The sequence below is a fragment of the Oratosquilla oratoria genome, chromosome 27, assembly GCF_046742065.1.
Source record: "Oratosquilla oratoria isolate Oo_2021 chromosome 27, ASM4674206v1, whole genome shotgun sequence".
NCBI classification, from domain to species: Eukaryota; Metazoa; Arthropoda; class Malacostraca; order Stomatopoda; family Squillidae; genus Oratosquilla; species Oratosquilla oratoria.
In genome coordinates, this window is record NC_134803.1 from 11,466,854 (window position 1) to 11,611,032 (window position 144,179).

Below are 144,179 nucleotides of genomic sequence, written 5' to 3' on the forward strand. Positions count from 1 at the left end.
GATAATAAGAATAACCACATTTACTCTTCAAAGGGAAAATCTCTATTCCAAACTTCAGCATGAAAGAAAATGGTGCACGATTTCATGTCGACATACAAAATACTCTCTCTCAAAGGCAATCAGACTTGGATCATATAATGTAGGTGGTGGGCACGATATGTTTAATTGAATGGTGACTAATTTTCACACTCGTGAGAATGCCGATTACGTTTAACTTTCACTACCATACTCATCCCCGTATAACCTCTGTGACTAAACCTCGTTAACTCGATGTTGTCCCCAAGGATAGTGGCGCTGCCCATCGGCGACGAAATACTGTACCTACCTCGTCTCTTAGGTGTTCCAACTCACACCAAATTACTGGTGCTTTAGATTAGAAAATGCATACTGGTAGTATTTTTTGGCTTGTCCCCATATATAGGAAATTGCTGTTTCTGCGATATTGGTCAGGGTTGCACATTACTTCAGGAGTATGCATATGTATGATTATGCAGTATCAGGATCTTGCAGGCAAAATGCCAAATCAAGCCTGGGCATCTAAACTTGATGTTATAGACAGCGTCGTAAATTGTCACGATGCAGTGCAGAATTCACGCCTCGTTCAGTGTGTGAAAGTTTCCCCTGGAAGCCGTTCCCCCATGAACAAGGGTAGGGCGTGGTGCAAGAGATTGCCCACACCTCGGATTTTATCAATCCACAATCCCCATGGATAACAACTGTGGAAAACGAGTCCAGCACGTTATCCAAGTCTTTGGTGAATCGCGATGGTTGATGCGGGTTATTGTGTAGTTTCAATGCAGGTGACAGGAACTTTGGATGTACGGTCTAGTTATTTACCAAATGTGAGCTTGTTATACTACTTACTGCCTAGTGACACATCGATTATTATTTTTTGGGGGGTTGCAGTAATCCGTGTATGGGATTTTATGTGTATTTGTTTTCAGTTTCCTCTTGTTCATATTCTGTGATACTAATTGTAGCTGTGGCCAAGAAACGATCTATCAATCCACGGGTCGGCTTAGAAACTAGGAGGTATGGATCACGGGTGGGAACCAAACTGGTCGGAGATGCTACTCCAATTTTATTTTATTTTATTTTATTTATTTATTTATTTATTTATTTATTTATATCCTGCAACGGCATTGAAAGCTCACATTATCGAATATCTTCACCATGTGTGCAGCGGAAGTCCTGGATGAGATGGTCTTATTCCGGGAGAAGTTTAGACATCCAATTCCTCGGAGTGGGAAAAGTAGGCAATGGGGTGGGGAGTATTGAACGCGGTGGTCCGACCACCCGCAGGGTCTAGCGGACCCCAGGCGATTTCGATCTGCATAGTCCACCATTTTATCCCAAACTGCTGATTCACAAACGAGGCGTCTGCGTTTCAGTTCCGTGTTTTCCGACTACGCGCCACTTCAAAGGACATCTACCTCTACACATACAGACTACGCACGGAACACCCCCACACCATTTCTACTGACCCCTACTCTTCTCTATGTCATCCCACATAAAAAATCGGTGAAACGGTCTCCGAGTGAAACAAAGCACTATATGACAAGCATCTTATCACTCTGTATGTGTATCACTATCCGGGGCGAAAGGGAGGGCCCCACTGTTCCGCAGATATGAGTAGGATGGAATTAGGTGCTAGGATGTTCTGTACCAGCACGCTGGTCTCTTATTAAATTTCCATAACGCGACGGTTTCTTGCCAACCAACCACCATATGAATTTCTGTTTCAGCCTTCATGTCATTTATACCACCGAAAATTAGCTACTCATGACGCAAGGGGGGTGTCATGCACATGTCACAATGGCTTGTCCTTACATAATATGCCATACTTTACTTCTGCCGCAACGTTTAGATGTGACCAAAGGTTCGTGATCACATCTTTCTGTGACATGATGTCAGTAGATGAGCCAATCTAGTGCAGATGCTTCGCAACTTTCTATTACGAGTATGTGAAAAGATACCTTCGGAACCTGACACATCTCTCAGCTAAGACCTTTCCCTTGGCTGTGAATTCGTTCGTCCCAACTCCCCACGCGTGTTCGCTCACGTTGCCTCCGTCCGTGTGGCGCTTATAGCCTTCTTACATTGAAAGAAAAAAATAATTCGCCCCCTTCCCCACATTCATGAGCCCCGTCCTTGTATTGACAAATAATCACTGTAGTTGTGCTTCTTCTATATTCACACATATATCATGCTTATATCTATAGTTTCACAATAGGGAGTATTCCATTTTTTATAACTGAATATTTTACTTATATTGTGACAATCACATCATCATGGCAATGCCTTGCCATACTCTACTGAAATATTTTTTCTTAAACTTCATGATAACCAGGGTTTATAATAATAAGATCTGAGTTGAACAAGCGAACTATGAATGCCTTTTTCATTCTGATGAATTGCATAGTATTTATATAATAAACGTGATAATTTGAAATATTTTGCAAACGTGGCACGGACAGACCCTCAATGAGAATGAGTCATCTTTACTTCTCCCTTGTTTCGCGCACCTTGACTTATCTCATAATTTTTAGGTCAGCGTATGTTGTATACCTTTTAATTTTTCCTGTTGTGAAATGAATTATCACTCGACTGGTATGATGAATTATGATGCAAAACACCAAAAAGTGATGTAAACAAGGAATACTGTGCCCCCGAGGACTGCTCTCCCCAATTCCAACTTGACCATATATGGCAATATCCTCTGTTTCAAATCTGGATTGGCCTATGTGACGACGTTCTGTACTGTTCACTATTTCCATTTATTTTCGTTCTGAACGAAGATGATGCGTTCGGTTATATCTATACATAGGAAAATAAACATATATATAATAAAAGCATTTCTGTGTATAAGAAGGCCTAAAGAACCACATGTGAAGTTGTCTTGTGCAAAGAGCTCTTTTTAGTAGAAATAGGTTGACTTTACATATCTAGAGGTTTGATCATGAAGACCTCGCCAAGTAGATCGCTCTCGAAAAAATTATATTGATTTTATGACTTTTCCATTGTAGCGCAATGTTCTATATACCTGACTCTCTACCTATGAAACTACAGTAAATTGTATAGATACATTATGTACTGCAGAAGTTACAATGATTGTGACATTTCATTGCCTGTACCACGATTTCTTATTGGTCTAGAGTTCTTGAAATCCCTTTGGACGCCTCAAATCAACCAATGAGAAAAGCCTTTCTAACTCGTGAAGGTATGATCATAGGGAGAAGGCGAATCAGGTAGCTCATACCAAAGCTTGTAGCCGACTATCCAAGATGGCGACCAGTAAGAACCTACTATGGCGAATTTTGACCAATCAGCGTTAAGGTTATAGCACACTTGGTCTTTCAGCGGAGGAATACATAACATCACCTCCGCCCCTTCGCTGATACTCGAAGGAGGTTCAGTCGTGCGTCAGTCGTGAGGTTTTGTGTTTAGGGTAGTTAACAATGGTGAGTGTAAATGATTTTTTCTTGGGAAAATGAGTCGCGATAGTTTATATGAACTGAAATATAGTGTACAGTGCCATTAATTTGTGAGCTTCCTGAAGGAAACATGATGGGAGAAAATATGCCGGTTTGATGAAGGCAGTCTTGGCTACCGGTGAACTGAAATGTTGTATATTTCTTTAAATAATTACAAAAGTTAACAAATCTCTTCCCTGAGTAGCTACCAACGCATGTTCATGTTTCTGAGCGATTGCTGATGATAATGTTTGCGTTCCTGTAAGTGGTGGGGAAGACCGGTTAAAGCAGTGTGACATTTGGCACAAGGGTATTACGGACTAGAGGGACATAATGCTCGGCAGACGTCTCAAGTCTACGTGTTCAAGGAAGCACAGATATACAGTGATCTATATGACGTATAAAAATTGTGGTGAGAGGGTAGGTGGTTGGTGGTGGGCGGGGAGGAGCGAGGTAGACGGGCAAGTGACAATACAGTAACCCTGGTATATAAAATGCATCAGGGTAGGTAGTATGCCTGCAAGGAGCTTAAAATATGCCTTGCAGAATTAATATACATGTATTAGTATTGTGCCATTCTTATAGTTCGCACTAGTGTGATCTTATAAGGTAAATTGTGGAAATAGTTTGGTAGGATTTGCATTCGATAGGCAGAAATGTAGGTGCGACTTGCCGGTAGTTGCATGATAGGCTGCTGGGTGTATAGGAGTGTAGTAAAGAAAAAGGTTGATGTCGGGATTTTGATGTAACAGGGTAGGAGACTCGTGAACCCCGCCCTCAAATAGCACGTGGTGCTCCTATTATTTCATGCAGGAGATGGGTGCATAAGGATACCAAGAGGGATGTATCATCTTGTTTCATGCTAATCCAGAATGTAACGTCAGATTAGGGGGGGAGCCTTGCCACATATCTCGGAAGCAATGTCCAGCATGATATGGAAGATAATGTAAAGATTGAAATTTTGATACCTAGTATGGCTTGAGTTTAGCTGGAGTAGTGACCAAAAGTTGGTCCCGGGATGGGCACTCCATAAATTTGGTAGGGCATGCCCGGAGCACAATTGGTTACTAGGAGTTGGATTTTTTTTTTTTGTTTTTTTCCAGAATCATGCAAACGGATACCTGTCGTGCTAACACCACTTTTGACCCAGGGCAGTGGGTGAGATGCAGGGATGACCCATTATGATCATCCAGGAACAAAGAAAAGAGGGAGGGAAGAGTAGAGGGGAGTGGAGCATATAGGGATGGAATGGGTGGGAGTGGTTACTATGCCCTTTTTTTCTAACACCCTTGTAAGGGGGAAATAGCAATTGGTATATGTACTAAATATAAAATTCTGTAGAAGATATTACAAATGATAAAAAAAAAGTGAAAATTGGTTCACGTGATGCTTGAATAAACTTCCCTTGTGCCAGGCACCTGGATTGGTAAAAAAAAAATTAAATTCCCCATTTCCTCACGATAGTTTTTGCTGAATGGTTTAGATTTGCAGGATACAGCCATGCTAGTAATGTTCTCAATTTACACACATACACTTATCCCTTCTCTCTCTCCATTGTTTTGGAGGGATCTCTTCCATACTATGATAGTCATTTTTTGGTCAACAGCTGGAGAGTGCAAAGAGTTCAGTGGTGGACTTGGGCCTGAAGGGTATGTTGATCAATTGAGAGCCCATTCCAATCAGTCAACTTGGCTGCATGAAATAACCTGACCTTATTAAGAATAAAATGTACTAAATACAGCCTCATGGTGGAGAGATGAAAGTTGGGGGTGGGGGGGGCAGTGTTGGCATTGTTCAAAGGAATTTGGTTCTCCAAACCATTGGGAATGCCCCTCATAAGTAACAAAGTAATGTGGGCCCTCAAGATATATAAATTTATTCATAGGTTTGGGACAGGTGTGAAGGATAGTTTTAGTGTAGATATGACATCCATATGAAGGATTTGAATAGTTGGTGCCTCTAGCTGTAGGTCTGTTAATGGTAATTTTAGCCTGTAGTTCATTTGTTCTTGATAGCACTATTTCTAGGTACTGAAGGGTGGCATTTGAAGTTGGTGAAAGTTTGTTGTTCAAGGCAGTTGCATGCTATAGTGCTCAAGCCTTCATGGTAGAAATTAGAGGACCTTTGTTTCAATTTCTGACTGTATCTCGCAGTAATCTTCTGAAAGAAGCCAAGCTCAGGCTTGTGTATCCAGCTCTGGGCCTTGAAATATAAAAGTGGTGGTGGAGGTATCAATTTTAGTATATTGAATTGGTTATATATAATCATGTTTACCCCATGCTTTGACCAGATTGATTACTCAAATTTGATATTTTGAGTATTGCATGCAGGGGTAATGCATTCAAATTATTTACTATTACAAAACTAGTTCTTCCTTTTATTTAAACTTGACCTATACTTAACTATTTTCATAAGATGCCCTCCGGTCTTTTTCCATAGTACAAAAATATTTTGACATACTTCCATATCGTACTCTCTAGATGAGGTTTGATCATGTCACCTCATGCCCATCCATACAATAGTGTGGGTAGTCTCTGTATCTTCAATCTCTCCATAAGTTAATTCCCTCTGTTTTGGTACCATCTTGGTTGCTCTCCTCAGCACAACTACTATAGCTTGTCCTTCAGTAAATATGGTGACCACCTGCTTGTAGGTAGTATTGTGGGACGCTTCACATCCTGTCTTCAATGAAAATAAATCTGCAGGCCCTAATATGATTGTGCTGTTTTGTTGCATTGCTTCTGACCTGGACAGGGGACAAGGATGACCCTTTTCTCCACAAAAAAGAAACTGATGGGTGTACCTTGGGTGACTACATCCCTTTTAAGGGGGGGAAGAAGCTTGTCGATATATAAATAGGTATAGATTTTTGTATTCGTATTTCAAGTAAAGGTGATCAGTGACTACATGCCCACCAACACACTCCAAATGGGGTATTGACTGTGCCTGTTTTATTTAGGGGAGGGGGCGGGGGCCTTTCTCTACTCCTCCAGACTTGACCCATGCATGCCAGTCATGCTGCATCTTGATCTGACTCATCTCTGACCAAGAGAATGCTGATCCCATAACTTGTACTCCACTCTGCACCCAGTGAAACTCCATCTGGCTCCACTTCATGCAATAATAACCTGAACTATAACTCTGGTCCAACCCCCCACCCCCTTTCATTTACCCCTTGTCATTCCTCCTCGCTCTCCTTCCCTCCCCTTCTCCCGTCCTTCTTCCCTGCCTCCTCCCCCCTAGCTTTTCACCCATTCTTACTCCTCCCACCCTGTGCTGTCCTTCCCAATCTCCCCTCCCTTTGCTGTGCACACACACCCCCCCCCACCTACTTTGCTCATTTTGCAGTTGTCTCATTCTCCTGGACCCCCTCTTCCTCTTCCACTCGTACCTTCCACCATATGCTCATAGGGTTGTATGCTCATGTGAGCCAAAGGTATTGTTTGAAATGGAGTTGCTAAGGTGCATTGTTTGGCTTTTACTGGAGTTGGATTATTGCTTTCTTTCTAAAGTATAGAAATTGTAAAATTTGGAGGAACTGTTCTATAATATGGTGGCATTGTACAGTGGATTTGGTCAAACTGGGTGTTAGTGTGAGGAACAGTAGTTTGCATTGTAATTGTTTGCTTAGCTTGTCACCTTTATGTTCACCATGCATCATTCCCCACCAGCTGAAGGGGTTCATCTTGTGCATTGTGATGTGACTGTAGTTGTCATATCTGACCCTTTCTTTCTCCATGCACCCTATACCACCCCCTGTCCCTCTCCTCCATGCACCCTCTACATCCCCCTTTCCCTCTATCCCTGCATGTCCTCCCCTGTTCTTTTGTCTTTCTCCCCCCCCCCCCCACTCTCCCATAATCTACTTTCCATTCTTTCTGGGAATGGTCATTGGATGGTCTGCCAAGTCAATTCCCATGAAACCATTGCCCCACACTTTATTTTCACACAAAAACATGCTACTGGCCATCACTTGTCTTACTGCTTTTTGTAAGTGACTGAAGCCCTACATGCAGGTGACAGATCTCTTCCAAGAGTAATCAAAGGCTTGGGGACAACCTTGAGTTCGAGCATAATCATAGAGATGTACTTTTCACCAAGCCTTGATATTGGTGTAGCTGCTGGTTACCAGATAGTATAATTGGAATAGGGGAAACTTGTACCCAATTTCCTCGCAATCCTATTTGAAAGTGTCTTGGGTAATGGATTAAATCGATTAAATCTTAGTCAACTGACCTATGTAAGACTATCCTTGAACATGCCAGTGCTTCCTGGCTCTCGACCACAAGGGGTCATTGCTTGAAAGTGGTGTATTGATCTGGAAAATAACATTTTAAGTTGTAAAATTTTCCCACAATTCTTGTAGAGAACTTGTTATAGGCATCTTGCAATAAGAGGGCAGCACTTGCTGTATTTTTATATACAGACAGCAGTACAATTGAGTTTTTTGAGTGTATTAAGCAATCAATTGGTTGGCCCAGGTTTTGTATGCAGAACTGCAGCTAGCAGGTAACCAGCAACAAGCAAAAGGCTGGAATTGCAGTAGCTTGAAATTTGGTTTGATCACTTGATCGTGCAAAAATAGGAAAGTTAGTCATTAATATAGCAAGTAGGGTTGTCTATTCAGAATTCTGTATGAACAAAGAAGAGGATGAAGGAAATGAAGATTTGCATTGATTACTACCTTGGAATGGTTTCTCAGATGTACATTTTATTGAGGAATCGGAGGAGGGATTAAAGAAGTTAGTGAGGGAGTTTTGGAAGGTGTGCAAAAGAAGGTAAATGTGGGTAAAAGTAAGGTGGCAAGATATACAAGGAGAGAGGAGGACAGCAAATTGGAAGTAAGCATCAAGTGGATACTGGAGGGAGTGGATAGCTTGATACTTGGGGGGGGGGGATGGAGGAGGTAGAATGTAGATTGAGAAAAGCAAGTAAATGCATTGGGGGATTAAAAAGTGTTGACATTTGTGAATGGATGCTAAAGAGATTGTACAAAAGGGCGATTGTACCGACAGCACTGCATGGGGCAGAAACATGGTACAGACGCTCCTCTACTTATGTTCATTCGTTTTACATTTTTTTGATTTTACGTTTGAACTGACTGTAAAAAAAAAAGTGAATTTGAGTTTAGCGCGCTCTCCGTAGTACGAGACATTTAAACGATACTTAAGCATGATGCTGCATCCATTGTTTACATGGCACAAACGACAGACTGAACGTGCCTTACCTCCTCCTCCTCCACCATCTCACTTTGTTGCTTGAATTTAATTTATTTGAAATTAATGTTATTATTTTACAATGTTATATTTATAATTAATGATTTAGGGGTGTTTTATAAGATACAGTAATAGAATTTATGGATGTATAGTACAGTATAAACAGTCGTACATTACTGGAACGTACAGTAACAACTTGCGTTCATTTTCATGTTACGTTCGGAATATAACTAAAACGTATGTTAAGGAGTGTCTGTACATAGTTTGAATGAGATGAAATGCTTGAGAGAAGTATGTGGATGTAGAAACGAGGTGAAAACAGGGTTGGGAAGGGATTTTGGAGATAGGGTTGATGAAAGTATTGGGATGGTTTAGCCACATGGAAAGAATGATTAATGAAAGGTGTGGAAGGCAGATATGAAGGGAGTGAACATAAAGGGGCAGCCAAGGATGAGATGGATAGATAGGGTAAAAGGGGCATTGGGAAAGAAGGGAATCTTTGTCAAAGGCAGAAGATGGAGTGGAGAATGGTTGTGTATGATGCTGTGATACATGGGGGTGGTGAGGGAGTGTGTGTGAATGATATTTTGATGCAGCCTGAAGGGATTTCTCCCAGTCTTCTCTTTTTCTACATGAGGGGATGGGGGCCTCTGATTAAATGAAGAGGCCATGTTGTGGATGTACTGTCTTGTTACATTGCTTCTGACCCAGGGCAGTGAGCAAGAGGCAGGGATGACTTGTCATCCAGGGGAAGCAAAGAAAAGGAGTGAGAGGGGTGGTGATGAAATAGCTGGGAGTTGATTTATGCCTTTGACTACCTCCCTTGTAAAGGGAAAAAGCCCTTGAAGTATATGTATCTATATTTTAGAAGTGGAATTTGGTCATATGGTTCAGAAATGTGGCCATCAATATTCCAGTCATAGGTGAGGGTTGAAAAGATCATTAGAATAGAATTTTAGTTGTCTGGGTTGACAGATTTCATGCATAATAAAATGAGTCGTAAATCAGAACAGGCCATGGGTAATTGGGATACAGAATGAAGTTCAGTGGTGTAGTTGGAAATGAAGAGTAAAGTGAGGGGAAGGTAGCCAGGTTAGGGGTGGGGTTGAGAATGGAGGAATTCGATGTATCTTCAATTCCTGGTTGAGAGCTGAAGTTGCAGGAAAAAGACAACCAATCCCCTTGTTTAGTTGTACCTGTAAATGCCATGCATGTGCCACATTTTCTGGAATTGGTTTGGTTTGCCAGTCCATTATAGTTGTTTGAAATGAATCCAAAGAAATAAAATTGCAAAGCTGCTTCTGACCCAGGGCAGTGGGAGAGATGCAGGGATGACCAGTCATCCAGGATGAGCAAAAATATGAGTTGATATACATGAAGTGCAGAAAAGGAAAAGAACACAAAGTTCAAAATAATAATTACAAATGCCAATGATATTACAAAAAAAAAAGCATGTAAGCTTATTTCCATTGTGGTTGGATTTACCTAGAATCTGGGGCAAGTCAGAGGTTGCCCTAATCCTTGTACTAGTTATGACCTAAGAGTAGAAACTGAGATTGTTAGTAGTCCTCACTCCCAATCCCCAGCTCTGCCGCTTGACTACCACCAGATCAACATCCCGTGCAAGAGCCGAATTGGCTGCTGTCACTTGTCTGTCAGATTGGCTGCCACTGCTGCCCACCAGCCTAATGAGGTACCCAACAATATTGGGCTGGTTGAGGCAAACTCTGGAGGGAATTTGTTTGAATGTTGGGTGCCAATAATGATAAACTTCTAAGGGTGGAGGGACAGTGAGGGAGTAGATGAGTTTCAAGTTGTCCCAACTTGGTCTGCTTGCAGGGGAGGGGGGAGGAGGTGAGAAAGCGATGCAGGCTCATGTATGATGCTCCAAGCTGATCTGCATCTTCGGCACTCGTCCAGCCTTTATACACGAGCAGGTCATGACCCATGCTCCTAATTTGTGCAAGGTCAGGTGTGATGCATGGGAAATGAGGCAAAATGTTCTGAATCCAGTGTTCATCATCACGTGGCTGGCTGAGGTGCAGCTTAGTCATTGCCGGTGAACTGCACATGTTTTCTCAAGGAGGCTTTGACCCACCAGTAGGCCTCAAGGAGGTTCTGGATCAAGCCGTGTAAGTAGGTCCCTTGGGACCATTTGCGGGTCAGTAAGGTTGTGGGACAGCCAGAGAATTGAATTACTCCTAATGAAGATATTGGAACAGAATCCATAAACAGTGTATTGGGTATTTCTGTTGGGGCATGTCTTGGTTGAACAGGGCATAATTCAAACATTCACATTGTCATGGTAATTCTTCCTCCTCTGCTTTTTCTTCTGCTGCTTCTACTTCTCCTTTTGTTTTTCTTTATTTTTAACTTTCACATGGGTAGTAGATTGACAGGAACAAACCCACAGGGTAGCAAATGGTCTGCCTTGCTTACCAGTAGTTGCACAAGTTGAGAGATAGTCCAGTCCTTCACAAGCATGTTATATGGTCTGGAACATCAGAAGAATGAACTTATCTTTCAGCTTGCATATACAAAAATTTAGCATTGGTTATAGCACAAATCCTGAGAAGGAAGAATTACTACTACCTGGCCACATCATGCCGCCCTCGTGCTGGGTCGTTTTGTAGTGTTCCTATAGATTTAAATTTACATCCCATCCGTTATTGCTTGATTGGATATCTGTAAGGCTGCAGTCAACAATACTTTGGAATGAGGTCGACCAGTTTGCCACAGTACAAATGTCTATTTGATGTGCATGTTACAAGTCTTGTACCTCCTTACCCACCAATTTTCAGGCCTAGCATAAATGCAATGTTATTTCCTCAATGTATAGTATTCAATGCTTCCACATAGCTGTAACTTTGATAGTGAAAACTCCATTATTGTTGACTGCAGTGTCCTGTCTGGAAATTTTGTGCATTTACACAATGAACTGTTGCTAACCAATTAATTGGACCACTGCCATCAGGGGGGTCAACATTTTGGTGAGCCTCTTTGCTCTAATTATGGAAATATATTGATCCATTGTTAAACAGCTGACAAGTTTCCATGTTCTGCACTGCATGTCCATGCGTCCACCCAGTATTGCAATTTATTTTGTAAAATGTAATTAATGTTCTCCATACTATAATGTACAGTACTTTCAGCATGATTTCTGAAGACCGGTAACTTCCCCTTTACCAATTCGTGGAGTATCTTGTTCGTTTTTGTCAATTTCCTCCATGTCATAAAATGAATGTTTGGAAACCAGTGATGTGCTTGGGTGATGAGCAAACATCTGGCAATGTTTAAAAACTCGAGGCCAAATAGTGTGCAAACTGAAAAATAACTTGCATTGAAACTTCCATTTCTCCTGGATTTCCAGTGTCAACCCATGGTTGGGTTAGATGGCAAAAGCCAACCATTTTAGCAGATTAAATGCAATATGAGAATGAAACCTTTATTGAATGTACGGTTTCACTTGGAGCTTTTTCATAAACCAATGAATGTTGTATAGAAACCTTAGCAGATTAAATGCAATAAGAGTATGAAACCTTTATTGAATGTACTTTCACTTGGATCTTTTTCATAAACCAATGAATACAAAAGTGTATAGAAATCTTAGAAGGGATGGGGGAGTTGTAGACAGTCATTGCTTGGGCAAGTCTGAATGGCATAAAGCCTTTCTCATGATGGTAAATAATTGCATTGGAGAGTGGGGTGGAAATTCTCCTTTTGTTCTATGTTTGACTGTCAAATAACAATTTCTTCCTGACAGTTTATCCTATCTGTTCGCATAAACTGCCTTATTCCAGTCCACTGGGTGGATGGTGTTATCCTGGTGTCTTACACATTAGATTAGTGGTAGTATAGTTTTGAACGTGTTTGCAGTTCTTAGGTTGCAAAAGTTTGCTCTAAAGTAAGATTTTTATTTCTTGCATGGAATCTTCACACCAATCTTGGTCTTCTTATACTTTCTCACTTCTGTAAATTTTCTTGTTTGGCATATCAATTCATGGTTAAAAGACCTTGAGCACCTGAGTAAGCAGTGGTACTGTCTGGACTAGGTCTAAGATCTCCAATAAATTCAACTGTATTTCTTTATTTTTCATATAGCAGACACCCTGTGAATGTTCCCCTTCCCCTATCATCTTAAGCTGGTTACAGTTATACACTTGTACAACAGATGTCAATCAAAGGTTTCTTCATAGATCTGTAGGAGAGCCTAGGGACTGTTACCACCCACTGTGGGGCTGCTGATTTCCTATGTAGTGAAACTAATTTGGCACCTGAGCAAAACGTTCTCTCGCCATACCACTGAATATTTTGCAGCTCATAGGCAGTGACAAGTTTTCAGCAAATATTACAGAATCTATTGTACCTGTCCACCTTGCTCAGTTGTAGAAGTGTTGTAATGCTATTTCACAGCACTAGATCTTGAGGCAATCCAGCATTTACAGACAATTGACAAGTGCCTGTAATGCATAGTATGTATGAAATATTTTGAAACTTGTGAAGTTAAATTCCCAATGCATTAGGTGCATGCTGTAGTGTTCTGTATTTGAAATTAGTAATGCTTAATTGAGGAGTGTCTATAATCATAATGCATATATATAGGATGTATGAAGTGGTTTTTGTTGGAAACTTGAGGTTAAATTCCCAATGCACTAGGTGCATGCTGCTGTGTTCTGTATTTGAAATTAATGTACAATTGAGGTTTACCAATGTCAGTCAAGGACTGCTTTCCAGGTAATAGAATGTTATGTGAAAGATGAACTGATTATATAAAGTGATGGCCTTGAAAGAAATGTTGATTTTCCTTTGATTTTAACACCATGGCTAAAGGACAAGTGAGAGAGCAAATGCATTAGCTAACAACCAGTTCTGGTGGTAAGATCACAAGAAGTGAAGGATTGTAAATTGCTACATGACAATCTAGATAATGTCTGTGCATGGACCCAGGAATTGAAGATCAAATTTAACGAGGTGGGGGTAAAGAAAAAATTAAAGGGAATTGATATAAGAACTACAAACTAGAATTGCCTGCTTTGGGAGAGTAGTATAGGCATTTGTAGAACCATGAAATGTGGAAAAGAGAATTATATTAGCATGGGATGATGGAAAACTAGATACATTAATTTGAAGATTAAGAAAATTATACGGATGGAGGACTTGAATGAAAGTGAAGTACATGCATATACTAAGGGCTTTATCCTTCTTACAAGGGAGGTACCTGAAATCAATAGGCAGAATTCCATTTCATTCCCACCCATTCACTACCCCTCCCTCTCATCTTTGCTCCTCCTGGATGACTCATCCTTGCATCTTGCCCACTGCCATGGGTCAAACAATGCAGCAAGACATCACATGCACAACAAAGCCACGTCATTTAATTTAAAAGAAAAAGAAAATCTCCCTCTCTGTCCCCTCGTGCAGTAACTTAAAAAATGGGAGGTATCCCTTCAGACTGCATCAAAATATCATGCATATAAACACTCTTCCATGTATCGGTGTTGTCCATAGTCATTCTCCACTCGCCCTTGTCTTTTGCCTTCTCCCTTCCTCAATAGACATCCTGTCAACACTAGCCACTCGAATCACCCTTGTTGCCCTCGCTTTTGTATATGGCAACTCGCTTCTTTTAGTTGCATTCTTCTGTCCAGGAGAACAAGTGAAGTAGTTTTCCATATCTCCAAATTCTCATACAGCGTGCTCTGTGCTCTTGAAGTCTTGGCAAAGGAACATCCTGAGAGCATGTGTGCAAAATCCTAATGAGGTTTGCAGCGACAGGTTTTTCAATCATTAACTTTAAGATCCTCTCCAGAGGGTGTGATCTTACAGTCGTGAACCAAGTGAATTTTTTCCCTTTTGCCCATCAGATTTGTTACAGATCTATTCAGCAATATTTTCTTAGAATAATCTTAGTCTGCATAATTCTCACTTAGGTTACAAAGGAATGTCGTATCAGCAATATAAAGCTTCTGGCTTTTGTTTAATAATTTCATCTACACAAGACGGAAAGACTAGGTCAGTTTGCTCGGCTATGTTTTATAAACAATCCTACCTATAAAATGCAACAACCTCTTACAATCCCCCCACTTGCTCAACACCCTTTTTATTCCCCATCCATCACATCCTTGGTTGTCCTCGTATGTTACTCTGGCCATCCACCTGCCTCCCACACTTTTTACTAGTCTTCATTCATTCTCCATGTTTCCAAACCATCCCAGTACTTTCATCAACCCTATCTTCCATCATTTCCTTTCTCTCCCCCCCCTCTTCACCTTGTTTCTCTCCAACCTTGCAACCCCTACAATACCTCTGACATCTCAAGCACATACTTTTCCTCTTATGTTCCATGTCTACCCCATACAGTGCTGTCAGCACAATAGCCCTTTCATACAATCCCCTCTTAGCATCTATTCCCAAATGTCTATTTCTTGTACTTTTTAATCCCCCAAGACACTTGCTTCTCTCAACCTGCAATCTACCTCTACTCCCTTTCCTGCCACATGTGACTCCAAGTATCTAAAACTATCTACATCCTCCAGCCTCTTCTTTAATATTAACTCTTCCAAATTGCTGCCATCCTCTCCTCTTGTACATCATCACCTTACTTTTACTTGTATTTACCTTCAACTTTCTCATCACCTTCCCAAACTATCTAACTTCCTTATCCCCTTTGATCCTGCCATGAGTGTAGTGTCATAAGCAAATATCTGGCTTACCTCCCACTTCTCTCCATTTTCTTTAACCATCTCCAATCCCCTGATACACCCTGCAAAAGTGAAGTAACATTTGAAAAGAGAGGGAGCACTGGGCATAGCTCCAATCCTGTAATTACAAGATTGGTACGCTGCTGGGAAGGGAGAAGTGTTCTAGTCCCTTGTTGTACACGTTGGCAGGGCATTAGGAGATGGGATGAAATGCTTAAAATGGCAGGTTCACTTGCATAGACATAAGTTAGCATGAGTATGTTACCCTGGATTTCTTGCAGGAGACCTGTCCAGGGTACCTCTCATGACACTAGTTCCATAAGTTGCTAGCTATTTCTCGGAAGCATACAGGACACCCATGAGCCATGACATGCCATTTGTTTTTGGGTGGTTGAATCCAGTGATATTGAAATTTGCTAACCCAGTTGTTGCTTATATTTGAATGCAAGGTGTTGACCTAGATATGAATGTGCCCATACAATTCTGGACTTGCAAGTGTCCTGATAGGTTTCTTTCTGGAAATTGGTGTTTAGAATTTGGTAGGTAGTTGCAAAATGGTTTGCTATAGTTTTTATGGAATTGACATGGGGTTTTGGGTCCATTGAAGTTTTAGAATACTGCTTAGGTTGTTTGCTACTTTAGGTTAGTTGTTTAAGTGATGTGTAGTTTTGAGAGCTCTTGCATAAAATAATCACCCATACTGATCAATGGTAGGTAGTTTGGTTAGTTTTGGTATGACCAGTTGTTTGTAGGTCTTGTTAGCTAGGTCAATATGAAAATGGAATTCCTGATATTTGAGCTGAAGTAGTTCTCATGGGATGGAAAAAGTCGCTATGAGTATAATGCAATTTGATTTATCCATCTAGCTGTCCTAGTTCTCGAGATATTGCATTTTGAATGGAATTAAATCGGGCCTATTTTGTCCGAGGAAATCGGGCCGAAACGTGCGGTCTGACTGATCGCCGATCAAACGTAAACAATGACGGTTTTTACTGACAGGCACAATTTTATATAAAAAATTAGCATATGGTTGCATTATTTGACCTATTTTCTATAAGATGTGTGATTTCCATGTAATTTGATCATATAATTACGTTTTTATCCTCTGCAAAATTACCCACCACAGCTACGAATACCGTAAAATTACATGAAAATCACACATTTTAAAGAAAATAATTTGAATAATTCAATTATATGCAAGGTATTACGCTAATAACCCAATAGTAACAAACTTAATAGTGTAGTTTGATCCATACCACCAGTGATCATAGATAGCGGGCAGGACGAATCGTAGCTGTGGTCCGTAACATTACGGAGGATGAAAACGTAACTTCTCTTCGATCAAATTACATGAAAATCACACATTTTAAAGGAAATATTTAAAATAATTCAACTATAAGTCTATTACACTAATAACATAATAGTAAGAAACTTAATAGAGTGAAGTTTGGTCCATATCACCAGTGATAGATAAGATGGCGGGATGGATGTTGATGTTGTTATCCGATAATCCGACCCGATAGAAAAAAAAACTAATTTTAACAACCAATTTCTCAGCTCTACCGTAACATACTGACTTTATTTTGGTATTAGAATAATCCACGATACTAGTAGTTTTGGTTAATTATGGTCAGTTGCCCGCACAATAAATTTGTTAGCTCATTTTTTACGTTGAAACATATACCAATTTTTGATATACTGCTGAATGCAGGCCGCCATGTTTATCTAATGTTTTTATTGACCGACATGTAACTGATGATGTGAATGTTTGAAATTTATTACGATCGTAGTAAATACACTCACGCAACATTTTTATTAATTAAATTTCCCGCGGTATGTAAATTTGGCCATTTGAACGGCGTGCGCATAAAATGACGCGCTATTGTGCTCGTCATCGACGGTGGCGCCTCTGGTGGTGTTTGACCTACCTAGTCTTGTCATACTGTGATGTGGATCTGTAGTCAAGTTTAGTTTTTAAGAGTTTATGGTAATACAGGTACCAATGATGGGTGGGTACCTGCATGTGGTAATTGTCCTGTAAGAAGAGCAGCAAAGCAGTCAATTTCCCAAACCTGGACACCAGAGGGGGTTGACACTGGCCTAGACCAGAGCTAACAGACAATGAATGACTGCTTGCCTTTCCCTACCACTTTCAGCTGGTAACATGGAAATGATCCCCACACTGGTACAGCAGAAGATAGTACAATGTTTCTTCCCAGAGAAATCTGTGCAAGTGCCAGAAGACCATTGCCAGTCACGGAGTTACACCGTACAATTTGCATAGGGGAAATTTACTCTCCTCGACTTAATATAATGCATGTGGGCATACAAGACAAAATTTATATATATATATATATATATTTTTTTTTTTTTTTTTTTTTTTTTTTTTACGCCAATTGAAGTTTTAAGTTTTGCCAAGGGATTCAAGCCTTGACCTGAGATGACATAATCACGAAGCCAAGATGCTAACAACTGAGTCATGAACAATGCCACAAAAGGACTCCTAGAATCTGAGCACACTCTTCATGGCTATAGCAGTCGCTCGTTTTCACTGAATCCTCTCATTTTGGCAAGCCCTCTAACGTGCAATTTTAGGACGAAATGAGTGTTCGAAGAAAACGAAACAACGTGCTGTAGCCTTGAAGTGTGCTCGGTGACTTGAGTCTTTTTGAGAATTGTTCATGGCTGTTGCTATCATCTTGGCTTTGTATAAAAATGGGAATAGCTTAGGTGATATAGCCCAAGCTCAAACAATACGTAAGTTCAAATCTAAATGATAATTGGAAATCTAATATAGATTAAGTTGGAACCATACATGAATTTGAGTCTAGGTATGTTAGAAAATTAGAACAGAAGGGACCCAAAGAGCTTTGCTCATTTTCTGTATACTGTACTACAATTAGGTAAACACGTACATATATATATATATATAATATGGAGTAAAATACAAATTAGATAATCCTAGCTCATCTGACAGTTTAAATTCATAAAAATTATAACCTACAGTGGACACTACAGATAATTTGTAATAGTCATTCCTGGAACTGTTTATGATTTTTATGCAAGTGAAGTTAATTTTTATAAGATGTTTAAAATAAGCAAGATAGCATTCCAGTCACTTTCATTTGCAAAAAAAATGTAATATGCTATTTGTACAGTAATGTACATTTATCGTGGGCATTTCTTTTGCTACCTAAGGGTAGCAAATGAACTTGCTAGTTTGAATTTATGTACGTAGTTGTTCAAAATCTTTAGAACAAAACACGGAAATGATACTTAACAGTTAACACAAATCCTCAGTCCCATCTATCCCATCATAAGCACAACCAACTGAACGAAAAAGGTGAGGGTGTGGTGCAGCACTACTAAGATGACCTACACTTTACAATGAACTGTTTGCAAAACCATATGGACACTTCCATACTTGTACTCAAAACTCCCTCGGACATCAGCCCAACATATGAATCCCTCCAACAATCAAGAAAACTGGCATGTGTTAATTTCAGTTTGACCCAGCATTGAAATGGTTTCAACACAATAGAAATGCCCTAGATGCAGTAAACAGTGCCTCATCCTGTACAGTCTCGCTGGTCCATTGACTTGTGGGTCAATCTGGTGGTAATTGCCAGGAGTTATGGGTTTCTTGCAAGACCTGGGGCAATGGATTGACTGGATGAATCTGGTATTGATATTTAGCGAGTTTAGTATGAGCTTTCTAATACTAATCAAAAATGTAAATACCTTGTTGAAACTTGAACAGGAATGGAATAAGCTAGCTTATATGCAAGAAATATTAACAATGGTATTGTCATGTCAGGCAATGTAGCTGCCAGGTATTATGGATGTTGGGTGTGGCATTACAAGCCTTGTCTTGAAATTATAACGGTAAACTGCTATTAAATATATGGACCAGCTTTGTCTGAATATATTCGTTTCACTTGAACATAATTGTTGTGCAATTGTGCACAGTATGACAATTTCAGAACCAGTTTGTCTAATGTAAGGATTACATGATTAGCTTAAATAGTATTAATGATAGTTTGGTTCCATGGGAGCACAGTTGTACAAACTGCCCCCATTGGTTTCTTAAGTGACTGTTGCCACAGAGGTTGTCAGTGATTTGATGATTATTAAGCACTTATGTCGGAAAACTGAGCCATTTGGTACCACAATTGCTGTACTGTCAGATGGCACTTGTGGAAGCCCTCCTGTATTTGAGGACCTAGTGATATCACTGGATAAGCTTTTTGTGACGGGAGACTGATCTCCAACTAAAGGTGCCAAGTTAACAATTACTTTCCATAAAATCTTGACACTTGTCCCTTAAGTGCTATTGTCACTAAGGATGAAAGTGCTGGTTATAGCCAAAATTCTGTTCACCTGTCAGCTCTTGGTCATTAATTTTTTTTTTTAATTGACTGGTTCCACAAACTAGAAACCCACATCAGCTAGCAATGGCTCCTTTGCCCTATAGGTCTCTGGGAAGACATTTGTGGGAAAACTGCAAATACCTACTGGTGATGGTCCTGCAAGATAAACAACAAAGGGAGTAGTTTCCTTGTTGCATATCTTCATGTTGAAACGCCTGCATCTGAAGATGCAGATACTTGGTTCCCAGACAGTTATCTCAACTGTATTTCTGCCATACTTTCACAAGATATGAAAACCACTGCTCCCCTCCTGCTATAGAGGCATTGGCATAAAAATAATCCCACACTAATTCGGTAATCAAGACCATTTCTAGAGTTTATGGGAGGGCCTGAGGGCCAGCCTGTCACTGGGGCTCCAAGTTTCCCGTAGGAAGTTCAGGAAATACAACTCTTGTATTAGTGTTGGACTTTTTTAAAGGGAGCAGGCACTAGTTGTCACTGTATGTGAAAAGGCGATTTTTATATATATATATATATATAACCCAGAGACCAAATATATAGTGAGGAGTGTTTACTTCCATACGAGGACTCAACATTGGCAGAGGCACAAGTGTATGAGGATACCAGCATTGGTGTCTTGATTATATTTTGTAGTTATAACTGAGTGACCCCCTGTATTCTATGAACAGGCTTGATCTCTATAGTTATAAAGTCAGGGTGTTTATATTTTGTAACAAGTATTGTTATGCATCGTTGAATGCTTGTACATCAGACAACTTATGCTATGTGCAAGAATTTGACTTGTATTGAAGAGGTTAATGTGGTTTGAATATGGGCAGCAAGGATTATTGTGATGACTTTTTTTTTTTTCTCCTTCCTCTCTCTCCTCTCCTCCACTCCTCTCCACTCCACTCCACTTTGGTACAATGACTCCTACATAGGCTTCATGAGGCACAAGTGGGTACACAAAGAAACTGGCATTAATGTCTTGATAATATATATTTGATTCTGTGAACTGGTTTGTTACTCACAGTAAAAGAAAGTAATACAGCAGTAACTATTTTATAATGAAAGTGATGCATTGTTCATATGGCAGCCCATGCTGCACAAGATAATTTGACTCGTACTGAAGTGGTCAAGTAGCTGCCAGAGGAAGATGAAGTGTGTACTTGAATAAAAGGGCCCTTTCTATCTTAACCCATTCAACTCCGATGACAAGATGTCTTGTCATTTGGTCAAATAAAACAAAAAATCATAAAACACCAAAATGTTTGATCAAACACCAGAAAAATATGACGTCAATCCTCGCTTCGCTCGCGAGCGAAGCGAGGATTGAAGTCATATTTTTCTGGTGTTTGATCAAACATTTTGGTGTTTTATGATTTTTTGTTTTATTTGACCAAATGACAAGACATCTTGTCATCGGAGTTGAATGGGTTAACAGGATGGCAGTTGAAAATTGTACCTACCTATCCAAAAACTCGTGTGTAGCCCCCTCCAGTCTTAATTTTGTGTAGAAATATTCGGCCCTGTTTATTCTGCATTGCTCCCAGTTTTGTGTGTGAATCCAGTATCAGTAGATGTGTAAAGTTCTGTAGAGAAATGTTGATGTACCCATGGTATATGTTGCAATTTCAACTATCCTTTTGAGGATGGAAGCCAGTTCCCAGTTTCTTATAAGCAGGACTGAATTGATCTGACTGGTGATTAGTTTGAACTGTGCTTGATAATTCAATAGGTGCAGTTAATGAGAAAAGGGTCATTGATTATCTTTGTCCAAAAACTTTAAGCTAGTTGATTAGGCATTTGCCTCGTTTCTTTAGTACTTTCCTTCCAGTAATTGTTCCACTGTAAATATACAACTTTCCTATGTTGTCTTTTTGTTTTACAAATCGCCAGTGTGCAGCCAGTTCCAACAATTGTGCAATCCTGAACACTTAGTTTTCAATCATTAAACACCCACTCCCCTGTGCTTAGCTGTGGCTGCAATTTGATGGACATCAATACATTCAGTTGTGAAACTTACTCAATCTGTAAAGGGTAATTTTGATTGGCAATACAGGAGATATTTTTAATTATCTAGATCAATCTTGAGAACACGGGTACAACAGTCTGGGGGAGTGACCAGAATGGCATTTTGGCAGTGACTTGCAAGTATTTTTAGACCAGGAAGCAGACTTACAGTTGCAATGGTGAAAAGTTGAGCAAAATGGGTTGGGTGTATAAATTAGGCATGAACTAAGATTGTGGCACTGAAACCTGTTCAAAAGTATTTTTTCAGTTAATATTTAAAGATGTTTGTAAGGTCTTGGAATTATTGTGGGATAAGTGTAAACTTGGATGTGCAGTGGCTGATGAATGCATTCCATCAGCTTTAAAATCTGAACAAAAGACTGAACTTGTTTGCCAGATTTATTTTTGGTGTTAATGTGGAATTCTTTGTTTTATAGGCATCTGGAGTACAAGTAGCTGATGCCTGCCAACAGGCCTTCCTAGACATCAAGAAGGGGAAGATGTATAGATTTATCATATTCCACATCAAGGATGAAAAGATTATAGACATTGAGAAGGTCTGTATTTGGAATTTGTGGCATTGTTTACACTGAATATTAGTTTTAAGATTCAGTGCAGTAGTTTAATTATCAATCTTGTGTTTTCAGTATGGAGAACGTGATGCATCGTACGATGACTACCTTAAACACCTGGAATCTGTAGGCCCCCAGGAATGCCGTTATGGCCTCTATGATTTTGAATATGAACATCAATGTCAGGGTACATCAGATGTAAGTCAGTTTTGTATTTTCATAAATTAATTTGTATTATATAAATAATGCATAGTTTTTTTTTGGGGGGAAATTAATTTCTTTGCTTTTACAGATTTCAAAGAAGCAGAAACTCTTCTTGATGTCTTGGTGCCCAGATACTGCCAAGATTAAGAAGAAGATGTTGTATTCCTCCAGCTTTGATGCCCTCAAACATGCATTGGAAGGAATTGGAAAGTTTATTCAGGTAAGACTAGAAAAAGTTTTCAATGTGACAATTTGGGAACAAATTGTCCAAATATTTCTTGTAACTGGTACCTGTGGCAGGTACCTTTAAGTAATGGTCCTGCAAGATAGACTGCAGAGTCAGGGTTTCCAATTTTTTATGCTAGATGTTTCAACTATATATCATCCAGCTTCTCATAGGGAGGGCCAACTACTCCTGATATACTATTCTAAGATGGTAACATAGAAACAATCTTACCAGAGTCCAAGATTACTTCTCTGGTCTGTGCACATCAACCAAAGTAGGGTTGTGGGTTACCAGATAGTGAAATTTTAGGTATAGGTTGACCTTCAGCTTCATTATATTTGACCGACAGGAAATGTGTAGCCTCATAGGGGCTTGCAACAGGCCCTGAGGTCTTCCCAAAGATTTCAGGATATAGGATTTAGAGAGCAGTTGTAGATAGTCAGCTTTTCTTGAGAAACAACAGAGGAAATTGTTGAAATTGGGATAATTAAAACATTAGAGACAGCAAAGAAGCAAGGGTATTGATTTGTGCTAGTATTATTGGCAAAACCCAGTGCTTCTGTACTCGTGTAGAAGTTATATATGTGGGGATTAATAAAGTTTAGTGGTCAGTCATTTGAAGAGGGGTAGGGGCTCTAATCATGCAGGTATTCAATTTTGTCATGAAAATTTGGTCTCCTCTTGGGTGTTACAGAATTGCTTTTTCTTGCAGGCCACAGACATGGCTGAAGCTTCGTATGACTGTGTTTTGGAGAAGCTTCGAAGCACAGACCGCTCATAAAGTGTTGCTGCTGTTGCTGCTTCAACCGCCCCTGGTGTGTTTTTTTGCCTCTCCACCACTACCACCATCACCACCTTCACCTCTTTTAAACACCATGAAATGTATCCAGAGCCGGTGTAGGTTGCAGTTGTTCCAGACTGGGGAGGACGGAAGTGTGGGTAGCATGTTTTGGCCACCAAGTGAGCAAACAAACGGTGTTTCATCCAGCAATCCATGCGTACATAAAATCTGCCCATCCCCCCATTGCCTGCAAACAGCAACACCCCCAGCACACACGACGCTACATACGATACCTCCCTCCCTTCAACATGTTCCATTGCCCAGTGTTGTTGAGGGGCTGTGTGGCTGGAGGGGCAAAGTCGCCAGTTATCAGTGATGACGATTGAAACTTGTGGTCATGTTGCCAAATAGTCATTTCTTGTTGGCAGTGTAACCATTGGGTATGGGGAGAAGCCACAACCATCACGAAACCACAATACCATTACTATGTACTATTTACTAAGCATCATCATCAGGGGACTTACAACACATTTGTTTTATACTTTTTTGATTAACTATTTTGATTTCAATTTGGTTTGAGCGGTGTCTAGGGTTTGAGCTAAGGACACGTATGGCAAGGATGTTCCGGGGGAGAGGGTACAGCATCCAAAGCACTCTTTTAATCAGACAACTACAGGACCAAGTGAATCGGCAATCCCTACGGGCAAAGGCTGACTTGGATGGATTATATTGCTTCTGTCAGGGATCTCTCTGCTTAACTGTGTTGGTTTAAGGACAGGGAGGGACTAATTTGTCCAGACTACTTGTATACCAAAGCACCACTGGCCTGTCGTCACCCGGTCACCCATGCTCGGAACAGTCCACACACCATTGGCATTGCCATGCCAGGTGTTGTAGCACTATTCACACAAGATTGGCCCTGGTGGTGTGGAGACTGCCGAGGCCAGCGCGTGGGGTTGACAATGCGCTGCCCTGTTTTGAGGGAGATGTTAAGTATTACCTGAGCTCTTCCATTGCGTAGGTTTATCATCAAAGCATCTATCATTATGTCAGTCCCTCAGTGATTTAGAGGAATTTTAGTATTTAAGCTTTGTATTGCAGGAAAATAGTAAAACTTTCTTCCATGATTGGCTCAAATGCAAGTACCAATTTTGAGTGCGCGCTCAATCTTGATCATTGGTCATTACTTTCGGTAAATCAGCATCACTGTTACTTAAAATGGTTTTGTATTGATTTAAATGTAGGATAATGTGAATGTCTTCAATAAATTTCTTTTTCACAAATTTGTTGTTTTTTTTATTTTGACTGCTGGACCTAATGGTGACCAAACCAGCCTATCAGTCCCACTAAAACAATTGGAGAGATGTTGTAATTTAATTACTTTGAACAATGTTGCTGGTGCTTAATACTTTATGGAAATAACATGGACAAGTAGTTAATACGAATAGCATTGTATTGATGGCTCGTCTCCCGTATTAAAGGGATGGTAGTCAAAGCATGACTGGAACCACCCATCCCATGTCCATCACACTGCTCATGTCAAAAAATAAATGCAACAAGTCTTGAACATAGCAAATAGCAGCTGGTTTAACCCCACTGGAAAGCAGCATTGCATCAATTTGTAAAACGGGGGAGAAAAATAGCCCTTTGTGCTGCAGCACCCTTGAGTATTTAATCCTTTTGCATATACCCTTCTCTCACAAGTGTACAGTTATCTCCATTCATGTATCTATTGACTTGATCAGATGTAAATGATTTAAGTGAAGGTAGCCATAGATTTGGGAGGAGTGTTGTGCAGAAGCAAATGGATTGAAATTGTTTATTGGTTTTAAATAGATAAGATGGTGTTTGAAACTGGGAATGGGCCTTATTGTGGAAGTGCTATTTCTGGGAGAGGACAAGATAGGGGTGAATGGAGAAGGGTTGTGTATGGATGATGTGATTCATGAGGGGGGTGAGGAAGTATGTATGAGAAAAAATTTGATGCAGCCCAAAGGGATTTCTCCCAGTCTTCTTTCCTGCATGGGGGGGTCGGCAAATATATGAAGCAGCCTTGCTGTGTCTTGCAACACTGCTTCTGACCCAGGGCAGTGGACAGGATGCAGGGATGACCCATCATCCAGGAGGTGCAAAGATAAGAGGAGTGGAATATGTAGGGAATGGAATGGATGGGAGTGGTTTCAATGCCTTTTTCTTTTTGGCTACTCCCCGTGTAAGGGGGAAAAGCAGTTGGTATATGTATGCTATTTCTTGCTGCTCTGCCCTCATCTTGTGTGTTGGGGAACAGGGATTACCTTTCAAGAAACTGAGAAGTGAAGATATTTAAATACATATACAAAAGGCTTGCTTGCATTTTTTTCTCTCTCTCCTCTCCTCTCTCTCCTCTCTCTCTCCTCTCTCTCCTCTCTCTCTCCTCTCTCTCCTCTCTTTCTCTCCCCTTACAAGGGAGGTAGCCTTAAGATTTAAGTGGCTATGGTTGAATAGTTGGTTAGACTGCCACCCCCCACTGCAAGGGGAAAAGGTCCTTTGATGTACTGTGAGCTAAAAATGAAGTGATCTGTATATTCTGGTCTTGCCTTACAAGGAGGAATGGGCGGGGGGGTGGGGTAGTATGTGTGAGTAAATTTTGACGCAGCATGAAGGGATTTCTCCCCGTCCTCTCCTTATATGCAAGGGGGGGTCGCCAATTAAATGAAGCGGCCTTGCTGTGTCTTGCGACACTGCTTCTGACCCAGGGCGGTGGGCAGGGTGCAGGGATGACCCGTCATCCAGGAGGTGCTCAGATGAGAGGGAGGGTGGGAGGGGTGTGTAGTGTATTTGGGGATGAAATGGGTGGGAGTGTTTTTATGCCTTTCCCTTTTTGGCTACCTCCCTTGGAAGGGGGAAAAAGCCTTGGTATATGTATGTATGTATGCCTTACAAGGGAGGTAACAAAGTCTAAGGTACTCGCCCACTCCCATCCACCACTGTTGTTTCCCACTGCTCCTCAAGGATGAAGTCGTTCCTTCTACTCACTGTCTAGGTCAGCAGCAATGCAGAGAGTAATTTGAATTTTTTCCCATTGCAGGTTATAAAAGAAATTGGGATTATACCAAAATCTCAAGTTTGTATTACTAGTTGGTATTGGCTGCATGTTATTCTCGGGTTAAAGGCTGCTCAGTAACATGTAGCTGATACTTTAGGGTCTATATGGGGTACCTCTGGACCAGAGCCACACATTAAGTCTGATAAATGAAATTTCTATTTAGAGAACATACATATACCAAAGCTTTTTTTCCCCTTACAAGGGAGGTAGCCAAAAAGGAAAAGGCATAAAATCATTCCCACCCATTCCATCTCTGAATACACTCCACACCCCTCCACCCTCCCTCTCATCTTAGCACCTCCTGGATGACTGGTCATCCCTGCACCTTGTCCACTGCCCTGGGTCAGAAGCAATGTTGCAAGACACAGCTCATCCACAGCAAGGCAGCTTCATTAAATCAGTGACCCCCCCCCTCTCCGTCCTCTACCTGAAGTGGTAGCATAATGGGACACTCAGTATAATAAAGTTTTTCTCTGAATCTTCCTAAAAGAAGATTCAGAGAAATACTTCATTATACTGACTGTCCCATTATGCTACCACTTCTGTTTTTTTCCAAACCCTGTGGTAGGAGAGAATACTGGCAGTGTTCCCACTTGTTGTAAAAGGCAATAAAAACAGGACAGGGATAGGACTACCCAACCTACTCTCTGTAGCCCCAAAGGGGACATTAAAAAAAAAAAAAAAAAAAATCTAGCCAGAACTCCAAGGTTTAGGTCTTTCAATGTGCAAGGGTGTGGTACAGACAAGAGTAAAAGGGAAGCAGCAGTGTGTGAGAAGAAAAGTTTGTGTATGCAGTGAAACAAAGTTGAAAAGGAGGGGTAAGTTTGAGTTTAGAAGTGCAAGTTGGGTGTCAGGAGTGAAGAGAAGGGATGGCTATACTAGTAAGTGAAGACGGGTAAATGTGTGGTGGTATGGAAGTAAGTTTTTTCAAAATTAATGTAGATGAAGGTGAAACTGGGAAAGGAGATGTGGGTTTTTGTAAGTGCATATGGGCCTGGTAGTGAGAAGAGTGTACTGTAGAGGAAAGTGAGGCTTTATTTAAACAAGTGCATAGAGGGTTTAGGGAGAAATATCAATGTAATGGTATCGAGAGCTTAATGGGTAGGAAATGAGACAACAGATGAAGAGGTTGGGAAGTGTGAAGTTCCAGGAAAAAGTTGTAGTGGAGAGTTGTCAAGAGTTGATAGCAAATAGTGTTTATGAAGAAAGTCCAGCATATGTACATATGGGAGAGGGTGGTGGATAGTGATTTAATGGGCTATATAATGGTAACCAGAAGAGTTTTGGATGTACTAAGGGGGGAATGTGGGAGAATATCTGATTACTTTTTGGTGGAAGGTAAGCAGAGGGTGAGGGATAGATGGAGAAAGGAAAAGGACAGAAGGTAGGCAGGCACTTAGAGTAAACTGCTTAAATGAGAGAGAAAAGGAGTACAAGAAGCTGAAAGAGGAGGGAAGGATAGAGTAGAACTAGGATTGAGGAAATATGGGGATGGTTCAAGGAGAGAGTCATAAGGTGTGGAACAAGGAGGATGGGAGGAAATAGAAGGGGGGTATTGAGTGGTGGGATGAAGCAAAAGAGATGAAAGAAGAAATGAGCATTCACAGATTGGTTACAGAGTAGGATGAGAGAATCATAGAAGAGGTACAAAGAAAAGTACTGTATATAAGAAAGGATGCAAAGAGGAGAGCAGATGTATGGGGCAGAAACATGGAACATCTAAGAGGAAGAGAGAAGGAGTTTGAATGTGTTTGAGATGAGATGTCTGAGAAGTATGATGGGGGTTACTAGGCTAGATAGAGTGAGAAATGAGGAGGAGAACGGGTTGAAAGGGAGTTGGGAGATAGGGTTGACAAAAGAGTATTAGGATGGTTTGGACACATGGAAAGAATGAGTGAAGAAAGACTAGTAAAAGGTATGGAAGGCAGATGTGGGGGGAGTGAACATGAAGGGACGTCCTAGGATGAGGTGAAGGGGGCTTTGGGGAAGAGGGGAATGTCTGTTGAGGAAGGACGGGAGAAGATGGGTGAATGGGGAGTGGTTGTATATGGATGATGTGATGCATGAGGTGGAATGGGCGGGGGGATGGGGGGTGAGGTAGTATGTGTGAGCAAAATTTGACTCAGCCTGAAGGGATTTCTCCCCGTCTTCTCCTTTTATGCATGGGGGGTCGCCGATTTAATGAAGCAGCCTTGCTGTGGATGTGCTGTGTCTTGCGACACTGCTTCTGACCCAGGGCAGTAGACAAGGTGCAGGGATGATCCATCATCCAGGAGGTGCTAAGATAAGAGGGAGGGTGGAGGGGTGTGGAGTGTATTTAGGGATGGAATGGGTGGGAATGATTTTATGCCTTTTCCTTTTTGGCTACCTCCCTTGTAAGGGGGGGAAAAGCCTTGGTATATGTATGTATATGTAAGATGTTTTGGGAGGAAATTATGAGGAAGATGAGGCAAATCGGGTAGAGAAGAAAAGATAAAAGGTGCAGATGGAAAGATGATAGTGAAAGACAGCAGTAAGAGGAAGCAGTTGTCACCATATTTTACATTTCACTTCTTTCAAGACTGTAGTTTCCAAAAAACTTGAAACATACATGTGTATATGTATGTATATAAGTGTGTGTATATATATATGTATATATTTATGTACAAAGTTTTTTCCCCTTGTAAGGGGCAAACTTCTACCATTCACACTCCCATTTTTTGACTTGTGCAAGTTCCTTGTTGACAAAGGGCCATCCCTATCCAGTCCCCAGATCAAGTAAAGGAGAAGACAGGATTTCTAAAAGGAGGCAATGGCTGAAGCCAATTTACCCCCACTGCTTCATTTGATGACCACCACTCATGATTAATATAGAGAAAATAAATCACCTTGGGCTACATCGATTTGATAGCCATTCACAACCTTTCTACTAGCACATACCTCTTACTCTCTCCCTTTCCCATTCAAAAGACATTTTTCCTTTTTCCCAAGGCCCCCCTCAACCCATCCATGCATCCCAGTTTGTCTTTTCAGGTTCACTCCTTCCACATTGACTACTAGTCTTTTCACTCATTCTTTATATCTGCCCAGATCATCCCAGTATTCTTTGATCAACCATATCTCCCAGCTCTTCCCACTTCAGTTCTACCTCTCCTCATGATAACCACCATCCTTTTTAAACACTTCATCTCAGACATATTTGAATTCCACTATTCTGGCTCTTAAATTCAATCTGTCCTACATAGTGTCATAGACACAATCACCCTTTCATACAGTGTGTTCCTTCAGATACATATTACTCATGACTTCTAATCATGTACTGTTAGACCCAATTTCTACAAAAAATGTGCATTAACAATTACCCCCTCAAACAGCACTGATCCTACACCACAACTAGAGAAAACATGCAAAATAGATGCACAACAATAGTGAAATTGTTCATAAGGATAGAAGCACTAGTAAACTACAACCCGTAACTTGCTTTGGAGCAGTATTCTGAAAACACACTAGAACTGATAAGTAGACAAGCCCTAAGCACATTAAACAACCTTGCTTGCTTGAGGAAGGACGGAAGAGTACAGAAGACGGGGGTGAATGGAGAATGGTTGTATATGGAAGATGTTGTGATGCATGAGGTGGAATGGACGGGGATGGGAGGTGAGGTAGTGTGTGTGAGCAAAATTTTGACGCAGCCCGAAGGGATTTCTTCCAGTCCTCTCCTTTATATGGGGGGACGGAGAGCGGGGGTCGTCGATTTAATGAAGCGGCCTTGCTGTGTCTTGTGACACTGCTTCTGACCCAGGGCAGTGGACAGGGTGCAGGATGACCCGTCATCTAGGAGGTGCTAAGATGGGAGGGATGTGGAGTGTTTTCAGGGATGAAATGGTTGGGAATGATTTTATGCCTTTTCCTTTTTGGCTACATCCCTAGTAAGGGGGAAAAAGCCTTGGTATATGTATGTATGTATGCTTGCCAATCCATTATAACTGTTCCTCTGTCACACCACATGACATCCCATCCAACCCAGGTACCGTACCAGCTTTCATCACTTTCAGTGCTTTTTGTATCTCGTCTTTACCTATATCTCATTGTCATAGCATCAACCACTGCCAGTCCCTAACCTGTACATTCAACAATTCTCTGAAATACTTTACCCATCTTCCCCCATTACCTTTTCCTCTACCTAACCCCCCAACTCTCTCTTCACTTTTTTTTTTTTTTTTCCCCTCTAAAAATTGTCATTCTTACTCGGCTTTCCATCTGCTCTCCTTCACAGAATTACCTTGCATTTTACTTCTTGTACCTTTTGTATGCTTCCCTAGTCAGCCTGTTGCTCCTGGTCTTTTGCAGAAAACCAGCATCCTTCAATTGGCAACAACTTCCAGGTGTGTCCACAAGCCATTCAGAGAATATATATTGTGATGTCTAGGGATTGTTAGTGTGGAGTGTTGTAGTAAGAGGTGTTGTCCTCTGTGTGGTAGCTGCATCAGGGGGAGTTTGAATCTGGCCAGTCCTATTCTGTGTTAGTACTGTATTAATGCTGGATGGTGTCCTGAGTGCAGACATACCAGTATGGTTCTTACTAGACATGGAAGTTGTTTTTTTTCTGTGGGGCTTACAGGGGTTGTAGTAGTATTGAGTTTGGCAGGCTTTTTTGAAGTACTTGTTTCATGATACAAGTGTATTTTTTTTTTGGATATTTTTTGTGGTATAGGTGGTAGATTGTTGTAGATGTTTGTGTATTATGTAGCAGTTTTTTTCTGTTGGTGATACTTGTGAAGTGCAGTGTGAGGTGTTTAAGGTTGTGGTGTAGAATTATGTTCCTGCCATTTTCAAGTCTAATAGGGATAGTTCTGGAGTATCTTGGTGCCCCCTTCTGTAAAATTTGTAAATTGTGTTGTCTTATATTCTCAAACATGGATGAATTGAGTAAAAGTAGTCATGGATTCAGAAGGAATGTTATGCAGTAGCAAGTGGACTGAAATTGATAACCAATTTTGAATAGATAAAAATAGTTGGGAACCATGTTGTGGAGGTATAGTTGAGTGTAGTTTTTAGGAATTGCTTATACATACATACACCAAGGGCTTCTTCACTCTTACAAGGTAGGTAGCCAAAGTCAAAGGCATAAAATATACTCCCACCTATTTTATCCCCACATACTCCACTCCCATTCACCACTCCTCCCTCCCTCTTTTCATGGTCCCTGGATGATGGGTCATCCCTGCATCTTGCCCACTGTCCTGGGTCAGAAGCAATGCAGCAAGACACAGCATATCCACAGTAAGGCTGCTTCATCTAATCAGCATTTCCCTTTCTCCATCCCCTCATGCAGAAATGGAGATAGGGGGAAATCTCTTTGGGCTGCATCAAAATATCATTCTTACATACTCCCTAAATGCCCCCATCCCCCACTCACCCCCTTCCATACATTATATCATCATCCATACACAACCATTCTCCAGTCACCCCTATCTTCCGTCTTCTCCCTTCCTTATTTCCCAATGCCACTTTTACCCCATCCATCCATCTCATCCTTGGTTGCCCCCTCATGTTCACTCCATCCACCTCTGCTCTCCACACTTCTTTTATTAATCTCTCTCCACTCATTCCTTCCATGTGTCCAAACCATCCCATTACTCTTTCATCAACCCTATCTCCCAACTCCTTTTACACCTTTGCTCTCCTCCTCGCCTCCTTATTTCTCATTCTGTCCAGCCTAGTAACACCTACCATACTTCTCAGGCATTTCATCTCAAACACATTTAAACTCTTCTTCTCTTATGTTCCGTGTTTCTGCCTTATACAGTGCTGTCAGCACAAGCACCCCTTCATACAATCTCCTCTTATCATCCATTCCTAAATGTCTATTTCTCATTACATTTTCTAATCCACCAAGGCATTTACTTGCTTCTCTCAATCTACATTCTACCTCCACCTTCACTTCTCCCTTTCCCACCACATTCGCTCCCAAGTATCTAAAGCTATCCACTTCCTCCAGTCTCCCTTAATACTCACTTCCAACTTGCTGCCATCCTCTTCCCTTGTATATCTCATCACCTTACTTTTATCCACATTTATCTTCAACTTCCTTCTTTTGTACACCTTCCCAAACTGTCACTAACTTCCTTAATCCCTTTCTGATCTTCAGTAAACAACAACTGGCTATCTCCTCATTTTCCCCATTTTCTTTAACCATCTCCAATCCCTGGCCCATTACCCTTGCATTTATGTCTCGCATACAATTTTTTTCATGGTAGACTGGTGTGAGTAATGCCACTGATGATTTCTGGAGTGAAGCTTTCATTCTGTTATTCTTGAGCCATCGTTCTAGTTTGTTCAAGTAGGCTTGGGTGTTCTTTGCTGTAATTTTCTATTTACTGGAGTTGAGAGATTATTCACAAAGAAAACAGTAATGGTGAAAGTATTGCACCCTGTGGGAATCCAATTTTGTTCCTGAGATTTTGTTTTAGGTTACTCTGCATAGTCTTCCTGCATCTAAAGTTTATGGCTTCTTGTCATTGTTATGTTTCTCCCAATAATCTTCTTGGTTATTGTGATCATTGGAACAGATGTACCTAACAATGACAAGTGGTTAACAAGCCACTCCTCTAGATTTACCTTGCAATCAATCCTTTTATGCTCAATTCTTTTCCATCACTCTTAATCTTTTCATTGTACCATTTCCTGCCTCTCCCTGTTCTCTCCCATCTTTCTCATTCCACAAAGTCTTTGTACTTTATCACTTCTTCCTTTCAACATGCTCATTCTATTCCTGTTTCCTGGAGTCTTGGCACAGATGCTGCAAGGTACTTAAAATAACCAGTGTACATGTCCAGTAGACACATTCAAGTTAGATGAGGAATGGAACTTATCACACTACTTAAGCTTTCTTTTCATGTATTATCAATATTTTTTTTAAGTCAAGTGAGTTTCCTGGTCACTCAAGACGGATTTCATTGTCCTCTAGGAATTTTTTCACATTGGCTATATGGCAAGGTGCACTGTCCTGAGCCAATTAATGCCAAAAGTGAGGCAGTAACTAAGCTTGACAAAATATTCAGTGTCAAACTTTTCTCCCACAAATAATAGCTTGATTCTTTCAACTAAAAATAAAGTCCTCAAGTTATATATCAGTGGGGGTAGATGATCTGCAAATGTAGCCCCAGTGGTCACTCTGTGGTGGGATTAGATAGCAGCAGCCTTGTTTAGGATCCACTCTACTCACCGCACAGGGGGGAGGAGGCTAGAATAGTAGGATAATCAGAATACAAATATATTGTGTTAAGAACACCATAAACAATTCAAAGATCAATACCACCCCCCTAATATTGACCTTCAGTCAAACAGAACATCCAACCTACATAAATAAAAAAGTAACTTCAAATATAATGCAATACTGTACTATCCTTGCTCCACTGCTTTGGATACACTAGACCTCAATGTGCATTACCTCCCCCTCCCTATGAAAAAAAAAATATATATATATATACAAGCCCACCGGCTACGCCGGGGGCCTTGGCCTGCGGCGCTGCGCCTTAGGCGCGGGCGCTGCGCGCCCTGGGCTACGCCCCTTTTTTGGAAAATAAAGAGTTCTTCTTCGAGTTCTTTTTCGAGTTCTTTTTCGAGTTCTTCTTCGAGTTCTTCTTCGAGTTCTTCTCTTTCGAGTTCTTCGAGTTCTTCTTTTTCGAGTTCTTCGAGTTCTTCTTTTTCGAATTCTTCGAGTTCTTCGAGTTCTTCTTCGAGTTTTTCGATTTCTTCTTCGAGTTCTACTTCTTCTTCGAGTTCTTCTTCTTCCTCTTCTTCGAGTTCTTCTTCTTCTTCTTCTTCTTCTTTTTCTTCTTCTTCGAGTTCTTCCTCTTCTTCTTCTTCGATTTCTTCGAGTTGTTCTTCTTCTTCGAGTTCTTCTTCTTCACCGTAGTTGGCGGTGTAACCGATTTACCACCAAACGCGAAGGTGTGACCGAATTACCACCGGACGGCGTAAGCAACCATTAAAATTTTTTTATATTAACAAGCCCACCGGCTGCGCCGGCCAGGCTTCGCCTGGGGGCTTGGCCTTCGGCAATGCTCGCTGCGCTCGCGGGCGCTTCGGGCCCTGGGCTTCGCCCACTTTGTGGATACTATAGCCTATGAATAATTAAAGAATAAGAATGCAATTGGTACTTTATTCAACACATTTACAATCCCTACATTTCTTTGATGGTGGAGGTGTCTTGATCTCCTTGGTTGACCTCTTTGTCTTCTGGAGCCCGTCTTTTCTTCGGTGATCCTCTGTCCTCGGAGTCTTGATCGCCTTGGGTGACCTCTTCGTCTTCTGAACCCTGTCTTTTCTTCGGTGACATTTTACGCTTAATGATTCTCCTCAAATACGCTAACAGCTCCTCATCGCTTACTTCTTCGTCGCTGTCAGGAGACGGAGGTGGTTTGACAACCCCTTCATCCCCTTGCTCGGGTGCGTTAACTTCCTCTTCTTCCTCTTCATCACGCATTACCCAATCTGGCATGATCATCTTGATGCAATCTTCTTCTGTGATCTTGTGAATACCTTCGGGTATGTCTTTGCTTTCGAACTCAACTTCTTCCTCCTCAAAAAGAGCTTTACTACCAATAGCGTCCTTCGCTGGCTCCTCCTCGACATCTACTGTCTCGGTTTCAACAAACAACTCTTTATATACCCTGTTAAAGGCCGGCCGGCGTTCAACTCCTTCATCACCTCTACGCCAGCCCGTGTAGTACACCAACGCGTTCCAGTTGGTTACTCGTGAACAGGCCACGTATAGTTGTCCATGTGCGAAGCATTGGACGGAATCAAGCAGAAGTCCACATCGCTCGAAAGTTTGCCCCTGGCTTTTGTTGATGGTCATGGCATAACTGAGCTTGACGGGAAACTGCTTACGCTTGAAGTGGATTGGGGTATCTTGAGACTCTAACACTATACGTGGAATCAAAACTTGCTCGCCGCGGTAGCTCCCTCCTAGTATCTTTCTGACTATCACGTTCTTCTTCAAGTTAGTCACCATTATCCGGGTTCCGTTGCAAAGCCTAGGAGGACAGATGTTTCTGATGATCATGAGGACACATCCTACTTTCACCTTCAAAGCGTGTAGAGGCAACGACGGGCTTGTCATGGCGTTAAAAACTGACGCTTGGACGTCAGTCTCTTTGTCCACGGGTGTGTCGACGCTGAAGTAAATCCGCTCTTTCTCCTGGTTACGGTCGTATATAAACTGGTTGATACTTCCCACGTCGTCATTTGTGGGTGATACTATTGCTCTCTTCTCGAAGTAAGACATGTTGAGATGGTTCTCTTCAAACTCGTCGTAAACTTTAGACACTAACTCCTCTCGTGAGTTTGCCCGAACACCAAAATCCTTCTCAAAGACGATCTCGCCGTCGTTATGGGTGCCGATGGCTAGAAGTTGTTTGGCAAACCTCTTGTTTTTGACGTCATCCTTCTTAAGGTGTACGTTTTCTGTCAACTCCAACTTTGTCAGCCCTTCCCACATGTAACTCGATTTGATGCAGTAAGCCAGTTCTTCTGTCTTCCCTCCGTTTCTTATGACCGGCAGGATTTGTCGGAAGTCTCCTGCGCAGACAAACACCTTGCCTCCCATGAACTTTTCGTTCTCCATGATGTCTCTCAAAGTGATGTCTAAAGACGTCAACATGTTCTTGTTCGCCATTACGACTTCGTCCCAAACTATCAGTCGAGTTTGTTCTAGCAGTCTTGCCATTTCTGTGTTCTTCTTGACGCTACACGCTCTAGTTTCATCGTATTCCATCAAGGGTATCTTGAACATGTTGTGAGCCGTTCTTCCCCCAGAAAGGACGGTTGCTGCAATCCCAGACGAAGCAACAGCTAAAGCGATCTCTCCCTGGGAACGAACAGCATCCAACAACAAATTCAAGACAAAAGACTTCCCGGTGCCTCCTGCAGCGTTGACAAATATGCCGTTATTCTTATAGAGGTATCCCTTTTCCACTCGCTTCATAACAGTTTCGAAGACATTTCGCTGTTTGTCATTCAGAAGCTTAGACTTTTCCTCAACAGACTGTTTCAGCCTCTGCTTGTTGTACGCCTTCTCTCTTCTGATGACATTAGATGACCGTGCACCTCCTCTTGAAGCTGGAAGACCGTACTGTGTGATCAAACCCCCGCCGCAGTTCCACACAAAGTGTTGGATCTCATCCAAGGCGTCCAAATAGATTTCATCGTTGTACTCTGTCAGCTTGGCTTGATGCAAGTAATCGCTGGAAAAGTAGTCTTTGACCTCTTCCCATATGCCGGACTGGTCCTCGAGATCAGAAAAGACCAACATACTTGCATAAGTTTCTCTGAGTTGTTTTCTGTCGTTAGTGTGGTTGATAATGTCCATAATCGTCTCTTTCCAAGTTGCTTCATCACTGAGCAAACCGAGTGCTTTAACGGCTTCTCTATTTGTTTCGTACATGACGCCGTCTATGGTACGAAGGTCTTCGAACGACTTTGGCCCCTTTTTATGTGTCAGCAGGAGCCTCAGATAGAACAGTTCTACCGTCTTGGTGGTTACAGCACGAATGCGACCCAGACTGTATGTATGCCCAACTCGTTCCTCCCATATGGCTTTTTGTGCGTTATAGATGTAATGGAAGGGCAACTGGCTGTAGTATAACGTGGCTGCGAACGCGTCCTTCTCACACAACTTGAAAAAGGCGGTTAACTGAGTGTCCCTTTTAACTTTTTGAGAAAGTTGCTCATCTGTCATCTGTTCGTGGTAGAATACTGAATTCTCACCCTCTAAGTGCAAATCCAACGGAAACACCGGTGGGTAAGATTTGTGGATGTCGAATTTGAAAATCTTCCACGTCGCCTCGTTAGAATTGATGTATCTGGCCTCCTGGTAGTTTCTGACTTCGTTCACAGAGTCATCTTCTCCTGAAGTTTTGGTGAACAATATCTTGTCAGAACCTTTATTAACATACTTGGTGACATAAGCTATAGCTTTTATAGAATTTGAGCACTCCACGTTAATGTGTGCGTCGTATTTGAGACAAAGATAGGGGTTATAAGGCACAACCCACGAATTATCTACGGTTACTGTACCGTCCTTCAGTTTGAGTTGAAAAGAGTTACCGCCTTCTCCTACTGAACGCCTAACATACTCCGGGTAACCGTTGTTTCCGAACAATAAGGTGCTTCTGCACGTCTTAGGGAATCCTTTACCACACTGATCGGGTTTCGCGCTCTTCCCATGACAACATATTTGGGACTCGTCGTAACCTTTGCAGGGGCCGTGTATCATACACCGTGTAACCGTCTCGTATAGCCTTGGCTCCTTCTCCTTATCGGGTATCTCCGCTCTTATTACCTGTGCGACTGTATCCGCTGTCACACGCACTGCCATCCAAAGCAATATGTGAGCATGTGGTAGCCCACGTTTTTGCCACTCTACGCTGTAAAGGTGGGCCTTGACGGCTCCAAAAGCCTTCTTGTGCACCAAATCACCCATCAGACTATCCAACTTCAACTTAAATATCCGACTTACAATATCTGGACGATCACATGCTCGTGCCCCTGGTCCGTCAAGCTTGCTTAATGCTTCTGTGACATCTGCCCATTTAGGGTTCATAGTGAAGGTGATGAAATAGTCGGGTGATCCATAAGCCGTGACATAAGCCAACGCATCCTGCTGGCGCTGCTTCATGTACCTAGGACCTCCTACAAATGTCGGAGGCAACACAATTCGTTGTCCCGTCTTACTTTTTTCAGTCACTTGCAATAGATCGACCCTTTCTTTTCGCATACCGGTGTGGTTGTGTTCCAGAAAGCGTAGACGGCTCGTCTCTATTTTAACGTAGTTGTCAATTACAAACTGTTGGAACAGTCGTCGTCCTTTTACAATGTAGTTAAAAACACCTTCTCTCTCCATGTAAAGAGCTGAATAGTACATAAGTGCTGAAAGTCTTTTCTCGGAGTCCTTCTTTTCCATCGTAAAGCTGTAGCCTTTGTCTCCGTTAGGTAATAGCAGAGGATATTGAAAGAGATCGTAGAAGTAATTGGTCGAGTTAATCATCCGAAGGGCGTATTTCGAACCAGGAAGAGGGGACGCTATTGTAACTTTCAAGGTGTCCTTTTCTGGCCCCAAATTGACTATGGCTCCTACTTGGCAGGACGCCGTTGGCAAATGATAGACACCTTTGTGTTCCCTGGTTGCAACCCCTTCTGCGGTCTTTAACGTAATAGCCACGTTTGGTATAGCTCTCTCCTTATTAACGTAAGTCTGAATGAGTTTCTTTGAGGTTTCCAATTCTTCCAAGATTACCTTCAGTGATGCGTTGTGCTTAACCAAATGCGCGTATAGTTGCTCTATGATCTCTTCGTTCCTCAAGAATTCGGCGGTTTCACGCTTTCTACGTTTAATCGTCTCGGTGTTCGCTTTCGGCCCCTTTTTTCTTTGATTCATGAACTGTTCGACCGTTTCACAACGTAGTTTTAGCTGTTGTTCCTTGTCGTGGTAAAAGTACAAATCGAGGAAACTTGCTGCAGATTTCCAAAACGGTGCGTTTGTTAAACCCCAGTCGTCGTGTTCTGATACCAACAGGTTCGGCTTCATCGAACCCAAACGGTGATAAACCTTGCCTTGAATCTTGTAACAAAGCGCCATTTCTCTTTGTCACTTAGGGAACCTGAGGTTGCGAAGGAGGTAAAGGAGAAGACGTTGTTAAACGCTACAATGTTATCGAGAAAGTGCCTTGAGAGTGAAGAGGAACCATCATAAAGTCCCTTGATGCCCTCGTCTAGTGTCGTCAATTTAAATATCGCCTTGGGAGTTTTGCCTCCGTTGCAACAAATGGTCTTCCTTTCTGTCTTGAAAAGCAAAGCTTGACAATTCTTACACCTAAATGCGCCCATCTCACCGACTGAGTGAGGAGGTACCCGTGACTCGTCGCTTTCTGTCATATAACCACAGAATGACATCATCAGACGCTCTTTCATCTCTAAGAACTGTGGTTTTTTGCCGAGATCTTTGCGTTCCTCGCGCATATTGGCTATCTTTTCAACGGCTCCAGCACGAATATCCGCGGCAGCTACTGGAATAAGCGAAGATAGGAAATCGCTCCTATTCATACGTTTAATCTCTGCCTTTATAGCTTTTGCTACCTTGGCTTCTTTAGCCTTCTTTTCTTTTGCCGCCTTGATCTCTGCTTTTGTTCGTTTAGTGCGTCTCAGTGGCGTACTTTTCCTCGCTTGACTGGTTTCTGCTTTAGTCTCTTTCAAGCTTTGCTTTATCTCTGCCAGTGTACTATCAACGGGTAACGAAAGTGGCTCCGGATTATCAGCATCAGTCGACGGGCCCGCCACCGGCTCCTCTTCTATATTTGCAGGCATAGCCACTGGTTCCTCTTTTCTATCCGAAGGCAAAACAACAGGCTCCTGTTTACTATCTGAAGACATAGCCACGGGCTCCTCTTCTCTATTTGAAGGCTCCGCCACGGGCTCTTTTTCAACAACTATAGGTGTGGTTTCACTCTGAGAAGGTTCTACAGGCTTCGGGTTTTGTTGGCAGGCTCTTTTTATGGCGTACTTTTTCGCCTTGTCTAAGCGCTTTTGAGCCTCGAAACTCCTCTGCAAATATTGTTTCTGGTACTCTATGTGATCAGATTTTCCTCCATGCTTTGTGAAGCTTTTATATCCAGCAAAATAGTGCTTCACAAAACCTTCTATCCTTTCTTCAGGAATTTCTCCAACGTAAACTTCCAAGGAATCCAACAAATCGTCGCTATAGACGCAGTCTTTCTTCTCCTTTAGCATCTTGTTAAACGTTAGTAGCTTTCGCTGAAACATCTTTATCGACTCCCTTACTTGTAACCCCTTGGTCTGTTCGTAAAGGTGAGGAAACGCCTTCTCATGTTCACTTTTTAGCGCTTGGTTCAATTTCCTATTCTTCATTAACTCTCCTTTACTGAACTTCTTTTCCTTCGTCACCCAACTCCAGAAGTGACGATACCGTTGCATCTTTAACTTTGACGAATCCCCGGCCATCCTTCCCAACCACCACCTGTGTGTGACCGAATTACCACCGTATAGTATAAATCACAGAAAATAAGTTTCTACATCAAACTGAATATAATTTAGAGCTCTTACCTCTATTCAGTAGACGAAGGCAGTGACTTGAAATGCAGAAGATTGTGACGTCATGTCGTCATTGCTTGGAACTGTACGTAATATTCTAATATACTCATTATGCCTCATAAATGCTAAGTCAAGAGTTGGCTATACTTTTAAATAATAACTATGAAAAATTTAAATATTAATGGTCAGAAAATATGTAATCGGAAAAGTGGAAATTAATTACCTCTATTCAGTAGACGAAGGCAGTGACTTGAAATGCAGAAGATTGTGACGTCATGTCGTCATTGCTTGGAACTGTACGTAATATTCTAATATACTCATTATGCCTCATAAATGCTAAGTCAAGAGTTGGCTATACTTTTAAATAATAACTATGAAAAATTTAAATATTAATGGTCAGAAAATATGTAATCGGAAAAGTGGAAATTAAAAATTTGGCAAATTGGAAAATTAGTAGTCGTGACGTCACCCGCTCAGAGCTGGGGCTCTTTAGGACCCACAGAGCTGATGTCATGACGTCATGTCTCTTCTGATTGGCTAGTTTTTATTAACTCTCCTTTACTGAACTTCTTTTCCTTCGTCACCCAACTCCAGAAGTGACGATACCGTTGCATCTTTAACTTTGACGAATCCCCGGCCATCCTTCCCAACCACCACCTGTGTGTGACCGAATTACCACCGGACGGCGTAAGCAACCATTAATTTTTTTTATATTATATATATATATATATATATATATATATATATATATATATATATATATATAAACAAAGGAAACTGAAAAAAAACAGACAGGAAAATGAATAAGAAAAAATATGGAAAACTAATAAAAGATTAAAGGAACTCAAATCCATCCCTCACCCACGAAACCATATCAGTAATCAATGGAAATATACTATAACCAAAACAACAATACAATATCGTTAAACAATTCATTTCAAATCCACTACAAAAATGAGAAAATAAAAAATATGAAAAATCAAAACATAGATGCAGCCACCCTCCCTTGTACAAAGACACAGAAGGGGCAATAAAGAAAGTTGAAAAATTATGTCAAGACCCAAATAAGATTTAAAATCCATCAAAAACATCTAGGCCCAAATGCAATAAAATCTTAATTAGTATTTCCAACCACTTCTGGTTGTACAATAAAATTCCAAAGATTATTAGAAGAATTTCAACTAAAGTACCTACGTGAAACTAATATGGATTCAAAGGGCCACTTTACCAGCATGCTGCTCATAAACCTAACCCAACAAGCGCTAGAGCAGTTCAATAAGAGAGCATGGCTAGAAAGAATGCTTATTCTGCCCAGACAATCTGCCAAAAATGAGTTCTTAAAGACATTTTCACAACAATTACAAGAAATGGATAACTTATTAGCAGATGAAGTGCTTAATAACCCTGCACAACCATATTTCTGTGGTAAAAATGCCATACACTGGAATCCCAAGTGGATGGGAATGGAATGGATGAGAATGAAATGTGTGGGAGTGGGAATATACCGTATTTTCCGGCGTATAGTGCGCGACTTTTTTCCGTTGGAAGGGCCTAAAAATGGGGGGTGCGCATTATCTACGGCCTACGATAAAAATTCTGCGGCTGTGTGTGTAATTTTTTTCACAACAACGTGACGATGTTGGCCGTCACAAAGTCGGGAGGCACACTTCTCCGTGACGTTCCGTGAGAACAAGAAGTCTAGTCTATAAAATTTGGGAGAGAGGCTCCCACGGGCTTTAGGTGTGAGCCCGTTTGGTGGGTGTTTGGACATACGAGTGTGTGTGGTCCCAGCCACACACACTCATACATTCACAAGATGTGCACACGTATATGAATGCGCATGCACATATCCGTGAATGCACCCTTCTCAATATAACTGTATATGATGGTAAGTGGTGACATCTTGGTGTATATAATGTAAAGGGGGGGGGTGATCCAATATATGAGTGTGTGTGGCCTTGGCCACACACACTCATACATACATTAGATGTGCATACGTATGCAATATACGTATGCACATCACCATGAATACACCCTTCCGGACAGTAAACATATATATTGAAATTACAGGGGGGGGGTGATTCAATGTATGAGTGTGTGTGGCCTTGGTCACACACACTCGTACATACATTAGATGTGCATACGTATGCAATATACGTATGCACATCGCCATGAATTCACCCTTCCGGACAGAGACATGTATATATAAAAATTAAAGGGGGGGCTGACACTCCACCAGCCGACGCAGTTCAAACGGACTTGAGTGGCTGCATAGGCGGCGCACAAGACCCTCAGATGTTGTCGGAGGCCCTCTCCTCAGAAAAGCAGTTGCGGGGCAATGTTTGAGGTAGTGGTCAAGGGTGGCTTCAGGGTGGCGGCAATGATGGCATCTTTCTTCTGATGTGGGGTTGGTCTTGATTTGCCAGAAACAACGGTCCTCCAGCCGCAGACGGAAGAGCAGAGTTTCCACTTTTCTAGGTGTGGAGCGAGGAAGTACAAGGGGCTCGTAGTCTGTGACTGCCCTGTACCACCTCGCCCTCTCTGACACCTCTGCCTCCAGTCTGTGCTCGAGGAACCGTTGTATCTGGTTAAGAGCCCTGGTGCGTAGGCGCAACTGATTTCTGCTGAGAGGGACGACAACATCGACTTCAGGTCTTTTGCGCGCCGCTTCTGCTGCGGCGTCGACTAACTCATTACCTGGGACACCTACGTGGCTTGGCACCCAGTTGAGCGTAACACTCCTGCCTTACTGATGCAGCTTCAGCAGGAGTGCTAGGATGGAGGTCAGTAGGCGTACATTGTCGCTGGGCTGTGTTGAATCTAAGCTGCCTAGCAAAGACTGTGAGTCCGTGTGGATCACCACAGGACCAGCTCGAGATATTAGAGCATGCTCTAACGCTCCTTGGACCGCTATGGCCTCAGCTTGGAGAGTGGACGCATGATCAGATACTCTCCTGCCGTAGGTCAAACCATCCGTCATAAAAGCAGCCCCCGCACTGCGAGGCCTGTTGGGGTCTACGGAGCCATCCGTGTAATAGACCGCCGTTCCAGGTCTCGACAGTGCGCGGACGCCTTGTAGGGCCTGCGCTCGTACTCTTCCCTGGTCACATAACTTCTTACTGGGAAGCTTTGTGACAACGAAAGTTTCAGGTATCGACAACCATGGTGGTGGGGGCTTGAACTCTGGATGTGGAGAGTCCCTACCTTTCTCAAGGAGAGTGCTGGTGAGCTTGAAGGAGTCCAGGATCCCTGCCGCCTGTGTCAGCCAGGTATCGGAGTGGATAAAAGTACCCAACCGTCCCAGAGCTGTCACAAGGCTCTGACTCAGCTCAGTTATCCTGGGGCTCTGGACCAACTTGGCAAGAAAGTCGACCTCCAGCCTTCTGACCCGTGATGTTAATGAAGGCAACGAAGCCTCCATTCGGAGGTTAACGATCTTAGTCCAAGGTTGAGCTCCTAGGATAATCCTTGCTGCGGCATTTTGGCAAGGCTCCAGGTCTTCAAGCTTGGCAGTCGCCACATTTATGAGAGCTGGGGCAGCGTAGTCCACCAGACTGCGGACTGCGTGCACATAGAATGTGCGAAGGACCCGATGCGTGGCACCGAGTGCCTTCCCCGTCATTGCTCTCATAACTGTGGTTCTTGCCTTCAGTCTCTCCTTGAGATAGGTAAGTTCCCTCTGAAAGGTGAGCCTCTCATCAATCCAGACCCCCAGGTACTGATACTGGTGAACCCAGTCCAGCCTAAGGTCCTGGATGGTGAGGTGCTTCCCCTCTGTCCTGAGTCTCAGTGCCATAGCTTTCGACTTTGTAGGGGGGATCTTTAACCCCAACCTGCTACATTCCGTCGCCACAGTGCTTATGCAGCGCTGAGCCCTGTTGAAGCACTGCCGTTTCCCAGTAATTAAGAGCGCAATGTCATCTGCATAGCAGATGACCTTGCACCCCTGTGGTAGAGGTAGTTCCAGAATGTTGGAGACGAGCACATTGAACAGAGTGGGGCTGAGGACCCCCCCCCCCCTGTGGAGTGCCATTCTCCAACATTCTGGCCTCTGATATGTGACCTTGAAAGCGTACTTTCGCAGACCGGTGACTGGGATAGTCAGCAATCCAAGAAAGCAGCTTTCCTTTTACGCCCTTGCGAGCAAGGGTGTCTAATATCACAAGTGGACTGGCCAGCTCAAACGCCTTTTCCAAATCCAAAAAGACCACAATGGACGGTGTTCCACTGACAGCATTGAGGAGTGTTGCTATACTGTTTGCTGTGCCAGTGCCTTTGCAGTAAGCATGGATATGCTCATGCAATGGGCCCAGTTTCCACAGCAGCCTGTTTAGCACCATCCTCTCTGCTGTCTTCCCCATGCAGCTTGTCAGGCTGATGGGGCGGTAAGCATTAGGTTCCTTTGGCTTTGGAATTGGCGTTATGATTGCCGTCTTCCAGGCTGTTGGTAGCTTGCCAGTCCTCCAAGACGCGTTTATCACCCTTAGAAGTGCCTCGTCACCCGCTGGCCCAAGGTGTGCCAGCATGGAATAGGTGATGAGGTCCTCTCCAGGTGCCGTGTCTGAGCTGGTCTTGTGCGTGACCCGTAGCTCCTGAAGCGTAAAGCTAGCGTCAGTATCATCCGACCGACTCACCATGTCCTCAACACCATGGCGCCTCACTCCTTGGAGGTCCTGCAATGTGTCTTGAACACACTGCGGGAGTGAGGTGCTGCTGGAGTGAGAGACAAACTCCAGCACCAGCCGCTTCGCCTCAGCATCAGGGGCATGATGAGTGCGTCGTGGTTGAGTCCTGCCAGTAGCCCTACGGAGCTTAGACCACAGCTCTGCTAGGGAGGTGTGAGCAGTAAAGCCCTCACACCATTCAAGAAATTTAGCTCTTCTGGCATCTGCAGCTATGACGTGAGCGTCATGTACTGCAGCGCGCAAGTTGGCCAAATTAGTCTGAGTTCGGCGCGTCGGAAAACACGCCTAAGCATGTTCACCCGATGGTTGGCCTCTCTCACCTCGGGGGTATAATACCAACTGTGCAGCGCGCAAGTTGGCCAAATTAGTCTGAGTTCGGCGCCGTCGGAAAACACGCCTAAGCATGTTCACCCGATGGTTGGCCTCTCTCACCTCGGGGGTATAATACCAGCTGTTCTTATGTTCTCTGGGGGACTGGCGAGTCTTTGGGATGGCTCTGTTGGCAGCCACCTGAATGGCTGCAGAAAAGTCAGCTTCTAACGTTTCCACGTCCTGTGGTGGGACGTAGGACGCTGTCCATTCTTCAACAGACTTCTCAAACACTGGCCAGTTTGCCAAAGCTGTCTTCCACCTGGGAACAGGTAATACAGCTGGTATGGGTGGTGAATCCCGTATGTGCACAGAGACACCGAAGTGATCGCTAGTGACAATAGGATGCACCTCCCAGGTTACCCTAGGGAGGAGAGTGGCCATCGCCAAGGTCAGATCAAGTCGTCCACCTTGAACGTGCGTCGGATTTCCATCATTCAACAACGCAATGTCAGGCCCGATGAAGTCGAACCGCAAGAACTTCTACACCATCCCCACATGATACAGGGTCCGTGATTTCACTGCAGGGGATGGATGATTTGACTAAGATCATACACCCCCTAGTAGTGAGTGAACGAGGGAGGGAAAAGATGCGATATCCCGGAAATCGCACCTCGTCACTCACCAATGTCTCTTGGAGAAGCATGATATCGTAATCATGCTCTTGCGCAAGCGCAAGGAGATACGAACTTTTACTGCGGAACCCGTTAAGGTTCCACTGTAGCAACCTCAAGTGATTATTGAACAGGGCGATGTTCTTCCCTGTCAGTTTCCATGACGGTCTCATCTTGTTCTCCCCGGTTAGAGGACAAGATGGGTTGCGACTTTGAAACAGTGGACGCCTTTTCCTCCTCATCAGAGGAGGAGTCTTCAAGCCTCAATGCGAATTGGCGTTGGGGCCTAGCAGAAGACACTCTCCTGGGCTTAGATGAAGTGGGCGTGTCTTTCCCAATGGTGAAGGCGGGTGTGGCGGGCTTGGGGGAAGTGGAAGGGGAGGAGGAGGTTGAGGAAGAGGAAGAAGTGGTGGAAGAGGCAGGGGAGGAGGCAGGAGAGGAGGAGGTAGAGGGGGAGGGAGTCCTCTCCTTTCGCCTAGGGTTCCTCTTCTCTTTTAGGAGCTTGAGCACATTCTTAACAGACCTGTTCACCAACTCCAGCATTTTGCCTGTGTCATCCTCGCCAAAAGTCGTGGCGACAGCAGACACGACGCCAGTCACTATCAGCTCGATGTCATCCTCCCTGAGGGGGATGATATCGGACGGATATTCAGGTGGAGAGGACCGTCGGTCCTGTGCTCGTGGGGTTGGTACGGGGGGCGTGGGTTTGGCTTTAGATTTAGGGGTGGGATTAGAGGCAGGTGTGGATTTGGAGATGGGTGCAGGTTTGGAGGCGGGCACGGGTTTGGAGGTGGGAGCGGCCTTTTTGGGAGCTGGTTGTGTCTGTGTGGGAGCTGTCTTCAATGTTGGGAAGTGCGCCTGATTGTTCAAATCAGGAGCACTGTGTGTAGGTGGTGGTGGTGCAGTGGCAGGAGAGTGTTTCCTGCTGCCCCATACAAATGTTCCTGGGGGGGGGCAGGTATGAAGTCCTGCTGCTTCTCAGTCCTCTCCTTTGAGGCAATGGCCTGCACTTGACGAACTGCGCACCCGGTATTCCAGGCGTGGTGCTTCTTCCCACAGTTCGGACACTTTGGAACAGTCTCAGTGCCAGCTTTGAACTTGTCGAGACAAGTCTCAGTGGCATGAGGCATGCTACAAATTCCGCACTTGTGCTGTTTAGCTGTGCACCTCGCCTGGTGATGACCGTAGCGCTGACACTTGAAACAACGGAGAGGATCAGGGATGTACGTTCGTACATCATACCTGCCATACCAACCCAGGTCAATTGAGTTGAAAGGTTCGCCTTTCACGGTAATGAGGACCTGGCGTGTCGGACGCTTGTCCCACCGACGCATTCTCGTGGCCGAGATTACCTGAGGATGGTCCTCAATAACCTCGGTCTCGAAAGAGGTGTGGTAATCGTGGGCCACGAGACGATGCTTACGGTCTTCCGGGTTAAGCCGCTCTAGGTTCAACGGCTTGCCATCGAGTGACTTGATCCTCTCCAACTCCTCGACGACGTCATAACTGCTCGGTAGCAAGAGCACGTTACTGTCGCCAAGGGGTCGAAGGGACAAGAGCTGACCGCGGAGAGGGCCCTTCTCGAGCACTCTTACTACCTCAAACGCGGTGTCGTACCCCGCCGAGGGTACAACCTTGAAGGTGGGGAGCTTGCCACCCTTCGAGCTAATCGGGGCCATCACCACAGCAGCTTCGCCACTCGGTGGAACCGGTGGAACCGGTGAACCCGGAGCGCAGCGTCTCTTCTTAGACACGCAGGTCCAAGATTCAGTGTCCGCCATGGCGGCACTGATAACGAGAAAACCTAACTTGAAAACCTATAATCCTCAACAACTTAGAGAAAAAAAAAATGTAATCTAAGGGGCAGGGGTTCGCGGGCGTAAGCTAGCGCGTTCGTACTGTCTTCTCCTGTCTACCTGGTAAGCAGTCAATCGAATAACGAGGCTCGGTTGCGCGAGGGTGCGCGAGACCGGACTAAACGCTTGATAAAGGGTCCCCCCTCTCCCGCCGTGAAAGCGATTTTTAACAGAACCGCAAGGGCTACGCTAACCGTGCAGGGAGAGTTATGTGGGGCATAATCCTGCCAGAGCGAGATTCCTCGGATAAGGGGGAATTAGCTCGGGTAGCAGTACTTTCGTTATAATAATCGTTAGCACACGATCAGAGCTAGCGACTAGGGTAATCGTGGCTAAATCAGTCGAGTTCAAGGCGATGAAGATACGCAGCGAGGATGTCCTGTCCATTCAGACTCAGTCTTATCTCTGAGAACAAGAAGAACAGCCATGGTGACATGAAAGAATACGCCAGCATGGGCTACCGTATATAAATATTTGGTATAGGTATCTATCGAATCTTATTTTTCATGTTTAAATAGGCCTAAATACCATGAAACATGATCAATATTCATGATATTTGCCCATGTTCACAGCATCCTAGTTTGAATTTTTTTTGTTGGCTTTGTTGCTTCAATTTAGGTATGGTACAAATTCCGTTGCGGCCGTTCATAAACTTGTGTCAAACACCTGACTACAACACCCTCTTTCGGGAGTTATATTAACTAAACGTCACCTCGATGAGAGACTGTCCTATTTCACCACTGTCATTGCAGGTTCAAAGCTAAAACGAAACTGTCTGTAGTTTGTTTCAGTATTAAATAAAAAATGGTAAAGACGAATTATTTCCTCAAGATATAAAATGAACATTTTCTGTAAAAATCCCGAAATTTTTCTGTATATTTTACTTTCAATAAACTTTTTTTAGATCATATTTCCTACAAACTAAGCTACAAAGTAACAAAGGACCAACGCACAACATGAGTCATATACCGGTACATGTAGTTCCGACTTTTTCTTAGTTGTGTCCTGATTGATGCCTAAACTGACACTTAATTTAGAGACAAATCAACAGATTTCCCAGCGGTGGCTCTAGCCAATGAAAAATACTTCTCCATGTAACCTCGTTCACATGATATAAATACCGAGGTAAACTTGCGTTATAGACAAATGCGATCGGGCATGCGCGTTATACGTCGGTGCGCGCTATCTGTGTACTGAGATAACGAAGTGCATGGGTGCGCATTATAACCCGATGCGCATTTTAAGCCGGAAAATACGGTACCTTTTGACTCCCTGGTAAATGGGAAAAAGCCTTAGGTATATATCAATTACAAAAAAGTTGCTAAGAGCAAACACCCTAGCTTACTTTGAATTAGAACAATGGCTCAAAAACTATAGAATGGAAGCATAAATCATAAATCATTATTAACATTTCTCAGTCTAAATAACCATGAATAAAACACCCAAAAGTAAAATCAAATGTCTAAACTCTTCCTTTGGAGAGAGAGAAAAAAAAGAATCCTTGGCCAAACTCTTGATACTCATATGACTTTCATCCTGCACATCAAAGATCAGATAGCAAAAATCAATTAGAAAATATATTGGAAACAGCGGCTTAGGACAACAGAAGTGAACTAATCACTGATTATAAACAATGCACAAGAACCACGCTCAACTATGCTTCCATAGTTGGGCCCTGTTCACACAAGCAGTTTGAACCATACAGAAGCCACAGCAGTATCACAGTCAAGAAAAAAATTGCATGGTTGTGTGAACACCTCCATTGATTAGCACTGTAACTGAATTGCAGCAGTTGAAACTGCTAGTGTAAACAGGGCCTTAGGTTCCCAACTTACTTTACTTAGTTTACTTAGTGAAGTTCCGAGGTCGATCCTCACAGCCGTAGTGGACTACCGCTGCTGCCAGTCATGTTGTCACTCCCCGCGAGGGTCAGTTGGTCTGGTAGTGATTTTGGAGAGAACCTACTGATGGCGGTGTAGCCTGGCACTGGAGGCTCGTCTGGCACCTTCCGCAGGAACCTGTCCAGTGCATGTTTGAAGCTGTCCACTGAGCATTTAGTTTTCTCTCTCACCTCTTTTGGGAGGGCGTTGAAGATTTTTGGACCCTCATGGCCTAGTCTGGTTGCCAGTAGGGTCTTAATCCTTTCTGGGGCTCTTGATGGGATAGTTTGTCTCTCGCACTTACGCCCATGCCTTACACTGTGGTATGGCTTGATTGTTGAGGGCGTGGGGTCTGGAACAAGTCCCTCAAGGATTTTCCATGTGTAAATGGCCCTGTATCTTTCTCTCCTCCTTTGTTGAGAGTATAGACCTAGTGCTCCCAGGCAATCCCAATAGTTGAGATCTTGCATCCCTTTGATGTGCCTGGTGTAGTTCCTTTGGACAGTTTCAAACATCTGGATGTCTCCGCGTTTGAGTGGCGACCAGAGTTGGCTACAATAGTCCAGGATCGGTTGAATAAGTGACTTCCAGAGGGTAAGCATCACTTGAACCTTTCTTGAGGAGAAAGTCCTTAGGATCCAGCTGGCCATCCCTCGTGCTCTTTTCACTGACTGCATGATGTGGTGCTGAAAAGTGGCATCATCACTTAAGTGAATGCCCAGGCTTTTTACATGGGCTTTGGGTGTGATTTTCATACCTCTTTCCGTGTGCAGTTCAGTGTTGTCTTTAATGCCTTGGTTTGTGCCATATCTCAAGACCTAGACCTTCTCTTCGTTGAATTGCATGTTGCTGTTGTTGGCTCATGCATAAACTGAGTTGAGATCGTCTTGTAGATGTTGCATGTCCCCACTTTCCCGCACTGCACGGTTGATGTGGGCATCATCGGCAAAAGACAGGAGGGTTGAGTCCACCCTCCTATTTATGTCATATAGACTAGGAATAGGAGGGGGCCGAGTACAGATCCTTGTGGTACTCCGCTTATTACCTTGGATTCAATGGACTTCACACCATCAACTGCGACTGTTTGTGTACGGTCTGTCAGAAAGTTGTGAAGCCAGACTCCTACCTTCCCTGAGATTCCTAAATCCCTTACCTTGTGGAGGAGGACACCGTGGTCCACCTTGTCGAAGGCTTTGGCAAAGTCTAGCAATACTACGTCAACATTTCTCCCCTCCGACAGGTTCCGTAGTAGCCAGTCGTAGTGTGGCAGTAGGTTTGAGAGGCATGACCGACCTTTCCTGAAACCATGTTGATTCTCTTTAATGATTTTATTCACTTCAAGGTGCGTGAGCAGTTTGTCCCTTACACATTTCTTAATTACCTTGACAATGTGGGACGTGAGGGCGACAGGTCGATAGTTCTTTGGCAAGGTCCGATCTCCTCCTTTGTATATTGGGCTTATGATGGCTTGTTTTAATAGTGCCGGGATCTCTCCTTTGTCAAAGGAGGCTAGCCACAACATATGGATTGGGACTGCCAAGACCTCGCTGCATTTTAGGAGTAGGATTGCCGGAACGCCGTCTGGTCCAGCGGCCGAGTTAATCCTAAGCTCCTTTATTGCCTTTTTGATGTCTCCTACTGTCACTTGAATGTCGGTAAGCTGGTTCAGATTCGTAGTCACCTGGTTTAAGAAGGTTGTGGGATCGAGGATTTCCATCTGTGTTTTTGGTATTCTGAACACACTGTTGTATTGGTGTGCCAGCATCTGGCAGGTTTCCTGTGGGGCATCTGTTATGGTGCCTTGTTCAGTCACTAGGGGTTCAATCTGTGACTTGGTTTTGAGGAATTTCTTACAGTAACTGTAGAAGACTTTCGGGTTATGCCTTATGTTTTCTATAGCTTGGTATTCCTCCGTTCTTCTCTGCTCCTCGTGTGAGTGTTTGATTTTCTGCTCTATGTCCTCTATTTTTGAGGAGATTGAGAGCCTTTGGGTCTCATTGCTACTTTTAATGAGTTTTAGGTTGAGGTTGGCACGCTCTCGCATGAGGATTTTCCTGTCGCGCGAGATGGAGTACCTGCGATCCTTTTTGTTGCTTTTTCGTGGCACATAGGCAGTACACACCTCCAGCAAAATCCTCAATAATGTGTTGAGAGTGGTGTTGGGGTCAGTTTCCTGCAGTGCCAGCTTCCAGTCAATCTTCCTGAGATCCTGTTGTAACTGTTCCCAGTGTACCTTTTGACTGAAGAAGTTGAAGCTGGCGAAGGGTGTCATGTCCGGAGGAGTCAGGGATTCCTGTGGTGTCTTACTTTTGGTGTAAGTTGTGTTGATGTGGATTATATTGTGGTCAGAGAAGATTGTTTTCTCTGACCTGCAATTGCTGATCGACTCTTGATTATTGGTAAAAAAGAGGTCCAGTATGTTGTTCCTCCTAGTCGGCTCCATTATATGCTGGTTTAGGAACAGTTTGTCAGCGGTCTCTAGAAGGAGTTTGGCTTGGGCTTGGTCTTCTAGAGTGCCCCCACTGGTTCCGCCATCAGGCCAGCATATAAAGGGAAAGTTGAAGTCACCACACATGATGATATCTGTCATGGCATGTGGGGTGGTCTCCAGCACTTCGTTCAGTTTTCCCAAAGCTTTCGAGAAACTTTCGAGATTGCACTGAGGTGGGCGGTAGCAGTTTATAATGATTAGATTTATGTTAGTGATGTGTAAGGCTAGGAGTTCTATCACCCCGTTTGAGTGGGATAACAGTGTCTTGGTGTGGGCGGCTAGATCGTGCCTGAGGTAGACCATTGCACCACCGTGGCTTCTTCCTTCTCTGTCAGCTCTAAATAGGGTGTAGTTGGTTATTCCTATCTCAGACTCTTTTACGTCGCTAGCCAGGTGGGTCTCCGTTAGGGCAATGAACATTGGGTCCTCTTCTAGTGTTAGTTCCTTCAGGAAGGAGACTTTACTTCTATTGCTTTTAGGGTAGAGGCCCTGTATGTTACCCATTAGGATGGACTCTAGTTGGTGTGAACGACGGGTGCCCATGGGAATGCCGGATGGGCCTGAAGTGGTGGTCAGTTCCTGTGACTTCCTTGCATCAGGGAGGATAGTATTAGGCCCTGGGACTCTACAGGTTTGGTCAGCGTGTTCATGGTGGTCTGTAGAGCTGTCGCTATCTCTAAAAAAGGTGAGCTAGCGTTTGTGTGTGTGTTTGATGGGGAGCCTGTGGATGTCCCTGGTCCTGACTTGTGTCTGGTATTCCCTGGTTTGCTCCCCAGGTTACCAGGTTTTTTGTTGTTGTTGGTGTTTGATTGTGCGACTTGGGTTTTGGCGTCATTTGGTTTCCATGTCCCTTTGACACGCGTGAATTTGCAAGACTTGATTCGGCATATGCTGTGCCTTACAGAATTCTTACACATGAGTGGGTGGAACTGAGGGCATTTATCCCTTCCTAATTTGCAACCACGATCATCTCGAGTACCATGCGTCAAAAGCTTGTAGCATGGTTTGGGGTGTCTGTAGTTGCATTCCTTGCCCGAGTTGCCATGTCTGCATCGGCCCTTCTTATAGTATCTTTAGATGGGGGTTTCCTTGCCCTGGTCCTTGAGCCCAGCCCCGTTCTGAGGGGGGTTGGCTGGGCTTAGACTTATAGGTGGGTTTGCCTGAGGGGGTTGGGTGGGGACAGGGGCTTGTTTCGTCTTGGCATCCGAAACCTTAGCCTTGGGAATTATCCCGGTAGGGTGAGGTACTTTCGTCGCTTTGTTTTGGACAGGGTTATGAGTCTCCACTGTCTTAGTGGCGACCGCCACTGTGTCTGTGGCGTCAAGGGCCTTAGCCTCGGGAATTGTCCCGGTGGGGTGATGCTCTTTAACCGAGTTAGTGTGGTCAGAGTTACTAGTTACTTGCCCTTTCTCTGTAGTCTTGGGCCTAGTCCCTGTGGGGTGGTTTGGGGTTTGGTCAGTTGATACGTGTTGCTGTGTGGTGTGCCGTGGTTGTTGGGATGTTGTGGTGTCCTTTTGGGTCAGTGAGTCCTCGTTATCTACCCTTGTATGTGTTGGTGGAAGTGGGTTCGATGCGTTCAGGGAGGCACTGATATCTCTTGTTAGTTTGCTCGTTTTTGGGAAGTTTTATCCTGCCAAATTAAAGCGTCTTCCGCCTCCTTTGTTTCGTTCATCGCTACGTCGTCATCCCCGTATGTTTTATCAAAACACATTTTACACGTGTATTTTCTGTTTGTTTTTATGAAGAACATGATTTGATATAGGGGAAGCCCCGTGCAGAGATAGTGGATCCAATTAGGACACCCATTGTAGCCTATGGTGTGTTCAATGTCCCCGTCCGCGCCACACGAAGCGCAGATATCTGTATGTTGTGATTGGGCGGAGGCAGCCATGATGCTTTGTGCGACGGACGCTTGGTCGCTTGGGTTTGTTAATGAAATTGGATTTACGGGGTTTCGCTTATATGATGCACTTCACTTTCACTTTCACTCGACTGGGTCTTTTTTTGTGTGTGTGTGTGTGTACTAATTTAATGGATAAACTCTTCAGTAATTCTTAAGTACGGAAGATAAATACGGAGCACTGTGAATGCGTCTGACCTGACCTGACCTGAATGACCTGACCTGACCAGAAAAAAACAAACATGAGGCACTTTATAAGCTGTACAAAATAATACATTGAGAACAATGGCAGGATATGTCCAAACCACCACACCAATAAAGCATCCTCACCTAGAGACCCAAAATTCTCCCAAGTGAGTATTATATGAAAATGACAAACACAGTTCTATGCTAGAGCCCACTACTAATGTTCCCTCCAAGCCATATGTACTTAATTGTAGTATAAAGGATAGGAGCAACATTTATTGAGTCTCGTCTCCTATTCTCATTTTTTATTATATTTAGCCTTGAATTCATGTACAGTTCCAACTTGCTCTATAACCTTGATTTCCAATTATCATATTTAGATTTGAATTCGTGTGCTGTTTGAGTTTGGGCTACCTTCTAAGCTATTTCACATATTCATGCATTTACAAGTATGTGGAAAATTGTAATTCTTCATATCCTTTAGACATGTGGTCTTTCTTAATTTCTTTCCATGACCTCTTGGAGTCCTCCAATATTAACTACTTCAGTGTGACTCAATTTCTCGTGTGCAGCATCAGTTGCCATATGTAATTTATATCACACTATTCACATTATAAAATATAAAGTCACTGCTGTATTAATCGTTCTCTTTTACTCTGAGTAATAATAAACACAGAAAATATAATCAAACCAGTTCACTGAATCTGGGGGTAACTCATGTACAACTTCAAAAAATATAGGCTATATATACAATTATGACACCAATGCATCGTGTACCCACTCACGCCTCATGATACCTATGTATACGCGTCATCGTACCAAAGTGGTTAATCAGATCCCTACTGTCAATGCAATCCACCCCCTTCAGTGACCTGAATGCTGTAATCATATCACCCCTTTCTATTTAAATCATTCAAAATTACCCAGTGCTTTTAGTTTTTCCTCATGTGGTTTATCTGCCAGGTTGGGGTCAGTTTGGTTGCTGTGTGCATGCACATATTTGAAAGACTAGTCCACAAAGAGAAAATATGCACACAAAGTTTTCAAGATGATTTTTTTTTTCAATTTAAGAAATTAATTGTATAGTTTCATCATAATGAATAAAAAATATTTCGAGAATCTGTAAATGACCTTTGAAGTGTAAGTGTATAATTTCATAATTTCACATGTAGTTCTGAGATTGTTTACTGTGTTTGGCAGTCAGTATGGTGAATCACATAAGTTTGTATACAAGCAAATTGTTGCACTCACAGCGAAAAATTAGAGGAAACTGCCCACAATCCTAATTAAACAAGCACGACCAGATGAATGGTTTATATATATATATATATATATATATATATATATATATATATATATAAATATATATATTATATATATATATATATATATATATATATATATATACACACACACACATGAAATAGCAAACTGGATACTGAAAGAATGCAGGAATGAACTGGCAGACAAAATACATAGCATACTAAATAGTTCCTTGAAAGAAGGAAAAGTTCCAGAAGATTGGAAAAAAGCAAATATAGTACCTATATATAAAGGAGGAAATAAAGAAGAACCTACAAACTATAGACCAGTCTCTCTAACAAGTACAATAGCAAAAATTTGTGAAAGAATTATCAAAAGTAGATGGGTAAAATATTTAGAAAAAAACAAAGTGTTAAATCCAAGGCAATTTGGATTCAGACAAGGACGATCATGCGTCACCAATTTAATATGTTTCTATTCAAGGCTAATAGATATAATACAAGAAAGAGATGGATGGGCGGACTGTGCATTTTTAGACCTAAAGAAAGCTTTTGACAAAGTACCACATAAGAAGTTGCTTAAGAAATTAGAAACTGAAGGAGGAATACAGGGCAAACTACTAAATTGGATGGAAGACTTTTTGCAAGAAAGAAAAATGAGAGTAGTGATAAGAAACCAGCACTCAAAATGGGATGAAGTAATAAGCGGTGTTCCGCAGGGAACAGTTCTGGCCCCAATAATGTTTGCTATATATATTAATGATATGGATGAAGGAATTGAAAGCTATATGAGCTTCTTTGCAGATGATGCAAAACTACTGAAAAGAGTGAAAACTGAAGAAGATTGTGAATCACTACAGAGAGATCTAAATAAAGTACAGGAATGGAGTAGGAAGTGGGAGATGGAGTTCAATACAAAAAAGTGTAGTATAATGGAATTTGGAAAAAGCAAAAACAGAATAACAGGAGCATATAAATTGGGAGAAGAAGGAATAAAAAAAAGTAGAAAATGAGAAGGACCTGGGAGTCATTGTTATGAATAATATGTCACCTGAGAAACATATAAATAAGATTTTTGGAGAAACTTATAGTCTAATAAGAACAATCAAAGTTGCATTTACATACCTGGATGAAGAAATGGTGAAGAAAATCCTAATCACCCTGATAAGACCAAGATTGGAATATGCAGCAACGATATGGTCACCAAGTACAAAAAAATGTATTAAAAAACTTGAAAGAATACAAAGAGCAATTACAAAATTGGCACCAACACTCTCAAAACTATCATATGAAGAGAGACTAGACAAACTTGAACTACAGACACTAGAGCAAAGAAGAGAGAGAGGAGATTTGATAGCTATTTACAGAATCATGAAAGGCATAGAAATTACTGATAGAGAGAATCTGATAAAATGGGATGACAGAAATACAAGAGGACACGGAAAGAAAATAAAAAAAGACAGCTATAGAAGAGATTTGAAAAAGAACAGCTTTCCTCACAGAGTGATAGACAGTTGGAACAAGTTAGATGAGAAAGTGGTGTGTGCAAAAACAATACATGAATTTAAAAATAGTTTAGATAAAATGAGATATGAAGACGGGACCCCACGAGCATAGCTCCCCTTCCCGTAAAATACAACTAGGTAAATACAACTAGGTAAATACACACACACACACACACACACACACACACACACACACACACACACACACACACACACACACACACACATATACACACACACACACACACACACACACACACACACACACACACACACACACACACACACACACACACACACATATATATATATATATATATATATATATATATATATATATATATATATATATATATATATATATATATATATATATATATATATATATATATATATATATATATTGGTAGGAGGCCATGTTGTATACATGATTTCAAGAAATCTACAGCGACAATGGCGTTGTTGAGTTTATATTGGAGCTTTAATTTCTCTCGTGCAACAAGTTTCTGTGGTGACTCCAAATAGCTGAGAAGGTGTCCAAAAGACATTGGGTGTGGTTTTCTCTTTTTTAATTCTCCTATACGTATTTCGACCTTACTCGGTCATCCTCAGGGAGGGAGTAACAATAGTTGGTGATTACAGGGTTTAAATACAGGCCGTACAGATTACTACAAACCCCAATCTAACATCTGAAATATGTGCTGAAGTCAATAAACGAAGAGGACACCACAATACCTCCCTACTCACATCCCCTCTTCGGAAAGCAGCCAAGGAACTGAAAGAGCAGGATAATATCGTCATACGTAGGGCAGATAAATCTTCCATCTACGTCCTACTTGACAAGGAAGAATACGTCGGAAAGATGAAAACCATACTAGATGACACCAACAAGTTCAAAATCATCACAACTAACCCCACCCTGGATCTGAGAAAGAAACTCAACAAGATCATCAGAAAAAACAACATAACAGCAGGCACCACCAAACTTCCCCTAGTCGAAGGAGACCACAAACTTGGATATGCCTTTGGGAATGTTAAAACGCACAAGCCTGGAAACCCCCTCCGCCCTATCATCAGCCAAACACCTACAGTTACCTACAAACTTGCCAAACGCCTTAACTCCTTAATAACCCCATACATCCCAACCTCCTACAGCCTAAAATCGTCGCAGGAATTCCTCACCATCCTTGAATCCTCCCAACCAGTAGGGGTCATAGCCTCATTAGATGTCGAGAATCTGTTCACAAATGTGCCAGTAAAAGAGACTATTGACCTCATCTGCCAGAGTATCTACCACAAGCCCAACTCAACACCCCTCGCCGTCCCTGAAGCAATCCTCCGAGAACTCCTTGAAATCTGCACGATGGAAGCTCCCTTCTACGGTCCAGATGGGAAAATGCGCATACAGGTAGACGGCGTGGCAATGGGATCCCCCCTTGGACCACTCTTCGCCAACTTCTATATGGGATCCATCGAAGAGAAAGTCTTCAACGACCATCCTGACATGCAGCCCTGTATCTACGCCCGGTATGTTGACGACATTTTTATTAGCGCAAAAGATTCCCAATCTGTAACTCAACTCTCACACACATTCAAGAAACATTCAACCCTTAATTACACCTATGAACACCAACGCAACGATGGCACCCTCCCATTCTTAGATATACTAGTAGGCACAGCCTCAGATCGATTCACGACTGAAGTCTACGTCAAAGACACTAACCTCGGTTTCTGTCTTAACGGCAGTAGCGAATGTCCAGAACGCTACAAACAAAGCGTGATCCGATCACTAGTGAACCGAGCCTTCTCTCACAGCAGTACATGGAAAACCACGAACAACGAACTCCAACGTATAACAACACTACTTGTCAACAACGGCTATCCACAACACTCCATCGAATCCATTATCAAAAACAAGATGAACTCCTTTACCGGCCAACCAACACCCATAAACACCAATATACCAACACTGGACCTGTACTACAAAGGACATATGAACACCGGCTACAAAGAAGACGAAAGAACACTTCAAAATATTATCACACGTAACATTCGACCCAACAACCCAGACACTAAGATACGCCTAATCGTATACTACAAAACCTCCAAAACACACACCCTGGTTATTAAGAACAACAGCCAGCCCCCCAACCCTCCTCTACAAGAAGTCAATGTCGTGTATCAGTTTGATTGCCCTGTCGGTGATTGTCAGCACCGCACCTCCTCATACATTGGCATGACTTCTATGACCCTCTCCAAAAGACTCTCATACCACCTCCAGAATGGCGCCATCAAAACACATATGACAAAAGAACACAAAACCACCATCACCAGACAAACACTAAACGAAAACACTAAAATAATCTACAAAGCCCACGACCCCCTTCGCCTTAAGATGGCCGAAGCAGTGAACATATACATCGAGAAACCTTCCATTAACATACAACTCATGCCCACAACCACACTCCCAAGCAGTAGACGCACATAACACAAACAATAACACCCCTTTCCACAATCCACAAGGAAGTTGCTACTTCCACGTACGCAGCGCTACGGAGCACGGCTACATGAAATGACCTCTCCCAGTGTTCGGCCAATGTACGGCCTGTATTTAAACCCTGTAATCACCAACTATTGTTACTCCCTCCCTGAGGATGACCGAGTAAGGTCGAAATACGTATAGGAGAATTAAAAAAGAGAAAACCACACCCAATGTCTTTTGGACACCTTCTCAGCTATTTGGAGTCACCACAGAAACTTGTTGCACGAGAGAAATTAAAGCTCCAATATAAACTCAACAACGCCATTGTCGCTGTAGATTTCTTGAAATCATATATATATATATATATATACACATATATTGTGGCGACGCCCCAACAGTCTAGACCAGACTGATCGCGACGCAGTTCTGTTCTGTGCAATTTGGGAATGAGGTTCCCACGGACTTTTTGGGTGAGCCCGTTTGGAAGGTGATTTAATGTATGAGTGTGTGCGGGTTTTTACCACACCCACTCATACATTCACAAGGTGTGCATACGTATGTGATATACGTATGCACATCCCGGTGAATGCACCCTTCCTAACATGAGCGGTGTATTCATATGTAATAAATGTGTAACATTGAGATATAAATATAAGTTTAAAGGTGGGGGGGATGACACTCCACCAGCCGACGCAGTTTGTATTTGCTTAAATGGCTGCATAGGCGGCGCACAAAACCCTCAATTGTTGTCGGAGGCCCTCTCCTCGGAAAAGCAGTTGCGGGGCAATACTTGTGGTATTGCTCAAGGGTGGCTTCTGAGTGGCGGCAATGGCGACATCTTCTTTCTTCTGGCGTGGGGTTGTTCTTGATTTCCCAGAAACAACGGTCCTCCAGCCGCAGACGGAAGAGCAGAGTTTCCACTTTTCTTGGTGTGGAGCGAGGAAGTACAAGAGGCTCGTAGTCTGTGACTGCCCTGTACCACCTCGCCCTTTCTGATACCTCTGCCTCCAGTCTGTGCTGAAGGAACCGTTGTACCTGGTTAAGAGCACTGGTGCGTATGCGCAACTGATTTCTGCTAAGAGGGACGACAACATCGACTTTGGGTCTTTGGCGCGCCGCTTCAGCTGCGGCGTCGACTAGCTCATTACCTGGGACACCCACATGGCTCGGCATCCAGTTGAGGGTAACACTCCTGCCTTGCTGGTGTAGCTTCAGCAGGAGTGCTAGGATGGAGGTCAGTAGGCGTACATTGTCGCTGGGCTGTGTTGAATCTAAGCTGCCTAGCAGGGACTGTGAGTCCGTGTGGATCACTACAGGACCAGTTCTAGATATTAGAGCATGCTCTAACGCTCCTTGGACCGCTATGGCCTCAGCTTGGAGAGTGGATGCATGATCAGATACTCTCCTGCCGAAGGTCAAACCATCCGTCACGAAGGCAGCCCCCGCACTACGAGGCCTGTTGGGGTCTACGAAGCCATCCGTATAATAGACCGCCATTCCAGGTTCCGACAGTGAGCGGATGCCTTGTAGGGCCTGCGCTCGTACTCTTTCCTGATCACATAACTTCTTCTTACTGGGAAGCTACAATGTGACAACGAAGGTTGCAGGTATCGACAGCCATGGTAGTGGGGACTTGAACTCTGGGTGTGGAGAGTCCTTACCCTTCTCAAGGAGAGCACTGGTGAGCCTGAAGGAGTCCAGGAGCCCAGACGCCTGAGATAGCCAGGTACCGGAGTGGATGAGATTATCCACCCGTCCCAGAGCTATCACAAGGCTCTGACTCAGCTCAGTTATCCTGGGGCTCTGTACTATCTTGGCAAGAAAGTCGACCTCCAGCCTTCTGACCCGTGATGTTAATGAAGGCAATGAAGCCTCCATCTGGAGGCTAACAATCTTGGTTCAAGGTTAAGCTCCTAGGATAATCCTTGCTGTGGCATTTTGGCAAGGCTCCAGGTCTTCGAGCTTGGCAGTCGCCACATTTATGAGAGCTGGGGCAGCGTAGTCCACCAAGCTGCGGACTGCTTGCACATAGAATGTGCGAAGGACCTGATGCGTGGCACCAAGTGCCTTCCCCGTCATTGCTCTCATAACTGTGGTTCCTTCTGAAAGGTGAGCCTCCCATCAATCCAGACCCCCAGGTACGGAAACTGGTGAACCCAATCCAGCCTAAGGTCCTGGATGGTGAGGTGCTCCTCTTCTTTCCAGAGTCCTTATGCCATGGCCTTCGATTTTGTAGGGGAGATCTTTAACCCTTACCTGCAACATTCTGTTGCCACAGTGCTTATGCAGCGCTGGGCCCTGCTGAAGCACTGCCGTTTCCCAGTAATTGTGAGTGCAATATCATCTGCATAAGAGATAACCTTGCACCCATGTGGTAGAGGTAGTTCCAGAATGTTGGAGACGAGCACATTGAACGGAGTGGGGCTGAAGACCCCCCCCCCCCTTGTGGAGCGCCATTCTCCAGCATTCTGGCCTCTGATATGTGACCCTGAAACCTTACTTTCGCAGACCAGTGACTGAGATAGTCAGCAATCCAAGAAAGCAGCTTGCCTTTTACGCCTTGCGAGCAAGGGTGTCTAATATCACAAGTGGACTGGCCAGCTCAAACGCCTTTTCCAAATCCAAAAAGACCAAGATGGACGGAGTGCCACTGACAGCATTGAGGAGTGTTGCTATACTGTTTGCTGTGCCAGTGCCCTTGCAGTAAGCATGGATATGCTCATGCATTGGGCCCAGTTTCCACAGCAGCCTGTTTAGCACCATCCTCTCCGCTGTCTTCCCCATGCAGCTTGTCAGGCTGATGGGGCGATAAGCACCAGGTTCTTTTGGCTTTGGAATTGGCGTTATGATTGCCGTCTTCCAGGCTGTTGGTAGCTTGCCAGTCCTCCAAGACGCGTTTATCACCCTTAGAAGTGCCTCGTCACCCGCTGGCCCAAGATGGGTCAGCATGGAATAGGTGATGAGGTCCTCTCCAGGTGCCGTGTCTGAGCTGGTCTTGTGTGTGACCCGTAGCTCCTGAAGCGTAAAGCTAGTGTCAGTATCATCCGATCGACTCATCATGTCCTCAACACTATGACGCCTCACTCCTTGGAGATCCTGCAGTGTGTCTTGAACACACTGCGGGAGTGAGGTGCCGCTGGAGCGAGAGACAAACTACAGCACCAGCAGCTGCGCCTCAGCATCAGGGACATGATGAGTGCGTCGTGGTTAAGTCCTGCCAGTAGCTTTACGGAGCTTGGACCACAGCTCTGCTAGGGAGGTGTGAGTGTTAAAGCCCTCACACCATTCAAGAAATTTAGCTCTTCTGGCATCTGCAGCTATGACATGAGCGTCACGACCTGCAGCGCGCAAGTTGGCCAAATTGGTCTGAGTTCGGCGCCGTCGGAAAACACGCCTAAGCATGTTCACCCGATGGTTAGCCTCTCTCACCTCAGGGGTATAATACCAACTGTTCTTATGTTCCCTGGAGGACTGGCGAGTCTTTGGGATGGCTCTGTTGGTAGCCTCCTGAATGGCTGCAGAAAAGTCAGCTTCTAACGTTTCCACGTCCTGTGGTGGAACGTAGGACGCTGCCTATTCTTGAACAGATCTTTCAAAGACTGGCCAGTTTGCCAAAGCTGTCTTCCACCTGGGAACAGGTAATACAGCTGGTATGGATGGTGCATCCCGTATGTGCACTGAGACACAGAAGTGATCACTAGTGACAATAAGATGCACCTCCTAGGTTACCCTAGGGAGGAGAGTGGCCATCGCCAAGTCAGATCAAGTCGTCCACCTTGAACGTGCGTCGGATTACCATCATTCAACAACGCAATGTCAGGGCATTCATCTAATACGTAATTTAAGTGGTGCCCAGCGACATTGGGCCCTTGGGGCGACATCAAAATATTGTAATGGGCGTTGAAGTCCCCTCCTATGATGAGGAGTCTGTCCGCAGCAAGAGCACACACTTCTCCAAGGTCCAGTTCCGCTCTCTGGCCCCTGTATATGTTATAGATGGTGTACGTTTCGTGGGCCCGATGGAGTCGAACCGCAAGAACTTCCACACCATCCCCACATGATACAGGGTCCACGATCTCACTACAGGGTTTGGATGATTTGACTAAGATCATGCACCCCCTAGTAGTGGGTAAGCGAGGGAGGGAGAAGATGCGATATCCCGGAAATCGCACCACATCGCTCACCAATGTCTCTTGGAGAAGTATGATATCGTAATCATACTCTTGCGCAAGCGCAAGGAGATACGAGCTTTTGCTGGGGAACCCGTTCATGTTCCACTGTAGCAACCTTAAGTGACTATTGAACAGGGCGACTATCTTCCCTGTCTAATTCCATTACAGTCTCATCTTGTCCTCCCCGGTCAGAAGACAAGATGGGTTGCGTCTTTGTAACAGTGGGAACATTTCCCTCCTCATCAGAAGAGGAGTCTTCAAGCCTAAGTGCATAATGGCTTTGGGGCTTAGCAGAAGGCACTTTCCTCGTCTTTGAAGATGTGGGTGTTGCTTTCCCAATGGTAAAAGTGGGTGTGGCGGGCTTGGGGGAAGTGGAAGGGGAGGAGGAGGAGGCGGTGGATGAGGAAGAGGCAGGGGAAGAGGCGGGGGAGGAGGCAGGGGAGGAGGCGGGAGAGGAGGAGGTAGAGGGGGAGGGAGTCCTCTCCTTTCGCCAAGGGCTTCTCTTTTCTTTCACAAGTTTGAGCACATTCTTGACGGCCCTATCCACCATGACGAGCATCTTCTTTGGGTCGCTTTCCCCTAGGGTAGTAGCGACTGCAGAGACGACACCAGTCACAATCAGGTCGATATCATCCTCCCTAAGGGGGATGACATCAGACGAATACTGAGGTGGAGGGGGCTGCCGTTCCTGTGCTCGTGGGGTTGGTACTGGGGGCGTGGGCTTGGCTTTAGGTTTGGGGGTGGGATTGGAGGCAGGCGTGGGTTTGGAGGCGGGCGCGGGTTTAGAGGTGGGCGAGGGTTTGGAGGTGGGCGTGGGTTTAGGTGCGCTTGCTTTTTTAGGACGTGTCTCCATCTCAGCTAGTGTACGCTGAAAGACTTCGCCTTCCTGGGGAGATTGTCAACCCCCGGCTTTGGCGATCCCGATCGTTACGCCCTCCTTCAGCTCATCAAGGAGACCTTCTCCAACACCCGCCCACCGCCACAACCAAAGCCAGTGCATGTTCCCCCGGCCCTCGCCGCTAGTGATTACGTTTTCGTCAGGCGGGACTCCAGACAAACCCCTCTCCAATGCCCGTACGATGGACCCTTCAAAGTCATCAGCAGATCGGCGAAACACTTCTTCATCCACCGAGGTGCTAAGCCAGATCGCATCTACATCGACAGGCTTAAGTCAGCTTACCTCCCCCTTTCTTCCCCTACCAACGCTCCCCATCACCTCCAATTTCTCTTACAACATGGTCCTTAACCCATCCCCACCACTGAGCAACGCCCCATATCGAGTGTTCCCCCCGAACCTCAAGACACCACCCCTCCCCCGGGACCACTCGTCTCTTCAGGCCACCCCTTTCCACATGATTCCTCAACCCCACACAGCCAGGCTCAGTCAGATTCCTCGCGGCAACCGCCCCCTTCATCACCCAGGCTAACCCTGCATCCCACCACCAGTGTTCCCCCCCAGCTCCATGCCCAGCCGGACCACCCTCGCCAACACAATGACCATGCCTCCAGCACGCTGCCGCCAACATCCAGGCCGTCCTCTCCGGAGATGCCATCTGATGGTACAATCACCCGTTCCGGTCGAGTGATAAAAAGGCCGGCCCGATTCTGCCCGATTCTCACCCTACCTCCGCGGCGCTCGCTCCCAAAGAGGGGGGGGGGAGTATTGTGGCGACGCGCCACCAGTCTAGACCAGACTGACCGCGACGCATTTCTGTTCTGTTCTGTTAAATTTGGGAGTGAAGCTCCCACGAGCTTTTAATGTGAGCCCGTTTGGAGGGTGATTTGACTAATGAGTGTGTGTGGGTTTAACCACACACACTCATACATTCACAAGATGTGCACACGTGTGTGTTACACGCATGCACATCCCGGTGAATGCACCCTTCCTAAGATGTTAAGTGTGTACAGTTGTAGGTGTCACAAGTGTGTAATAAATTGTGAAAAAGGGGGGGGGGATTCAATGTATGAATGCATGTGGTTTTGGCCACGCCCACTCATACATTCACTAGATGTGCATCCCTATGCATATACGTATGCACTTCCCGGTGAATTCACCCTTCCAGACATTGACGGTGTATACATACAAAGCACAAGAAATATAAAAATTATAGGGGGGGCTGACACTCCACCAGCCGACGCAGTTCGTACGGACTTAAGTGGCTGCATAGGCAGCGCACAAGACCCTCAGATGTTGTCGGAGGCCCTCTCCTCAGAAAAGCAGTTGCGGGGCAAAGCTTGAGGTAGTGGTCAAGGGTGGATTCTGGGTGGCGGCAATGACGACATCTTCTTTCTTCTGGCGTGGAGTTGGTCTTTATTTGCCAGAAACAACGGTCCTCCAACCGCAGACGGAAGAGCAGAGTTTCCACTTTTCTTGGTGTGGAGCGAGGAAGTACAAGAGGCTCGTAGTCTGTGACTGCCCTGTACCACCTCGCCCTTTCTGACACCTCTGCCTCCAGTCTGTACTGAAGGAACCGTTGTATCTGGTTAAGAGCACTGGTGCGTATGCGCAACTGATTTCTGCTAAGAGGGACGACAACATCGACTTTGGGTCTTTGGCGCGCCGCTTCAGCTGCGGCGTCGGCTAGCTCATTGCCTCGGACGCCCACGTGGCTCGGCACCCAGTTGAGCGTAACACTCCTGCCTTGCTGATACAGCTTCAGCAGGAGTGCTAGGATGGAGGTCAGTAGGCGTACATTGTCGCTGGGCTGTGTCGTTTCTAAGCTACCTAGCAGAGACTGTGAGTCCGTGTGGATCACTACAGGACCAGTTCTAGATATTAGAGCATGCTCTAACGCTCCTTGGACCGCTATGGCCTCAGCTTGGAGAGTGGATGCATGATCAGATACTCTCCTGCCGAAGGTCAAACCATCCGTCACGAAGGCAGCCCCCGCACTACGAGGCCTGTTGGGGTCTACGGAGCCATCCGTATAATAGACCGCCATTCCAGGTTCCGACAGTGAGCGGATGCCTTGTAGGGCCTGCGCTCGTACTCTTTCCTGATCACATAACTTCTTCTTACTGGGAAGCTTTGTGACAACTAGGGTTGCAGGTATCGACAGCCATGGTAGTGGGGACTTGAACTTTGGGTGTGGAGAGTCCCTACCCTTCTCAAGGAGAGCACTGGTGAGCCTGAAGGAGTCCAGGAGCCCAGCCGCCTGTGATAGCCAGGTATCAGAGTGGATAAGAGTATCCAACCGTCCCAGAGCTATCACAAGGCTTTGACTCGGCTCAGTTATTCTGGTGCTCTGTACTATCTTGGCAAGAAAGTCGACCTCCAGCCTTCTGACCCGTGATGTTAATGAAGGCAATGAAGCCTCCATCTGGAGGCTAACAATCTTGGTCCAAGGTTGAGCTCCTAGGATAATCCTTGCTGCGGCACTTTGGCAAGGCTCCAGGTCTTCGAGCTTGGCAGTCGCCACATTTATGAGAGCTGGGGCAGCGTAGTCCACCAAGCTGCGAACTGCGTGCACATAAAATGTGCGAAGGACCTGATGCGTGGCACCAAGTGCCTTCCCCGTCATTGCTCTCATAACTGTGGTTCTTGCCTTCAGTCTCTCCTTGAGATAGGCTAGTTCCTTCTGAAAAGTGAGCTTCTCATCAATCCAGACCCCCAGGTACTGAAACTGGTGAACCCACTGACAGCACTGAGGAGTGTTGCTATACTGTTTGCTGTGCCAGTGCCTTTGCAGTAAGCATGGGTATGCTCATGCATTGGACCCAGTTTCCATAGCAGCCTGTTTAGCACCATCCTCTCCGCTGTCTTCCCCATGCAGCTTGTCAGGCTGATGGGGCGATAAGCACTAGGTTTCTTTGGCTTTGGAATTGGCGTTATGATTGCCGTCTTCCAGGCTGTTGGTAGCTTGCCAGTCCTCCAAGACTCGTTTATCACCCTTAGAAGTGCCTCGTCACCCGCTGGCCCAAGGTGGGTCAGCATGGAATAGGTGATGAGGTCCTCTCCAGGTGCCGTGTCTGAGCTGGTCCTGTCCGTGACCCGTAGCTCCTCAAGCGTCAATTTAGTGTCAGTATCATCCGATCGACCCATCATGTCCTCAACACTATGACGCCTCACTCCTTGGAGGTCCTGCAGTGTGTCTTGAACACACTGCGGGAGTGAGGTGCTGCTGGAGCGAGAGACAAACTCCTGCACCAGCCGCTGCGCCTCAGCATCAGGGGCATGATGAGTGCGTCGCGGTTGAGTCCTGCCAGTAGCTTTACGGAGCTTAGACCACAGCTCTGCTAGGGAGGTGTGAGCGTTAAAGCCCTCACACCATTCAAGAAATTTAGCTCTTCTGGCATCTGCAGCTATGACTTGAGCGTCATGAACTGCAGCGCGCAAGTTGGCCAAATTGGTCTGAGTTCGGCGCCGTCGGAAAACACGCCTGAGCATGTTCACCCGATGGTTGGCTTCTCTCACCTCAGTGGTGTAATAACAGCTGTTCTTATGTTCTCTGGAGGACTGGCGAGTCTTTGGGATGGCTCTGTTGGCAGCCACCTGAATGGCTGCAGAAAAGTCAGCTTCTAACGTTTCCACGTCCTGTGGTGGAACGTAGGACGCTGTCCATTCTTCAACAGACCTCTCACATATTGGCCAGTTTGCCAAAGCTGTCTTCCACCTGGGAACAGGTAATACAGCTGGTATGGGTGGCGCATCCCGTATGTGCACAGAGACACCGAAGTGATCGCTAGTGACAATAGGATGCACCTCCTAGGTTACCCTAGGGAGGAGAGTAGCCGTCGCCAAGGTCAGATCAAGTCGTCCACCTTGAACGTGCGTCGGATTTCCATCATTCAACAACGCAATGTCAGGGCATTCATCTAATACGTAATTTGAGTGGTGCCCAGCGACATTGGACCTTTGGGGCGACATCAAAATGTTATGATGGGCGTTGAAGTCCCCTCCTATGATGAGGAGTCTGTCCGCAGCAAGAGCACACACTTCTCCAAGGTCCAGTTCCGCTCTCTGGCCCCTGTATATGTTATAGATGGTGTACGTTTCGTGGGCTCGATGGAGTCGAACCGCAAGAACTTCCACACCATCCCCACATGATACAGGGTCCGTGATCTCACTGCAGGGGATGGATGATTTGACTAAGATCATGCACCCCCTAGTAGTGAGTGAGCGAGGGAGGGAGAAGATGCGATATCCCGGAAATCGCACCTCATCGCTCACCAATGTCTCTTGGAGAAGCATGATATCGTAATCATACTCTTGCGAAAGCGCAAGGAGATACAAGCTTTTGCTGCGGAACCCGTTTATGTTCCACTGTAGCAACCTTAAGTGACTATTGAACAGGGCGATCGTCTTCCCTATCTAGTTCCATTACAGTCTCATCTTGTCCTCCCCGGTCAGACGACAAGATGGGTTGCGACTTTATAACAGTGGGGGCATTTCCCTCCTCATCAGAAGAGGAGTCTTCAAGCCTGAGAGCAAATTGAAGTTGGAGCCTAGCAGAAGACACTTTCCTAGTCTTTGAAGATGTGGGTGTAGCTTTCCCAATGGTAAAAGTGGGTGTGGCGGGCTTGGGGGAAGTGGAAGGGGAGGAGGAGGAGGTTGAGGAAGAGGAGAGGTAGTGGAAGAGGCGGGGGAGGAGGCAGGAGAGGAGGAGGTAGAGGGGGAGGGAGTCCTCTCCTTTCGCCTAGGGTTCCTCTTCCCTTTTAGGAGTTTGAGCACGTTCTTGACGGCCCTATCCACCATGACTAGCATCTTCTTTGGGTCGCTTTCCCCTAAGATAGTAGCGACTGCAGAGACGACAGCAGTCACAATCAGGTCGATATCATCCTCCCTAAGTGGGATGACATCAGACGGATATTGAGGTGGAGGGGACCGTCGGTCCTGTGCTCGTGGGGTTGGTACTGGGGGCGTGGGCTTGGCTTTAGGTTTGGGGGTGGGATTGGAGGCAGGCGTGGATTTGGAGGTGGGCGCGGGTTTAGAGGCGGGCACGGGTTTGGAGGTGGGCGTGGCTTTTTTGGGAGCTGGTTGTGTTTTTGTGTTTGTCTGTGTAGGAGCTGGTTTCAGTGATGGAAAGTGCTCCTGATTGTTCAGATCAGGAGCACTATGTGTAGGTGGTTGTGGTGCTGTAGTAGGAGAGTGTTTCCTGCTGCCCCATACAAATGTTCCTGGGGGGGGGGGCAGGTATGAAGTCCTGTCGCTTCTCTGTCCTCTCCTTAGAGGCAATGGCCTGAATTTTACGCACTCCGCATGAGGTATTCCAGGCGTGGTGCTTCTTTCCACAATTGGGGCACTTGGCAACAGTCTCAGTGCCAGCCTTGAATTTGTTGAGACTGTGTTGGCATGGTGTATAATATATATATTGTATTATTTTAGTATTTATTGTAATAATTATATTATGTATAAAAGGTATTTTGTATTTATGTAAGATATCGCAGATGCGATGCGCGTCTTTGTTTTGGTGCGAACGAGAGCGTGGCGTCAGTATTTGAGCAGCGTTGTTAGCAGGTGCACGCATTGTGGTCCGTGTTGTAAACAAATATATACATTCTTAACAAGCTGTAATTTCGTATTCATTAGCCATCCAAAACATTAAATGGTGGCAGCGTATAAACAATCATTGTGCACACCTCCACAAACTAAAGTTAGAGTGCTGAGCTTCCGTTTTTTTTTTTTTTTTTTTTTCTCTCTCTCTCTCTCTCTCTCCCATTTTCCTTTCCACAGGCTACAGGATTTGTTAGTTGAGACGTACTAGTGTTTTCTCATTGTGGACCAGTGACTTTTTATTTACGTAAACATAGCACCAAATACCAGCAACAGACATTGTTCAGGACCATTGGGTGCATGCCGCTGTGTGATTTAATTTGGACAACGTTTTCCCCGAGAATCTTCGTGGCCGGCCTTCTTTGGGACTGATATCGCTGTCTGCTTTAGTGGGACGGTCGTCTCAAGTCACTTCGTGACTTGCAGTTTAAATTGCTCCGTGGATGAAGACGGATTCGTGGTTGCAGTCTCAAAATTCTCGGTCGGCGGCTCCACCGGCCTTGTGTATTGTAAGCGTATGCTCTGCGCCCGCAGACATTGGCTACCTTGTTACTTAACAGTTTTGTATAATTTTTGCCTTCGGCATACTTGTATTGTCCTTTTTTTTTTTTTTTAGATTTTGTGAATATATTGTCATAAAAAAAAATCACCTATCCGGTCGTGCCTTGGGCGGCCATTTGTATGACGTCACTCTTTGTTTACCTTTTTGTAATGTTACCCCGCAGTGAGTCTTGGGTACATTGACGTATCAGTGCATTGTACATTTTTTTACGTAATTTTGCTAATTACAGTCTTCCTATAATTTTTTCTTCATTATTGATATATGTATTGCATTGTTTCTGTGTTTCAATGTTTCTGTTTGTGTGAATTTTATCATTCTCTTACGTTCGTGTCCCATGTCCATGTGATTTCTCTATATTATTATTATTTTATTATTATTATTATTATTATTATTATTATTATTATTATTATTATTATTATTATTATTATTATTATTATTATTATTATTATTATTATTATTATTTACATTATTTCATGCTTTGTGCTAGTGTGTTGTAATTGCATTAATTCTTGCTTGGTGTCAGTGTTTTCGTATGCTCTTACGAAGTGGGTTACGGTTGTCATCTCCTATCATGTCTAAGTCAAAGAGGCCTTCGTTTATCAGTTCACAAAGCTCAGCTGAGACAATGGCGCATACATTGACACTGTTGCATCAAAACCCGTCGGTTGTGCAATTTTCTGGTCAAGATCCTCATTATAGGGCGGCTGATTTTATCCGCCAATGTGAGGACGCCATTGTCCATTCAACTGTTTCGACGGGGCCTGAAAAGATCTCCTTTGTGAGGTCCCAGATTGTGCCAAATTCTCTAGCATCGGAGTTACTTTCAGCGTCGTGTTTAGATCCCAAATCTCTGGACTATAATTATGACACCTTTAGGTCTAATTTCTTTAAACTTTTTTCAGATACCCCTGGTGGTGGTTCGTTCCATTGGTGCTTCAAACTGGCTTATACTCTACTATCCCGACTGGGCACTCTTGATTATAGACGGGCGCAAGCTCAGACCAGTATCCTTGCTATTGACGCTTTAGAGTCACTTTCACATTCCGATTGGGTAGATAATGGCAATATCACTTTAGATAGATTTCGTATTATCATTGAATTTCTCTTCTATATCTTTTTTTTTTTTTTTTTTTTGTGTGCCTTCTGAGAGAAGAGCAGCATCTTCTCTCATGTATAAGCCTGATGAGACTCTATTGTCTTTTGCGTCACAGCTTTCCCGTTAACTAGGGGAAGTACCGTCTAGTTCCTTGTGTATTAGCAATGCTCATCAACATGGTCATGTCCCTTGTTCTCCTCAGTCCTCTCAGTCTACAGTTCCTACTCATAGTTCCCCTCAATCTACAGTTACCCCCCCCCTCCCCTGTTATGTACCTTTTGTAACAGGTCTGGTCACTCGAGCGACTTTTGTTACCGCCGTAGGCGCCAGGTACACAAGTCAAGACTGTCCCCTGTTCGCAGGAGTGTACCTACTGTTTCTTCTAATCTGTCGCATGACCTTTCCAGAGTAGAACCTCCAAGTAGACTCAGTTATTGCCATATCCATGGTCATTGTAAACACTCGACTGATCAATGTTTCAAGGTTTTGAAACTTAGGGATGAGACTTCTCACCAGCCTCGTCAATCCCATTTTCACCAGCGCGTGTTTCACAACCCAAAGAGTTGACCAGCAATGTTCGGTCTCAAATAATTCCCTTTGTGGCTATTGAGTCTTCTCAATTACTTACCTTTCAATTTCTTACTAGGGATACGCCTCTTTCTGTCACTGTAGATACTGGTGCAGAATGTAGTCTGTTAAGTAGAAAGGCTTACTTTGCTCTACGGGAATTGTATAATCTCCCTTTATCTCCCTTTTGTAATCATTTGCATTCTGTGCAAGGTTCTCCCTTGCTTGTTCTTGGATCTGTTTGTCTTCCCTTACAGTTTCCCTCGTATGCTACAGTCTTCAATGTCACTTTTGCTGTCGTCTCTGGCATTGCCCTTAAGTGTGATTGTCTCTTGGGTATTGATGCTCTTACAGCTCATAGCATAGATATTTCTCCTAGTCGCCGTGTGGTGACTTTCTGCAATTTTGATATCTCTGCTTCGGATAGGCCAGTTTCTGTTTGTGATTCTCCTGTGCTTGATTAGTCCGCACAAGTGCCTATCCCAACTTCTAAGCGCTCTACCCCTGTTGCTCATTGTGCTGCTGTTGTTGTAGGAGAGCATCTTATTGAACCTTCAAGTTCTGTTCGAGTTCCGGTGCGCGTCTCAGGTGCCCCGATAGGGTCTGACGTTCTCTCTTTGCCTGACTCTATTCGTATTCGTCGGCTTGCCCTAGAAGGAACTCTCTCCACTATTCGTGAGGATCATGTTACCACAGCGATGGTAACCAATGTCACGGGTGCTCCTATTCCTCTCTCTCCTGGCAGTCACTTAGGCTCCTTTGAGGTGGTACACGTTGCTGCTTTCCAGGATTCGCCTATTATAGCAGCTTCTGTTCTACAGTCTCCTCCAACACGTGACCCTGCTCACTTAGCTTCTGAGCTTGCCACATTTGTAGGCGAGATTGATTTTCCTGAAGAGACGCCTCGTCTCCTTGACCTGCTAGTTACCCACCGTCAGGCTTTGGCTTTACCAGGTGATCCGTTAGGGGTTACGACCGTGTGGTTCATAGAATTGATCTTCATCCAGGCACTCGCCCTGTTTACGTCCCCTCTTACAGGCTACCTCACTCTCGTCGGCTTATAGCCCAGTCCTTGGTTGACGATTTATTGAGTGAAGGTGTTGTACAGGAGTCCCACTCAGAGTGGAACTCGCCTCTTCTCCTGGTGCCTAAGAAAGATGGATCTTTTCGTCCTGTAGTTGATTACGGGAAAGTCAATGAGGTCACTATTCCAGATCATTATCCTCTGCCTATCTTAAGCGAGCTTCTTCAGTCCATTGGCACTGGTAATACGGTGTTCACCACCTTAGATTTAAAAGCAGGTTTTTGGCAGATACCCCTAGAGGAGAAGTCTCGTAAAATCACGGCCTTCTCGACTCCCAGTCGGCACTATGAATGGCTTCGTTGCCCCATGGGTTTGCGGGATGCTCCTTTGACTTGCCAGCGTTTAGTTAACTCCATTTTTCATTGCTTAGTTGGGAATGGACTTTTTGTTTACCTGGATGATTTGATTCTAGTTTCCAAAGATGTGGAAAGCCACTTTTCTAAGTTGTCCATGGTCTTGCAACGTTTTGCTGAAGCTGGGTTGAAACTCAACTTACCCAAGTGTTCCTTTTTCAAGTCTAGTATCCAATTCCTAGATCATGTTGTAGACAAGCATGGTATCCATACCACAGGTGAAAAGATCAAGGCAGTCAAGGACTTCCCTATACCGAAGTCGGTTGAAAATGTACGTTCCTTCCTTGGACTTGCAGGATACTATCGTGCATTCATTAAAGACTTTACTTCAATTGCTTCCCCTCTCACTCGCCTTCTCAAGAAGGACTCTTCCTTCCAGTGGCGTGATGTCCATCAGACAAGTTTTGATTCCTTGAAGCTTGCTCTTACTGAAGCACCTGTGTTGGCTTTCCCTGATTATAGTATTCCCTTTACTATTTGTACAGATGCTTCTGGTACAGGTATTGGAGCTGTACTCATGCAACAAGTAGATGGATGTAGACCTCATGTTATTGCATATGCTAGTCGCATTCTTAATAAGCCTGAGTCCCGTTACTCTGTTACTCATTTAGAGGCCCTGGCAGTGGTGTGGGCTTTAAAGCACTTCCGTGATATCATTTTTGGATATCCTATTACAGTCTACACGGACCACACTGCTGTCACTCAGCTTTTTAAGGGCAAGAATCTGTCAGGCCGCCTAGCCAGATGGTTCCTCACGATCGAGGAATTCAATCCAACCCTAAAGCATGTCTCCGGGCGTGCGAACCACGTTGCTGATGCACTTTCACGGAATATCCCTGTTGCTGCTGTTACCGTGATTCATAACTTTTCCCTGCAAGATCTGGCCAAAGCTCAGCGTGAAGACCCTGTTTGGTCTGCTGTCATTTATGCTTTGGAGTCTGGTGATGATTCCACCTTACCAGCTTTACCAGTACCTCTGTACCAATTTTCCCTGCAGGACAAGGTTCTCATTCGTAATGTGGAAGTGTTTGAGCAAGATATGGCACAGCTAGTGATCCCTGAGTCTAGTTCCCGTCGTTTTGTCCCTTGCTCATGATGCCCCTCAGGCTGGTCACCCAGGTCGTGACAAAACTCTGGCTATGGCGTTGAAGAAGTATTATTGGCCTAAAATGCGACTAGACATTACCTCTCATGTAGTCCGGTGTAGTTCTTGTGCTCAGAACAAAGGTTCTACGAGCACTGCTCCCATCTTAGAGTACCCTACTCCTTCTCGCCCTTTTCAGACTGTGGCTATAGACCTTTTGCAACTGCCTCGTAGCACGCAGGGCTCTGTTTATGTCCTTGTGTGCGTGGATCACTTTAGTCGTTTTGTGGTCTTAGCTCCCTTACGTAACAAATCTGCACCAGTTGTAGCACATGCTTTAGTTTCCCATGTGTTGTGTCCATACACCACTCCTTCGGTGCTCCTTAGTGATAATGGGACTGAATTTAGGAACGAGGCTTTGGCAGGTATTTGTGAACGTTATGGTATCAAACAGACATTCGTGACTGCTTATAACCCAGCGTCCAATGGTCTTGTGGAGAGGCCGAACAGGAAAATTTTAGAGATCCTACGTCACCTTGCTAGTAATTTTCATGAGTCTTGGGAGGATTGGCTTCCCCATTTTAGTGCTTGTATCAATAACACCATTAATGTTTCCACGGGCAAAACGCCTCATTATGTTATCTTTGGAGTTGAGAAACGGTTCCTATATGATGTGCTTGACAGCCCTGCTTGTCCCCTCTACAATTTAGATGACTATAGTAAACTACAGAGTCATGTGCTGCATGCCATCTATACTTCTGTTAGGGATAAATTGGATGTTTCAAAGGCCGCCATGTTGAAACAACAACATGCTCGTGCAACAACTGTGACCATCAGTGTTGGTGATCATGTTTTCAAAAGCATGCCTGATCCCCAGTCAAAATTAAATTGTAAATTTGAGGGCCCCCTTTTGGTGACTGAACGCCTACACCCTAACAAGTTCAGGATTTTTTATCCCTCTACAGGCCTTAGCGAGATTTCACACGCTGATAGGCTCAAGAAGACTCAAGTGCCTATCCCTACCTTTACCCGGCCTCCTCCTGGGCCCACAGCAAGAACTATGCCTTGTTTATCTACCCCTCATTGTTATGACCTTAGGTCAAGGGGTCCTGTAATTACCTGGACTTTCATTGTGTAGTGTTATGTATTCTTGTGATGTTTCCCATTTATATATTCTTATGATGTTTCCCATTTATGTATTCTTGTGATGTTTCCCATTTGTGTATTCTTGTATTGTATTTTGTCGTGTTTCCCATTTGTGTATTCTTGTATTGTATTTTGTCGTGTTTAGATATTAAGTATCATGTCCCGGACGTCCGGCAATTGCTGTATTTGTATTTTTGTTAACTGGCGCCAGTCTTATGTTCCTTTTTGTGTTGTATGTATTGTCTTCATGTATTCATTAATGTATGTGTTTATTTAATGTATTTGGGTGTGCTATTATATCCTTTTGTCCCACACTTCTGTCTGCCACTATTGTGTATGTGGTATGTGTGTGGCTTGTCTTTGTGTCATTTAGATTCTCTTTGCCTCGGTCAGTTGTTGTTGTTTTTTTCTTGTTTCCTCGGTGAGGGCACCGAGTGGCGCGGACCGAGCGATGTGTTGGCATGGTGTATAATATATATATATATATATATATATATATATATATATATATATATATATATATATATATATATATTGTATTATTTTAGTATTTATTGTAATAATTATATTATCTATAAAAGGTATTTTGTATTTATGTAAGATATCGCAGATGCGATGCGCGTCTTTGTTTTGGCGCGAACGAGAGCGTGGCGTCAGTATTTGAGCAGCCTTGTTAGCAGGTGCACGCATTGTGGTCCGTGTTGTAAACAAATATATACATTCTTAACAAGCTGTAATTTCGTATTCATTAGCCACCCAAAACATTAAAAGTCTCGGTGGCATGAGGCATGCTGCAAATGCCGTACTTGGGTTGCTTGGCAGTGCACCTCGCCTTGTGGTGACCATAGACCTGACACCTGAAGCAACGAAGAGGATCAGGGATGTACGTTCGTACATCATACCTGCCATACCAACCCAGGTCAATCTTATTGAAGGGTTCGCCTTTGATGGTTATAAGTACCTGGCGCGTCGGCGTCTTGTCCTATCGGCACATCCTCGTGGCCGCGATTACCTGACTGTGGTCTTCGATGGCCTCAGTTATGTAGGTGGTCGGGTAATCGTGTACCACGAGTCGATGCTTCCTGTCTTCAGGGTTGAGACGCTCCAGGTTCACCGGCTTACCACCGAGCGACTTGATCCCGTCCAGCTCCTCGACGAGTTCGTAAGTGCTTGGTAACAGTAGCACGTTACCATCGCCGAGGGGCCGGAGGGACAGAAGCTTGCCGCGGAGGGGGCCCTTCTCGAGAGCTCTCACCACCTCAAAAGCAGTGTCGTACCCCGCCGAGGGTACGACCTTGAAGGTGGGGAGCTTGCCACCCTTTGCACTAACTGGGGCCATCACTACAGCAGCTTCATCGTCCGATGGAGCTGCTGAACCTGGAGCGCATCGACACTTCTTCCACACGCCAGTCGCAGAGTCAGTAGCCGCCATGGCGGCACTGATAACGAGAAAGCTAAGGTAAACGCAGTAATTCGTGAAAAAAAACTCGTAATCTAAGGGGGCGGGGGATCGCGGGCGTTAACTAGCGCGTTGGTGCTATGTCTAAACCTGTCTACCTCGCAAGCAGTCAAACGAACACGAGGCCCGAGTGCACTAGAGCGTGCGAGACCGGACTTTTCTTCAAGACGGGGTTCCCCCCCTCTCCCGCCGTAAAAACAATTTTAAACAGAACCACACGGGCTATGCTAATCGTGCAGGGAGAGTTATGTGGGGGCATAATCCTCCCAGAGCGAGATTCCTCTAAGAAGGGGGAATTGCCTCGGGTAGCAGTACTTCGGTATGATAGGCGGCAGCACGACAATCAGAGCTAGTGACTATACCCGTTGCATTGAGAAATGGCCGTTAGGGCGGAGCACTGGGAGTCCCCCTGTGGTGCCACATATAATTATTTCATAATTTTATTTTATTTTATAATTCTATTTTATGATTTTATAATGTTGCCACATATAATTATATTATAATTTTTTGTCACACACCACCACTGAAGTAAAAATCAAAGCAATGTTTTCTATACAAAGGTTTCGTTTCCTCGAGTCTAGACATGGCATATGAGGAAGAGAGAGCGACGTTGCCGCTACATCTAATCTCTGACCCCGCCCCCCTCACACTGCATTCAGAAAACATTACATCCACACGCACGTTCTCGCCATGGATGCCCATGTGTGGCAACACCGGGAAATCTCCTAGCCACGCCTTAGCGGTCATTTCTCGTTGCGCTGACTATAGGGTAATTGCGGCTGATTTAGACGAGATCGACGTGGTGAACAAACGGAGCGGGGGTGTCCTCTTCATTCAGAATATCTTTTCTCTATCATGCCGCGAATAGAATAGAATAGAATATTGTTTACAGTGAAGGGGGAAGGGGAGGGGGGGTGAGGAGAAGGTAAAGTGTAGAAAATGAAGGAAGTTGAGTGTTGAAAGGGTGGGGCGTTACTTGCATAATTATGATGATATCGTGCAGGTCGGTTATCCTAACTCTAACTCTACCAAGCAAGCTAAACATGAAAAATTTGAACATAATAACATACGAATAAACATTGTAAATAGGAATAAAGGTTTGAAGGAGGTGTTCGATTTTGTTTTCCTTAAAAGGTTTATGATTGAATTTTGTGCTGTTATGAGTTGATTAATATAATGGTCGCATACTTCCTTTATGTGCATATATCTATATTTAAACAGTGAGGGGAACATGTGTGATTTTATTATTTGGCTTTGTGCCTTGAAGTTTGATTAGGTTGTTGTTTGGTTATTGTTACTGTAGTGAAGTGAATCATACATGTTCCCTTTTATTAAGTTTTATGTATATATATTTATATACTCATATATATATATATATATATATATATATATATATATATATATATACACATATGTATATATATATATATATATATATATATATATATATGTGTGTGTGTGTGTGTGTGTGTGTGTGTGTGTGTGTGTGTGTGTATATATATATATATATATATTATTTTTTTTTTTTTTTTTTTTTTTAGGGGGGGAGGGATACGTACGTTTGAGGATGGCTAATATGCCTTATGACTTCTAGTTCGTTGTTTAAGTTTTACACACGTATCTTTGTGGATACGTGTGTTTATGGGTGGCTAATGCGCCTACTAATTTTATTGTTATTAATGACGTTAATTCTTACGTACGTATCCGACAGTTTTTTTTTTTTTTTCTTTCTTTCTTTTTTTTTTTTAAATGGTTTTCAGCCTTGGCCACCATTTGTGGTCTTTTGTTCTTTTGGTGCTTAATGGGGGCGGTGGTATTGAATTATGTTCTAGTGTGTTCCAGGCTTTACTACTCAATCTAATTAATCGTTCGTGTATTGTTTCTAGTTTAGTTGTTTTGTGAAGTTGCTGTGTGGTTTCTTGGTAAGGGGGTTTGTGTTTTAGTATTTTTCGTATTGTTTTGTTTTGTAGTTTTTGCATTTTCTTGATATGTGTAGGTGTGCTTGTGACTGTAATTATAGGAGGGTATTCACGTTGTGGTCGTGCTAGTGTCTTGTATAGTTGTATTTGTGTTTTGTGGTGAGTCCTCGGAAACATCTTAGTTTGTTTAGTGTGGTTTCTGTTGTTCGTATTCCATGCCGCGACGCATCTGTTCTGTTCTCAGGGAGTGAAGCTCCCACGGGCTTTTAATGTGAGCCCGTTTGGAGGGTGATTTGACTTATGAGTGTGTGTGGGCCCAACCACACACACTCATACATTCACAAGATGTGCATACGCATGTAAAATACGTATGCACATCTCGGCGAATGCACCCTTCAGATGTATCGGTGTTTGGTGTTACAAGTAGTGTTGTCAAGTGAAATACATGTATATATATATATATATATATATATATATATTTATATATATATATATATATATATATATATATATATATATAAATTTATAAGGGGGGGCTGACACTCCACCAGCCGACGCAGTTCGTAATCGTTTAAGTGGCGGTATAGGCGACGCACAAGACCCTCGGATGTTGCCGGAGGCCCTCTCCTCAGAAAAGCAGTTGCGGGGCAATACTGGAGGTAATGCTTAAGGGTGGCTACAGTGGTGGCATCTTCTTTCTGTAGGTGTCGAATTTCTCTTGATTTGCCAGAAACAACGGTCTCCAGTCGCAGACGGAAAAGCAGAGTTTCCACTTTTCTAGGTGTGGAGCGAGGAAGTACAAGGGGCTCGTAGTCTGTGACTGCCCTGTACCACCTCGCCCTCTCTGACACCTCTGCCTCCAGTCTGTGCTGAAGGAACCGTTGTACCTGGTTAAGAGCCCTGGTGCGTAGGCGCAACTGATTTCTGCTAAGAGGGACGACAACATCGACTTTGGGTCTTTGGCGCGCCACTTCTGCTGCGGCGTCGGCTAGCTCGTTACCTGGGACACCTACGTGGCTCGGCACCCAGTTGAGCGTAACACTCCTGCCTTGCTGATGCAGCTTCAGCAGGAGTGCTAGGATGGAGGTCAGTAGGCGAACATTGTCGCTGGGCTGTGTTGATTCCAAGCTGCCTAGCAGAGACTGTGAATCCGTGTGGATTACCACAGGACCAGCTCGAGATATTAGAGCATGCTCTAACGCTCCTTGGACCGCTATGGCCTCAGCTTGGAGAGTGGACGCATGATCGGATACTCTCCTGCCGAAGGTCAAACCATCCGTCACGAAGGCAGCCCCCGCACTACGAGGCCTGTTGGGGTCTGCGGAGCCATCCGTATAATAGACCGCCATTCCAGGTTCCGACAGTGCGCGGATGCCTTGTAGGGCCTGCGCTCGTACTCTTTCCTGATCACATAACTTCTTCTTACTGGGAAGCTTTGTGACAACGAAGGTTGCAGGTATCGACAGCCATGGTGGTGGGGGCTTGAACTCTGGGTGTGGAGAGTCCCTACCCTTCTCAAGGAGAACGCTGGTGAGCCTGAAGAAGTCCAGAAGTCCAGCCGCCTGTGATAGCCAGGTATCAGAGTGGATAAAAGTACCCACCCGTCCCAGAGCTATCACAAGGCTCTGACTCAGCTCAGTTATCCTGGGGCTCTGTAATATCTTGACAAGAAAGTCGACCTCCAGCCTTCTGACCCGTGACGTTAATGAAGGCAATGAAGCCTCCATCTGGAGGCTAACAATCTTGGTCCAAGGTTGAGCTCCCAGGATAATCTTTGCTGCGGCATTTTGGCAAGGCTCTAGGTCTTCAAGCTTGGCAGTCGCCACATTTATGAGAGCTGAGGCAGCGTAGTCCACCAAGCTGCAGACAGCTTGCACATAAAAGGTGCGAAGGACCTGATGCGTGGCACCAAGTGCCTTCCCCGTCATTGCTCTCATAACTGTGGTTCTTGCCTTCAGTCTCTCCTTGAGATAGGCTAGTTCCTTCTGAAAGGTGAGCCTCTCATAAATCCAGACCCCCAGGTACTGAAACTGGTGAACCCAATCCAGCCTAAGGTCCTGGATGGTGAGGTGCTTCCCTACTTTCCAGAGTCTTAATGCCATGGCCTTCGATTTTGTAGGGGAGATCTTTAACCCTAACCTGCAACATTCCGTCGCTACAGCGCTTAAACAGCGTTGAGCCCTGCTGAAGCACCGCCGTTTCCCAGTAATTATGAGCGCAATGTCATCTGCACAGCAGATGACCTTGCACCCATTGAGTAGAGGTAGTTCCAGAGGGTTGGAGACGAGCACATTGAACAGAGTGGGGCTGAGGACCCCCTCCCCCCTGTGGAGTGCCATTCTCCAGCATTCTGGCCTCTGATATATGACCCTGAAAGCGTACTTTCGCAGACCGGTGACTCAGATAGTCAGCAATCCAAGAAAGCAGCTTGCCTTTTACGCCCTTGCGAGCAAGGGTGTCTAATATCACAAGTGGACTGGCCAGCTCAAACGCCTTTTCCAAATCCAAAAAGACCAAGATGGTACGGTGTGCCACTGACAGCATTGAGGAGTGTTGCTATACTGTTTGCTGTGCCAGTGCCCTTGCAGTAAGCATGGATATGCTCATGCATTGGGCCCAGTTTCCCGCTGGCCCAAGATGGGTCAGCATGGAATAGGTGATGAGGTCCTCTCTAGGTGCCGTGTCTGAGCTGGTCTTGTGTGTGACCCGTAGCTCCTGAAGCGTAAAGCTAGCGTCAGTATCATCCGATTGACTCATCATGTCCTCAATACTATGGCGCCTCACTCCTTGGAGGACCTGCAGTGTGTCATGAACACACTGCGGGAGTGAGGTGCTGCTGGAGCGAGAGACAATCTCCTGCACCAGCCGCTGCGCCTCAGCATCAGGGGCATGATGAGTGCGTCGCGGTTGAGTCCTGCCAGTAGCTTTACGGAGCTTAAACTACAGCTCTGCTAGGGAGGTGTGAGCGTTAAAGCCCTCACACCATTCAAGAAATTTAGCTCTTCTGGCATCTGCAGCTATGACGTGAGCCCATTCTTCAACAGACCTCTCAAATACTGGCCAGTTTGCCAAAGCTGTCTTCCACCTGGGAACAGGTAATACAGCTGGTATGGGTGGTGTATCCCGTATGTGCACAGAGACACCGAAGTGGTCGCTAGTGACAATAGGATGCACCTCCCAGGTTACCCTAGGGAGTAGAGTGGCCGTCGCCAAGGTCAGATCAAGTCGTCCACCTTGAACGTACGTCGGATTTCCATCATTCAACAACGCAATGTCAGGGCATTCATCTAATACGTAATTTAAGTGGCGCCCAGCGACATTGGGCCCTTGGGGCGACATCAAAATGTTATGATGGGCGTTGAAGTCCCCTCCTTTGATGAGGAGCTTGTCCGCAGCAAGAGCATACAATTATCCAAGGTCCAGTTCCGCTCTCTGGCCCCTGTATATGTTATAGATGGTGTACATTTCATGGGCTCGATGGAGTCGATCCGCAAGAACTTCCACACCATCCCCACATGATACAGGGTCCACGATCTCACTGCAGGGGATGGATGATTTGACTAAGATCATGCACCCCCTGTCTCAACAAGTTTAAGGCTGGCACTGAGACTGTGGCCAAATGCCCCAATTGTAGCAAGAAGCACCACACCTGGAATACTTCTTCTTCTAGCCCCTGCAGCTAAACTAACCTGCTCCTCCCCAGTAGGGTCCCTGTTGTAGCTCTGCTACAAAACACCCCAGCCACTAAGAAACCCCTCTCAATACATTCACCTACATAATTAACCCAGGCAAGCTACAAGGCATATTTTAACTAAAAGACAGTCCCTTAATCGCCGGAGGCCGCTGGGACTCAATATATATATATATATATATATATATATATATATATATATATATATATATATATATATATATATATATATATATATATATATATATATATTGTGCCGTTACGAGAGGTAACGGGGCTTTTTTATACGTCCGTGTATCCCCATGTTTACATATCTTTTTGTCGTAAGGCTCGTTTCCCCTCGGAAGAGGTTTTCAAGTTTGTTTTTCGTAATGTTTAATTTAAGTATGCTGCGAGCAGAAGCTTCGTCTGCTTAAGAATACTATCGTTGTAAGTTGTCTGCAAGCTGTGCTGCAAGATAGCATCTCATTATTTGTACAATGTTCACTTTAAGAATTAGACTTAAGAAGGTGTGTAAGAACCTGTTGCGGTGGTGTGATGTCACGTCACGCCTCCAGCCAGTGTGGTTTGAAACGCCTTCAGTTGTATACCCGCTCCCTTCGCGGCCTACTCGTTTTTCATCTACTACTACTACTACTTCTACTCTTCCTCCCAATTACTGTCAGCTGCCATGGTTTCAATGGCAGCATCTGTTGTGTGAAGATGAGAAAGTCGTGTTTTCTATTGCCAATAAACGTTAGCGACGAGCACTCAGTGGATCCTTAACCCCGCGTTGTTTACGTTACGTAATCCAGAAAAGAGGGCACTCGTTACGCTAACCCCCTATGCGTAGCAGAGTAATCTGTGAAGCCACATATATATATATAAAAGCAGCCATAGAGAAAAGATATTCTGAATGAAGAGGACACCCACCGCTCCGTTTGTTCACCACGTCGATCTCGTCTAAACCAGCCGCAATTACCCTAGTCACTAGCTCTGATTGTGCTGCCGCCTATCATACCGAAAGTACTGCTACCCGAGGCAATTCCCCCTTCTTAGAGGAATCTCGCTCTGGCAGGATTATGCTCCACATAACTCTCCCTGCACGATTAGCATAGCCCGTGTTGTTCTGTTAAAATTGCTTTTACGGCGGGAGAGGGGGGAACCCGTCTTGAAGAAAAGTCCGGTCTCGCACGCCCTAGTGCACTCGGGCCTCGTATTTGATCGATTGCTGCTAGGTAGACAGGTCACGTAAAGCGAATCAGCACCAACACGTTAGTAAACGCCCGCGCCCCCCTGCCCCTTAGATTTCCGCCTTATTTTTTTTTATTTTTTTTTTATTTTTTTTCACGAATACTGATAACTTCGTTACTCCGCGTTTCCTCTCGTAATCAGTGCCGCCATGGTGGCTACTGACAGTTTCACTGGCGTGCCGAAAAGGCGTCGATGCGCTCCAGGATCAGAGCCTCCATCGGACGATGAATCTGCCGCCGTGGTGGCCCCTGCTAGTGGCAAGGGTGGCAAGCTTCCCACCTTTAAGGTCGTACCCTCGCGGGGTATGACACGGCCTTTGAGGTGGTAAGAGCTCTAGAGAAGGGCCCCCTCCGTGGTAAGCTTTTGTCCCTCCGGCCCCTTGGCGATGGTAACGTGCTATTGTTACCAAGCACCTATGACCTTGTCGAGGAGCTGGACGGGATCAAGTCGCTTGATGGCAAGCCTGTGATCCTGGAGCGGCTCAACCCGGAGGACAAAAAGCATAGACTCGTGGTACACAATTACCCGACCGGCTACTTGACTGAGGCCATCGAAGATCACAGTCAGGTAATTGCGGCCACGAGAATGCGCCGATGGGACAAGACGCCCACACGGCAAGTGCTAATTACAATCAAAGGCGAACCCTTTGACTCAGTTGACCTGGGATAGCATGGCAGGTATGATGTACGAACGTACATCCCTGGTCCTCTTCGTTGCTTCAGGTGTCAGCGCTATGGTCATCACCAGGCGAGGTGCACTTCGAAGCAGCCCAAGTGCGGCATTTGCAGCATGCCTCATGCCACTGAGACTTGTCTTAACAAGTTCAAGGCTGGCACTGAGACTGTTGCCAAGTGCCCCAATTGCAGCAAGAAGCACCACGCCTGGAATACCTCATGCGCAGTGCGTAAAGTTCAGGCCATTGCCTGTAAGGAGAGGACAGAGAAGCAACAGGACTTCATACCTGCCCCTCCAGGAACATTTGTATGGGGCAGCAGGAAGCACTCTCCCACCACAGTACCACAACCACCTACACCTAGTGCTCCTGATTTGAACAACCAGGAGCAATTTCCATCACTTAACCAAGCCCCCACACAGACACAACCAGCTCCCAAGAAAGTTAGCGCACCCAAACCCACGTCAACCTCCAAACCCGCACCCACTTCCAAACCCGCACCTACTTCCAAAACCGCGCCCACTTCCAAACCCACGCCCGCCTCCAATCCCACCCCTAAACCTAAAGCCAAACCCACGCCCTCAGTACCAACCCCACGAGCACAGGAATGGCAGCTCCCTCCACATCAATATCCGTCTGATGTCATCCCCCTTAGGGAGGATAACATCGACTTGATTGTGACTGGTGTCGTCTCTGCAGTCGCTACTACCCTAGGGGAAAGCGGCCCGGAGAAGATGCTAGTCATGGTGGATAGGGCCGTCAAGAACGTGCTCAAACTCCTTAAAGAGAAGAGGAACCCTAGGCGAAAGGAGAGGACTCCCTCCCCCACTACCTCCTCATCTTCCGCCTCCTCCTCTGCCTCTTCCTCTTCCTCTGCCTCCTCCTCCTCCCCTTCCACTTCCCCCAAGCCTGCTAAGCCCACTTTCACTATTGGGAAAACAACACCAACAACGACAAAGACGAGGAAAGTGCTTTCTGCCAGGCCCCAACGTCAATGTACACTTAGGCTTGAAGACTCCTCTCCTGATGAGGAGGAAAATTTCCCCACTGTAACAAAGACGCAATCCATCTTGTCTTCTGACCGGGGAGGACAAGATGAGACCGTAATGGAAACTGACAGGGAAGAAAGTTATCCTGTTCAATAGTCACTTAAGGTTGCTACAGTGGAACATAAACGGGTTCCGCAGCAAAAGCTCGTATCTCCTTGCGCTTGCGCAAGAGCATGATTACGATATCATACTTCTCCAGGAGAAATTGGTGAGCGACGAGGTGCGATTTCCGGGATATCGCATCTTCTCCCTCCCTTGCTCACTCACTACTAGGGGGTGCATGATCTTAGTCAAATCATCCATCCCCTGCAGTGAGATCGTGGACCCTGTATCATGTGGGGATGGTGTGGAAGTTCTTGTGGTTCGACTCCATTGAGCCCATGAAACGTACACCATCTACAACATATACAGGGGCCAGAGAGCGGAACTGGTGCTTCGAGAAGTGTGTGCTCTTGCTGCGGACAGGCTCCTCATCAACGCCCATCATAATATCTTGATGTCGCTGGTGCAGGAGATTGTCTCTCGCTCCAGCAGCACCTCACTCCCGCAGTGTGTTCATGACACACTGCAGGACCTCCAAGGAGTGAGGCGCCATAGTGTTGAGGACATGATGAGTCGATCGGATGATACTGACGCTAGCTTTACGCTTCAGGAGCTACGGGTCACACACAAGACCAGCTCAGACACGGCACCTAGAGAGGACCTCATCACCTATTCCATGCTGACCCATCTTGGGCCAGCGGGTGACGAGGCACTTCTAAGGGTGATAAACGCGTCTTGGAGGACTGGCAAGCTACCAACAGCCTGGAAGACGGCAATCATAACGCCAATTCCAAAGCCAAAGGAACCTAGTGCTTATCGCCCCATCAGCCTGACAAGCTGCATGGGGAAGACAGCGGAGAGGATGGTGCTAAACAGGCTGCTGTGGAAACTGAGCCCAATGCATGAGCATACGAGTATCCATGCTTACTGCAAGGGCACTGGCACAGCAAACAGTATAGCAACACTCCTCAATGCTGTCAGTGGCACACCGTACCATCTTGGTCTTTTTGGATTTGGAAAAGGCGTTTGAGCTGGCCAGTCCACTTGTTATATTAGACACCCTTGCTCGCAAGGGCGTAAAAGGCAAGCTGCTTTCTTGGATTGCTGACTATCTGAGTCACCGGTCTGCGAAAGTACGCTTTCAGGGTCATATATCAGAGGCCAGAATGCTGGAGAATGGCACTCCACAGAGGGGAGGGGGTCCTCAGCCCCACTCTGTTATATGTGCTCGTCTCCAACATTCTGGAACTACCTCTACCCAATGGGTGTAAGATCATCTGCTATGCAGATGACATTGCGCTCATAATTACTGGGAAACGGCGGTGCTTCAGCAGGGCTCAACGCTGTTTAAGCACTGTAGCGACAGAATGTTGTAGGTTAGGGTTAAAGATCTCCCCTACAAAATCGAAGGCCATGGCATTAAGACTCTGGAAAGAGGGGGAGCACCTCACCATCCAGGACCTTAGGCTGGACTGGGTTCACCAGTTTCAGTACCTGGGGTCTGGATTGATGAGAGATTCACCTTTCAGAAGGAACTAGCTTATCTCAAGGAGAGACTGAAGGCAAGAACCACAGTTATGAGAGCAATGACGGGGAAGGCCCTTGGTGCCACGCATCAGGTCCTTCGCACATTTTATGTGCACGCAGTCCGCAGCTTGGTGGACTACGCTGCCCCAGCTCTCATAAATGATTTATGATTTAAGAATTTTTTTTGGCTCGAAGGCCAAGCGCCGGAGCCGGTAGGCCATTCAGCGCATATTTATCTCATATAGATAAAAATTCAAGTAAAACAGTAAAAACAATAAACATTCACAAAAATACATCACAACATACACTCACAAGCACTCATATACACAATCTTAAATTTCATGAAATAAACCGATGTCTTTCAAAAACTTTAAAACATTCTTCACATGAGCTTCCTCCCCTAAAGTTTGTTTAAAAGATAAATTTGTCAACAAATTTGTCCTGCGCTTATTAGAGAATGCAGGGCACTGAGTTAAAATGTGTTTTATTGTAAAAACTACTTGGCAAGTGGGACATTGGAGGGCCAGCCTTTCTGCTCCACTTGCCATAAAAAATTATGGGTAATGTAGGAATGGCCAATTCTAATCTTGTTAGAACAATACTTGACCTTCTGTCCAAAGAAGGACACTTCCAAGGGTTCACCAAGGGGTGAATCTCTTTTAACTTGTAACTACCGTCCAGCCTTGTCCATTGTTCTTGCCACTTTTCCATTGTATAACGATGAATTACTTGTTTGAAGTCTGTATGTGGGATCTTTTGGTCTGTTATATGGTTGATCCTAGTGGCGGCTTTGGCTGCAGCATCAGCCTGTTCATTTCCAGTGATACCCACATGGGACGGCACCCAGCAAAAGTTTACTTTTATTTTCTTTCTGTTATCAATGAGAATCAACCAGTCCTGTATTTCTTGGATTAAAAAGTGACGAGGTAATAATGTATTTAGAGAGGATACAATGCTCATGGAGTCTGTGAAAATAACGACGTTCTTTACATGGAACAGAATTAAAAACAAATTTGAGGGCGTTGCTGACTGCCAGCAGCTCAGCAGCAAAAACAGAGCTAAAATGAGACAACTTTCTCTTTAAAACTGTGCTATCAGATACAACAGCACAACCAACACCATCGTGGGATTTTGATCCATCTGTATAAATAAAAATTGAATCAGCATGTACTGATAAATGTTCTAAAAATTCGCTTTTTAGCTCTACAGCAGTTCTATTTTTCTTGTTTTTAAGAGGACATATTACAGTGGGGCATCGGTTCCAAGGAGGGAATTTGGGAGGCGTGATCTCAGCAATTGTATTAGGAACAAGTCCTACCTTCTTTGTCCCAACTTCACATCTCACTTCTAAAGGTTTCGGCAGAGTACTTTTCCTTGGAGCTCTGTCTACCGGCTGCTTTACATATTTGAAGTTTGGATTCTGTTTTGATGTCAAGACACGAGATATATATCTAAGGCTTAATTCCTCCCTGCGAATATAGAGGGGAGGAACTCCTGCGTCCACATACAAGCTATCCACTGGAGATGTTCTATAGGCTACCGAACAGATCCGTAAAGCCATATTGTGGACTATATCAAGCTTCTTTAATGAAGTTTTACATGCCGATCCATAAATTTGACATCCATAATCCATTTTGCTAAGGCACAATGTTTGGTAAAGCCTTATCAAAGTTGTACGATCTGCTCCCCAGTTGAAACGAGACACTACCTTTAGTATATTAAGTCGCTGTTTAACAGTGTATACAACCTCGTTTATGTGATGAGTGAATGTCAACCTTTTGTCCAAAACCAGACCCAAGTATTTTACTTGATCTTCATATGGCAATATGACACCCTCTAAGAATAGTGTTGGTATCTCTTCCTTGCGTCTTAGTCTGGAAAACCTTATGGTTTTTGTTTTTTTCAGCAGAGAATCTGAAGCCCCTGCTGTTAGCCCATGCTGTTGCTAAGTTAATAACCTCTTGAATCTTTTGGCCTGTTTCTAATGTTGTCGATTTGCTGCACACAATAGCGAAGTCATCAGCATAAGCCAATCCATGAATTCCAGAAAGAACTTGTTCTAACAAACTATTAATGGCTATGCTGAAGAGTGTAGGACTCAGAACACTTCCTTGGGGAATCCCTTCCTTTTGAAGATATGCTGAAGAGAAAGAAGAGCCCACTCTGACTTTTAGATAACGGTCAGACAAGAAATCCTTTAAACAATTGAACATATTACCCCCGTAGGCATTTTTCAAGTAAAAAAAAAACAAAACAAAAAAAACAGCGATGCTCGAGTTCTGAATTGCAAAGGCATTCTGAATCTCACGAGTGATAAAAAGTAAGGGGTCCAGAGTGCACTTATTTCTTCCAAATCCAAACTGTCGGTTAGATAGGAGATTTTTAGATTTCAAAAACCAAACTAAACGCATATTAACCATTCTTTCATAGATGTTACAAATGCAGCTAGTGAGAGCAATAGGTCTGTAACTTTGTGGGACATGAGAGTCTTTTCCTGCCTATAAGATTCCTATGATAATTGAAGTCTTCCAAGATTTAGGAGAAGACCCAGAAGACCAAAAACCGTTCAGCACATTTAAAAGGAATTTCTTCGACGATATGGATAAATGAGCAACCATGGAATAAAGAATGTCATCCTCTCCAGGAGAGGTTGGGGAGGATAAAGATAAAGCATGATCCATTTCATCCAAGGTGAAAAGAAGATTATATGCCTCCGAGTTCGTATTGGTAGGAGGAATAATCGTGGTCTTGGCTCTAATTCTTCTGAAATCATGTGAATAATGTAGTGGACTTGAAATATCAACATAATGTCTTCCAAAAGCCTCTGCTACTTCTCTTGTATCTGATATAAAAGAGTCATTTATCTTCAGAATGGGTAAAGGAGATGGAGTAAACTTTCCTTGTAATTTTCGAATCCTATTCCATACTAAGGTAGGGGAAGAGTCATATTTCAATTCGCTAATATATTTAATGAAGGATTCCCTCCTTGCTTTCTTGAAGATTTTCTTCTGCTTTGCTCGAGCTCTTCTGTACGTTATCTTATTGACTAAACAAGGATATCTCCGATACCTCTTATAGCAAGTTCTTGTAATCTTTCTGCTTCAAGCACATTCATCATTCCACCAGGGGACTACTGGACGGTGAGGTTTACCAGCTGTCCTAGGAATGGATGAGAAAGCACCAGAAAGTATGATGTCTACCAGATAATCATATGCATCAGAGTTACTGCAAAAATCACTAGTCTTATGATTAATCTCTGTGGATCTCCTAAATAATTCCCAATTAGCCTTTCCTGTCTTCCATTTAGGTAAGCAAGAGGAGGGAGTGTTCTTTAAATATTTGATATGGATATAGATCTTCATCTATTGACCAACTGTAGTCCAATCTTAAGGATGATGAACAAATAGTTAGGCCTATAGCAGAACTTGAGTTGTGAAAGACATCAAACCTAGTTTTGGAACAGTCATTCATCAAAATGACATCGTTATTATCAATAAATTCTTCAATTATATTGCCCCAGGGGTCACACCTTGATTCACCCCATAGAGGATGCTTGGCGTTAAAGTCACCCATTAAAATAAAAGGCTCAGGGAGCTGGTCAACCAAAGATTGTACGTCATTTAACTCAAACTGACGGGGGTGGTTATATATGTCTACAAGTCGATCTTCCAGTTCAGGTTCCAAATACAAAGAACATAAAGTGATCCATTTAGTGGTAAAGATTTGTACTGCACAAGCCTGCACCACCGAATGTAGGTGGACACTTCTGTGGTTTACAGATTTCTTAACAATGATACCAGTACCTCCATGGGCACTGCCCCCAATCATAGGAGGAGATCTGTAAATTTTATAATTAAGTCCATCACTAGGGGATAAATCGCCAAGCATAGTTTCTTGGAGACAAATAGCAGACACATCATGTTCTTTAAAGAGAATCCGAACCTGCTCTCGATGAGAATTAAAACCTTGAATATTCCATTGAATTATGGAGATTATACTGTTTTCTTTTTCTTTTTTGGGTCTACTGGTCTGGTAAGAGAAGTCTGGGAGAGAGAGGGTCTACAAGATGGGTTCTTTTCTAATTTCTTTGCTTTCGCGGGTGGCATCCTCCTCTCTGACAATGGTCCGACCGACGATGTAGAGTCTGGGTTATTAGTTCCTTTCTTAAATTGCTTATCACGATTTGTGGAAGAAGATGGAGATGAGGGTGGACTGTGGAGTCTTTTACTGCGCACAGCTTCAGACTCCATAGCTTTGCTTCTGTGCGCCTCAACTGAGTGAGGCACATCAGTCCGTGATCCCTTTATTGGGGAGCCCCCCAAGTTTGGAAGGTTGACTGATTGAGAGGAGGCTTTATTAGAGGAACCCTGTGGGTTTTCAGCAATGGGAACTTTAGGTGCCCCTCTAGATGGGGCAGGAGACATTCCCTCAACTGGAGATGGGAGAACCTCCGCAGAGGAGGGTTGAGGAGTATTACAATTTCAAGTTGTGGAGCAGAACGATTAGGTCTAGTAGTGACTCTTTCACGTTGAGGCTTGGCTTCAGCATTTGGTTGATCCTCATTGCTTCTGTGCACCTCTACCGAGTGAGGCACACTAGTCAGCAATCCCTCTACTAGGGAGTCCCCCAGGTCTGGAAGAGAGATTGCTTGAGAGGAGGCTTCATTAGAAGAAGCCTGTGAGGTTTCTACAATAGAAACCTTAGGTGCCCCTCCAGATGGGGCAGGGGACACCCCTTCAACAAGGGGTGAGGAAACCTCCACAGAGGAGGGTTCAGGAGTATTAGAAATTCCTAGTTGAGAAGAAAGACGGTTAGATTTCATAGTGACAATTTTACACTGAGGCTTGGGTTCAATGTTAACAGAACCATTCATATTGGCATTTTTATTTCTATTGCCTTCTACTGTTGGCAGATCCACTTTACTATTTGTTTTAACATTACTGTATCTTTTGGAATTACTTAATAGTCTTTTAGCATGTCCTACACTTATATGTTCTGCATGAGCTTTTAGTAGTATTTCCTGTTCCTTCTTATAAATTACACAATTCTTATCTCTGGCATCATGCTCTTCTTTACAATTTATACAAACTGTTGGGCAGGAACAATCCCCATGTTCAGGCTGAGCACATATCAAACATAGTTTGTCCCTTGCACATCTGCGGAAAGGATGGCCAAAACCATAGCAGTTAAAGCACTGAAAGGGACGGGGCTTAAAATGCTTCACACAAACAATCTCTTTTTCTATCTTTACATAATGAGGTAGATCTTCATCAGAAAAACTTAGGATAATCATAGAAGAACGAGGGATTTTAGCAACCTTCCAAACATTAGTTGGGCACATTTCTAAAATTTCTTCTTCCTCAAAGTCATAAAGATCTCTATTGAAAATTACCCCATTGGCATAGCTAAAGGTATAGTGGGGTTTAACTTCCTTAATGTCGGATTTCTGTTTCAAGTTAAGCACCATGGCAGCTTGTTCATAAGATTTTACATTAATTAAGAAGGAATTTCTTCCAAATCGTGATACCTGCGAGTTAGTCAAATTACCAGAGCCAAGGTGACTCTTCAAGAATCTTCCAAAATCGAACAAGTTAGCACGTTCCTTTGTAAGAGTGATAATAAGCCACTTAGCTGGATTGGGAGGCCTCAGCACACTTTCTTTCCTTTCCTCTACTGGGTTTTCTGGATAAAAGATATCCAGGTTAGGTGGCACTCTAGCAACAAGTTGGGCCGAAGATTCATTTTCATTGCAATTATTATAATCCAAGCAGGCAGCAGCTGCATCCTGATTAGAAAGAAATGAGATCCAGACTAGCCAAGCTTTAAAGTTGTCAGTTAGTTTAACCCTGATCTCTTTAATTTGTCCAAATTTACGGAACTTTTCATATAAGTCTGTATAACTCTTATCAAGAGAGACATATTTTAGATGTAAGATTCTATGACTATTAGGGGCAGTATTTGAGCTATTTATTGGTTTCTGAGTATCTAAAGATGTTTTCATCACTTCAGAATCCATTCTAATTGTAAGTTTCTGGGCTACAGAATTATCTGTCAATGAAGTCTTAGTATTTTTACCAAAGTCCTTTTTCAAGCCGGAGTCATCAACTGGGGTTTTTACTTTTGCTGAGTCAATAGCGTCAACATTAGGATTGGCAATATTAGGAGAGGGATCGGGGGGTTTAAGAGGAGGATCAGGTAGTGGTGGAGGTTTAGAATATTCAGTTTGAACAGCCGCCATGATCATGTATATTTATGAGGCCACACCATATATTAGGAAAGAAAGATAAATGCATAGAAGAAGATACTGCAGTTGCCTGATGCCTCAAGCAATAAAAGAAAAGTCTCTGCAGAGCCCGGGAAGTTCCAGAAACAACTATTTACACATGCAGGGCCTCGGAGGTGAGTTAGAGACTTTGTCAACCCGGGGTTTGTCCTCTTTTGTTTTGTCCCATTTAGGATGGGTCCGGCGTAGTCACTCTGCATGTGTACTGGATAGGGAGAAAGGAAGTCGGCAGCCTAGTACCTACCTCACAAACATGCATTCCCCAGTCGGTGGGCTTTCGGCCCTCGCAGGGAGTAGTGACCTCGCGGTATACATCCCCACTTGACTGGGTTCAGACATGTAGCTTGGGAGGCACCAAGATACCAGAACCTTCCTTAACAAGTATTAGAGAAAGATGGTGAAAAAGGAGAGTAGGGTAGCAAATATGAAGGGTAGGGATAGGGGAATTCACAAAAGAAAAGGGTGAGGGACCCCCTATCTATTCACTCCCTCCCCCCCAAAAAAAGGCTCTGTTTTCGTCTGGTAGCTTAGGGCTGACCTCTCCAGTATGGTTGCACCTGGCTGGCACAGCTCAGCCTGTCCTTGCTACATGGAAGCCCCCCCCCCCCCACTATATCAAAGTACTGGGCCTCGGGGGGGAGCTCTCATAAATGTGGCGACTGCCAAGCTTGAAGACCTGGAGCCTTGCCAAAATGCCGCAGCAAAGATTATCCTGGGAGCTCAACCTTGGACTAAGATCGTTAACCTCCAGATGGAGGCTTCATTGCCTTCATTAACATCACGGGTCAGAAGGCTGGAGGTCGACTTTCTTGTCAAGATAGTACAGAGCCCCAGGATAACTGAGCTGAGTCAGAGCCTTGTGATAGCTCTGGGACGGGTGGATACTCTTATCCACTCCGATACCTGGCTATCGCAGGCAGCTGGACTTCTGGACTCCTTCAGGCTCACCAGCGTTCTCCTTGAGAAGGGTAGGGACTCTCCACACCCAGAGTTCAAGCCCCCACCACCATGGCTGTCGATACCTGCAACCTTCGTTGTCACAAAGCTTCCCAGTAAGAAGTTATGTGACCAGGAAAGAGTACGAGCGCAGGCCCTACAAGGCATCCGCGCACTGTCGGAATCTGGAATGGCGGTCTATTATACGGATGGCTCCGCAGACCCCAACAGGCCTCGTAGTGCGGGGGCTGCCTTCGTGACGGATGGTTTGACCTTCGGCAGGAGAGTATCTGATCATGCGTCCACTCTCCAAGCTGAGGCCATAGCGGTCCAAGGAGCGTTAGAGCATGCTCTAATATCTCGAGCTGGTCTTGTGGTGATCCACACGGATTCACAGTCTCTGCTAGGCAGCTTAGAATCGACACAGCCCAGCGAAAATGTACGCCTACTGACCTCCACCCTAGCACTCCTGCTAAAGCTGCATCAGCAAGGCAGGAGTGTTACGCTCAACTGGGTGCCAAGCCACGTGGGCGTCCCAGGTAACGAGCTAGCCGACGCCGCAGCAGAAGCGGCGCGCCAAAGACCCGAAGTCAATGTTGTCGTCCCTCTTAGCAGAAATCAGTTGCGCCTACGCACTAGGGCTCTTAATCAGGTACAACGGTTCCTTCAGCACAGACTGGAGGCAGAGGTGTCAGAGAGGGCGAGGTGGTACAGGGCAGTCACAGACTATGAGCCCCTTGTACTTCCTCGCTCCACACCTAGAAAAGTGGAAACTCTGCTCTTCCGTCTGTGATTGGAGGACCGTTGTTTCTGGCAAATCAAGAGAAATTCAACACCTGCAGAAAGAAGATGCCACCATTGTAGCCACCCTGAAGCATTACCTCCAGCATTGCCCCCGCAACTGCTTTTCTGAGGACAGGGCCTCCGACAACATCTGAGGGTCTTGTGGGCCGCCTATACAGCCACTTAAATAATTACGAACTGCGTCGGCTGGTGGAGTGTCAGCCCCCCCTATAAATTTATACATATATATATATATAATATATATATATATATATATACAGGTACTCCTCGTTTAACGACCTACTCGGTTAGCGACGACGCGGAGTTACGACGGGCTTTATGACAGACCAATATTCGTTTAACGTAAATCTCCCGAAGTTACGACGTCCTGTACAATAATTAAGTTGGCTGAGGCAAATTTGTATGATGTTATAAATGAACTTGTACGGTGGATATTAGCTGCGAGGTAAAGTGTTCTGAAGCTTAGGTCTACATTACCATTCTGCAAGCTGCAAAAACTACCTGGGGTACAGTATATACCGGTAGTGGTAAATTTTTAGTTTCGACCATGGGCGCAATATAGCAATAGAAAATTAATTATTGATTTTGTAAATTATAATGTATCAAAGTAATATGTAATTTTGTGAGCGGAAAAAAAAGGTGCTAAAACAAATTTCGTAAGTAACGAAGTCATGTCGGACGAATGGTTTACCATGTTTGTTATGCTAGATGCCGATGTCGAAGAAATGAAAGGATGGTAAATTCGTCTAACCTAAACTAAACTAACCTGACCTGTGTTTGATAAATCATTTTCCTGCAAATTAAATGTCGTCCGGCTCGTCCTCGTTGTCGTCGTCGTGAGAGACGTTGGCAGACGACAAGATGGCGTCCCGATCCTATGCTACCGACTTCGTTCATTAGCATATTTTCTTGTAGCATGGTATTTTTTACTTTCATTTCCGCCCACAAAATTGCATATTACGTTGATACATTTTAATTTACAAAATTAATAATTAATTTTCTATTGCTATATTGCGCCCATGGTCGAAACTAAAAAAATACCCCGGTATTCAATATGGAATGTCAGCATACGCGGATTTGGTCATATACGGTAATTTCGGGAACCTAACCACCGTAAATAAACAGTAAATAAAGCTTTAATGTACTGTATAAAAGAGGGAAAATACACGAAAATAAAGATACATGTATTGCTGGACATTGTACATACAGTACATGTACGTATATGTATACACTTTCGCTTAACGACCAATTCGGTTAACGACGCCGCGCTGGTCCCAATTGTCGTCGTTAAACGAGTGGTTGTATATGTCTTCACTTAACACCATTCACTTAAGTATTCACTTGTAACATCATTACTTGAAACACCTAATACTGATACATCATGAAGGGTGCATTCGCCGGGATGTGCATATGCATTTTACATGAGTATGCACATCTTGTGAATGTATGAGTGTGTGTGGTTGGGCCCACATACACTCATAAGTCAAATCACCCTCCAAACGGGCTCACACTAAAAGCCAGTGGGAGCTTCACTCCCGAATTGCACAGAACAGAACAGCCGAAGCAGCAGTTCACTCCAGGACACGACATCTTCAAGCAGCTCTTCCCTTCAAACAGCTATTCTCTACAAGCAGCTCTTCTCTACAAGCAGCTCTCCCCATCAAGCAGCTCTCCTCCACAAGCAGCTCTTCTCTTGAAGCAGTACTCTTCTCCAAGCTTCAAGTTTTCCTCTGCTCTCAAGCTCATCCCTTTACGAGTTTAGAGTGAAATAAAAACCAAGTGCGCAGTGTTACCGTGAGTTTCATTTCCCTAGCTTGTCCGAACCATATCACAATATATATATATATATATATATATATATATATATATATATATATATATATATATATATATATATATATATATATTCTAAATTACTGGAAGACACATTGAATGGGCTAAACAAGTTACTAAAAGAGGGTGGTAACATAGTAATCATGGGCAATTTTAATGCTAAGGATATAATCTGGGAAGAAATGATAGTAAAAGTGGGAGAAGAACTTTGGAGCAACATTCTACTGGATATGACCATCGAATACACCTTAACACAATGGGTTAAGGAAAATCCTAGATTTAGAAACAATGAGGAACCGTCGAAACTATACTTAATATTGACTTCTGAACCAGATATTGTGAACAAAATGGAGTATAAAACACCAATTGGAAAGAGTGACCATATACTAATAGAGTTTGAATTAAAAGAACAAAACAATGAAGGTGGGAATGATAAACATAGAGAAGGAAGATTAATGTACAACAAAATGGATTTTGTAAAACTAAGAAAAAAATTCTGAAACACAAACTGGGATAAAATTTCCAAAGAGGAAACAAAGATGGAACACAAATGGAACATATTCAAAGAAAAGTACAAGGAAGGATTTGAAAAATATGTACCAAAGAAGAAACAAAAAGAGATTTATATAAAGTGTTGGTATAATAAAAGGTGCAGTGAGGCTAAAGACAGAGGAGACGACGCCTGGAAAAAATGGAAAAAAGAAGAAAAAAAAAATCCAAATGGCAAACATACATAAAACTTAGGAACGAATATGTGAATATACACAGGAAAGAAAAAAGAAATTATGAAAAAGATATTATAGACAAATGTAAGGATCAACCTAAACTCTTTTACAGATATGTAAATGATAAATTAAAAGACAAACACGAAATTGTAAAACTGGATGAAGGAGATAAAGAATATATTAATGACAAAGAAATGGCTGAAGTTATGATCAGACCTTTCAGGACTGTTTTTACAACTGAGAGCTCACAAATTTGGGAAGATGGGCAAGGAAGATCCCCTAAAATGAAAGAAATAAAGGTAACACAGCAAGAAAAAAAAAAAAAAAAAAAAAAAAGAGACCAAATAAAAAAAACTAGTTGTTAGGAAATCACATGGACTGGATGGAATTGCAAATTGGATACTGAAAGAGTGTATAGATGAACTAACAGACAAATTATACAAGATAATAGACTTCTCAAAGAAGGAAAGGTACCACAAGATTGGAAAGATGCAAATATTGTACCCATATATAAAGGAGGAAACAAAGATGATCCTACAAACTTCAGACCGGTATCCCTTACAACCACAGTAGCAAAAATATGCAAAAAGATTATCAGGAGCAAATGGATCAAACACTTGGAAGAAAATAAAATATTAAACCCTAAACAATTTGGCCTTAGAAGTGGAAGATCATGTACCACAAACTTAATATGTTTTTACTCAAGATAATAGAGATAATAAAAGAAAGAGATGGCTGGGCAGATGGTGCCTTCTTGGAATTGCAGAAGGCTTTTGACAAAATACCACATAAAAAGCTAATAAAAAAATTGAAATAATAGGAGGAATACAAGGTAGGCTACTGGAATGGATGAAAGATTACTTAAGTGGGAGAAAAATAAGAGTGGTACTTGAAGACTAAAACTTGAACTGGGAAGATGTGATAAGTGGCATCTCTCAAGGCTCTGTATTGGCTTCTTTAATGTTTGCCATATATATAAATGATATGGATGAGGGAGTGAAGTGTTACATGAACTTTTTTGCTGATGATCTCAAATTACTCAAGAGGGTAAGCACACTAGACTGCAGATCACTACAAGACCTAGACAAAATATGGTGAATGGAGTCGGTGTGAAGTGAACTTTAACATTAAGAAATGTAGTAAAATGGTATTTGGAAAAAGCAAAAATTAAATATCAGGTCAATGTAAAATTGGTACCAAGGAAGTAAAAAATTCAACCCAGAAAGGGACCTGGGAGTGATTATTTCAAGTGACTTGACACCTGATAAACATGTCAATAAATCAGTTGGAGAGACCTTTAACTTATTAAGATCAATGAAAGTGGCCTTCAACAACATGGCTGAGGAAATGGTAAAGAAAATAGTGGTTGCACTGATAAGACCTAAATTGGAGTATGCTGCGACACTATGGGCACCTAAAAATATATATATATATATATATATATATATATATATATATATATATATATATATATATATATATATATAAATATATATATATATATATATATATATATATATATATATAAAGAAATTAAAAATAATTCACTCTCTCCCCTTAGAGCATGTACATCCTTAACTCTTCCTATTATACTCCTATCTACCATTACATAGTCCATTAACAATCTATCAACCACCCTTCCATCCATCCTCTCCCATGTGTACTTATGCTTGATTTTCTTCCGAAACACTATTTGCTATCATCAACTCTCTTTCTAGACACATCTCCACCATCAACTCTCCATTACAATTCTTTCCTGGAACTCCACATTTCCCAACCATTCCATCAATGGGTTCATTTCCTACCCCAGCATTAAGGTCTCCCAATACTACTACACTGATGTTCCTCCCTAATCCCTCTATGCACTCATTTAAATCTATCCAAAAAGCCTCCCTTTCTTCTACACTCTTCTCACTACCAGGCCCATATGCACTTACAAAAACCCACACCTCCTTTCCCACTTTCACCTTCATCCACATTATCCTTGAAGAAACATCCTTCCACTCCACTACACACTTACCTATCTTTTCACTTCCTAGTATAGCCACCCCTTCTCTCCCTTGCCCTCTCTTCACTCCTGAGAACCTCCCAAACTCACACTCGCCCTTCCCTCTCAACTTAGTTTCACTCTAAGCCAACACATCCATCTTCTCACAAACATACTACCTATCTCTTCCCTTTTACTCTCATCTGTACCACATCCACGCACATTAAAAGACCCAAACCTTAGGGTGCTGGTTAAAAAACTCCTAGACCCTCTTATGATTTTAATTTTTTTAGGAATGTCCCCTGTGGGGCTACAGGGAGAAGGATGCCTGGTCCCAATCCTCATCCCATTTCTCTTGCCTCTTACGATCCAAGTGGGAACACTTGGTGGCAGCATTCTTTTCCTCCACCACATATCATTTTTTGGTGGAAGGCAAGTTGAGGGTGGAGGATAGATGGAGAAAGAGGAAAAGGACAAAAGGTAGGGAGGTGCTTAGAGTGAACTCTTTAAATGAAAAGGAAAAGAAGTACAAGAAGCTGAAAGAGGGAGGGAGTGAAGGATAGAGTAGAGGTAGGAGTGGAGGAGGAATGGGGATGGTTCAAGGAGGGAGTCACAAAGTGTGCAAAGATGGTGTGTGGTACAAGAAGGATGGGAGGAAATAGAAGGAAGGGTAGTGAGTGGTGGGATGAGGAAACAAAGAAGGTTGTAGAAGAGAAGAAGCGAGCTTTCACAGATTGGTTACAAAATAGGACGAGGGAGTCATATGAGACGTACAAAGAAAAGAGAAGTAAAGCACAAGGTAAAGGAGGCAAAGAGGAGAGCAGATGTGAAATGGGGTAAGATTATGAAAAAATTTTGAAAGTAATAAAAAGATGTTTTGGAAAGAAATTAAGAGAGGAAGAGGAGGCGAATCAAGTAGAGAAGAAAAGGTAAAAGGTGCAGATGGAGAGATGATAATGGAAGAGAAGGCAGTAAGGGGAAGATGGGCAGAGTATTTTAGGGAGTTGCTAAATGTGAAGGAGGATAGAGAGGGAAAGATAGTTGCAGTGGGAAGTGCTAAGAAAATGACTGTGATGAGTGAGGAAAATGGAGGAGAAATAAGGAAGGATGAAATGAAGGCAGTTGTTATGATGATGAGAGCAGGTTAGGCACCTGGTCTGGATGGATGCCATGCAGAATGTCTAAAAAAAAGGAGGTACAGTGATGATGGACTGGCTAGTGAGGTTATTTAATGCTTGCTGGAGAGAGGGTAGAGTGCCAGAGGACCGGAGGAGTGCCTGTATAGTTCCACTTGACAAGGGAAAAGGGGATAAGTGTGAGTGTAGTAGTTTCAGAGGGATTAACTTATTAAGTGTTGTTGGGAAGGCTTATGGGAAGATTTTGATTGAGAGGATTTGGAGAGGAAGAGAGGGAGTAATTGGTGAGGAATAGTGTGGATTTAGGACAGGTAGAGGTTATGTAGATCAGATTTTTGTGGTAAGACAGATATGTGAGAAAGCTATAGGAAAAAGTAAGGATGTTTTTTGGGCTTTTATGGATCTGGAAAAGGCTTATGACAGGGTAGACAGTAAGGCACTGTGGGAGGTTTTGCAGATATATGGGATAGGAGGAAAGCTTTTGGGAGCTGTCAAGAGTTTTTACAAGAGTAGTAGAGCATGTGTCAGGATGAAAAATGGAGAGAGTGAGTGGTTCAAGGTAAAGGTGGGGCTTCATCAGGGATGTGTTGTCACTCTGGCTGTTCAACTTATACATGGATGGGGTGGTGCGAGAGGTAAATGCATGGGTGGTGAGTCAGGGATTGGAGATGGGTAAAAAAAATGGAGAAAAGTGGGAGGTGAACCAGCTGTTGTTTCGGACGACACTGAGCTTGTAATAGAATCAGAGGGATTGAGGAAGTAGGTGACAGAGTTCGGGAGAGTGTGTGAAAGAAGGAAGTTGAAGATAAATGTGGGTAAAAGTAAGGTGATACAAGTTTTTTTTTTTTTAATCAATTTATTATGCTCAAGGAGCATCAAACCTAGTACAAAAGTGTAGCTATGTACAGAGTACTGGTGACACACAGGATACTCTTGAATCATAACTGACGGAATTATTTACAGTTTATCACCCACTAAAGTGCGGGTGATACAAAAAATATATCCAGTGATCACCTTCTGGCAAATATTTACATATATAAATAACTAATTGTCGATGAGGTATCAAAGTTGTTGGCATATGGGGTGTAGAGCAGCCTGCATGATGTGTACCTCGGCACCTCTCTGGTCTCACCTGTCTACATTGTGCGGTAGCCGGGTTTGCGTCGGGCACTCACAACATTGTGTTGTCTCACCAGTAGTTCGCTGCATCTGTATGCAAGTGGAAGTGGAAGGACGTTCTCGTGGTGTTGGACGGTTACACTTGAAGCCCTCTGTAGGGAAGCAGGCGGCTTACCGTACCATCCACTTGTAATAGGGCAATAGTAGTAGCAGCTGGCAGATCCATACTACAGACATTCCTTGTTATTATGTTCAGGGAACAACAAACCTAGTGCAAAAGATAACTACAGATTATTAGTGACATTTAAGACATTTCCGAATCATAACTGACTGATTTAATTATGTACAGTTTAATACCCACCAAAGTGTGGGTGTTGCAATAGGATTAATTCTAATTTATCATCTTCGAGCAAATATTTACAGACATCAAAAACTGATTGTTGATGAGGTATTTAGAGATGTACAAGGGGTGAAAGTGGCAGCAGACTGGATGTGAGCATTAAGGGAGAGCGACTGGAGTAAGTGGATAGTTTTAGATACTCGGGTGAGAATGTGGCAGGAAAGGGTGGAGTGGAGGTGGAGGTAGAATACAGACAGAGAGAAGTGAGTAAATGCCTTGGTGGATTAAAAAGTGTAATGAGGAATAGACATTTGGGAATGGAAGCTGAGAGGAGATTGTATGAAGGAGTGATTGTGCCAACAGCACTGTATGAGGCAGAAACATGGAACATAAAGAGAGGAAGAGAGGAGTTTGTGTTTGAGATGAGGTGCCTGAGAAGTATGATAGGGGTTACTAGGCTGGATAGAGTGAGAAATGAGGAGGTGAGGAGGAGAACAGGGGTATTTACCTAGTTGTATTTTGCGGGAAGGGGAGCTACGCTTGTGGTGTCCCGCCTTTGTATCTTGCAGTGTCTAGTTTGCTTTTAAACTCATGAATGGTTTTTGCGCACACTATTTCCTTGTCCAGTTTGTTCCAAGTGTCTACCACTCTATGTGGAAATCTGTTTTTCTTCAGATCTCTTCTGTAGCTATGTTTTTTTTTTTTTCTTTCCATGTCCTCCTGTGCTTCTCCTGTCCCAGTTTAACAAGTCCTCTCTATCAAGTATTTCTGTGCATTTCATGATTCTGTAGATGGTCAGTAGGTCACCTCTCTCTCTTCTTTGCCCCAGAGTCAGTAAATCTAGTTTGGCCAATCTCCCTACATATGACAAGTTTGCCAGTGCAGGTGCCATTTTTGTTGCTGCTCTCTGGATTCTTTCTATTTTCTTTATTTTCTTTTTGGTACTGGGTGACCACAATGTCGCCGCATATTCTAGTCTAGGCCTTATCAGTGTGACCAATATTTTTTTGATCATTTCTTTGTCCAAATATGTAAATGCCACTTTTATTGATCTTAGCAAGTTGCAGGATTCTCCAAGAATTTTGTTTATCTATTTGTCATAGGACAAGTCATTTGAGATAATTACACCCAAATTTTTTTTGGATCTCTCCTTCTTTACCTCCTTAGTTCTAATTTTATATTGTCCTGATATTCTGTTTTTGCTTTTTCCAAACTCCATTATGCTACACTTCTTAATATTGAAGTCCACCTCCCATTTCTGAATCCAGTTCCATACTTTATTCAGGTCTTCCTGTAGTGACTCGCAATCCCATTCAGTTTTTACTTTCATTAACAGTTTGGCGTCATCAGCAAAGAAGCTCATGTAACATTTCACATCATCATCCATGTCATTGGTAAGGGAATTGGGAGATAGGGTGGATGAAAGAGTATTGGGATGGTTTGGACACATGGAAAGAACGAGTGAAGACTAGTAAAAGAAGTATGGAAGGCAGATGTGGAGGGAATGAACATGAGGGGGTGACCTAGGATGAGATGGATGGATAGAGTGAAAGGGGCTTTGGAGAAGAGGGGAATGTCTGTTGAGGAAGGACAGGAGAGGACAGAAGACAGGGGTGAATGGAAAATGGTTGTACTGTATATGGATGATGTTGTGATGCATGAGGTGGAATGGGTGGGGGATGGGGGGTGAGGTAGTATTGTGAGAAAAATTTAATGCAGCCTGAAGGGATTTCTCCCCGTCTTCTCCTTTTCTGCATGAGGGGACGAAGAGGGAGGGTTGCCGATTTAACCCTGGACAGGTAGAGTTGTGTCAGATCCGCACCTAGGCGCTGCGCAAAATGCGTTTTTTTTTGTTTCTGCACATAGACGCCTAGCATGATCTCACTTGTATTTCAGGGACCGTTGGTCATTCACCGGCCTCAGTGGAAGCAACATGTGTGTCACCTCTGCTCTGCCGCCTTCACCCGCTATCACCCTCCAAAGCTGTAAATGGTGCATATCTAACACCACGCTTCCGTAACTCAGATATATCACGCAATTGTAAAAGTTTTGCATTTTACATTACTGCATTATTACTTAGTGAAATAATCTTATTGTGTTTATTGGAAAATATCAGTGAATGGCGTAGCTACCCATACCAATCGCCATATTGGATTGGAGGGCAGCGAAAATGTGATTTTGAGGCTAATTTCTAATTTTCTATTTTTTTCTATTTTCAGATTTCAGCATGGCAAAGAGAAGCCTGACAGAGGAGGAATATTTGCAGGCCCTTTTCATGAGTAGCGATGAAGAAGAGCCTTCTACAGTGACTTTTGAGGCAGACAATGTCCGTGACGACCTAACTTGGCGGCAGGAGGAGGATGAGGCCCAATGTGTGACTGCTGAACCTGAGGAAGAAGCAGCTGATGAGATGCAAGATTTGGCTGTCTTGCACGCAGTTCATTTGCATTCCCTTGCTCCTGGGCCTTCTTCAGCTGCTCCTGCACCTCCTTCACTGTCTCCTGTGCCTCCTTCACCATTTAACTGTGTCTTCTGCAGCGTCTCCTAAGCTTCCTGCAGCGTCTCCTGTGCCTCCTTCAGCGTCTCCTGTGGTTACAGCAGCTGTTCCTGTTCCTGCCCTTAGTCCTGTGGAGCTCAGTAGGAAAAGGAGGAAAGGCCCTCTTCGCCCTGCAGAAGGTGTGGCATTGAAGAGATTACCAGACGACTCCTACATGGCTAAGGACAAAACGAAGTGGCACTCAGAGCCAAACCCAACAATGCCACCCACCCATCGTGACCTCAGCTCAGTCACTCGTGACCTCAGCTCAGTTCACTCGTGACCTCAGCTCAGTCCACTCGTGACCTCAGCTCAGTCCGCTCGTGACCTCAGCTAGAGACCTCGTTTTTCTGCACAGACACCAGCTAGTGAATACCTGTGAATTTTATATCTCCGAATAGTGTTAAGTGATTGTGTTGTGTTTTTGTAATTGTATACGTATAGCGCTATACAGTTACAGATATAAGATAAAGTGCAGGGTTCTATTCAATTTCAAAACAGTTTTCTGTTACCGTATTCCAAAGGTAGGAGAAATAGTATAAGGTAAGCAGAGTAAGCTTCGCGTATTTAGTTTATTAGAGACCGCTTTGATTTGTTGTTGTTGTTGATTTGTATTTTCTCTTTGCCGTTTTTATTGCTAAAGGGGGAGCGAAATGGCTTGTGAAGGTTGCGTGAACCTAGAGGTCCGTCTCAGGATGTGTGAGGAGGCAATTCGGCTTCTCAGGAGTGCGCTCCGTGAGAAGAGTGAACCCTCCCCACAACCCAAAGAGCGTTCCACTTCTTCACCTACTGTCACTGCCATGAGCGAGTGGCGCTCCGTGGGGTCCCGTTTGTCGAGCCCGCGTTCGGTAGACGTGTGCCCTGTGGAGCAACCGCTGGCTCTAGTCAATCGTTTTGCTCTACTGGAGGATGAAGTGGCTGAAAACCAGGAGTTCTTGGTGGTGGGGGACTCCATGGTTCGAGGCTATGACGACATCCTGCAGCGAAAGACTAAGCGACGTTGCAAGCTTGTATGTCAACCGGGCCGTGGGATCGTTGATTGTACCCGGTCCATCAGGGAGCAAGGACGGAAGAACACGGTTACGATTGTACATACGGGTAGTAACGATGTAGGTAGGGTGAGATCAGAGGAGCTTGTTCGGAATTACAAGGTCCTCCTTCAGGAGATGAAGGAACGTGGGAGCCGTCACGTAGTCTGTGGGATCCTCCCGAGGATCTATGCAGGTTCGTGTTGGAACAGTAGAGCCATAGGGATCAATGATAGGATATCGCAGTTGTGCACACAATTGGGATACCACTTTCTTGATCCTTGGTATCTCTTTTCTAGGCGCCATGACCTTTACGCTTCTGATGGGATCCACCTTACCCGCAGAGGCAAAGATGTTCTTACAAACCTCATTGTGGGAGTTTGTAATGAACCAGCTCCTTTTTTAGGGTAGAAGGCCAAAGGGAAGGGGAAATAGAATGTACTTGGGAAAACAGTGTAGAGTATAGCATTAATGTAGAACAATGTACCAGTATAGGACAAAATATAATTTTAGGATATAATGTCGCTAGAGGACGAAATGTCACATTAGGATATAATGTCATAGGACAAAATGTCGCAATGGGATATAATGACAGTGGACAAAAGATCACGATGGGAAGTAATGATAAAGGAGAACAAAATATCACGATAGGATGTAATGATAATGGAGGAGAAAATATCACGGTAGGATATAATGTCATTGAAGGCCAAAATGTAATTTTAGGAAGGGATACCGGACAGAATGTCAATGAAGGCCAAAATATCATGATAGGATGTAATATCGCTAGAGGACGAAATGACACATTAGGATGTAATGTCTTAGGACAAAATGTCACAATGGGATGTAATGACAGTGGAGGACAAAAGATCACAATGGGAAATAATGATGGTGGAGAACAAAATATCACGATAGGATGTAATGATAATGGAGGAGAAAATATCACGGTAGGTTATAATGTCAGTGAAGAACAAAATATCATTTTAGGAAGAGATACCGGACAGAATGTCAATGAAGGCCAAAATATCAAGATAGGATGTAATGACAGTGGAAGACAAAAGATCACGATGGGATGTAATTATAGTGGAGGAAAAAATATCACGGTAGGATATAATGTCACTGGAGGACAAAATATAATTTTAGAAAGGGATGCCGGACATAATGTCACTGAACGACGGGAGGCCGGCGTGAATCACGGTGACGTAGGGGGACAAAATATACAAAATAGATCGGATGACCGTAATCGACCAGATGTCCGTGATGGGGGAAATGTTAATTTTGATAGGAGAAATGTTAATGAGGCATTGAATGTCAATGAAGGACCAAATAATAATAATATAGAGCAAGGCATAAATAAAAAACAAAATTATAATATAAGACATGATATTGAAACTCAAAATGTGTCAAAAAGAAATAATCAGGAGTTTCTTAAAACTATGTACTTTAATGCTCGTAGTATTAGGAACAAATTTCAAGAAATACAGGCGTATGTCAAAAGCGAAAATCTCGATATGATAGGAATAACTGAGACATGGTTAAATGGTACAGAGTTCGAAGCTGAATTTAATATTGCGGGATTTAAACACTTTCATCAGGATAGAAACCACAAGAAAGGTGGGGGTGTTCTATTGTACGTTAAAAACAATGTTCATGCTTGTGTTTTAGAGAAAGTGAAACAGGATGCATATGACAGTTTGTGGGTTGAGTTAACCCAAACAAATGGACAAAAAATGAATATAGGTGTAATATATAGGCCAAAGACATTATCATTAGCAGACGACAAACTGTTATTTCAAGAACTGTCTAGTTTCTGCAACCGGGATTTATTGATAATGGGTGATTTCAATTTTACTGACATTGATTGGATGACCCTTGAACATGGCCATATAGGTAGTCGCTTGATTGATTTTCTTGGTGACAATTACTTAATTCAGCATGTAAAAGAGCCCACAAGATATGGAAACATACTCGATTTATTGATCACTAGCCGCGAAAGCATGGCAACTGATGTAGAAGTCGGTGAATCTGTTGCAAATAGCGATCACAACTTAGTCAGATTCAAACTCCTAAACAATTTTAGAATAGATACTTGTGCTTCTAAAATACCCGATTTCAGTAAAGCTCAGTTCATAGAACTACGTCAGGAGCTTCAGCTTACAGATTGGGAGGAAAAATTAAACGAAAGGCCTGTAGATCAGATGTGGGAAATATTTCAAAATACGCTCACTAAGATGATTCAAACTTACATTCCTTTTAAGGACAGACGTCCCCCAAATCAGGCTCGCCCAAAGTGGCTCGACAAAGAAACTGAAAAAAGTATTGCTAAAAAGAGACAGGCTTATAAGAAATATAAGTGCTCGGGTGCATCTAATGACTATGAAAGTTATGTATCAATACAGAGAGATTTAAAAAAGACAATAAGAAAAAGAAAACGACAATACGAAATGAACATCGCTGAGAAATCCAAAGAGAATCCCAAAGAATTCTATAGTTACATTAGAGATAAAAAGGTTGTTAGGAATCACATTGGTCCACTATTATCTGCTGACGGTCAACTTGAATATTCAAATGAAGGAATGTGTAATCTCTTAAACAATTATTTTAGCTCGGTATTCGTAAACGAAACACCTCAAAGTGAATTCCAAACTGAAACCTGTGAAAAGTCTGGGGTAAACTTACTCACTACGGTAAATATAACAAAAGAAAAAATTAAAAGGTGTATAGACAAACTCAAAGTTAACAAAACACCAGGGCCTGACGGTTGGCATCCAAGAATCTTAAAGGAAATGAAAAATGAGATTGTTGTTCCATTAGAAATTATTTTCAAGAAATCCATCATATCCGGAGATGTCCCAAGAGAATGGAAGCTAGCTAACGTTACTCCCATATTCAAAAAAGGTAACAAAAAGAAACCAAATAACTATAGGCCTATAAGTTTGACTTCGATCGTAGGAAAAATAATGGAAACTATCATCAGAGATGATATCGAATATCATTTAGAAAGTAACCGTTTGATAAATGATAGCCAGCATGGTTTCAGACGGAAACGTTCTTGCGTGACTAACTTACTCGAATTCTACAACACAGTTATCTCGAATTATGACAAAAGAAACAATATAGATTTAATATATCTAGACTTTGCAAAAGCTTTTGATACCGTCCCACACGAAAGACTACTTACTAAATTAGCTTTGCATGGAATAAGTGGTAGCCTATTAGGTTGGACTAGTAATTGGTTGAATGGTCGAAAACAGAGAGTTGTTTTAAATGGAAAAACTTCTGGATGGAAAAATGTTGCAAGTGGAGTTCCTCAGGGTTCCGTTCTTGGGCCACTTCTATTCATAGTATATATAAATGATATAGACAATGGACTAAAATCTACTGTTTCCAAATTTGCTGATGATACAAAACTGTGCGGAGTGGCAAATGATCACTCAAACCAATTAGATATTCAAGAAGATTTAGATAAATTACAGCAATGGTCTGAAAAGTGGCTAATGAAATTTAACACAAGTAAATGCAAGGTAATGCACATAGGTAAAAATAACAGCAAGTACGATTACAAGTTATTTGGAAATTCGTTAACAAAAGTGGATAGTGAAAAAGATCTCGGCGTAATTATCAGTAACGACCTCAAATCATCCAAGCAGTGTATTTCAGCCTCTGAGAAAGCAAATAAGATTCTGGGATTGATTGCGCGATCTTTTGATTTCAAAAGTCCATCACTCATTAACAAGCTATATAAATCGTTAGTTCGTCCACATTTGGAATATGCTGTTTCCGTATGGTCACCGAATCTCATTAAAGACATTGACAGACTGGAAAAAGTACAACGGCGAGCCACAAAACTGATTCCAAATATCAAAAATAAATCATACGAAAATCGACTTAAGCACATGAATCTGTTTTCCCTAAAAAAGCGTAGACTCAGAGGTGACTTGATACAGGTCTTTAAGATTTTAAAGGGAATTGACAACATCAAAAGTGACAAAATTTTCACATTGAATGAGAATCAGACAAGAAACAATGGTCTCAAACTGTCCGGAAATAGATTCAATTTGGAAGTAGGTAGAAACAACTTTGCCAACCGTGTAGTTAATGAATGGAATAAACTTCCTGCACAGGTAGTGCAATGTAGTTCAGTTCGAAGCTTTAAGAATCATTTAGATAAATACCTAAGTAAGATGCTGTAATTATTATAATTTATGTTATATTATTTGTTTTTGTTTTGTTATAATTTGTCTGTCTGATTTTCATTTATTATTAGTTATATGTCAATTTATTATCATTTACTATTTACCTGTTTGTTTGTTATTCAACTATACCAATGCATTTATTTATGTATTTTAATTGTTATTTACATTGTTATAGTTTTAATTTATTATTAATATGATTTTTTTTTTTTTTTTTTTTGCATCCGACCTAGATATGGATCAAAAGGTCTCCTGTCGGCATGCTTTGCCTTTGTAATCCTTTGTAAGATCGTGGTAAGTTTCACGAATTATTTTTTTTACCAGTTTATACTCACTTACTATAATTTCTAACATTTTTGCCCTCATCTAGGGCCATTGTAGATTACTTTTGCAAAATTTAATGCATATCCATCAATTATTAGTACTCTAAATATGCCTTTCTTTTATGTAAATTGCGGACGGTAAGAGTTACATTGAAGCTAAGCCTTTTTTTTTTTTAGTTTATAGTCACTAAATATAATTTTCTAAGGTTTTGTCATCATCTAGGATCATTGTAGGTGATTTCTAGAAAATTTCATCCAGATCTAATAAGTATTTCTACTATAGGTATAGCTTTCCTTTCACACCCAAAATTTTAGTGATTTTGTATATAAAAAAATTAACCGCTTTTTCTTTTCTTTACAGATTTTGCAGTTTTGCTCCAATCAACAATGCTTTTACATCAATCAACTCAGGAACTCTTCTACTTTCAAGAAAACACTTGTTATTAGTGGAATTTGGTATTCTAAAGTGTACAGTGCCTGTTATTTGACCAAATGTCTATTTTTATACATTTTTTGTAATCATGTAAGTAAAGTGTTATTTATATATTCAGCATTTTTTTATCTCCTTCACCAGTAGAAAGTAGAGTCTTTATATTAGTAAATAAAAAAAATAAAAAATGAATAAAGAAGGGCATAATGGTAACTGGGTATAAGCGCCCAAAGTGAAAGTAACCGATATGACACCACGCTACCCGTAGCAGGAGAGTTTGTCCACGCTACCTGTCCAGGGTTAATAGCCTTGCTGTGGATGTGCTGTGTCTTGCAACACTGCCTCTGACCCAGGGCAGTGAACAAGATGCAGGGATGACCCATCATCCAGGAGGTGCCAAGATAAGAGGATGGAGGGGAGTGGAGTGTATTAGGGGTGGAATGGGTGGGAATGGTTTTTATGCCTTTTTCTTTTTGGCTACCTCCTTTGTAAGGGGGAAAGAGCCTTTGGTATAAATATGTGTGTAGAAAGAATTCAAAGAGCAGTGACAAAAATGGCACCTACACTCTCAAATTTGACATACGAACAAAAATTGGATAAATTATATCTATCAACACTGGAACAGAGAAGAGAAAGAGGTGATTTGCTGACCATTTACAGAATTATGAAAGGGATGGAAGTTCTTGCTAGAGACGATTTATTAAAATGGGACAGAAGAGAAACAAGAGGACATGAGGAGAAGCTAAAGAAGGACAGTTACAGAAGAGATTTGAAAAAGAATAGCTTCCCACACAGATTGATTGTTATGCTGTGTCTTGCGACATTGCCTCTGACCCAGGTGCAGTGGGCAAGATGCAGGGATGAGCCGTCATCCAGGTGCCAAGATAAGAGGGAGGGTAGAGGGTGGAGGGGAGTGGAGTGTATTAGGGATGAAATGGGTGGGAATAGTTTTTATGCCTTTTTCATTTTGGCTACCTCCCTTGTAAGGGGAAAAGAGCCTTTGGTATATGTATGTGTGTAGAAAGAATTCAAAGAACAGTGACAAAAATGGCACCTACACACTCAACAGAGAAGATAAAGAGGTGATTTGTTGACCATTTACAGAATAATGAAAGGGATGGAAGTTCTTGATAGAGATAATTTACTAAAATGGGACAGAAGAGAAACAAGAGGACACAAAAAGAAGCTAAAGGACAGTTACAGAAGAGATTTGAAAAAGAATAGCTTCCCACAGAGTGATTGATGTCTGGAACAAACTAAATGGAGAAACAGTGAGTGCCAAAACTATACAAGATTTTAAGAACAAACTGGATGCAGAGAGATATGAAAATGGGACACTACAAGCATAGCTCTTGTCCTGTAAAATACAACTAGGTAAATATGCACACACATATATTCACCCCTTATGAGCCTCCCCTGTGACTGTGACTAAATACACAAGATGCAACCATGATCATCTTCAAACTATAGTATACCAATATGAAGTCCTGTCTCAAGGACTCAGAGCACAAGCTTCAAAGAAACCTGAAGATCAGCACGATCAGGGATGATCAGTCACATGGAAGCACTACAGTATGTCGGACAATCCTCTCCACTACACACACACTGATTCCAGTCAAACAGCCACACTAAGACAGACAACTTATATTATACATAATTCCCTATTCAAACTCTTACACCTCCTTTATCTGTACCACTAGAACTCCTAACTCCCCCCCATCTGAAACACAACCCCTATTCCTCCTGTCCACCACAATCTGATCTACCCCATTCCCTCATCCACCTCAGCATCTACAATCCTTCCATACCCTGAAAAGACCCAGATCTCTAGAAAAAACTGATATAATGTAGTACATTACATTTTTTTTTCATCACTGCACAAACATGATTATTCCATTAGATAAAACTACAAGCTATGTATATATTGGAGATCCATGAGTAAAGGCATATATTCTATCAATAATATTTCTTAAATCAAAAGTACACCCTTAATGTTAATCAATAATTCAATCATTTTCCAGTTTTATTTTCAAATCTGAACAAGAGGAGAATGTTGAAACTCCGAACTTACAAAATTTGGAAAACCCTATACAAACATACATCTTTGTACATTGTGGATATACATATGTATATAATTTAATCCCTTCACATGGAGAAACACTAGATACAAAAAATGTATACATATATACATCATCTGAGGATTTATAGTGTTAAGACGGAGGTGGAATACCTGGAAATGGCAGAAATCAATGCAGGTCTTTCATTCACATATTAAAGGGTTCTTAGAATGATGGATAGAGAACCAGAATAACCTAATACAATGTATAAATACTGGGGAAAAATGGGAACTACAAATAACAAATTTATTGTGAAAATACTGGTAGAAGATCTAGTACATGAACAGGTTTGTGAAGAAAATGTAAATAAAATTTCTGCGGCAAAAAGCAATTCATGCAGGATTGTTAAATGCAAGTGCGCTTCAAGGAGAGAAAAAAAAAAAAAAAAAAAAAAAAAAAAAAAAATGAACTGAAATAAACTTCAACATCCATTTATAATTTTAGTGTATCACATGTCCCATCACTGGTATGAAGGGAGTGAGTAGGATAATGAGGTTCCTCTCCCATGCCCAACCACCTTACCTTTTAGGTAACAGCTGATTGCAGGGTTGAGTATAAATTTACTATGAAGAAAATATAAAAGTTTAGGTGTGGAGTATTCATATGGTTGTTAACATGAACAATGTTGGTAAGAAACAAATGCTTTGTACAAAATATTTTGGACATGAAGTGTTTTAGACTTTTTCTTGTAATTCAGAATGATGGTACATTTCCATCTTCACAATGGGATAATATGAAGATGGGGCCATTAAGTGGCATATGTTCACTTCTGTGCTGATGAATCCACACCATTACTCTAATTTACAATCAATATAATCACTTTTACTAATTAGATTTTGTTTCTATTGTGGTGAAAAACATTTGAAACCTTACAATGTTAGCATTTTAGTGAACATGAAATATTTCATTGTTGCACAACACAGTATATACCTATGCAAGGTTCCAATAATTCTTCTAGATTTCATGAATTGCTAAATTGTTATTCATAACATTAAGTATAATGATGAGTCATTTAAAACCATAAAAATAAAAGAAAGAAACACTAGTGTTTTATCATTACACAACTGAACACTTCTAAAGCTTTGGTATTGTGCAAATTATCATTATTATTATTTTTTTTAATAAAGGAAAACTTTCATTAATACAACATGTTGATATTCCTCAGTGAACACTAAAATGTTTTAACATAACACAACTGAACCCAACCAAAACAAACTTAGGATATTGTGCAAATAGTAATTTTTGCATCTTATTATTGTACTAGTATCCTTGTTTATTTTCTCACCTCTGATGTGTTACAAATAAAAAGATAAATAAAAAAATATAGAAGATAATAACAATAATGATAATACAAAAACTACAAATGTTTATGCTAGTCTATCAATTGTTGCCGTACATTTCACTAAATGACAAACCCACAGCCCCACAGTGACTGGCAATGTTTCTCAGAACCTTCCACATATCTCTGGGAAGAAACTTTTGACTGTTATCTGTGTTGTATCAGTGTGGGACTGTTTCTATGACACCATATCAGAGTGGTAGGGAGAGGAGAGCAGTTGCTAGGTAAAAGTTGTAAAAAACATTATTACAGTTGATAAATAAGAGTTCTTGGGCCCAGTCCAGAGATCAAGTGCCAGAACCACAACATGTACCATGATTAATTCCTTATGCTGGTGAGTATATGCAACAAGTTTCATTAGTATATGATCAAGCCCAAACAAAACAATATTAATGGTATTGTGCAAATGGCAACTTTGTTTCACTTACATATATGATTTTTTTAATGTATAAAGTTACTACAATTTGTTTACATATATATATATATATATATAATACATACATATATATATACATAGATACATGTACATACATATAATACATATATATATACATATGTACATATACCAAAGGCTTTTCCCCCCTTACACAGGGGGGGTAACCAAAAAGAAAAGGCATCAATTCTCAACTATCTGAAACTCTATACTTCCCAATCCCAATCACTCTGTTCATTAGTTTGTTTCCTACCCTAGCATTAAGATCTCCCAATACAACTACATTGACATTTCTCCGTAATCCCTCTATGCACTCATATCTACCCAAAAAGCCTCCCTTTCCTCTACGCTCTTCTCACTACCAGGCCCATACGCACTTATAAAAACCCACATCTCCCCAGCTTCACCTTCATCCACATCAACCTTGATGAAACCTCCTTCCACTCCACTACATGTTTACTTATCTCTTCACTTACTAGTATAGCCACCCCTTCTCTCCCTTGTCCCCTCTTCACTCCTGAGTACCTCCCAGCTATACTCCCAAACTCACACTCGCCCTTCTCTTTCATTTTAGTTTCACTCAAAGCCAGCACATCCATCTTTCTTCTCACAAACATACTGCTATCTCTTCCCTTTTACTTTCATCTGTACCACATCCATGCACACTAAAAGACCCAAACCTTAGGGTACTGGTTGGAAAACTCCCAGACCCTCTTATGCCTTCACTTTTTTTTAGGAATGTCCCCTTTGGGGCTACAGGTAGTAGGACTCCTAATCCCATCCCCCATCCCCTTTTTTGTCATCTCTTACGACTCAAGTGGAAAGACTTGGTGTTAGCATTCTCTTCCCCCACCACAGGGTAGGCAAAAAAAGGAAATGAATATTCAGAGAAATGGTACAGGACAGTAACAAGGGGTTGGGGAACAGCATAATGGAGGGACAGTCATAGTACAAAAGTGTCATAATTTCTCTATGAACTGAGTTTTCCTCTATCACAGACAAAATGATGTGTGGCTTTGATCCGTAGGGGCGCCCCATATAGACGCTTAAGTATCAACTGCATGCTACTCTGCCACAATAACATGCAGCCAATACCCCAGATGGTATATGCTGCATGTTCTATACACTCCTCCATCGATTTAAGTGCGCTCCATATACGAATTTTCGCTATATCGAACAAAAAAATTGTCCCAAAAATCGAAAAACAAACTAAAAATTCGCCATAACGAGTAAAATCCTGTTGAAAAAATTACTGTATTTTTAAATCATAAATATTAAAAAGAAAATTATTTTTACATCATAAAAAAATAAATTAAATAAAGAAAACTGCCATATGTCCAAGTAAAAAAAAAAATTAAAGTGAAAATAGATAACAACGTTTGTTATTGTTTTCAAAACAACGCCGTGTACTGCTCGGTCTCGGTTAATCGGGGATTATTAGCATGGTTTCAAGTGACATTATGCCTCCTAAGCGTCCAGGAAGCCCTATTAAGGATGGTGACAAGCCTAAGTGGGCTAGGAAAGCAATATCTCTAGATACTAAGTTGTCTGTGCTAAAGTAAAGTGATGAAGGAATGAGAGTGAAGGACATCGCATAATAGAATGGGTTTATAAATATAATATAATGGGTTTATATGGGAAAAAAGTGCTCGACTTAAGTATATTCGATATACGAAAGTTTTTTCAATAATGTAACTAGTTCGTAAATAGAGGGAGGTGTGTATATATATATATATATACATATATATGTAAATATCTATATATATACATACATAGATATACCAAAGGCTTCTTCCCCCTTACAAGGTAGGTAGCCAAAAAACAAAGGCATAAAAACCATTCCCACCCATTCCATCCCTAATGCACTCCACTCCCCTCCACCCTCCCTCTTATCTTGGCACCTCCTGGATGATGGGTCATCCCTGCATCTTATCCACTGCCCTGGGTCAGAGGCAGTGTCGCAAGACACAGCATATCCACAGCAAGGCCGCTTCATAAATTCGGCAACCTCCCCTCTCTGTCCCCTCATGCAGAAAAGGAGAAGACGGGGAGAAATCCCTTCAGGCTGCAACAAATTTTTCTCACACATACTACCTCACCTCCCATCCTCCTACCCATTCCACCTCATGCATCACAACATCATCCATATACAACCATTCTCCATTCACTCCTGTCTTCTGTCCTCTCCCATCCTTCCTCAACAGAGATTCCCCTCTTTCTCAAAGCCCCCTTTACCCCATCCATCCATCTCATCCTAGGTTGCCCCCTCATGTTCACTCCCTCCACATCTGCCTTCCATACATCTTTTACTAGTCTTTCTTCACTCATTTTTTCCATGTGCTATCCCAAAATTTTTTCATAATCTTACCCCATTTCACATCTGCTCTCCTCTTTGCCTCCTTTACCTTGTGCTTTACTTCTCTTTTCTTTATACCTCTCATATGTCTCCCTCGTCCTATTTTGTAACCAATCTGTGAAAGCTCGCTTCTTCTCTTCTACAACCTTCTTTGTTTCCTCATCCCACCACTCACTACCCTTCCTTCTATTTCCTCCCTTCCTTCTTGTTCCACACACCATCTTTGCACACTTTGTGACTCCCTCCTTGAACCATCCCCATTCCTGCTCCACTCCTAGCTCTACTCTAACCTTCACTCCCTCCCACTTCTCTTTCAGCTTCTTCTTATACAACTTGTCATTTAAAGAGTTCACTCTAAGCACCTCACTACCTTTTGTCCTTTTCCTCTTTCTCCATCTATCCTCCACTCTCAACTTGCCTTACACCAAAAAATGATCTGATATTCCTCCACTCTCTCCCCTTAGAACATGTACATCCTTAACTCTTCCTATTATACTTCTATCTACCACTACATAGTTCATTAACCACTTCCATACGGTGACGCCTACGTAGGTGTCATGAGGAGCAAGTGGGTACGCGATGATGCCGACATCGGCGTCTTGATTATATTTATTGTAGTCGTACCTGCGTGACCCTCATTCTCTCTAAACTGGCTTCATCATATTTTCTATGGTTATAAAAATTCATGGGTGAAAGAGAACGAGTGATTGAGCAGTGATTTTATTTTTTATAATGCGATTATTATGATGCAACATCGCATGTTGAGCAGCTAATGCTGCCAGACGTGCTATGTGCCCTGGAGTGAAGAGTTTAATGCTCCATCTACCACCCTTCCATCCACCACCCTCTCCCATGTGTACTTATGCTCAACTTTCTTCCGAAACACTGTATTTTCTATCATCAACTCTCTTGACATATCTCCATCAACTCTCCACTACGATTCTTTCCTGGAACTCCACATTTACCAACCACTCCGTCAGTTGGTTCATTTCCTACCCTAGCATTAAGGTCTCCCAATACAACTACATTGACATTCCTCCCTAATCTATCCAAAAAGCCTCTCTTTCTTCTACACTCTTCTCACTACCAGGCCCATATGCACTTACAAAAACCCACATCTCCTTTCCCACTTTCACCTTCATCCACATTAACCTTCAAGAAACCTCCTTCCACTCCACTACACACTTACCTATCTCTTCACTTACTAGTATAGCCACCCCTTCTCTCCCTCTCCCTCTCTTCACTCCTGAGAACCTCCCACTTACACTCCCAAACTTACATTTGCCCTTCCCTCTCAACTTAGTTTCACTCAAAGCCAACACATCCATCTTCTCACAAACATACTACCTATATCTTCCCTTTTACTCTCATCTGTACCACATCCACGGACATTAAAAGACCCAAACCTTAGGGTGCTGGTTGGAAAACTCCCAGACCCTCTTATGATTTTACTGTTTTTTAGGAATGTCCCCTGTGGGGCTACAGGGAGAAGGATGCCTGGTCCCAATCCCCATCCCGTTTTTCTCGGCTCTTACGATCCAAGTGGGAACACTTGGTGGCAGCATTCTTTTCCCCCACAACAGGGTAGGCAAAACAAGGAAATGAAATTCAGAGAAATGGTACAGGACAGCAACAATGGGTTGGGGGACAGCATAACAGAGGGATAGTAGCAGTATAATAAAAGTTTAATCATTTCTCTGTGAGCACAGTCCTCCTCTATCACAGACAAAATGATGTGTGGCTCTGGTCCGTAGGGGCACCCCATATAGACCCTAAATTATCAACTGCATGCTGCTTTGCCATAACAACATGCAGCCAATACCCCACACGGGGTGTGTACATATATATATATATCCCTCCCCCTTTAACAAGATGTGATAATGTTCCATTGATAAGAGGATGATTTCTGGTGGTATGATGGTAGCAATAGTATTGGTATTTAGTACAGGGTGATCCCTCAAATAGCACTGCCTTGTTTTATTGTAGTTTTTCTGTGATTACTTACAATTTCTTTGTCATTTTATACAATTTCTTCTTTATAATAAATTTGGATATTTTTCTTTACCAAGTTTATATGATTCTTTTTCTTTTGTCATATATAGTAGTTAGACTGCAATCTTTTTAAAAACATATTCTAGAATTTTCCTTTTTTGGTGCTTCTCTCAATAAAGACTGTTGATATCAGAGGTTTCTAGATAATGGAATTTCTGATACAGAATTCTCAGCCTGTCTAAATCTGACATTCTAAATACTGTCAACCCATCAAGTCTTGACCTCTAGCTGGTCAAATTGAACTGTGTGTTACCCTTTGTGTTGAAATTATAAAGTATGGTTCAGCTAGAGGACGCATGCAGTACAACCTAGCCAACTGGTGTACAAGGCATGAATTCCAGTCTCAAGAGCTATTGCTGATCTAACAGGAAGTTAGACTTAAGATAGGTTATGAAAGACCTATGGTCTGAATGGGGCTGAGGTAATTTCCACCCATTCAGTCTAGGATATGCACTGATGATAAATAAAATCTAACATTCTACAAACACCTCAAGAATGTCACCTGGATGAAAGGGTTATCTTGTATATCAAACTAAGATAATTATATTAGCATCATCCCCTCTGACTTAGTGCTGGCTGGGGATAATATAACTACACTGCTATGAATATTAATTATATGTGCCCTATGGAAAGCAGCAAATTTAGGTTTACTTAAAAGTTGGGTAGAAAAAGTTATGTTGTGCATCCATGCATCAATTTCATATTCAAATTTTTAAAGGCACTGGCTAGACTAGAAAGTGTAAGTTTTATTCAATAGATATAATGTTATATGTCAGTACAGAGAAAGTTGAGTAGATTTTCAAGAGAATGGTCGCTGGTGCATTAATGTAAATACGTGGGGGAATAAAGCTCAAAATGGACACGGTGATGTCTAGAGATGGTTCCAACCAAGACAGATATAGAGACAAAAATATATACATTTAAATTACTGTATGAAAGGTAAAAAATGCATTTTATGTATTCTCCTACTAAATCTCAAGGCAAAAGAGGGTTTGGGAACAGGACTCCGACCATGAACTTAGTAACTGGGTCATTAAATGGATGTGGATGAAATACAGACGGGTGTAAATGGACAGAAATTGGTAGTATATTTGTGAGAAGGATGATGGATGTGTTAGTGTTGAGTGAAACTAAATTGAAAGGGAAGGATGAGTAGAAGTTTGGAAGCATGGTGGATAGGGTGTCAGGAGTGAAGAGCAAGGTTGGTGTTATGGACTGTTATTTACCAGTTCTTCTATCCTTATGAACAATCTTGCACTACTGTTCTGCATTATCTTATATTCCATTTGTTGGGTACTCATAGTTTGGTTAATAGTCCAGTTTTCTGTACAAAATTGTAAAGAGATGATAGAGGTACTGGTATTTTATCTCCCAAGATTTCATCTAATCAGTGCTGTTTGTGGGGGCTGATGAAAGAGTTTATAGTTATTGCTTGTGCAAATTGGGCAGTCTAGCAGTGTGTGTGATATTGTGAGGGGAGCTTTACATTGGCAAATGGGAATGTTGTTTCCTGTCATGAGGTCACCATGTGTGAGGCAGAAATTTTCTGTTCTGTGGCATGCTAGTACTATTTAAAAATGTCAGTTATATTGATATAAAGATAGCCATGGATGGGGTTTGACTGTTTTTGGATAATTTGCTGAGTATTGTTTCCAGCACCCTTGCCACATGTTTAGCACTGCTGATTATTGAAAAATTGGTTGATAGTATGTTACTGGCAATGAAGTGGGGACATTGAAAAGGGTGGATGTTGCCTTGTCAGCTTTTTCACTGTCAATGATGCCTACATGAGACAACACCCAGCAGAAGAATACAGATTTGAAGTGGGTAAAAATCTGGATGATCCATGAATGGATCTTGTGGACCAGTGGGTGGTAAGACTTTGGAGTGGAGATTGCTTGTAGAGCACCTTGTGAATCAGATATGATTATATAGGATGCAAGGGGGTAGTTGTGGACAATATATAAAGCAGTGAAGATGGGAATGAGTTCATTGGTAAATATCAAGGGAGGAAGATTCAGATATTGTTTCACTTAGGGACACTTGTGCATATAACCCACTCCATGGTTCAAGTGGGACCCACAAGTGTATATATTGGTATTCAGTGAATGGGTAGATAGATGGGAGATTGTTGAATGGCTTCCGTTGGCATTTGATCTTTTGTTAACCTCTTCAATACAAGTCATATATTCACACACACATTACAAAATATAAAGTTACTGCTGTTATATTCATTCACTTTCACCCTGAATAAATGTCACAGAAAACGTGATCAAGCCTGTTCACAGAATACAGTAGTCACTCAGCTACAACTACAAAATGAATATAATCAGGAAGCCGATGCCAGCATCTTTGTATACCCCACTTGTGGCTCATGATGCATACATAGGCATCACTATATTCAAGAGGTTAAGATAGCTATGGGGGCAAAGAAGGGAAGGAGTGGCACTGCTGGTAAGTGATGAGACAGATAAATGCAAGTGTCTTCAAGGATAATGTGGGTGAAAGTGAAACTAACATGGAAGATATGGGCTTTTGTCAGTGCATACAGTCCTGGTAGTGAGAAGAGTGAAGAGGAATTGGAGGCATTTTGGATTGAGTGTATAGAGTTTTGCGAGGAATGTAATTGTAGTGGTGTTGGGGGATCTCAATGCTGAAGCTGGAGATTAGCTGAAAGATGATATTGTATAGGAGTGTGCAGGGTGTTAAGGGACAAGTTTACTGTAGAGGAGAGATGTTAGATGTTTGGAGGTATTGAGAGTAAACAATGTTTAAAAAGAGACACAAATGTAACATATGTGAGACACAGTGATGGATGGGAGGCATTAATGAACTATGTAGTGGTACCCAACAGGAAGACTGAAAGAGTTCTGGATGTAACTGTTTTCAGGAATGAGAGCAAGGGATTATCAAATCATCTAGTAGAAAGAAAATCAAGTGTGGAGGGGAAGGGAAAGGAAGGGAGACAGAGTTGCAGATTAGCAAATTAAAAAGAAAAAAGATAAAGAATATCAGAAGTTCAGAGAAATCTAAGAGGTAGTGAAGGACAAAAAAAAAAAACAGTAGAGGAAGAATATGTATGTTTCTAGGAAGAAGTGCTAAAGTGCACAAAGACAGTATGTGAGATGAGGATGGGAGGGGCCAGAAAGAAAGTCAGATGGAAGGATGAAGATGTGAAGTTTGCAGAGGAAGAAAAAGGAAGAGCCTATGAAGAATGGTTGTAGAGTGGAACTTGGGAAGCATATGAGAGGTTCAGAATAGAGAAGCAAAATGCAAGGTGAGGGTGGTGAAGAGGAAAGCAGACTTATGTGGGGTAGTTATGGTGAATTTTGAAATGAAATAAATGTTTTAGGAAGAAGTGAAAAGAGTGAGGGGCAAGTCAGAGAGAAATAGGTAAAAGGTGAAGATGGACAGGTGTTGTTGGAAATGCAGGTGGTTAGGGGAAAATGGGTAGAGTATTTCAGGGATTTGTTGAGTGTGGACGAGGTTTGAGTTTGCGTTGGTGTGAGATATCAGGAAAATTATTGTACTGGAAAAATAGAATGATGGGGCTACATGAAATGAGGAGATACAAAGAGTACAGGAAGTAATGAAAGCTGGTAAGGCACCTGGATTAGATGGTTATCACATAAGTGTCTGACAAAGGGAGGAGCATTTATAATGAATTGGTATTTAACTTGTGTCTGGGAGAGGGAAGTGTGCCAGTAGACTAGAGGAGTGCATACAAAGGAAAAAGGGACAAATATGAATGTAGTAGCTTTAGAATTTGGAAGTGTGGTTAGTAAGGTTGTATGGGAGCATGTTGAGGAGTGCATACTAAGGAAAAGGGGACAAATATGAATGCAGTAGCTTTAGAGTTTGGAAGTGTAAGTTAGTAAGGTGTATGGGAGGGCACTGAGAGGATTAGGAGAGAACAAAGGGAGCAACTGGGGATGAGCAGTGTAGGTTTCGGAAAGGAAGAAGGTGCCCAGATAAAATTTTTATAACAAGGCAGATATACAGTAATTGTTTGGCAGACGGTATGGATGACTTGTGGTTTTTATGGATTTGGAGAAGGCATGTGGGTTTATCATATTCTTTTCTTCCAGGTGTTTTTGCCATCTATTCTTAACATCTCACAAATTTTGGCTACAATGCTTGTTAGGGAGACTGGTCTGTAATTAGTTGGTTCTTCCTTGTTTCCACCTTTATATATTGATACAACGTTGGCATTTTTCCAGTCCTTTGGTATTTTTCCTTCTTTGAGTGAGCATCTTATTATGTAGTATATTTTGTCCATTAGTTCTTCTTTGCATTCTTCTACTATTCAGTTTGCAAATCTGTCTGGGCCATGCGATTTCCTAACGTTAAGGTTCATTAATTGCTCTATTATTTCTTCTTCTGTTATTATCATTTCCTTCATGTGGGGAGATTGCACTTCGCTTCCTTCGTCCCAAAGTTCATATAACATTCTACACCTTCATCCATGTCATTTATATATATAGCAAATATCATTGGAGCTAATACTGAACCTTGAGCAATTCCACTTATCATATCTTCCCAAGTCAAGTTTTTATCTCTAAGTACCACCCTCATTTTTCTCTCCGTGCAAGAAATCTTCCATCAATTTCAATCAATTTCCTTGTACACCTGTTGTTTAAAGTTTTCTTAATAGCTTTTGTGTGGTACTTTATCAAATGCCTTTTGTAAATCCAGGAAAGCACAATCTGCCCATCTGTCCTTTTCTTATATCATATCTATTAACCTTGAATAAAAACAAATCAAGTTTGTGGCACATGATCTTCCTTGTCTATAGCAAAATTGTTTTCTTCCAGATATTTAGTCCTGTTATTTTGAGTTTTCTTAATAGATTTTTGTGTGGTACTTTATCAAATGCCTTTTGTAAATCCAGGAAAGCATAATCTGCCCATCTGTCCCTTTCTTATATTATATCAATTAACCTTGAATAAAAAAAAATCAAGTTTGTGGCACATGATCTTCCTTGTCTATAGCAAAAAAAATTTGGATTCAGTATATTGTTTTCTTCCAGATGTTTAGTCCTGTTATTTTGAGTTTTCTTAATGGATCTTTGTGTGGTACTTTATCAAATGCCTTTTGTAAATCCAGGAAAGCACAATCTGTCCATCTGTCCCTTTCTTATATCTATTAACCTTGAATAAGAACAAATCAAGTTTGTGTCACATGATCTTCCTTGTCTATGGCAAAATTGTTTTGGATTCAGTATATTGTTTTCTTCCAGATGTTTAGTCCATCTACTTTTGATAACTTTTTCACATATTTTTTTTTAGTTATTGTGCTTGTAAGGGAGACTGGTCTATAGTTGTGACTAGTGTGTATTTACCTAGTTGTATTATACAGGAAGGGAGCTATGCTCATAGTGACCTGTCTTTGTATCTCTCAGCACCTAGTGTGTTCGTCAATTCATGTATGTTTTTGTGTGTGTGTGTGTGTGTGTGTATTTACCTGGTTGTATTTTATGGGACTGGAGCTATGCTCGTGTTGACCCGTTTTTGTATCTCTCTAATCTAGTTTGCTTTTGAATTTGTGTATATTTCTGGCATTAACTGTTTCACTGTTCAATTTGTTCCAGACGTCAATCACCCTGTGTGGGAAACTGTTCTTTTTCAGGTCTCTTCTGTAACTGTCTTTCTTTAGTTTCTTTGCGTGTCCTCTTGTTTCTCTTTTGTCCCATTTTAATACGTCATCTCTATCAAGAACTTCCATTCCTTTCATAATTCTAAAGATGGTCAACAAATTGCCTCTCTCCCTTCTCTGCTCTAGTGTTATCAGTTGTAATTTCTCCAATCTTTGTTCATATGTCAAATTTGATAGTGTAGGTGCCATCTTGGTCGCCGCTCTCTGGATTCTTTCTAATTTCTTTGTGTTTTTCTTTGTGCTTGGTGCCCACAATGATATAGCATATTCTAGTTTCGGTCTTATCAATGCAACAATTAATTTCTTAACCATCTCTTCATCCATGTAGTCGAAGGCCACTTTCATAGATCTTAACAGATTGTAAGTCTCTCCAAATATCTTGTTTACATGTTTGTCAGGAGTCAAGTCACTTGAGATGATTACTCCTAGGTCCCTCTCTGAGTTAACTTTTTTGACTTCTTTATCTCCAATCATATAGTTTCCTGAGACTCTATTTTTGCCTTTTCCGAACTCCATTATGCTACATTTCTTGATGTTGAAATTCATTTCATGTTTCTGACTCCATTCCCATACTCTATGTAAGTCATCTTGTAATGATCTGCAATCTTCTTCTGTTTTCACTCTCTTGAGCAATTTAGCATCGTTGGCAAAGAAGTTCATGTAACAATTCACTCCTTCATCCATATCATTTATGTATATGGCAAACATTAAGGGAGCCAAAACAGAGCCTTGGGGGATGCCACTTTTTACTTCTTCCCATTTTGAGTTTTTTCCCTAAGAACTACTCTCATCTTCCTTTCATTTAAAAAGTCCTTCATCCATTCCAACAGCCTGCTTTGAATTTCTATTTTTTTCAATTTTGTTTATTAATTTTCTATGTGGTACCTTGTAAGCCTTTTGCAAATCCAGGAAGGTGCAGTCCGCCCAATCATCTCTTTCTTGTATTATTTAAATCAGTCTCAAGTAAAAACATATTAGGTTTGTGGTGCACGATCTTCCACTTCTAAAACCAAATTGTTTGGGATTTATTATATTGTTCTCCTCCAAATGTTTGGTCCATCTGCTTCTAATGATCTTTTCGCATATTTTAGCTATTGTACTTGTGAGGGACACGTCTAAAGTTTGTAGGATCTTCCCTCTTTCCTCCTTTGTGTATTAGCACTATGTTTGCATTTTTCCAATCTTGTGTTACTTTTCCCTCTTTTAATGAGAAATCTATTATCTTGTGTATTTTATCTGTCAGTTTGTTTATGCACTCTTTTAATATCCAATTTGCGATTTCATCCGGTCCATGCGACTTTCTGACATCTAGGTTTTTTATTTGATCTCATATTTCCTTCTGTGTTATTGTTATTTCCTTCATTATGGGTGAACTTTCTAACTGATCATTCTCCCAGGGTTGAGAGTTCTCGATTGTAAATACAAATTTGAAATGTCTGATCATAACATCTGCCATCTCTGTATTCCTTGTCTCCTTCATATAGTTTTACTATGTCATGCTTGTGTGTATTTACCTAGTTGTATTTACCTAGTTGTATTTTACGGGAAGGGGAGCTATGCTCGTGGGGTCCCGTCTTCATATCTCATTTTATCTAAACTGTTTTTAAATTCATGTATTGTTTTTGCACACACCACTTTCTCATCTAACTTGTTCCAACTGTCTATTACTCTGTGAGGAAAGCTGTTCTTTTTCAGATCTCTTCTATAGCTGTCTTTTTATATTTTCTTTCCGTGTCCTCTTGTATTTCTGTCATCCCATTTTATCAGATTCTCTCTATCAGTAATTTCTATGCCTTTCATGATTCTGTAAATAGCTATCAAATCTCCTCTCTCTCTTCTTTGCTCTAGTGTCTGTAGTTCAAGTTTTTCTAGTCTCTCTTCATATGATAGTTTTGAGAGTGTTGGTGCCAATTTTGTAATTGCGCTTTGTATTCTTTCAAGTTTTTTTATACATTTTTTTGTACTTGGTGACCATATCGTTGCTGCATATTCCAATCTTGGTCTTATCAGGGTGATTAGGATTTTCTTCACCATTTCTTCATCCAGGTATGTAAATGCAACTTTGATTGTTCTTATTAAATTATAAGTTTCTCCAAAAATCTTATTTATATGTTTCTCAGGTGACATATTATTCATAACAATGACTCCCAGGTCCTTCTCATTTTCTACTTTTTTTATTCCTTCTTCTCCCAATTTATATGCTCCTGTTATTCTGTTTTTGCTTTTTCCAAATTCCATTATACTACACTTTTTTGTATTGAACTCCATCTCCCACTTCCTACTCCATTCCTGTACTTTATTTAGATCTCTCTGTAGTGATTCACAATCTTCTTCAGTTTTCACTCTTTTCAGTAGTTTTGTATCATCTGCAAAGAAGCTCATATAGTTTTCAATTTCTTCATCCATATCATTAATATATATAGCAAACATTATTGGGGCCAGAACTGTTCCCTGCGGAACACCGCTTATTACTTCATCCCATTTTGAGTGCTGGTTTCTTATCACTACTCTCATTTTTCTTTCTTGCAAAAAGTCTTCCATCCAATTTAGTAGTTTGCCCTGTATTCCTCCTTCAGTTTCTAATTTCTTAAGCAACTTCTTATGTGGTACTTTGTCAAAAGCTTTCTTTAGGTCTAAAAATGCACAGTCCGCCCATCCATCTCTTTCTTGTATTATATCTATTAGCCTTGAATAGAAACATATTAAATTGGTGACGCATGATCGTCCTTGTCTGAATCCAAATTGCCTTGGATTTAACACTTTGTTTTTTTCTAAATATTTTACCCATCTACTTTTGATAATTCTTTCACAAATTTTTGCTATTGTACTCGTTAGGGAGATTGGTCTATAGTTGGTAGGTTCTTCTTTATTTCCTCCTTTATATATAGGTACTATATTTGCTTTTTTCCAATCTTCTGGAACTTTTCCTTCTTTCAAGGAACTATTTAGTATGCTATGTATTTTGTCTGCCAGTTCATTCCTGCATTCTTTCAGTATCCAGTTTGCTATTTCATCTGGTCCATGCGATTTTCTGACATCAAGATTACTCAAGTGTGTTAATATTTCATTCTTTGTTACTTCTATTTCTTCCATAGGGGGGACTTTCTCTTTCCATTCATTCTCTTCAGGTTGTATGTTCTCCCTTGTAAACACTGATTTAAAATGTTTGTTCATAATTTCCGCCATTTCCATTTCCTCAGTGTATTCAACTCCCTCTTGTCTTAATCTCTCCAAGTCTTGTTTGTTTTTCAGTTTATTGTTTACAAATCTGTAGAATAGTTTTGGTTGATCTTTACACTTTTCTATGATATCTTTTTCATATTTTCTCTTTTCCTCTCTGCACGTTTGTACATATTCATTTCTATAACAGGTATATATTTTCCATTTTTCAGGTCTTCTGCCTTTTTTCCATCTGGTCCAGGCTTTGTCTCTTTTGTCTTCTATCCCCTTCCATACGGTGCCGCACACGTAGGCGTCATGGGGAGCGAGTGTATTCGCGAGGCTGCCATATCGGCGTCTTGATTATATTTATTGTAGTCGCCCCTCCATAATGACATTCTTTCTAATTCTTTTGTAATCGCATTTTCTATGGTTATCAAAACTCACGGGTGAAGAGAGAACGATCGATATAAGCGGTGACTATATTTTATGATGCGAATATTATTACGACACGTCGTACGGCTGGCATTGGCTGCTGCCACCGAGATCTAAGTCCATGACGCCTACGTGTGCGGCACCGTATGGAAGGGGTTAACTCCCTACAACTTTTGTTGTACCAGCATTTTACATATTCTTTTTCTTGTTTTTGTCTTGGGACATACTTTTCCACTCCTTTTTTGTAAATTTTTGTCAAAATATTCCATTTCTCTTCTACTGTTGTTTCTTCTTTGTATATTTCTTCCCAGTTTTCCTTTTGAAAGAATTCTCTTATTTTATCAAAGTTTGTTTTTTCATACATCATTCTTCCTTTTCTATATTGTTCATTTCTTTTCATATATTTTTCTTCATTAAGTTCCAGTTCAATCAATATGTGGTCACTTTTACTTATTGGTGTTTTATATTCAATTTTGTCCACTATTCTAGGTTCAGATGTAATTATTAGGTCTAGTCTCGATGGCTCTTCTTCATTTCTATACCTAGTGTTCTCCTGTATCCATTGTGTCATTGTATGGTCAGTAACCATCTCAAGTAGAGCGTTTTCCCATGAGCCGTCTCCACCCTTTACTGTCATTTCTTCCCAGCAGATTTCTTTGCAATTAAAGTCTCCCATCATAACTATTTTTCCTCCCTCTTCCATTATCTTGTTTAATGTTATCTTTGTGTCCTCTAACATACTTTTATGTTCACTCTCTTCCCATGAGGCTGTTTTTGGGGGCACATAATTTATCACAAACTTTCTGTTCTTCTTATCTCTGTCTTCTACTTCCATCATTATCATCTCTACTGTATTCTTTCCATATGTGACACACTTCACGTTTATATCCTTCTTAGTCAGGAACATAACTCCACCCCCTTCCTTTTTCACTCTGTTTCTAATCCAATAATTATATGCATCATGTCCTACACTGTTGGGTGGTAGTGGACCTTTTAATTTTGTTTCTACAATTCCCATTATGTCTGGTTCTTTTTCCTTCAAATAATCATTCAGCTCATTCAATCCTGTTATTAATCCATCTATATTTGTGTAAGACACTCTTAGTTTTCTGCCACTTCCATTGTGTTCTCTGTTTCCCTTTTGTTTTTCTCTTGTATGTCGACTTTCTTTAGTTTCATATTCACTACTATCCAATAGAATCTCTCTTTTTCTGACTCCGTTCTTCTCTTGTTTTTTTCCTTAGCTTCAAGTCTTTTCTGTTTTTCTTCCTCTCTTTCCTCTTTATTCATTTCTCTTTGTATCCATACCTTTTTATATTGTTCACTTGTTGCTAGTTTCCCTGTTTTGGATAAGATATTCTCAGCCGTAGTTTGTGACCTGAATTTAATCTTAATTGGTCTGGTCTTGTCTGTACTATATTTCTCGAGCCTGAATTTTTCTTCGATTTGTTTCATTATTTCTGGTTCATCTTCCTGAACTAATTCTAGTAAATTTCTTACTTTTTCATTTTCCTCTTTGATTCTTGTGGTTCTATCTGGGTTATGTTTCTCTTCCATTCCTAATATAATTATACATTTCTTTTTGTCTGCTAAGTCTCTTACTATATTCTCCTTCTGTCTCATCACTTTAATAACTGAGTTTTCAGTTTGTTCATTCATTTGTTGTCTGATTATGTCAGTGAATGCAACTTTGCTATTTTCTTGAATTTTTTTCCAACACTCCTTGTTCTCCTTATTATTCTCCTTTAAGACTTTATTCTCATCTTTTACTTCTTTTAACTGTTTTTTTAATTCTTCAATTTCCTTAGTTAAGTTTTTGTTCGCTTTCTCTAGTTCTTCCAATTTTTCAACTCTCCGTATAATGTTGTTAACATGACCGAACCTACGCTCCAAGTCCTCGATCATCTTATCGACCTTCTCTTCTAGTCTTGTTAGTCGGGGGGGGTTTGTGTCCCCCCCACCCTCTTTAAATCCCTGGAAAATATTCTCATCACTTTCTACTGTATTGCTCTTATCTATACTTCTAATCTTTACATTTTTATTAGACATTTCATCGTCGTCGGGGGGCCGTTTGTTTACCTTTCGCCTGTCTGCCTGGGCCAAGTCTACTCCTTCCTCATTTCCTTCCATTTCCCTCAGTAATCCCTCCCCTTTTCCTCTTTCCCTACTTTCCTACTACCCCACGAGCAATTTCCCCCCCACCCTGTAAATACAATAGGCACTTCTCTTTGCGTTGGGATCCACAAAACTTCAATTTTCTTCAGAACGTCTTCTAAGCCGTCCATTCGTTGAAGTGTGTGTGTGTATTTACCTAGTTGTATTTACCTAGTTGTATTTTACGGGAAGGGGAGCTATGCTCGTGGGGTCCCGTCTTCATATCTCATTTTATCTAAACTATTTTTAAATTCATGTATTGTTTTTGCACACACCACTTTCTCATCTAACTTGTTCCAACTGTCTATTACTCTGTGAGGAAAGCTGTTCTTTTTCAAATCTCTTCTATAGCTGTCTTTTTTTATTTTCTTTCCGTGTCCTCTTGTATTTCTGTCATCCCATTTTATCAGATTCTCTCTATCAGTAATTTCTATGCCTTTCATGATTCTGTAAATAGCTATCAAATCTCCTCTCTCTCTTCTTTGCTCTAGTGTCTGTAGTTTAAGTTTTTGTAGTCTCTCTTCATATGATAGTTTTGAGAGTGTTGGTGCCAATTTTGTAATTGCGCTTTGTATTCTTTCAAGTTTTTTTATACATTTTTTTGTACATGGTGACCATATCGTTGCTGCATATTCCAATCTTGGTCTTATCAGGGTGATTAGGATTTTCTTCACCATTTCTTCATCCAGGTATGTAAATGCCACTTTGATCGTTCTTATTAAATTATAAGTTTCTCCAAAAATCTTATTTATATGTTTCTCAGGTGACATATTATTCATAACAATGACTCCCAGGTCCTTCTCATTTTCTACTTTTTTTATTCCTTCTTCTCCCAAATTATATGATCCTGTTATTCTGTTTTTGCTTTTTCCAAATTCCATTGTACTACACTTTTTTGTATTGAACTCCATCTCCCACTTCCTACTCCATTCTTGTACTTTATTTAGATCTCTCTGTAGTGTGTGTGTGTGTGTGTATACCATGTATACCTGTGCGGGGGTACAAGTATTTACCTAATCAAAATATACAGGAAAAGAGCTAAGATTGTGGGGCCCCATTTTTTATTTCCAATGATCAAACTTGGCTTTGATACTGTTTGGGTTCTTTAATTGGACTACTTTGTCTTCTATGCTGTTCAACAATCATCTGTAAAAAAAAAATTGCATTTCATTATATTCTTCAGTACCTTGTTTTTTAATTATTTCCCATGACCCTTTCCCTGTTCCAAACTTAGAGTTCTGTCAATTTTCTCCAGTCCTTTCAATCTGAACACAGTTCTCCCTCTTCCTTCTGTGTAAAGCACTAGTTTTTGTTTTTTGAATTGTCTGTCAGTCTGGGAACAATTTTAGTTGTGTTCTCAAACTTTTACATCTGTTTTGTGTGATAACCACATAATTACTATATACTCTTATGTCTTTTTTACAAACCCATGTACAAATAAACATTTGGGAACATAATCTGCAAACATGTTAGCATAGCTTGTCGTTCCTTCCATCATGTCACTGACATAGGCAAGAAACATTGTTGGTGCAAGCACTGACTCTTGTGGAACTTTACCTGTTACTGTTCTCCAGCTGGACATCTTACCCTTTACTACTGTCCTCAATGTACCTTTCCCTCAAAAAGTCTTTCATCCATTCTAGTAGTTTACTATTCAGTCCTCCAATGTGCTCCTATTTCCACATAAGTAAACTGTGAGGTACTTTATCAAATGTCCTCTCTGGGTCAAGGTACAGACAGTCCACCCATCCCTCTCTCTCTTGTAGCACAACAATCACTCTCAAGTAAAAGCTTAAAAGGTTCAATACACATGGCCTTCCATATCTGAAGCCATACTGATGGTGTGTCTATGCATTTTTATGTACCATCATGTGCCTACTTCCTTTGTTGTTTTTTGTTTGCTTCTACTTTCACAAGTAAAAGTTAGGTTAGTGAGCTTCATAGGAAAATGCTCTATATGAATATATACAGACTTGTACACATCAACTTCTGTGCTTACATGCATATGCATATGTGTACTTATATTAGTATGACCTTTTGTGAAGTGTGGTCCTTTCTATTCAAGTACAAAAAGCTATTTATCAATGTATATATCAATCTTACAAAATTTATTTTACAAAATAGTAACCCTTCCCATATGAAAAATAATTACCAACAATATAAAAATCAACAGACAAATATCTAGTAACTATTTCCACAGCATAACAATATCAAATATGTTTTCATCAATAGAGTTTGCTTAGCCAATAGTGGTCAGAAACCACCTCCTTAATAATAATAACTAATAATGATAATAATAATCATAACTAATAATAATAATAATAATAACTAATAATAAAAATAATAATAGTAGTAGTAGTAGTAATAATAATAATAATAACAACAATATTGATAATAATAATAATAATAATAATAATAATAATAATAATAATAACAATAATAATTAATGATAATTAAACATAAGGCCAAGCTATGGAAGCCCTAAGAGTGTAAAAACATGGACACTGAGCACAAGGAACATGTCAAAACCAACCAGGAACCACAAGCTCTCTGCCAGCCACTGGCTTGGCCTACTCAAGCACTGGAATGCAACATAATCTCTCCTCTCAATATCCATTAGATCAGTCCAATTTCTGTCATAAGGTTTCTGGGAGACATGAGTGTTGCTACATTTTTCCCAGAGTTGGAATGATCATGATCACCTGGTAAATGAGCTGTGTCCTATGTACAAGTTTTATCGGAGCTGCATTCCACTAAGTATACTTCGAGTTTGGATGGCAATCAAGTTTCTTGTAACCTTCCTCCATGTGCCAACTGGTGAACCTCTTCAGAGCTTTCTCCCATGTGGCTGCAGCCATGGACACTTTCTTCAGTTCATTTTCTCGTGGCACAAAACGAGTCACTTCTTCAGGTAGGGCAGCTAGTTCTTCTCTGTTCTTCCAAATACCTGAAAATGTGAGGGAAAAAAAATATATATATAAATCTAATATGCATGTGTACCAATATATTGCACATATAAATACATCAACCACTTTGGTACAATGATGCCTACAAAAGCATCATGAGGCACAAGTGGGTACATGAGGATGCCAGTGTTGGTGTTTTGATTATATATATTTTTTGTAGTTGTACATGAGTTACCCCCAGATTCTGTGAACTGTTTTGATCATGTTTTCTGTGTTTATTACATACATACATATACTAAAGGCTTTTCCCCTCCTTACAAGGGAGGTAGCCAAAAAACAAAGGCATAAAAACCATTCCCACCCATTCCATCCCCAATACACTCCACTCCCCTCCACCCCACCCTCCCTCTTATCTTGGCACCTCCTGGAGTGATGGGTCATCCCTGCATCTTGTCTACTGTCTTGAGTCAGAAGCAATGTCGCAAGACACAGCACATCCATAGCAAGGCCACTTCATAAAATCGGTGACCCCCCTCTCCATCCCCCCCATGCAGAAAAAGAGAAGACAGGCTGCATCAAATTTTCTCACACATTTTCCCCCCACCCATTCCACCTCATGCATCACAACCTCATCCATACAAAACCATTCTCCATTCACCCGTCTTCTGTCCTCTCCTGTCCTTCCTCAACAGACATTCCCCTCTTCCCCGAAGCACCCTTTTACTCCATCCATCCATCTCATCCTAGGATGCCCCCTCATGTTCACTCCCTCCACTTCTGCCTTCCATACCTCTTTTACTAGTCTTTCTTCACTCATTCTTTCCATGTGTCCAAACCATCCTAATACTCTTTCATTCACCCTATCTCCCAACTCCCTTACCACCTACGTTCTCCTCCTCACATCCTCATTTCTCACTCTTATGTAGCCTAGTAACCCCTATTATACTTCTCAGACACTTCATCTCAAACACATTCAAACTCCTTCTCCCTTCCTCTCTTATGTTCCATGTTTCTGCCTCATACAGTGCTGTTGGCACAATCACTCCTTCACACAATCTCCTCTTAGCCTCCATTCCCAAATGTCTATTTCTCATTACACTTTTTAATCCACCAAGGCACTTACTCGCTTCTCTCAATCTACATTCTACCTCCACCCCCACTCCTCCCTTTCCTGCCACATTTGCACCCAAGTATCTAAAACTATCCACTTCCTCCAGTCTCTCCCCCTTAATGCTCACTTCCAGCCTGCTGCCACTTTCACCCCTTGTACACCTCATCACCTTACTTTTACCCACATTTATCTTCGACTTCCTTCTTTTACACACTCTCCCAAACTCTGTCACTAACTTCCTCAATACCTCCTCTGATCCTGCTACGAGTGCAGTGTCCGCAAACAACAGCTGGCTCACCTCCCACTTTTCTCCATTTTCTTTAACCATCTCCAATCCCTGACCCACCACCCTTGCATTTACCTCTCACACCATCCCATCCATGTATAAGTTGAACAGCCAGGGTGACATAACACATCCCTGACGAAGTCCTACCTTTACCTCACACCACTCACTCTCTCCATTTCTAATCCGGACACAAGCTCTACTACTCTTGTAAAAACTTTTGACTGCTCCTAAAAGCTTTCCTCCTATCCTGTATATCTGCAAAACCTCCCACAGTGCCTTCCTGTCTACCCTGTCACAAGCCTTTTCCAGATCCATAAAAGCCCAAAAAACATCCTTACCTTTTCCTATAGCTTTCTCACATATCTGTCTTACCACAAAAATCTGATTTACGCAACCTCTACCTGTCCTAAATCCACACTATTCCTCACCAATTACTCCCTTTCTTCCTCTCCTAATTCTCTCAATCAAGATCCTCCCATAAGTCTTCCCAACTACACTTAACAAGCTAATCCCTCTGAAACTACTACACTCACACTTTTCCCCTTTTTCCTTGTCAAGTGGAACTATACAGGCACTCCTCCAGTCCTTCGGCAGTCTACCCTCTCTCAAACAAACATTAAATAACCTCACCAACCAGTCCATCATCACTGTAACTCCTTTTTTCAGACATTCTGCATAGCATCCATCCACACCAGTTGCCTTACCTGGTCTCATCATCTTAACAACTGCCTTCATTTCATCCTTCCTTATTTCTCCTTCATTTTCCTCACTCATCATGGTCATTTTCTTAGCACTTCCCACTGCAATTACCTTTCCCACCCTATCCTCCTCCACATTTAGCAACTCTCTAAAATACTCTGCCCATCTTCCTCTTACTGCCTTCTCTTCCATTATCATCTCTCCATCTGCACCTTTTAGCTTTTCTTCTCTACTGATTCGCCTCCTCTTCCTCTTTATTTCTTTCCAAAACATATTTTTATTACTTTCAAAATTTTCTGTCATACTTTTACCCCATTTCACATCTGCTCCCCTCTTTGCCTCCTTTATCTTATGCTTTACTTCTCTTCTCTTTTCTTTGTACCTTTCATATGACTCGTCCTATTTTGTAACCAATCTGTGAAATCTCGCTTCTTCTGTTTTACAACCTTCTTTGTTTCCTCATCCCACCACCCACTACCCTTCCTTCTATTTCTTCCCATCCTTCTTGTTCCCCACACCATCTTTGCACACTTTGTGACTCCCTCCTTGAACCATCCTCATTCCTCCTCCACACCTAGCTCTACTCTATCCTTCACTCCCTCCCACTCCTCTCTCACCTTCTACTTGTACTCCTCCTTTTCCTTCTCATTTAAGCAGTTCACTCTAAGCACCTCAATATGTTTTGTACTTTTCCTCTTTCTCCATCTATCCTCCACTCTCAACTTACCTTCCACAAAAAAATGATCTGATATTTCCCCCATTCCATCCCCTTAGAACATGTACATCCTTAATTCTTCCTATTATACTCCTACTACTACATAGTCCATTAATGCTCTATCTACCACCCTTCCATTCATCACCCTCTCCCATGTGTACTTATGCTTTACTTTCTTCCGAAACACTGTATTTGCTATCATCAACTCTCTTTCTAGACACATCTCCACCATCAACTCTCCACTACAATTCTTTCCTGGAACTCCACATTTCTCAAACACTCTGTCTATTGGTTCATTTCCTACCCTAGCATTAAGGTCTCCCAATACTACTACATTGACATTCCTCCTTAATCCCTCTGTGCACTCATTTAAATCTATCCAAAAAGCCTGCCTTTAACTCTTCTCACTACCAGGCCTCTATGCATTTACCCACATCTCCTTTTCCAGTTTTACCTTCATCCACATTAACCTTGAATAAACCTCCTTCCACTCCAAGACAACAAGGTGTAAGTGAAGAGATAGGTTTATTATTACTAAGAGTAAAAGAGAACGAGTAATACAGCAGTGACTTTATATTTCATAATGTGAGTAGTGTGATACAAATTACATATGGTGGCCAATGTTGTGTGCAAGAATTTGAGTTGTACTGAAATGGTTAAGAATAGCGTTCCACTATGTGGATGAAGAGATAATGAATAAATTCAGCAAAATCTTGATGTATCCAAGACTGAAATATGAGTCAGTAGTATGGTCCCCACACAGAGTGATGGATATAAGCAAACTCAAAAGAATAAAAAGGGCAGCAACCAAACTAGTTCACAGCCTGTCAGATACACCATATAAGGAAACACTGGGTCTGCCATCCTTGAAAGATTGAAGAGAAAGAGGTGATATGATTACAGTATTAAGGTCACTTAAGGGGGTCGTCGCGATTAAGGTGACAGATAACATTGACAAAAGAGATCACCTGATTAATGATGGGAGGGTTTTAACCACTTCAGTACAACTCAAATTCTTGCGGGCAGTATCTGTTGCCATATATAATTTGCATCGCACTACTCATATTATAAAATATAAAGTCACTGCTGTATTACTCATTCTATTTTTTACTCTGGGTAATAAACACAGAAAACGTGATCAAACCAGTTCACAGAATCTGGGGGTAACTCATATATGACTACAAAAAATATATATATAATCAAGACACCGATGCCTGCATTCTCGTTAGGGCCCTGACATGGTAAATGCCGCCCCGAGGCGAGTCGAAAAGTGCCCCCCCCCCCACACCACTACCTTCCACATCTGATAGTCACTAGCACGATTCACATGTAACATTCATCCACAAAACAACATTTATACACACATCATTCATACATACAACTCATGATAAATAAATCAAGCATTATAAGTACATTAGGAGGAATTTGCTTTACCTTCTTTTCACCAAAAATGCTGCCCCCCCTCCCGCCCCTCCCCTTATCGAGGCCCTGATCCTTGTGTACCCACTCGTGCCTCATGATGCCTATGTAGGAGTCATCACACCAAAGTGGTTACGAAGTGGGAGGAAATTAAGAAAGACCACATGTCTAAATGTTGTGAAGAAATACAATTTTCCATACAGATGCATAAATATGTGGTACAGCTCAGAACTTGATATAGCTCATGCCCAAACAAATCTAAATAAGAAAATTGAAATTCAAGGATATAGGTTAAGATGGCACTGCACATGAATTTGAGCCTGGGTATGTTAGAAAATTAGAGAATAGGAAACAGGACCCAACAAGTGTTGCTCCTTTCCTTACACAGGATTACAAAGGTGGAGCATGCCAACAGGAGACCTTTTGGTCCATAACTAGGTCAGATTATTTTTTTTTTTTTTTTTTTTTTTTTTTTTTTTTTATAAAAATATAAATAATAAAACAAATAATACAAAGGTATAGTTAAATAATAAACAAACAGGTATATAGGAAATAATAAAAAACTGACATATATACATATACCAAGGCTTTTTCCCCCTTACGAAGGAGGTAGCCAAAAAAACAAAGGCATAAAAACCATTCCCACCCATTCCATCCCTAAATACACTCCACTCCCCTCCACCCTCCCTCTTATCTTGGCACCTCCTGGATGATGGGTCATCCCTGCATCTTGTCCACTGCCCTGGGTCAGAGGCAGTGTCGCAAGACACAGCACATCCACAGCAAGGCTGCTTCATTAAGTTGGTGACCCCCCTCTCCATCACCTCCATGCATAAAAGGAGAAGACGGGGAGAAATCCCTTCGAGCTGCATCAAATTTTCCTCACATATACTACCTCACCCCTCATCCCCCACCCATTCCACCTCATGCATCACAACATCATCCATATACAACCATTCTCCATTCACCCCTGTCTTCTGTCCTCTCCCATCCTTCCTCAACAGACATTCCACTCTTCCCCAAAGCCCCTTTCACCCCATCCATCCATCTCATCCTAGGATGACCCCTCATGTTCACTCCCTCCACATCTGCCTTCCATACCTCTTTTACTAGTCTTTCTTCACTCATTCTTTCCATGTGTCCAAACCATCCTAATACTCTTTCATCCACCCTATCTCCCAACTCCCTTTCCACCCCCAATCTCCTCCTCACCTCCTCATTTCTCACTCTATCCAGCCAAGTAACCTCCATCATATTTCTCAGACACCTCATCTCAAACACATTCAAACTCCTTCTCTCTTCTTCTCTTATGTTCCATGTTTCTGCCCCATACAGTGCTGTTGGCACAATCACTCCTTCATATAGTCTCCTCTTAGGATCCATTCCCAAATGTCTATTTCTCATTACACTTTTTAATCCACCAAGGCATTTACTCACTTCTCTCAATCTATATTCTACCTCCACCTCCACTCCACCCTTTCCTGCCACATTTGCACCTAAGTATCTAAAACTATCCACTTCCTCCAGTCGCTCTCCCTTAATGCTCACTTCCAGTCAGCTGTCACTTTCACCCCTTGTACATCTCATCACCTTACTTTTACCCACATTTATCTTCAACTTTCTTCTTTCACACACTCTCCCAAACTCTGTCACCAACTTCCTCAATCCCTCCTCTGATCCTGCTACAAGTGCAGTGTTGTCCGCAAACAACAGCTGGCTCACCTCCCACTTTTCTCCATTTTCTTTAAAAATCTCCAATCCCTGTCCCACCACCCTTGCATTTACCTCTTGCACCACCCCATCCATGTATAAGTTGAACAGCCAGTGAGACATAACACATCCCTGTTGAAGTCCCACCTTTACCTCAAACCACTCACTCTCTCCATTTATAATCATGACACATGCTCTACTACTCTCGTAAAAACTCTTGAAGCTTTCCTCCTATCCTGTATATCTGCAAAGCCTCACACAGTGCCTTCCTGTCTACCCTGTCATAAGCCTTTTTCAGATCCATAAAAGCCCAAAAAACATCCTTACCTTTTCCTATAGCTTTCTCACTTATCTGTCTTACCACAAAGATCTGATCTACACAACCTCTACCTGTCCTAAATCCACACTATTCCTTACCAATTACTCCCTCTGTTCCTCTCCTAATCCTCTCAATCAAGATCCTCCCATAAGCCTTCCCAACTACATTTAACAAGCTAATCCCTCTGAAACTACTACACTCACACTTGTCCCCTTTCCCCTTGTCAAGTGGAACTATACAGGCACTCCAGTCCTCTGGCACTCTACCTTCTCTCCAGCAGACTTTAAACAACCTCACCAGCCAGTCCACGATCACTGTACCTCATTGGAGCTGAAGTTAAGAGCTTTAAGGAAACCTTAATAGGTGTTAAAATACATACATACATACATATACCAAGGCTTTTTTCCCCTTACAAGGGGGGTAGCCAAAAAGAAAAAGGCATAAAATCATTCCCACCCATTCCATCCCTGAATACACTCCACACCCCTCCACCCTCCCTCTTATCTTAGCACCTCCTGAATGACGGTAACAGGAGATGTTAAAATGAATAAGATAATTCAAATGCCATTTCTTATTGACCCTTCACTCAGCATAAGTTTTTTTTAGTACCGGGTATGAATGAAGCCCTAAAAAATATAAAAGATCAAGGTTTTGAATTGGCTGATGAAGCCTTTGGAATAAATCAGGATAATGAATTAACAGAGGTGGATGCATTGATAGGTGTAGACTTGCTTCAATTCCTTCCAGAATGTTCATTTGCCCCGTGCTTGCAAGGGAGCTGCATGGTAATTGGAAATAAAGTAATTCCTATTGGTAATGTCAATCATTTCTCGACTAGGAAACAGGCTTCTCAAATTAGTAAAAAAAACCGGCAAGTAATGAAGTTCAAAATTATCAATGTCAGAAGTCTTCTAAAGTTCATGACACCTCAGTTAATCTGATACTTAATCCAATTAAATCTTATTTTAATCCTCTAGAAAACATTATAAGTGATTCAGATATTGAAAATGGGATAGAATATCTCTTTAGCTTGGAATCTATTGGAATTAGTAAGAATGAAATTTATAGTTCAGAGGATCAAGAACAAATTGCTAGATTTAATGAAGCTATTCAGTTTAAAGATGGCCATTACCAGGTTAAGCTTCCTTGGCATTTGGAAAAAATAGAACTGGTCCCTTCTAATTTTCAGGTTGCCAGAAAAGTTTTAGGGAGAGTCTCAAAAAATCTTAAAAAGTCAAATCTTTATGAAAACTATGAAGAGGTCTTTGATAAGCAGCTTCAGGATGGAATCATAGAGCAGATTGAAATAGACTTTTCTGATGAAAAGGTGAATAATCACTCTTGGATTCCACATAGGCCAGTCATTAAGATGGAAGAGCAGGTCTCAACTAAGATTAGACCAGTTTTCAATTGTTCACTAAAAACTGATAAGAATCTACCTTCTTTGAATGAGGCTGCATATACTGGAGTTGATCTAATGGAGTCCTTGCTTAAACTGTTATTTTGCTTTAGAACTAATGATATAATCCTGCTGAGTGACATCAAGCAGGCCTTCCTGTCAATTAGGCTCAGCCAAGAGTTTGACAAGAACCGTTTTTGTTTCCTTTGGGAAAGGGATAAATTGACTGCTTATAGATATAGAACTCTAGTATTTGGATTTACATCATCACCCTTCATTCTACATTATGTAATAAAGAAACATGCCAGTAAATTTCCTCTTGACAAATGCACTAACATTCTTTCCAGTCAATTCTATGTTGATAATCTAATATTCACAGGTAATAATTTTAAGGAAATGACTGACCTTTATTGGCTTTGCTATGAAAGAATGGCTCTTGTTGGTTTTATTATAAGATCTTGGAATTCAAATTCACTTGAACTGAGATAACTGATAGAAAGGGATGGCAAATTGGTTGAACACTCAAATGAGACAGAGAAAATTCTAGGTTACAGATTTAATCCTAATATAGATGAGATGCAGTTTGTGCCTGTTGAATTTCACTCTGTCAGTACTAAAAGACAATTGTTATCCGAGACTTCAAGTTTATTCGATCCACTGGGGTTAGTCTTAGCCATTAGTATCAAAGGAAAGTTATTGATGAGGAAGGTGTGGCAACACAAATTAGGATGGGATGAAAAATTGCCTGAGGACATAATAAATGAGTGGGATAATATCAAACCAGACTTTGAGAAAGCTAATCAGGTCTCCTTTAATAGGCAGGCATTAAATGAGAATGAAGAGTATGGACTTAATATTTTTAGTGACAGCTCACAAAATTGTTTTGGGTTTGTTGCTTATGGTACCAGTAAGGAAAGTAGTTCCCTCTTATTTGCTAAAGCAAAAGTGGCTCCTGCTAACAAGGAAAAAGAACATAGTATCCCAGTCTTGGAGCTGCTTGGAGTGATTCTTGCTTTAAAGTGCATCTACACTATTTTGAATGCCTATTCCAATATAAGATTCAACTATATTAATATTGCTGTTGATGCACAAGTTGTGCTCAACTGGTTAATAACCAGACAGACTAAACTAAAATCTAAGTTTGTCAAAAATAGAATAGGTGAGATGGATAGTAAACTACAACAGCTTGAAAGGGATTATAACATTCCCATTAGTTTTAATTATGTCAAAACTGAAAATAATCCTGCTGATCTCTTAACTAGAGGCTTAACCTACAACAAATTCATCGATAAATTTGAATTTTGGCCCAAAGGACCAGATTGGATGAAATATGATTTAAATACCTGGCCTAAATACCCATTGTTGAGTGTGGGTTTTAATCTGATAAATCAAAATATCAATACTCACAATACCATGCAAGGAAAGGAAGTTGAAATCAAACCTATTTTTGACATTAATAAGTTTTCAAACTATAACAAAGTTATGAAAATCACTGAGTATCTCTTCAAGTGGATTTGTATGAAGAGTGGTGAAAACTCTCATGAGAAGGCATTGGATTATTGGATCATGATAAATCAGTCAGTCAAGTAACTTTAAAGATTCAGAAGTGCCTTCCTTAGTATTGAATTTAAACTTGTTTCTTGATGAAAAGGGCATCCTGAGATCACGAGGAAAGATTTCCAAATCACTTTATTTTGATTATAATGTGCACAATCCTGTACTTTTGGGAAAAGATCACCATTTCACTGTACTTTTTACCAGATTTTGTCATGCTCAGGTACAACACATGGGAGTCAGTACTACCTTAAATTTCCTAAGGTCCCAAGGATTCTGGATCCCAAAGGGTAGATCTTCTGTTAAAGCTTCAATTAAGGACTGCAAAATTTGCCAGAAGTATAATGCACTTGCCTATAATTACCCTAAAGTAACCAGTATGCCTAAGCAGCACATGAATCTGATCAGACCTTTCAATCATGTGGGAGTTGATTGAGAAAAGATAATACTAATGCTTTGAGTAAATATTTTATATTGATTTTCACTTGTCTTAATATCAGGGTTGTCCAATTTGAGTTGTTGCCTGACATGTCAACTAAGAATTTCAGTCTGGCCTTTCAAAGATTTTGTAATCAG

The 144,179-nt window shown here is 42.3% G+C and overlaps 6 protein-coding genes across 11 annotated transcripts in view; 2 read left to right on the forward strand and 4 right to left on the reverse strand.

The window, feature by feature from the left end:
- Positions 1-3,305: 3,305 nt before the first annotated feature.
- On the forward strand, positions 3,306-24,839 carry tsr (Cofilin/actin-depolymerizing factor homolog tsr). Its single transcript, XM_076210220.1, has 5 exons — positions 3,306-3,461; positions 22,211-22,330; positions 22,421-22,543; positions 22,638-22,769; positions 23,488-24,839. Exons 1-5 carry the CDS (start codon positions 3,459-3,461, stop codon positions 23,554-23,556), a joined length of 447 nt encoding a protein of 148 aa, XP_076066335.1. The 5' UTR covers positions 3,306-3,458; the 3' UTR covers positions 23,557-24,839.
- A 9,969-nt stretch (positions 24,840-34,808) lies between these two features.
- On the reverse strand, positions 34,809-39,215 carry LOC143039736 (uncharacterized). The gene has a single exon (XM_076209977.1). The coding sequence runs from the start codon at positions 39,213-39,215 to the stop codon at positions 34,809-34,811; it is 4,407 nt and encodes a 1,468-aa protein (XP_076066092.1).
- A 7,917-nt stretch (positions 39,216-47,132) lies between these two features.
- Positions 47,133-74,409, reverse strand: LOC143039893 (uncharacterized). The gene is made up of 2 exons (XM_076210221.1): positions 74,333-74,409; positions 47,133-49,520 (listed from the first exon to the last, which is right to left on the reverse strand). Exon 2 carries the CDS (start codon positions 48,182-48,184, stop codon positions 47,270-47,272), a length of 915 nt encoding a protein of 304 aa, XP_076066336.1. The 5' UTR covers positions 48,185-49,520; positions 74,333-74,409; the 3' UTR covers positions 47,133-47,269.
- LOC143039737 (uncharacterized) lies at positions 51,119-53,173 on the reverse strand. The gene has a single exon (XM_076209978.1). It carries the CDS (start codon positions 53,171-53,173, stop codon positions 51,119-51,121), a length of 2,055 nt encoding a protein of 684 aa, XP_076066093.1.
- Positions 74,410-102,677: 28,268 nt separating the features above from the next.
- On the forward strand, positions 102,678-106,038 carry LOC143039679 (uncharacterized). Its single transcript, XM_076209917.1, has 2 exons — positions 102,678-105,270; positions 105,498-106,038. Exon 2 carries the CDS (start codon positions 105,506-105,508, stop codon positions 105,824-105,826), a length of 321 nt encoding a protein of 106 aa, XP_076066032.1. The 5' UTR covers positions 102,678-105,270; positions 105,498-105,505; the 3' UTR covers positions 105,827-106,038.
- A 7,757-nt stretch (positions 106,039-113,795) lies between these two features.
- Positions 113,796-144,179, reverse strand: part of LOC143039895 (glycerol kinase 5) — a 474,671-nt gene continuing 444,287 nt past the window's right edge. For 4 of the 6 annotated variants that reach the window (XM_076210228.1, XM_076210230.1, XM_076210229.1 and 1 more), the window contains one exon: positions 113,796-134,432. In XM_076210228.1, coding sequence (XP_076066343.1) covers positions 134,239-134,432 — 194 coding nt within the window. In that variant the 3' untranslated portion in view covers positions 113,796-134,238. The remainder of the gene's footprint in view (positions 134,433-144,179) is intronic. The other 2 variants (XR_012967672.1, XM_076210226.1) reach the window with 2 other exon arrangements.

Excerpts from the sequence above, each read along its gene's own strand:
- LOC143039737 (XM_076209978.1), bottom strand. The coding sequence starts at position 53,173 with ATGGGCACCCGTCGTTCACACCAACTAGAGTCCATCCTAATGGGTAAC.
- LOC143039893 (XM_076210221.1), bottom strand. The coding sequence starts at position 48,184 with ATGGCGGACACTGAATCTTGGACCTGCGTGTCTAAGAAGAGACGCTGC.
- tsr (XM_076210220.1), top strand. Across the intron at positions 22,331-22,420 it reads AGATTATAGACATTGAGAAG|TATGGAGAACGTGATGCATC; the intron begins GTCTGTATTTGG and ends TTGTGTTTTCAG. Across the intron at positions 22,770-23,487 it reads GAATTGGAAAGTTTATTCAG|GCCACAGACATGGCTGAAGC; the intron begins GTAAGACTAGAA and ends TTTTTCTTGCAG.
- LOC143039679 (XM_076209917.1), top strand. The coding sequence starts at position 105,506 with ATGGCAAAGAGAAGCCTGACAGAGGAGGAATATTTGCAGGCCCTTTTC.
- LOC143039736 (XM_076209977.1), bottom strand. The coding sequence starts at position 39,215 with ATGAAGCCGAACCTGTTGGTATCAGAACACGACGACTGGGGTTTAACA.